At 39.3% G+C, this 115941-nt stretch overlaps 1 protein-coding gene across 9 annotated transcripts; it reads left to right on the top strand.

The window, feature by feature from the left end:
- The first annotated feature begins 13523 nt into the window (after nucleotides 1–13523).
- SLC44A1 (solute carrier family 44 member 1) lies at nucleotides 13524–85026 on the top strand. Of its 9 annotated transcripts, none has more exons than XM_033520391.1 (17): nucleotides 13526–13767; nucleotides 29391–29480; nucleotides 31541–31683; nucleotides 39167–39303; nucleotides 53092–53185; nucleotides 58037–58206; nucleotides 60051–60140; nucleotides 62289–62416; nucleotides 63433–63619; nucleotides 64830–64995; nucleotides 69274–69430; nucleotides 69875–69958; nucleotides 71006–71143; nucleotides 72872–73108; nucleotides 74788–74868; nucleotides 80501–80568; nucleotides 84798–85026. In XM_033520391.1, exons 1-16 carry the CDS (start codon nucleotides 13741–13743, stop codon nucleotides 80507–80509), a joined length of 1938 nt encoding a protein of 645 aa, XP_033376282.1. In that variant the 5' UTR covers nucleotides 13526–13740; the 3' UTR covers nucleotides 80510–80568; nucleotides 84798–85026. The 9 variants fall into 9 exon arrangements, with proteins under 9 accessions (XP_015509011.1, XP_033376284.1, XP_033376282.1 ...); XM_033520392.1 differs by lacking the exon at nucleotides 84798–85026 and adding an exon at nucleotides 84646–84709; XM_033520390.1 differs by lacking the exon at nucleotides 84798–85026 and adding an exon at nucleotides 83497–83827.
- The last annotated feature ends 30915 nt before the right edge of the window (nucleotides 85027–115941 follow it).

Below are 115941 nucleotides of genomic sequence, written 5' to 3'. Positions count from 1 at the left end.
CCCTTCCCTTCCCTCCCCTTCCTCCCCTTCCTTCCCTCCCCTTCCCCCACTAAGTGATGGGCTAGGAACATAATACAGGTGCTTTGCCTTCAGTTCCTTGATCAGAATAAGTGGAAGTCTGACTGTAGGGACACAACACAAGCATCAGTATATTGAAGCCAAGAAAATCTGGCGTCCAATGTGACTACATTTTGCATTTCATATTTTGCTATGCACATTTTGAATTTGGGGAAGGACAAAGTCAAGTTTTCATATGAATTTTCTTAATATATATCAAAGATGATACTTCCATGAATGTTAGGAGCATTTAACTTGAAAAAGACTCTTAAGATCATGAAATTCAACCATAAACCTAACAACATTAAGTCTACCACTAAACCATATCCCTAAGTGCCCCATTTTAAATGTCCTTTTAATATCTCCAAGGATGGACAAATATTATCCTGGGAAGTCTGTCCCAATGCTTCACAACCCTTTCTGTGAAGAAAATTTTCCTAATATCAGATCTAAACATCCCCTGGTGCAACTTGATGTGATTTCTTCTCATCATATTCCTTGTTACCTGTGACTGGCTACCAACTGGATTTACCTGCATTCATGGATTGGCCATCCAGTCAGTTTTCAACCCAGAAAACAGTGCACCTGTCCAAGCCATGAGCAGACAGCTTCTCCAGGAGAATTCAGTGTCAAAAGCTTAACTAACACCAAGTAAAAAACATCCACACTCCCTTCTCCACTAAGTGGGTCACCCTGTTGCAGAGGATGATCAGGTTGGTCAAGCAGGGCCTGACTTTCTTAAACCTCTGCTGGCTGGCCCTCATCACCTGCTTGTTCTGTATATGTCACATGATGGCAGAGAAGCTGATTGCCATCTGAAGATGAGTGCTGTCACCACTCCATCCCTGGCACTGAGGTCAGGCTGATAGGCCAGAAGTTCCCTGGATTGTCCTTCCTGCCCTTCTTGTAGATGGGTGTAACACCGCGTAGCCTCCAGTCACCTTGGGACCTCCCAGGTTAGCCAGAAAGGCTGTTAAATGATTGAAAGTGACTCAGTAAGCACTCTCCCAAAAATAAGTGATCTTACTATTAAAGGCTGCAGCCATGAAGGCATTAAATAACTCAGTAATATACTTTCACATGTAAGAAATCCCCTTTCTTCTTGCTATGACGAATTAGAAAAAACTCAGAGAATAGTTACAATACATTTAAGTACAAAGACCCAAAGGAAGCAGAAAGCAAATACAAAATCACTTGAATCACCATTGCAAACCATTTTCCTTCAGGGCCCTCAATACTCTAAGCTAGGGGGATACAGCTGATGAAGGTTAAGAGCATTGAGTTGTGCATGCAGAATAATTTTCTGTGGGCTCAAGATACTGAGTTGGAATCAGGTTTCATGTCTGAAGACACTGAGATCTGGAAACATGGAGCAGAAGACTATGAATGTGTAATAAAAAAAAAAGGCTGCTAGGTAATACCATAACTTTTTGTTGCAGTTGAATTCCCTGCCAGAATCAAAAGATTTTGTTTCAAAGTCTTGAAATCTCACTCACCTTTGTGAACACTAGAAAAGAATTTTCATACCAGCAAGCTCTCCTCAAATGCTAATTTGATGTCTGAATATTTGAAAAAAAAAATAAAATGGTAAACAAACCTTCATAGGTCCATATACTGGAATGTTATATAGATCCATGTATTGGAATGTTGTACTTCCTTGTGAATGAGCAGAAACTTCAGTGAATGGATGAATTGTGCTCCTTCCGGTTTCATTCTGTTTGGAGAATTATGCAAGACTCTGTTTCCAAAGTATGTAGGACAACAAAATATGACAATTACAGGATTAAAGAAAGTGGCAGGAATGTTTTTTTTCTCTATGCTGCATGAAAGCCGTGGTGCAGAGAAGTTATTTACCCTGTCCTTCAGACATTTCAGTATTCCCCAGTCTACCAAGATAGGAAACAGCAGTCTTATTCCATAGATTTTTTTCTCATCATTTGCTCCTTCAACCCATGCTATGGTCAAACACAGAAGATAGAGCAACTTGAACATAAATCTATCAAACTAGAAACTAATTTGATCATGATCTGCTTCATATTATGCAGTTTTCTAGGTTTAAAATTTCTCTGTAAAATCAGTCTTGTTAACATATTCCCTGGACATTCTTCATTTATCAGAGGGTGCTTGGAACAAGAAACATTATTTAAATATTCTCTCCTTTTGTAACCTAAAGATTCAAACCAAAGTAAAGCACGTTGTCAGAAAGAGGTTACAGTTTAAAAAGTTCACCAAACCCGAATTTTCCAAATGTTTTAGCTTAGCTCAGAAAATTTATTCCTTATGATCCCCTTGTGATGTAGTGTGAGCTTTGATTTCCACTAGCGTTAACCAAAACCCCTACGTGACATGTCTCAGAGGTAGATTCCAATTGATAAAAAGAGCAAATATTATTCAGCATAAAAAAAACCCTGGGATTTAGGCCTGAACTTCCACTGACACTGGCAAATCAAAGCCTGAAAGACTGCATTAACAGGAGAATGTGTCAAATTTTCCCATGTCTAGAATCCAGAAAAAATGCAATTGATCTGCCCATCAGCGGCAGGGCAGATCATGTCCCTGAGAGGAAGTCCTGCTTTCTCCTCCACACAGCTCCCTCTACCAGGACTTAGAAACTGATTTACAGGAGCAGAGCTTAAGTTTGCAAGCATTGAAAAAAAAAAAAAAATATCCTGCACGGTTTGACAACGCAAATTCTGCCACCTACTGACGACGAAAATGAACCTGCAGTTTACGAACAGGCTGAGAAAGGCCTGGCGGGTTGGCACTGCCTTAACTCCACTGGCACGCGTGGCTCACCCAGGCACCCTGCCTGCATGCTCGGAGCATAAGAGCATGAGTGTGTGCAGCGCAGCAGTGCATGAAAAGGATGACCAAACCCAATTCACTCATCAGCACACACTGGAACTGCTGCTGCATCTGGATTTTGTCTTCAGAGAGCTCAATGAGATCACTCAGCACTCTCTATCTTTAAAGTGTCAGCCACATGGTGATTCAATGAGATTTTGCAATTTCCTAATCTCAGATGAGCCATACACAAAAAGGACATCATCTGAATCAATGAAAATTATCATCCAGTAAAAATGTATGTACTTGTCTCTCCCCAAAATCTTCTCACCTTATTTTCATTGTCCTGTGTCTTGTGCACAGGTTCTAGGAGAAGACAAAACATTTAGAGTAAAGGTTGCTGTGCCTGATGTTACAAAGGGAAATAGCAAATTGTATGGTGTTCAGAAATTTGATCTCAGAGCAAAATCATATGGGTTAAAACATCAGCTTCTACATATCTGCTCTAAAAGCATTCCTAAGCTAAAAAAGTATAAACTCATTGCTACCTGCCACAATTCTTAGTGCTCACCTACAGCGAAATTGCTCTTCAAGCTTTTGTAAAGGGGGTGGCAAATGCATAGAAAACTACAGCTGAAATAACAAAGAGACAAAAAGCTATGCTGCTTAGAGGATGTGTTATTATTTAACAAAGTCTGCAATTAATCATAAAAGTCTTAGCAAGGGCGGACTGAAACAAAATCCAGGCTTGCCACCTCCATCTTCCTTATGCTAATTACTTAAAAATCCTTTGTCCCTGACACAGACAATCAACTTGACAATTTGATTACTTGACTCTGTGTGTGATAACTGTGACTCTCATCAGTACCACAGTTAAAACATTTGTAGTCCCTCACATGTTGTTAGAGTCACTAGGCCACAACTCAGACCTGGGTATAACTTTCCTGCTCCAGAAGAGGCACACTTGAACATACAGACACAGACATGTTAACAATAAAAAACAACCATAATCCTAGTGAAATATTGCTAATGATTGATCTAGAAACTCACAGGGAGGAATAAATGCTGCAAGAGATATTCAGTGAGATATAGGAAAGGAAAAAAACAAAACCAGCATGAGCCAGTATCTTTTCTACTTTGAGTGAGGGTAGCTCATCTGCCTCATCTTTACCAATGTATTACACACACTACACATACAAGCAGTTTGACATCTGCTTAATAACTTTCATGATGACTTATAGATCAAACTTTTCTCACAACAGAATGGGTCTGCACAATAAACCATTGTTCCCTCTGCAAGCTCACTAGCTGAGATGGAGATAATCTATTTCTCCAAGAAATTTCACAAGAAAATACAGTATCCCAAATCCACTACCACAGAAGAGTTACTCTAAAGAAGGGTGAAATGCAGTCAGATCTCCTAATTCTTTCATAAGTTAGCCTATCCCCCTGAAAAAGGTAGATGCACTGATTAGAGACATGGAAGAAGTCCCCTCTTCTCTGTACCCTGCCATCAGTGCTAAGCAGCAGAATGTGTCCTTTGGAGATTTTGTGGAATTGGTGTCTCTGATGAAAGAAAATGTTAGAACAGGAAGACACTTATTTCAGGAAAGTCTCTGAAGTTGACCTGTTTGGCAAATGTGATGGGATAACAACTGAAAAAGAGGACAGGTCTCTAAATCCTACCTGAAGCTATTTAAGACTATTATTTTACTACTATTTTATTGCAATTGAGTTATCTTGTTGTTTTAAGAAATATTTTAACTAAACATGTTCCTCATTGAAAAATGTTTCTTGAAACTGAAACTTCTTAGCAATGCAGAAATCTTTCCCTAAATCTGTCAGAAATTAATTTTGATATCTGAAGGAAAATGTCTGATCTATATCAGAGTCTCTCCTTGGTCATTAATCCAAACAGAACTAACTGTTTGAGGAGTGAGGCATTGATTTGAAAAACAATTGAACAGCAGTGCGTTACTTCCAACAGCATTTGCATTATCTCAGTAATTAGATGATTAAGTAAAAAAGCAAGGAGGTTCATCTTTTTAGAAGAAAAACCATGAAATAACTTTTTTCCCTATTGCAGAACAAACAGCTACTGAAATCTGTCTTAGTGGCATGGCTCTGTTTATCACTGTTGAGGTTTTGTTATGCAAAGTACAATGTCTAATGTAAATTGTCTGAGAACCTGTGTTTTCTCTATCTACTCATAAATCTTCCTGCCTTTCACTGTATTCCTTCATTTGGTGCTCCTGTTTTGCAAGCACAGACTGGCCATACCCTCCAGCTGTCTCAAATGCACAGCATATTCGGAAGCAGCAAGGGAGGTGGACTGTAGCCAGGAGCCTTATTATGGCTCCTGTGAGTGAGGAGGACTCACCAACGAGGAGCTGAGATGCAGAATGGCAAGTCTTAGTCAGGAACACGGACAGAAACAGTGATCAGGTTGAACAGAGCATCTCCCAAGAAAGAAGAGGGGCAGGCCCTCACATGCCTCGAGGAAGACAGAGTTACATTGTCCCACCCCAAACCCCTCGTGAAGGATGGCCCAGGTGCTCTGATTGGGTTTGAGTCCCTGGGGGTTTCTCCCTTGCTGTGTTCCTAGTGGTCCCTGACCCTGAACTCCACCCTCAAGGGTGGAGAACCTTAAGAGTTCTGGCCTTCAAAAACCTTGGTTCTGCCTTTGTTTGTGGCTCTCTGTTCTGGGTCTGGGTTTGTTCCCATCCTGAATAAATGGTTTTATGAACAAAGGCCCGTCTCGTTGGTGTTCCATGCTGGTCCCCAGAATCCTGCAGTTTCCCTGGACAAGATCCTGAGGTTGCGGACTGCAACACCTCTGGCCTTCTCTACAACAGTTCTTTCTGGGAAAGTAGCTGACCTTGGGTTCAGACAGCTAAACTTAACTCAGCCAACTAAACTTCTGGAATGTGGATGTGGGCTGGACCCTACCTTCTGATACAAGAAGGGAGAGGTTTCCTCATCTATCTCTAAAAAACAAGAGGCTTTCTGGTAATGAGCAATTGCAAGCATCCATGTCAATAGACTTGGTGGATAGATGACCTCTCTAAAATGTACAGTGTTTCCTCAGCACTGCTAAAAACCAGTTTTCCACATTTAAATTTTTTCCATCTTTCAGCTTAAAAACTGTCTCATGAAACCTTTTGAATTTCAAAGCGACACACTTCTTCTTCCACAATCCTTCATACCAGAATTAGCTACAAAAGTGTCTGTACCAGACACTGCATCCTGCCCCAGAATTTTTCCAGTGCCATGAAAATTGATAAAGCTGCACTTTTGTACCCAGGGTCTGTCAGGGACTCTGCGGTCTAGGCCTAGCTAGCTGCCTTTGTCAGGTTTCTGGAAGCTCTCAGTGAGATAACAGGGACAGTGACAGGACAAATAACAAAAATCTCTTCAGTCAGTTATTAGCACTCTTTCCACATTACTCCACCTCCTGAGCCTACTGCCTGTGTCCCTTCATCCCAGCATCTTAGTTCTGCATCATTAATCACACACTCATTAGTCCTGCAGCAGAAGTTAAACACTGCTGCTTGTCTGCCACAACTGCGAAGACACCACAGCCAAAGAGCTATTTCTCAGTGTCACCTGCTCAAGAGTGATGTACCTTCAAGTGAAACAACATGTTTGGCTTGTCAGACTAATACCTACAAGCAGACTGTTTCTGCGTTTATTTTGGAAGTATTCTCCCACTTAGGAACTTACACCAACTGTCAACAAAAACATTAATAACAGGAAAAACTGGTGCAGGTGACTAGAGGCTGGAGTTAAAATGTTATCATGTAGAAGCAAAGAGCAACAAGAACATTCTGGAATACTGCTGAATAAAATTTTTGGGAAAGGCAGGGAAATATAATTCCTGCTGACAAATCCTACCTGTTACAGAACAATTTACTTCGTGGATATTATTACAGTATCTAGGGGGATATTTTGTCAAATGTAGAAGATATAGTCAAAATGAAACAAACCTAAAAATAACATTGGCTAATCGTGTTCCTGTAAAATACTTTCTGAGTTTGAATGAACAAACAGAAGCAACTGTGTCTTGTTGTAAAGTAAGTTCTTCAGGTGAGCCACAGCCTCTAGTTAATCAAAGATTTGCTCATCAAATATTAAGTGCTGACAAGAAAAAAAATGCTTGAAGAAGTTACTAGAACTTGGTCTTCTCAAGAATACTGTCAGCCAATGTTTTTTCTTTGGTGTTTATACTACAGTGGTTATTGCAGTTGGGCAGGAATTCTTTTCCCCCGTCCAATTTTTTTTGTGGCCTTAGACCCCAGAGCTAGTAGTATGAGACTGCATTGACTAACACATGCCAAAGGACGTGGGCAGCCTGACAGCTGATACTGCTCAGCAGATGGAACCTACATCCACTGGAGAACATACACCATTCGCAGTACCATCCTGGTCTCCAGGACCAACAAGGATGGAAACCCTCCAACTAGGCCCACAAGGTCACAAGTAACACAAGCTCTGTTACTTGCAATTGCTTTCTTAAATAAAGTAATGTGCTTTTTCTTTTTTTTTCAAAAGAAACTCAGTATTAACAGGAGCTGATGAATGTGTAGAACTTCTTAAAATCCCCATATTTTCTGTAAGCCAGAAAAATTAATATAACACCAGATTTTTCAAACATTCTTTTAATCACTTACAGGCTTTCACTAAGGAAAGTACTTGCTATGAATTTAAAGATAAGCATGTCTATATATATATGCAGGAAAAGTGCAGGCTGAGATTGTCAATTTCAAATATGTCTCAATGCCTTTTTAAACATATATATGTACTTGTTTTTGTAATTGGAGTGGTAGCCATTGTATTAAAATAAATTTCTTTTCAAATTTATACTACCCTAATTTTAAAGGTAAATATGAGTTACTCAAAGAACAACCAGGCATTGAGGCTGGGACCCTTAGAACCCAGCCCAGAAGGAAAAAAATACAGTGAAATTAAACCTGAAGGCCCTATTACCTTCTTTTGTTAGCTGTCACTGCCAGCTGTATTGTCTGTATATATACTGCCAGCTGCAGTACAGAGCTGAATTACGCAGACTCCCTGACAGCCCCATATCTCTATCCACCTTTCTGGTTTGACTCAGCCTGAAAGTCTCAAAAGACTATTTTCAAGGACTCACACACAGGATATACCAGCCATATTTTGAGCTCTATCGGTGTCTATTCACCTACAAATGAGGTGAATGAATGTCATTCACCTATGTATGAGTGTTTGTGTCCATGGTAAAGCACTCTTTGGTCTTAAGCCTGAACCTGAGTTGAATGCCACTTCTGAGCATACTGCAAATATTCAGCACAACCAATAGTCCACACTTGTGCCAATCTATCAATCATTAGCTGGCAATTACTACAACTAAGCTAAAAAATTCAGCCTCTGGAGAGGGATTTCTACTCCTCTCTCATACAAAATACAATGCAGCCTGAGTATTACAACACTATAGCTGTGTCTCTTCTCTCACTCTGAGAAAGAGCTGAACCTTCCCTGATGAGTGATTCCTTGCATAACATTAGAGAGTGTAGAATGGAAGAGTACCTCCTTCTATAGCCCCTCTTTCCATCTTCCCTAAGAAAATAAATGGCATAGTCCCCTTAGCATAGTTTTTTTAAGGCAATGACTCTTCTCCAAGAGATTTACAGCAGCAGCCTTGTAAGAGATTTGTTGCAGGCAGTCCTCCATCTGTAGTCTTACAACCTCACTATGGGAGCCATAACTCTCTTGGAGTGAAATGACAGGAGATTGTAATAGCTCATCATGTATTATGATGGTACAGTCTCTACAGGAAAGATTGTACTTGGTTTTGTATGCCTCCTTTGGGTAACACAAAACTTTCTCAAAAGGCTGAAATAAATTCTATGGTTTTGATTGCTACCATATCATCATTACATACCCCATCCCCACCTCCATGCACACACAACAGCACCTAGGTATTTTAAAGAACATTTTTTGAAAAGTGGATTTTTCGGGGGCTTGGATATTGATTGGGATATGGAACATTTCAGCTGCAAACTGCTAACATGATTCTGGCTCAGGCTGGTAATGATGTAAATGTGTGACAGCTGTTTTGCTTGCCTGAAATGGTCTATTCTTACAGTTCTTCATGCACAGGTGATCTGACATTAGAATGAAGTCCAACACGTATTAAATGGGGAAAAACCCCCATGTTTTAATATACAAAGAATATCCATTTTACTTTCATTATGGCTTGAATGTACTACCATAGATACAGTGCAGTACCTAAACTAAATGTTTAGAAAGCCATTTTCCCAACACACTAAAATTATAATCTCCTAATGAATCCTGAATATTTTTGATAGCCTTCTACAGACAGGATCTCCACTGTACACCTCTATCCTCTCACCAGAAAGTTACATCTCTAAGAGTATAATGGACCTAAATTTTGTTTCAGGCCTGGAGAAAGAAAATGTCACCATCCTGATCATTCAAAAAGCCCGATGCATTTTCTCTTTCCTTGGAGTCTCCAGTTTTAAATTGAAACATACCTAATATGACTCATTTATGGGGCTCCAGTACAAAGTAGGATCACAATAGATTTTCTGACTTTTTCAGAGAGTTTACTTAATTGACCTATTCTTCTGTGGTCAGACATGCAGCAAGAAAAAAATCCTTGCCTTAACTGGTGAAAGCTCAGACTTATTAAAGACTGTGCATCTTTTCGTAGTCAGCAACCAAAAAGTCTGCAAGAATCCTAATATTCTAATTCCAAAGAAGGATGCCTTGAATGTTTTTACTTTGACTGACAAAAATTCACAACTGAATGTATTTTCAATATACAAGCTGGAGTTCTTACCATATAGCTTCAGTTCTCTGCTTTTTTACTGGCGTCCTCTGTGATTTGACACAAGCCTCTATATGCTGTAGTCCCACAGCACTTAAAAATGTGCAGTGGCATGGTTTAACTTTTCAGAAAGATGATCAGCTTCACATAGGTTCTGAGATATATAAGACCACAGGGGTCTGAATAAGTCAGTGGGCTTTATCCCCTGCTCATAGAGACAGGCTGTCAGCTTATTTGCCATTGCTGCAATTCCTTCTCATTAATATTTTGCTGAAATCAGCAGAATCACCCCTAATCCTACATCAATACATGTATATGAGAACAAAGTCCATTCACTGGGCACATTGTGGAGTGAATATCTGTGGTATTGTATTAAAATAAATTTTAAAAATTGTAAAACCAAAACAACCAAAAAAGCCAAAATCAAATAGAAACAACCTCAGAAATATGGAGGTCAAGCACACAGGATGAGATTTTTAAAAATTCAGAGTGGTTGCCAAGCACACATAGGTGCAGATTTATTGGTAGGTGGAAGAAGTCAGCAGAATGCTAATAAGCAGAGTTTGTCAATTAGAAGAAACAGGCAAACACACAGACCACAACAACACCTTGCTGGTTCAATATTCAATTTTTAGTCTCGACAATGCACTGCTTCCCAATTCATTAATGGCAAGGCCAAGTTTTGACTACCTCTGGGTTGAGCAATTAGTTCAGAACTGAGCCTGTTCAAAGATTCCCTCCCAAAATTCACACTTAAGAACATATCAAAAAGGACAGAATTTTATCTAATACAATTTTAAAGGTATTTTCTCTCATTAATGTGGAACAAGATATAAATTATATTGTACTTTGTAAAATCCTTAAGTTTTTAAATATGCCTGAGTAAGGTCAACACCCTGCACCTGGTGAGAAATGAAAGGTAAATATTACCATAAAATTAATGCTTTCCTCTCAGAATAGAAGCAGTTTGGACATAACCTACAATTTTCTCAAGCACTAAAGGCATTTCTGTCATTCTAGGGCCTTCTCTCTGTTGTTGTCTCTCTTTCTCAGTATCAGATGGTACTTAAAATATTCTTACCTGTCATTTTGAGTCTAGCAATGAAACAAAAATATAGATAAAGCTTTTGGCCAGGGCAGAAGGCCAGACTCAAATCTGTTATGGAAAAATAGGGTTAACAGTAAATTTGGGCAGTCAGATTTGCTCTTTAGCAGCTTGTGATGTAACCATGACTTATAGCCTATTACATTCAGATTCAGAAGGGTATCCAAAAAGCACAATTTTAAAAATGCACTTAGACATATGCTTAAAGTTCAACTTCTGCATTACTGAACTAAAATTCAGCAAGTCTCATTTCTGTTCCTTCATGAAATGCTAATCTAAATAAATATAAAAGCTCATATAATTATGAATAAGCCAGAATCTTTTAACTTTTCCTCTCCTTTGTGTGACTGAACAAAGTACAGTAAAACTGGTGAGAGTCAGGCAACTACTGCTGCTGCTATTACTGCATCCCTGCTGAAAACATAGTTAATCTCCTTAGTCCAGAGGCAAAGATTCAGATGATTATTTCTAACACTTGTAACTGTTCAAATAATTTCTACAGATGTCACGTATCTGCATCAAATCCCAGTTACCTATGCTTCAGCTGGTATGTCTTTAGAAGCTTTTTCATAAAGACCCACCTTGCCAATTCAGGACCGGCATTTTTTTATCCCTATAAAGTCACTATTGCCTCTCTGCAGCTGCACAAAGCTTTTCATTATTGGCTGGAATGTTTGTGGGTTTTTTAAGAGTCCACAAATTTGGGAGGCAGACACTGTGTTTTAATGCATTACTCTCTTCTGATAATCATGCTGAACATGTTTAGTCTACATGCAAAAAGGTAGGAAGCAGAATTTAATTTTCATGACATTTTGGTCTATCAAATGAAACTATTGAAGCAAAAGTCCTAAATTAATAGACTATTTAAAAAAATCAAATTTTGTTTGTTTTAAGAGTCTGACAAAATAACATCTATGGCACAGACCTAATGTTTTTGATGCCCAAGGAAACGGAAAAAATAAACACTGGGACAAAAGTCAATTTTATAAATGGGAAAATGGAGGAACAGAGATTCTGATGGCCGCAAAGTCACATAAGAGTTGGCTACAAATTTCTAGTTATCAGTTACTGTGTCAATCACAAAATAATTTTTTCCTAGATTGTTCCTGCAAAACAGCTCTTTGATGGCCACAACTTTCAACAGCACAGAAGTATTTGGATAGAATGAGGTGGAACAATGAAAATAATAGCTATATATGTAAATGGTGAAACATTATTTTAAGCAGATACTATAAAATGTGAAAATTGTAATGGTACTAATGAGTCACCAGCCTTGGAGGATATGTGGCACTAAGGGACATGTTTTTGCAGCGGACTTTGCAATGCTGGGTTATGGTAGGACTCAATGATCTTGGAGGTCTTTTCCAACTGAAATGATTCCATGATTCTACTTGCCATTAAACTGACAAGAACTAAAAAAACCCCAGTGTGATTCACAACTCACCCACGTCAGTTTCTGGGTTTTTTTGGAAGCCTAACAAAACTCCTTCTCTAGTCACAAGGTCTCTTTTGCCTCATTCTGCCTGTCAAAGGATCATTTTATATTTAAGTCATTGCAATGCTATTTCTTATCATGGATATTCTACTATATTGATAGAATAGGAGATAACTCTGATACTGACTTAAGATTAAAAAAAAATAATAAATTATGCAGAGTATTCCTTCATATATTTAGCTGGTGCTCAAACACAACTGCTGGGCCAGTAAACATACCTTAAAAGAGACTGAGATTAGCCAATGTAGTAAGAGCTTCAACAAGGCGAAGTACCAGGTCCTCCCCTTGGATCACAATAACCCCAGGCAGTGCTACAAGCTAGGGGAAAAGTGGCTGAAAGCTGCATGGTGGAAGAGGGCCCAGGGACATGAACAGAACCTGAACATGATCCAGCAGCATTCCCAGGTGGACAAGAAGACTAATGGCATCCTGGCCTGTATCACCAACAGTGTGGCCAGCAGGACCATGGATTGTCCCCTTACACTCGGCACTGATGAGGCCACACGTCAAGCTGTGTCCAGCTCTGGCACTGCAGAAAAAGCACAGTGAGGTGCTGGAGTGCATCCAGAAGAGGGCAGTGGAGATGGTGAAGGGTCTGTAACACAAGTCTCATCCTCGTAAGAGTGGCTGAAGGAAGCTGGGGTTGTTTAACGTGGAGAAAAAGAGGCTCGGGGGTGACCTTATCACTGTCTACAACTGCTTGAAAGGAGGCTGCACCCCGGTGTGGGTTAGCCTCTTTTCCCAGGTAACAAGAACTGGCCTCAGGCTGCACCAAGGGATACTACAGAACATTCTTCCACCGTAAAGCTGGTCAAGCATTGGAACAGACTGCCCAGGAAAGTGGATGAGTCACCATCCCTGGAAGCGTTAAAAGAAGTGTAGAAATGCTCCTTGATTCTACTACAAATTCTTGGCTGCAAATGTGTATGTACTACGAGGTCATATGAACGTCTCTTCCTCTCAGAGGGCGGGCTCTCAGATTCTTGGGAAGCCCCGCTGAGAGGAGCTTGGTTTCCCCACGCAGCTGCCCCCGTCCCGGTGCGCACCTTGCCGTCGGGCGACTGGTGAGCGAAGGACGAGATCTGAGCTCGACCACCACCGGAGTCGCGGCACCACCGCCGCCATTACCGCACCGGAAGCGGCCGCCGCGCGCGCGGGGCGGGGCGAGGGCGGAGCCGCCGGCAGGACAGGTACCCCCTGCGCCGCAGTGCACTGGCCCCGCCCCCAGGCCCGCCCCCCCGCCGGCCCCGCCCCTTCCCGAGTGGCCTCGGGGGAGGAGGATGAGGGGGCGCCGCGACGGCGCTTGTGGTGCTGTCGCTCTCAACTGACCGGGCCCCGCGGTCCCCGCCGCTTAGCCGGCGCTCCCTCCGTGCCTCCCTTCGTGTGCCCCGCACCGCGCCGCCGCCCGGGGCGGGGGAGTCGCGGAGAGTGGATGCCTAGCGGGCACCCCCGGGGCAGAGACCCGCGGACGCCATGGGCTGCTGCAGCTCCGCTTCGCAGGTGAGTGGCCCGTGTCCCCCTCCCTTTTCCGACCTCGCCGTCCTCCGCTGCAGGGACCTGTCACACCCGCCCGTAGCCCCTCTGCTCGCCCCGCGGCTGTGGGCCCCCTGGCCCCGGGTCTGTCCCTGTCGCTGTCCTGTGGCTGCGCAGCCGCTTGTCCCCTCCACAGCCGCGCTCTCTGGCGGCCGTGCATCTCCTTGTGCCCCTCGCAGCACGGCTTCCACCAGGCTAAGCACCGCTTTGCTGCCTCCCTCCACGGAGCCCCGCTTTCCTGTGTCAGTACATCCCCCTCGCTACACCTGTAGCGCCGTTCTCCCGTTGCTGCGCACTCTTCTGCGTCCCAGTCTGTAAGCACACTCTGTCATGGCTGGGAACCCATTGCTTTCCCTCCCCACTTCACACTCCTCCACCAACAGCTTTGGCCTCCCGTGACTGCGACCACCTTGCTTTCCCCTCCCGTAGCCTTGCTGTTTCGTGGCTGGGCACAACACCCTTACATCCACTCGCCCCAAGTCTTCATGCACATGAGCTTGTGCACCTTTTTGCTCGCTCTGTAGCTGTGCTTTTCCCGCTCGTGGTTGTGCATCCCCGTGTTCACCAGCATCACTCCCCCCGCCCCCCCAATAGCCTTGCTCCTTACCATGCTACGCACTTCCACCCTCTGCATACTGTTCTGTGTGCTGTTTCTCCTGTGGATCATCTTCACCTTGCCCCTTGTTCCCCAGCTGTGCTTTTGCTTTGCAATCTGTAGCATACCCTGCTCCACTTCCCTGCTATGGCTGCAGCTGCAGACGTCCAATTCTCACCTGCCATCCTTCTAGTGCCTTGCACCACTGTCCTGTGGTCCCCACCTCCCCCCCCCCCGCCATGCTCAGTACATCTCCCTAGATAGCTCTGCATGCCCTGCCCTTCCTGCAGCATGTTCTTTGGGGTCCCTACTGCCCCACCCGACAAAGAGAAGCTATTCCGTGGGAGGAAAGTCATCAAGCCCAGGGCATCCCTGAAGTCCACTGTCACTGGAGACAGTCTTAATCCCAGCCTCCTTCTTCACTCTGTGTCCGAGGGTTCAGGTGCCTCCCTATATCCATTTCCCTGTATGTGATTGGTTCCGTGCACATCTCTTGTTTCCGAGGTCGGTTTTTCTTTCTTCCCCCTCCCCCTTCTCTCTGCTTTGCCCTTACTGACTCCTTTTTTTCCCCCAGAGTGGTGCTGCCAGGCAAGGCACAATCGGGAGCTCCACCCAACGCTCCAGTTTGCGGCTCTGCTTCCCATTTTAACTTTGCCTTTGAACAACACGGCCAAAGCTGTGCTGGTTTTTTGCATGGCTCTTTTTCTGAAGGCTGTAGTATGAACGATCACGACTGATGCCTTGGCTGTGCTTTGCTCGCTTGTAAATGTTAGTTTCCTTTGGCTGTATCACTTGCAGTGGCTGAATCCAGCTTCCAGCAGACTGCTTATGTGGGAAAGTCCGTCTCTGCTGTCCCAGATGACTCATCACAGAGATGAGTTTTTGTAGCTCATCCGTTCAGGCAGACTTTTTTTTTATGTAAGAGCTCTGTCCTTCCAATGCAGAACACTGCGGAGAACTGTCCAGTTGCAATAGGAAACGTCCTTTCAGTATAGCAAATATGCTGCAAGGAGGAAGGCAGACAGCTTTGTGGTGCACAAACAAATGGTTTGAATTACGAGAGTGAGGTATATGCTAAATGTTAGGGGTGGATTTTGAATTTCTTCAGTCACTGCAGTACACTGCCAGAGCATATTGTGAAGTCTGTATTGTCTGAGGTTTGCTAAAAAAAACAAAACAACCCATGTTAGATAAACATCTGTCAGGAGTGGCTTAAGGAAAGCTGATACAGACTTGGAGCACTGAGTGAAGTTGATGTTTTGAAGTCTTTTCCAATCTTATTTCTGTGATTTCTGAGAAATTGCTTTTCTCAAGTGTTTTGTAGGCCCTTTCTAGAGCTAGAAAATTTGAATTGCAGTTCACTGTTCTTTTCTTAAAGGAAAATGCAGACTTACTTGCGGGTAATGTTAGCGGATGAATTGGTTTGCGTATCTGGCATATGCATATCTGGGTTTCAGCTGACTGATTTTGGATTTTAGTGCAATTTTTGTAATGCTGCCAGGTTATATGACATTAATAGTATTCTAGTAAACTTTTCATTTGCTTTCCTTATGCGTGGCAAGATACGGTACAACAACTGACCTTTGTACACCGTAGGACTGAAGTTTAAGAATAGCAGTATATGTAATTTCCTAACCGTAAGCAATGGTGTGTCTGCTCAGGAAATTCAAATCAAAGGCTAGTTGCTGAATATTTTATCAGCAGTTTTGTCTGGTATATGGATTACAGAAACCTTGCTGCATACCATATAGCACTACATTAGGTTATAATGTCTGTCCTATCATCCCTTTTATCATTACAAATAAATGTTCTATTCCTCATCTACCATGGTCTTTGCATTTCCCCCTCTCATGTTTTTCCTGGGTGCTGGTTTTTCAAGCAAGGCAAACACCCTAGTCCAGGAGCCAGCCTGTGGCCTCTCTCCCGGGACACCCTGGCCAATCTACCCACAAGACATCAATGTGATGGATGGCGTAGCAATGGCGTTTATTGCAGGGAAATTTGACAATTTATAACCTAGGGTCATTGTGTTACTCCCATCTACATACGTCACACCTAAGTGCTATTGGCTAATTACAAGAGGTTTTACTATCCTAACAGAGAGGGGTTTTTTCTAACTTTCCGTTACATTCCGAAATCTTCCGCATCGCCGTGCCCTAAGCTACAACACCTGGGCAGGGGTCCATCAGAAATTCCTTCATATTTCCTCACCTATATTTTGCTTCTCCCTTTCTAGCTTCATATTGGTCTTTGACATAATCTCTTATCATGAAAATCCTCATTCCTTCTGACTTTGTTTTTCAAGTAGATTTCTCATTAAGTTTATTTTTCAGCTCTCTAGCCTATTTGATCTTCATCTGCTAATCCCCGTTTCTGTTTCTGACAGAAATGATTACTTCTGTTTTGATTCTGCTAGCCATCTTATCTGATTACTGCATCTCCAAGTCCCTTTCTCATGACTGCCACCTTCTTCTCTTATTTCTGATAATGCATCTACCTGTGACTGATTGTTGAACTGGATTGATTTCTTTGTAGTTTTATTCATAGCTTTTATTTCATACTCAGTTATTCATTTTTCCCCCTATATATGTTTCCCAATTCCTTTGCTTTGTAGGCTGTCTAAAGGCCTTTATCTTAGGCCTTTTTCTGTGCCTCTTTCCCAGCAGAATCTAAAGGTTTCCAGAGAAGAACTGATTAGAATTTACATGTTTACCTTTATTCAGCAGTATTGATTGCTGCTTACAGAGATGTATTCTTGTGTTTCTTTTATGCTTTTTCTGCCTTTTTAATTACCCAAATCCTCATTCATTCAGTTTTTCTCTTTTACTTTCAAACTTCAGGTTTTTACCTCCTGCTGCCATCTTATTCCCTTCCTAATTTTATTCTGATTTGCTATTCTTCATCCTTAAAAATAACAGCACTCTAGTCTGTTTCTCTCCTTTTTCCAAATTTCTGAGCAGAGGAATGTATGTTTTTTGTCACACATTCTTTCCTCTTTCTTCATACTGAATTAATTCCAGTCCATATTCTGTGTTGTGCTGAAATTGTCTTCAGTTAATATATCTGCAGGCTTCTTGTGCCCAAGTTGCAAGGATTCCATGTTTTATGCTCCTTGGTCTCTGTTGCTTTCAATAGCATATGTAATCCTCTGCTACATGGTGTCTTATTCTCCCTGGCATGTCTGTAGTACCACAGAATTTTCTGAGGCGGAAGGAACCCACAAGAATCATTGAATCCAGCTCTTAAGTGCATGGTCCATACGGGGATAGTACTGTTGTTTTTTAATTGCTCACTGCCTTCTACTTGCTGATTATTGTTTATTTGCCAATACTTCTGTCTGTGGATATACTTTGAACCTTTCTCCCCCTTTTGTTAACTTCCTATTTTACCAGACTTTTCAGCTTTATTTGTCAAGAGTCATGTTAAATTAAACTTAATGCAACCATACCAGACTTTCTTCCAGATGAGCTAATTCTTTCTGTTGCTCCACTGCTGTTTTGCCTGCTGAGGTGATTAGAACCAGAGTACTTCTTTTCCTGTTTCTTTATTATTTTCATTTTGGTTTTCCATGTTTGCACAAAGTTCTTCCACTTCCCCTGGTGTAGCATCTACTGTGATATCCACTATTTCTTTATCATCACAACTAGAATTCTTATTTACTTCTTGTTCCTTTCCAGTGTTACCTGTTCTTTCTCCTTGGTGTTACAGGAGTGTTTTCATCCTTTTTTTCTTTAGAATTGCTTGTGCGATTCTGTACTAAGCTGTCATTTTTTTGTGCTTGCTGTCTCTTTACTATCACCATCTTGAACCTTGAGTGTGTAGAGAAAAGCTTGTGCAATGTCAACTACATCTTAGCAGTTGTATAAAAGCAGTCTTGTTTACTTACTGTTAGTTATCATGAACAGATCTTCCTAACATTTCTTTGAATTGTGATTTAGCCAAATGTGCTATCCTATATGAGATGAAAATCTGTAAAGGAAGGGACAAATACTGAGATGGGATTTCTGTCTTCTGTCTGGTATTGCTGTTACTTGTCAGTACCTTCATGTTGCTTCAGCCCACTGTCCTCGCTTGGCCATATCTGTAGCATGAAATGGGTGTTTTCACAAGAAGGGTGCTTCTGTCTGGATGCATCTTTTTTGTCATGGATCTGCTGTGCAACAAAGCTGAAGTTTCTTCTTACTTTTTATGGAGGTAACTCTAGTTTGAGTTTATGGGTTTTTTTTATATTTTATATTTGTGTTGTTCTGAAGAAATGATCTTCTCTACCTAAATGTAGGGATCTTTTGAGCGAATGGTGCATAAGTTTTGAGTTGTTAAAATAATTGCATTTCTTTCAAATCTTTCATTTTACTGAGGAAGAAAAATGGAGTTGAGTGCTGGTATTCTCTTCCCTTGCTTTTCATTCTTCTCCTTTTCCAGTGATATTTTTTATTATGTCACAGCATCAATCTGTTTTAAAACTGTATCTTCAGGAAGTAACTGTTGGAGTTTATCACTCCTATGTTGCCACAACTGTTAGGCTGTGCTGTAAATCTCTTTGTTTGAACTAATCTGTATAGGGTTTTTGTTAGTTTGTTTTTAAGCAAGAAAACTTATTTTGCAGTATAACTCAAATTGCTCCACCAATCTAGTTTATACCACAGTTCTGTGAAGTTTGCTTTGTTACATCTGAGGGGACAGAAATTCACAGATAGTGAAAGGGAATGAGGTGTGGGGCAAGACAGAACTTAAACTGCTTTCTCATGGAACAGTTGTAATACATAACCTGTTCTCCCTTTCTTATACAATGGAAGTAGCTGATAGTAGTTAAAAGGTGTTTGGTTTGGCAACATGTTATAGGAAACAAGGCAATTTATTGAAGTCTTAGTGTTTGTGTTGCAATTGAGAAATACTGTGTATGTTTATTTAAATTTACAGCTTTTTACATTAGTGACTTAATCTATGGTATGCGTGAGAGAAGCTTGAAATATTGGAAACCGGAGGCATGACTGGGAAGAACAAAGCACGTGTTATTCTTGGTGGTTTTAGTGGTGGCCTTGGTTTTGAAAGACTGTAAGAACTTTCTGTTATAAGAGGAGATGAAGACAGATCATCCCTTCGCTTTCCCTTGAGCATCTGCTAGCAAAACAACACTGAATAAATCTGAAGTTTCTAATGTTTTGAAAAAAATGAGCTGCTGTGATGGAATATCTGTTCCTGCCATTATGGGCAATACAGATTACTAATTGTACATCAGCTGTATATCTTCAGTAGTCAGAGGTTACTGCAGTCAAACGAGTTTAAGGAGCATCAAAACATGCCAGTTTCATTTTGGGCATGGGTACTGTCATGTAAGAAGACCAAACAAATAATGGTGTTGATGAAGGGAAATCGAATGAGCTGTGAATTCTCCTAGGAGATAGGAAGCTTGATTTCCCTTTCAATATTTTTACAATAGATGAGGCTTCTGTTCTAGCCTCTGATAAGTGTATCTATCTATATATCTATATATATACACATACACACACACATATCTATCTCTCTATCTGATACATAGTATGAAGGTTGAAGTTTATAAGCATCCAAGAACATGCTAATGATAAGGCATCTCATGGAACTGCTTCTGTATTTCTGGTCTGTAAGCTCTGTTAGGTTCCTGTGAAGCATGAGATGTCCTTTTATAAATACTGTCACAAGCAGCTGCACAACCTGTGCAAATAATTCCTTTTGATCTTAACACAGAAATATTTCAACTATGTAGATACTTGTGAGTACTTATAAAATTCATTGAGATTTTCATACTGAGGACTAGCGGATCTGGGGCTCAGATTACCCTTCAGTTGTATCACTTAAAATTTGTAGGTAGCGAGTTATTTCCTTTATTTTGTCAGGTAATTAAAACATCAACACTTTAAGAGCTTCAGGAAGTGATAATTTGTACTGGGAACAAGCATGGCACATAGCATCCTTACAAAATTATTTTTTGATAAAGTGAGAACAGTTTTTGAGAAGACTGATTATCTTGTTGTCACTATTGTTAATAGTGAATGCTAAATCCAAAGCTTATGTTATTGTAATCTATTTGGCATCAAGACTGCTGCCAGCCATCAGAGTTTTACGTTAATAATTGGAAGAATTTGTTAAGTATCACCCAACTGATGGATTTTTTTTGTCATTATGAGAATGTTAAGTAGTGAAGTTGTTAAGTGTCTTTATGCTGTTTACTCTGAAGGCAAGCTTTCGCTGTAACTGTGCATGCCTTTTCTGTATTTGGGCTGACTATAAATTTTGTTTCTATGAACTTAGGTCAGTGGTTTCTTTTGTGAAAAGTAGAACTTGCAATTTAACAGAAACTGTGTCTTTGATATTTGTATCTTTCCCCCTTTGAAGCGTCTTTTGGAAAATCGTGTCCGTTTTATGCTTACCTTCTAAAAAATGGTTATGCAATGTTGTCAGGCTATTTCCATCTGTTGACTAAACTGATTGCTACTTTTTGCCTTTGTTTTATGAAACCGAGAAGCTTGGTTATAATTTTTAGAGAAAGAGTTTGTGTTGGTGAATATCTAATAACATTCTTTTAGGTCATTCAATCACTTTGATGTTTCCCAGACTTATGCAGTAAATAAATGTCATTGCATTCATTGTCCCTTCTTTGTTGTTGTTGGTGGTTTAGGGTTTTTGGTTTTGGGTTTTTTGTTTGTTTTTTTCCTGTGTTTGTTTGTTTTGTTTGTTTTGGTGTTTTTTATTTGCTTATTTTGTTTTCTTCTTTTAACTCTTCTAGGTAAGTAATTACCTAATATGGAATAGAAGTGTATAATTGTATGACAACAGCCTCAAGAGGGTCTGTATGTATGTTTAAGAAGAGAGAAGTGTCAACTTTATTTTGAAGTTCAGCTATACAGTCCAAAAATTTAGTTTTCTCTACTTTAATATGATTTCAACACCCAATATGCAGTGTACTATAAGAATAGAAGATGATTGCTGGTATATTAGAAAGCTGATTCCATACTGCATTTTTACATGCTAGTTTCTAGCAGATGCTATTTTTATCAGTAGTGTTGCTAGACTCTAGTGGAGAGCATGATGAGCAGAACATGGTGACTTGTATCTGTTAATATATATATATATATATATATATATAATGCCTCTCATTATTAATGTAGTTAGACAGCTGTCTACAGCAGAGATGAGCACTGGCCTGTTTTTGTTTGGTTTTGTTTTAAATTGAAACCACTCTTGCTGCTCTCTAGATACATTATTTGACTGAGGAAGAGACTTCTGAATGCTGTATATAGAACTACAGAAACAAAACAGGAAACCCATTTTAGTACTTTGTTCAAGGTCATGATAACCATGTCTTGTGAATGCTTTGTAAGACTTCCCATAGTTTGCAATAAAATGCTGCAAAATTATTGCCTAGTTATAAGGAAGTATGCTTATGTAATAACCTAAGGGCTTGACATATTATTTCCTTTTCCATTCTCCTCCCACTTTTTCTTACATAATTCAGATAGAGCTTTCTTAGTATTAGTTGCTGTTAATCTAATATAGTTTCAGTATCCTCAAGTGCTGCCCTCTTATTGTAGTCCTGAATGTTTTTCTTTCTTGTCGCCAGAATTTTGAACCTCTAAGTCAGGAGTTTGTGTTTAAGCAGCAGTGATTTTCACTGTGGCAAACACATTTAAATATAGGACACATTTTGAAGGAATGCATATCAAACTGCTATGAATGTCCCTGTAAGTGGCAACACTGTTAGTTCCCACAGCAGAGCTGTGCAGGCCCTGAATTCCTAATGAGCTGTGATGTCTTTGGTCTTGGGTTTACATTAAGACAATGGCAAGAACAGAGGCAACATCTATGGAATGTGTCCTCCACATTTCATGTGGACACCAGTAACTGAGGAGTTCTGGTATTTCTGGTAGGTCTTTTGAATGCATCTCAATGTCCTGTGATAAAGCTAACATTTGAGAGTAAAGTGTATTTTTAACTCTGTTTTACTAGTCTTGAATTAGAAAATATTTTATTTGGGATTTGAATCTGTAGAAGTAATAAAATTTGAAATTCTGTGAAACAGGTTGATCAACAAGTAGAAAATTCAAATGTAGTGCAGTAACTTGGTATGTGCAAAAGTCTTCAGAGTTTTGATTTTTTGGTTTTGTGGTTTTTTTGGGGGGTGTTATGTGTTTTTTGGGGGGGTTGTGGTTTGTTTTGTTGCTTTGGGTGTTTATTATTGTTTTGGTTTTGTTTGCATGACTGTTTTTTTTATTAATTATTAAGAACCATGAAAGTACCAAAATTGAACTGAAATGGATATTTTAACCCCTGAAAAATATTACTGTGATACTTGTAAAGTATCCTTATTTATTGCTCATTTGAAATAAACACTAAATAATGAATAATGAAGGAAGAAACAATAACTAAATATTTTTGAGACTTAAAAACAGGGCTTTTGTCTACAGATGGCCTGATTTCTAAACTACAAAGCTACAGCAGGTGTGTTGATCATGTCATATTTATTTAATCAGCTGTGTTATGTTTCAAGATAAATATTTAAGTTGTTGATTGAGGTAGAGGTATGTAATCAAGGAGTTTTGAAGCAGTGTTTAATATGAGTTGACTGTAAAGATGAATGGAAGATGATCTACAACACAACATATGCTACATTCAAGAGTGAAGTCCCCATGTATGAGTTTTCAGGGTAAGCATCCTTATATTACACCACTAGTAATACCATGATACCTTATGTGAATTGGTAATATTCTTAATATCTGAAGTGAACCAAAGTATAAATTCATTACCTTTTGGTGGATAAAGCAGTATTACACCATGAGAAGACTTTTCCTAGTATTATTTCTGAGTTTCATACTTATAACAGATGAGTGCATCTTTTCAGTGGACAGGGCATTGGCGAACAAGCAGTGAAATGGAAAGTCAATAGGAAAATAAGGATATGGTACCTGTATGTAAAATACTGTTATATGGCTCTAGGTCTGAAATGTGACTAGTGTCTGCTTTGCTATAATCTGAAAAATACACTGTTTTGTAATGACATTGAAGCAGAAATTCCACAAAATGGACATTGGACTCCACTGTGAGTTGCATGCCCTATTATGCAGTATCTTTTGAAATTGCCCCTAGGTGTTTTGGCTTCTTTCTAGAGATGTATGGTACATGCTGCACCCATCCAGCAAAGCTCTTTTGTCCTCTTAAGTGGGAGACATTGCTTCAGTTCTCTAAGTCTGTGGCAACTCAAGCTTCTGCCTCCCATGAGAATGCAATCAATAGCAAGCTCTTTGATGTTGGAGCAATACTACTCCTCCCCAGAGGGAGATCCAGGCCAAGTCTACACTTAGTATTATTTTAGTGTGTTTATGGAGGTTTTTTAATTGATACAATGTAGTTCATTCTTCCAGGGAACTGGTGTAATTAGGAAAGTTTGTACTTACTGCTGTGTGTTCCTGCTCTAGTAGTAATGGAGGTGTACCAATAATATGCTGTAGAATGAACAAGTTTTATTGTGAACCTGAGAGATTGTCTGAACTTATGATAGAGTGCTTTAAGCTGTTTAGTGCTTTGTCTGAACACCATGTAGGTCATGTATAGGAAGTCTAGGTAATGGTGAACATTTTAACTCAATCAGCTGTGTACAGTGTTCTGAGACTTCTTGGTGGAGTAAGCTAGGAGTTTTCTATGAAAATGTAACATGGCTGGTAATGTCACGAACTGAAAACAGGTTTCCTTCTTTAAGACTTTGTTCTACATACTTACACACTGGATTCGCCATATGGAAGTTTTATAGAGAGAGCTAGTTTACTTGAGTTTTACTTTTGCTATCTGAAGTGTACTTGTGTGAAATATTGAGTGTGTATGCTTGGCATCAGGACTTGTCTCCTCTTTGGGCTCTAGGATTGAGGTCTGTTCAGAGGTGGAGGAAGTTTCATTAGGAAACTAGTATGCAGCTGCTGCTAGTTCTTCTAAACAGCTGTATAGTTTAGAAAAGCCTGCCATGTCTTGGACAGAAAAATGCCATGTGTGTTAAACCTGGAGAATTACTCTCTTGCATTGGAAATGGTTTGGTAAATTAGTAAATTATTGCTCATCAAGGTCAACATGTGATTAGTACTGTTCTTTAGCTTGTAAAGATGTAAAATGGGTAAAATACCATCTCCTTAAATGGCTGTTGGGAAACACTGATAAATTTTTCAAGAACTGTCGTTTTGGTCTGTGTCAGTATGTTTCAATAGCATTTGAAGGTGCAGGGTTAAACTTGGCTTCTGAACTGGATGGCTTCCCGGTCATCACCTCTTAAACCTGGCTTGCCCATTTCCCAAGGAGCCATGCTCTTCCATGTCATTTGTTGGTATGCACAGTATTGCAAATGGACTCTCCAATTTTGAAGGGTTGAACTTGCATTGTAGGTGTAAAATTTGTGTTCTATACTCACAGTGTTAGTGGAATAAACCAAATGCTATTTATGTGATCAGCTGAATCTCTGGTACTTTAACAGAATCAGTCTGCCTTCTAGGAAACGTGGATGTTGCAGGACTCCAGTGGTTTCCATAAAAGATGCCAATCAGAATGAGAATCCCTTTTTGCCTCTAAAAGCCATTTATTAATGCTGTGTGCACACTGTGGCTGTCTTCTATGAAGATAGTTAGCTACACAGTAATTTCTGAATTCTAGTTTAAATAAAGAGCAGTAATGTCTATTTACTCTTCTGTATTGAATTACAGTTGTATGTATTCTGAGTCAGGATGTTATATCAAGGTGATGAAACAAGAAATAATTTAAAGATATAGTTAGATCAGTATGGTTCCTGGGATAGGGTTTTGTAACAAATTATCTTAATGTTAATGCATTTAACTATCTGAATGAAGTTGTGGCTTTATTCTTACAACCTTTGTGTCCATGTGCAAATTAGAGTAGTCTTGTACTCTCCAGCTGCTAACTTATACGCACTAGCGGAAGTGGAACCTAGAATCTAACCTCTAGGCTCTGACTTGCAACTCCTTTTCATCCATTGGTTGTAACTCATGCCATTTATTCACTGGATTGTCCTTAATTCAGCCCACCTGCCTCACTAGCACCAGAGTTCTCTTCCACTTGAAATGTGTCATCTGACCACCACAAGACCTTTTCTTTCTACTTCCCGTACCATCATGATGTTGCAACATCATCAGTTGATGGCAGATTCCATCTTTATCCTTATATTATTCACATCTTTGCTACTTGCCCACAGCTCAATTTTCTGTATATGTAGTGCTGCAGATGTTCTTTAATAGTCTTCTTGCTTCAGTCTCATCATTCCCAAATTTTACATTGCATGAGATATGTTGTGTTCAAACTAAATTCTCTTTAGTTCCCTGCATCTGTAGTCTCCCATTGAAATGCTATGTTTTTTCATCTTTTTATGCTCTTAAATGGGTTTCACTCTGGTAATGGCATGAGAGTACTTGTATGGCAGCATCCAGTACTGCTATTACAGTTAACAGTGAAAGTGGTCTTCGCTATGCTTATGTGCAGGAATTCTTGCAATTCCTGTGCAGAAGTATATTGCAGTATGCAGAAGAGACCTACTCTTTGTGCTGCAAAGGTATATTTTGGAAGTGATAGCAAGAAAGAAATACGGAAGAGGGATTTCTATTTTTGTTTTGGAGTGATTGAAGAAAATAACCTCTATTTTGTATTTACATGCAAGTACTTTTAGTCTTGAGAATGTGTAGCTCTGAATTCAACTAGGAAAAAACAGTAGTTAGTGTCCTGACATTCTCCCCACTTCCTTTTCTACAAGAGAATTCTTAATTGTAGACATCCAGTCTTCTAGGTGTGTAGTACTAAAACATGATTGTAAAACTCCAGCACACGAGGGTTTTGATTTGATTGTGCAAAATGGACAGATGTAAACTTCTTAGCACACTCATTTGGGTTCTTGAGTAAATAACTCATAAAATCAGCACAGAAAAGCTGTTATGAGCAGAAAATGTTCCCAGCCTGCAAATTTGTCTTGGAGAGAAAGACGGGTTTGACAGCCTTCCACTTCTGACTGAGTGTTCCAGATTGTCCATGCTTTCATGACAGTACATGCTTTGTTAATGGCAAGAATATCCTTAGGGAACATTGTGTAAATTATGAAATTTTTATTTCATAATTGCAATAAAATAATTCCCTCTGTTTCAAGGGTAAACTTGAAATTAATCTAATAATTTACAGTTGTTTGTTGTTTTTTTTTCCTCTAGCTCTGTTGTATAAGCAAATACTGTAGGCTCCTAATATATCTGGAAGAGTAGAAGTGCTGATTTAGGATTTCAGGCAAAGCATGTCTTCTAAAATGTTATGGTGTTTCAATCACAATGGAGACAAGCATAGTTTACAGATTGCAGAACAAACAACATTTGTTAGACCTTATGTTGACCATGAATTAACAATTTATGTTGCCAAAGCATGAAAATCGCAGTCTGAGTAAATGCCTAAGGGTGTAGAATAGACAGGGAGCAATCGCTGGAGAAACAGAGACACTGATATCAAAGACAAGGACAAAAGACTATGAAGAGATGGAAAGGGATTCATTGGGAATCCGGAATACAAAGAAGTAACTGGGAAGAAGACAGTAGACAGATAATGGTAGCTAGCTTGGGTTTTATGGGGGTCTGAGACAATAAAGATTGGACAGGCTATATATGTAAAATTTTATATGTCATTACCATGCTAGGTGGTTAAATTATAAGTTAGTAAGTATCTTACTACTTATTGACTTTCATCCAAGGATACTTTGTTTAGATTACCTTCCTGGTTTGGTGGGGTTTTTTGGTGTTTTTGTTGGTATGTGGGTTTTTGTTTTGTTTTTGTTTGTTTTTTTTGTTTGTTTTTCACAGAGTAAGAATCACAGATAGAGAACTAGTTTATCTGTGTAACTTTCCGACTATGTTCCATGTTATGGCATTTCAAGTTTCTTTTTGACATATAAATTGCAGTCCACTTAGTAAGTAAAATGGATTACTTATGGTAACTGTGACTAGTCAGACAACCAAAATCCTTGCCAGAGCTATTCTAGAGGCTTTTAAAAATCCTATTAAAAGATTTTGGATGCAGATGGTAGAAAGGATAAAAAAAAACCCAACAAAACAAACAAAGCACACCCTGCAGTGCATTTTGCTGCTCCCTCTTTTGCCAAGGGCAGTTTGCTCTTAAGACAGCAGCTGTAGCTGAATTTTTTCTCTGCTGTTTGTAAATAAAAGTAAATTTCTAAATAATCTAGAGTTCTTGGAGTGAATTTAGGAATAGGAAGCACCAAGCCTTACATAATTTATGCAGTTATGATTATGCTAATTATAACAACATGAATGTCACAATCTTGTTGTAAATGTTAAGTTCAAAGAGTGTGCTAGTTTTAAGTGTGAACTGCCAGCATCAGAAAATTCAGTTTTGTTGAATGTGCATTGTAAAGTGCATAATGTGACCTTTTAGCACCTCTAACTACTGATTATTAAGTAAAATCTAAAGTTTGACTTTCAGAATGTACAATGAATTTGCAGCTTGAATTAAAACAGTGCTTATCACATCTGTAAAACTACATTTATCACACCTGTAAGTGGAACTTCCTTAGTAAACATTGCAAAATCAGCATGGAATTCCTGAATGCCAAGTTGAACTACTTAGAAAACCACGTTTTTGTGATGCATTCAGGATTTCATTTGTTTATCCAGTTTTTAGTTTTATTTGTTTATCCAGTTTCTAATGGGAGTATTTGAAAAAGTTGTTTTGAGCTTGTGAACAAAAAAAAGCCAAAGTCATGAATACTGAAAAAAATCACCTTGCTAATATCATGCTATTGGTTTTTTGGGTTTTTTTATTAAAAATATGCAAAATACATACTGGCGATAGAACATGTTGACATTTCATCCAGCCATTCTGTTTTAATTCAGCAGTGACATTTGCTACCTGTTCGGAAAAATCTTGAAGATTCCTAGGAGTATTAAGAGAAAAAAATAAATTTAAAATTTGTATAGGTTATCCCCTTTACTCTCTCTCTAGAGAGAACAGTTGTGTATGCAGTCTCCTTACATCAACCTCCTTTTCTTCCTGAATGAAGGATTAAAACAGTGTCTGCAGTTCATGGGTCTCAGTCAATACATATGAAGATTCAGTATTTGGGAGCCTGTTGAAAAAACTTCTCTTTGTAACTGTGTATTTTTACAAGTAGCTGTAATCAGTATTTTTGTTACAACAAATTCTGATTAGGTGGTTAGTTTTATATTAGAGCTAGTGCTTATTATTTTCCCTTTCCTGGAACCTTTTTGCCTGACTGTTTATAAGACTCTAATTATCTTAGCAATGTATGTTTACTTGAGAATTTTTACCTCATGAACAGGAAACTATCTAAATTGCTTACAACTACCTCCATCATTGAGTATTCCAACCTTTAATTATACCATTTACCTTTCTGCCACCATAACAATACAGATGAAGGATTTCTTCACTGAAGTGTTAATCTCAGCTGCCTTATGGCAGGTAGAAAACTGTTCCTTAAACAGCAGTTTATTCCCTCCTTTCTACATCCATAGCTCTTGTTCAGCCTGCCAATTGTATTTGAAAACCTAGGGTTTTTTGAAAAGTTTAATAGTTATCCTTTCTGGAAATCAGATTACTGAAAGGTCGCTGTGAAATCTAGCTGTGCAATAGGAGATACTGTCAATTTCATGCCATTCATTTCTGTTTTCTGGTAATAAAAAGACTAGTGAAAATAACATGTTTTGTGGATAAATATTTGTAAATTTCTGGATAAATTAGCTATTTTTTGGTAAATAACTATTTGATGGTCTAGCTCTTGTGGAGGCACTTATTTTGAAATCTTACATGAGCCTTACTCTTAGTCTTTCAGCCAAGGTTCTTCAACTATCTTGGTATTTGAAGATGGCTCCTGCTGTACATAAATTACCTGTAGAATAGTTTTCTGCCTTTTTCTATTATGAACAGACAAAGTGTTTTTAACCTTGTGTCTCTCTTCTCACACAAGAGTTCCAAGCGAGAGTGGAAGCCTCTGGAAGACCACAGCTGCACAGATGTACCATGGCTGCTCTTATTCATTGTCTTCTGCATAGGAATGGTGAGTAAAACTCAGCAGATTTTGGAAATGTTATAGAGTTGAAGAGTTTGCATTCATAAGGAAGGAGTTTCAAAACCTATCAGTAACTTGATCACCAGCAAAGATCAGAAATGGGTAGTGTGAAAATACTTTGGTAGGCCTTTGGTAGGGAACCATAATTAATTGCTGGTGTCAGTTCTTTCTCTAGCTTCTCTTCCCCTGAAACTGCAGTCTCGGTGGTAAGTGATTTTTTTCAGCATGGCAAATTATCAGTTGACTCATGTACTTTATGGGACTCTGCATGTCCCAGAATGGTAGCTGGAAGTCTGGTAAACAATTCTGTGAATCACAGTAAAGTTTTTTTGTGAGAAAAAAAGATTCTGACTATTAAAGAGCTAACTGGGGTTTTGTTTATTTAATTAATTTATTTTTATTGTATACTTAGTAGAAGCAGCTATTGTTAACAACCATATTACTAATAATAAGATATTTTTTCAAAGTTTTAACAGTTCTGTCCTCTGTGATGGACCCATCAACTTTTTCAAATCAGCCTCACAACACTTTATACTTTTTATTAAAAGACCAAACTTCTGAAAGCTGCAGATTAATGAAAATTAGAAGTATACTTCTTTCCATCTTACTTTGTTTCATGATCCGGTGTTTGCTACTCTTCTTAAACAGAGAGTGTCCATTGCTGCTTTGTACTGCTGTACTGCAAGCAGGTGTCCTTCGGGGGATTAAGTGCTCTCAGCCTTCTTTTCTGCTCTTCCTCAGTTTCTGGTTTTTGGAATAATTACATTGAAAAGTTTCTTCTGCTTTCCCCAGAGTTTTTTTTTCAATGGTTGGGCTTCAAATGTAAAAATCATAATGATTATTTAAAATCATATGTATTACAGTATCACTGTAATGTGAGTATCTTAAAATTGCAAAAAGCACAGCGCTTCCTGAAACAAGTAGATTTCTTTTGCATTTGTTTTTTTTCTGGTTTGTTGATGTTCCCTGATTATTTGATTATTTACCTGTTCTTCCAATAATAAATTAGTTTTCTCTGCACAAGTGTCCCAAATTTTCCTGTCTAAGCAATGTAATATACAGAGAAATCATCTGACTAGGTCACACAGTTACCGTTCTAGGAGACTTCACTTGCAGGGTGCACCACCCACATTTTCACTGTTCCATGCCAACGTCATTACCTGTTATCATCATTTCATCTGATCCTGACACTGCCATCTGTTGCTCCATACACTTGTCTCAGCTGTTTATTCTGCTTCCACTTCTCAAATCTTAGCCTGTCTCACATGTAAAATCAGATCCTTGGTGGTAGTGGAGTGAGCTGATGGTTCATTTCTCCCTGACAGTGGTTTGATAATGAAGCTTTTGGGTCAGCGTCTTGTTTTCACAATCATTGCCTTAATCTTGGTTTTGCTCGTAAAATATCTCTGGGAGTTCACAGCAAGACTTGCCTACTAAGGGCATTTTCCATATTACTTGGTCTGAACCATCTTACTTTGCATCTGTTTATTTCCTGCATTTAAAACCAGCATTTGAAACCACAGTGGCCTTGACCTGGTCACTTGCTTTAAGAGGATTTCCTTAAAAGAAACTTGTGTTAGATAGGCGTCTTAATTCTAGCTCATCTTTGAAAGTACTTAATTTAAAGGAAAGAAAAAAAATCTGAAAGCAAGAAAATCTGGATTGGGAGGAATTGTCTAAGATGCATAGCAATCCTTGAAAACTCTATCTCTTTGCTTGTAGCTCTCCTTCACTGCCTGCTGTTGCCCACTTACTGACTTCTCCCTTCTGCTTCATGCCCACTTGCTGACAATATGACTTTCAAATAGACCACATACAGGAGTCTTAACTATGCTTGTATAATACCCAGTGTTACATATGTGAATCATCTCTTACCTTGCATTCAGTTTTATTACTGCACAGCAGTTCTGTTGATAATCCTTGTCTTTCCTTTTCCAGTCGGAAAGAATTTTTAGACAACCTCTGTTTAGAAATAAATTAATAAAACTGACTTTTCCCAGATGTGAAACAGAGTATCGCTAAACTGTGGGATTTTTTTATTCCTCCAGGGTTTTATCTGTGGCTTTTCAATAGCTACAGGAGCAGCTGCAAGACTGCTTTCAGGATATGACAGTTATGGAAATATTTGTGGACAGAAAAATGTCAAAGTGGAGGGAATAGTCAACAGTGGTCTGGACCTCACACACAAGAAGTAAGTATGTGATACATTTTTTTGCATTCTGTAAATCAGGAAAGGCAAAATCTTTCTTTCTTTGGGAGTGGTTTCAAATAAAATGGGAAAAGGGACATCCTAACTCGTGTACTTGTCCTTTGACACTTTTCTCACTTGGAGGACAGCAGTCTTTTGTAACAACCACAAACATTGGGCTATATGTTGGCAGATATGCAGTATGAATACTGCTCATAATCAAAAGTAATTGAGGAATTACTTTTTCTCAGTATCGATTTCATGTAGGACATTGTACTAGGCCACTGAAAAGTCTTGTTTGCTAGATTTCTAGGTGTGACAAGTATTCTCAGATTTGGGAGCAGGCTTTGATACCAATGTTTGCTTTTGATGTTGTACGCTCAGTTTCTGCCACTAGGAGTAGGGGGAGATGAGATATATCTGGTGCATGAGAGTAAGACTTTAAAATTTAAACTACAGACAGAATGTACATATGTGACTTGTGGAGAAAATGCACAAAACTTTAGAAGTGCACCAAGCTTTGATTAAGCAGTGTCCTGTTAAAACAAAGTTCAGGTACTTCCTATGTGTTGTACAGGAAGACATCACAGTAATAGTAGTACTGGAACTGTGGGAAGAATTCTGGACTGACAGGTTGAATACCTGTGAATGTCTGTTGAGGTCTGTCTTGTCAGTCAGACAAGCTCAGAGTCCTGTACAGTTTGCGTGATTTCAGAAAGTAAACTGTTTAGTACAGTAATGTAAACTGACAAAAAAACCTGGCTTTTTCACCATCAATTGCTTCAAGGAGCTGAAAAGTTACTAATTTCTGAGTATGACAGCCTTTTGCTTCACACATTCAGACTAACAGAAAATTGGTGATTTTTTAAGTTATTTTGGAAGCACGCTTTTCTGAGATTGGCTTCTTTTGAGTTGCTGTTCCAAAGACTTATAAATACCCATTTAAGATTTAATGTGTAGATAATTGGTGGTAACCAGAAAGATTTGAGGTAAGTAAAATGTCTGGAACTTTTTACAGTTATCTTTTGTCAGAAAAATAATTTCTTGATCTAATACCATCTTTCAAGAGGGTTGAAAGGCTTAAAGCTTATGCAACATAATTTTCTTATATTTTTACATAAACATTTTAGCACTTTCTACATCCATGAGTATAAAGTACAAACTTATGATTCTAGTGTTCTGAGAAAAAATGCAAATTTTAAAATCGTAATTTTAAGTTTACCTTTAGAAAGAAATGGTGTCTGAGATCATGTGAAGGTAGAGAAATTCAGACACCTTATTGAAATGTAATAATTAATATTGTAATAGTCTTCTATGTGTGACATAAGTTAGAGCATCATGTGGGGAAACATCCACCACTAAGTAAATTCCTCTTGTAAATGCAAGCTCAAAAGACAGCAGATAGACTGTTTTCAATACAGGTAATTGAGAGAGCCTGTAGTTTGTCAAGAAGTCTTAAAAGAGGTTTAAAAGAATTATGCTTTTCTAACAAAGATGCCATGGCTTGACGCATGACCTAAGCAAATTAATAGATACACACATATGAGTTATAATAATCTCTATTTGGTTAAGAGAAAATCCTCTGCTAAGGCAAATTATTCTTTAACTGTTCACATAAAGTGCCTTGTATAGTCCAGGGTATCCAGTTTAGGAAAGGATTGGTTATTATATAAGTGAGTGATCCTTCCTTCTCTCACACTCCATAGTTTCTTCTGAAAAATTGCCAAGCAAATTAAAAAAGCTATCTGCTTTGCATCTGTCTCTAGCAGATGGAGTTCCTACAGTGTCTGAGGTGGGGTTCATGGGAGTATTTAATGCTATTTTTATAGGAGCATTTTGCAGACAGACTGTAAAAATAAACTCTTCTTCCTGTCTGTACATTTCAGTTTGTGTAGAGAAAGAAAAGACTTTTAAGCTCCACAAACAGGGCCTTGAAAACATGAAGTTATTCTCATTTCATTTTGCTTGCAGGGTAAATCCATTTTCATTTCCTAGTCCAAGGGCTGAAAAGCTAAATCATCTGTAAAAATAACATTTTCTTCATTGTATGTGACAGCAACCCATAGGCACTGTCATGTGGAAGTGAAATTGATGTTGTCTATGTGGATATGGAAATCTGGGTGGTAGGGGTGAAAAGCAGAGTTCTCACAGACATAAGATGTGTACATCAGATATGCTGAAACCAGTAAGATGAAATATTGGGAAGGAGGATTTTACAACCTGGTCTCATGAACAAAGAGTGGATCAGACATCCTTTTATTTTTACAAAGTAACCACAAAACACTAATAGTCTGTTTTCCAGAGTCAGACATAGGATTATACTCTAGAGCTGGCAGTGAATTCTAATTAAATCTCTCTCCTTCAAGTAAGCTTCTTGCTTTACAAATTCTGATAGTTGTAAGGGGTTAAAAATGACCTTTTATTTGCAAATAAAGGATAATCACAGCAGCCAGCTGAAATGCTAGTTCAGGCTGGTTTTCCATCGCCAATAAGTTGTTATTTGGACAGAATTTAGTTTTGTGCTGTCTACTCAAATACTAGATGATGCTATGCAGAATAGTTAGGGTGGCATTCTGCCTGAGTGCCTGCCTATGACCCCAGGAAATGCTTGAAGCTTAGGTAATGGGAAGACCCTGGGATGGTTTGTAGCATGTACACAGAGAATTTGGTTGAGTGAAACTCAATATGCCCTACTGTTGAAGAAATTTTTGAGACTAGACTCTCATCTCCATTAGATGGTACAGATCAGTTATGGTATCTGGTAGCTCTGTTGATGTGCTGAACAAAGAAATACCTGGGGAATTATTTCCCTTGCAGTGTAAATTCCCTGTCTCTTACATGACAGCCTGGACCAAAAGCACTATTAGGGCCTGGGGTAGTCTTACTTTTCATTAGTTTGCTGTTGTGTTAGCAAGTGGTTGCAATGTGGTCATCTTCATACCATCTTAGGTTGGTTTTTGTGGGGGTTTCGCTTGGTTCTATAGTCTGTGTTGCAATATGGTCATTACAGGTCCTGTAACATGCCATATGGGATGTACACTCTAGCTGTTAATTTTTAGATAATATTTAAAATGCTAGCTTTGTCTAAGTGTTTTTAATGCTCAGATTCTTGGTTCTTGGTTTCATCTTATTGCTCTACAGCTGCCTGAAAGGATGGGGAAATCAATCTCCTCTCCCAGGTAACAAGTGACGGCATAAGAGAAAAGGGTCTCAGACTGTGCAAGGGGATGTTTAGTTTGGATGTTATGACAATTCTTTTTTTGCCTAAAAGGTTATCAAGTCAGGGAAGTGGTGGAGTCATCATTCCTGGAGGTATTTAAAAAATATGTAGATTTGGTGCTTAGGGACATAGTTTAGTGGTGGTCTTGGCAATGCATTTACAGTTAGAATAGATGGTGTGAAGGGTCTTTTTCTGATGATTATGTCATTCTAATTCTGCCTTCTTCTAATTTAAAGCCATTCCCCCTTGTCCTTTAACTATTTGCCTGTGTGACAAGTCACTTTGTCTCTTACAGAAGCCCCCATAAGTACTGGAAAGCTGCCAAAAGGTGTTTCCACAGCTTTCTCTTCTCCAGGATGAGCACCCCAGCTCTCTTAGCACATCTTCATATGCTATAGCCCTCGCATCATTTTCATGGGTCTCCTCTGCTCTTGTAATGGGTTCATGTCTTTCCTGTTCTGGGCATCCCAGAGCTGGTTGCACTATAACAGCTGGGGGATCCCCCTCAGGGTGGAGTAAAACTTCATTTGTTAGTCATGCTTCTTTTTATGAAGTCTCAGATATAGTTGGCTTTCTGGGCTGCAGGTGTACATTGCCGGGTCATGTCCAATTTTTCATGCACCAGTACCTCCTTCTCTACAGGGCTGATACTGCATAAAAATACATAAATGAGCATATGCTGTAAGTCTACTATATTGATTTTCAAATAGCAAACATATTTTCATTTGCAGTATTGAAGCATCTCTAACAATATGATTACTTTGTTTACATCAGTCTTTGTATTGCTGATATAAGTTACTTCTTTATTAGAAAATTAGTCTATTGCTGATTGTAAATAACTGAAATTACAGCACAAAGCATGTAATGACATTCTTGTAGAGAGAAACAAATTCTGTCCTGTGGTGACACAGTATGAAATTTTCTGCAGTAAAATCACTTATTTTCTACACGTACTCTTTATAAACAAAAAGAAATTAACTCTTCTTCTGTAATTCTGGTTCCTAGAATTTTAGTTCTTGTTTTAGCTGCGATGAAGTAAAAATAATGTTAATTATCTTGTGTCTTCCAAGGCCACAGATTGAAGCCACAGATTTGATAGCCTGGAGTTTTCTGTGCAACTCCCTTATTGCTGTCAGAACTGTCTCTTTACCATACAATGCAGTGTTTGAATTACATGTGCTGTTCAAGGCTATGCCCACACTTCTGTCAAAACTGTGTATGATGCTGTGTGATGCTGTAATTGCATTGTATTTGTAAACTTCCAGTTTTGAGTTAGAATTGCAGCATTTATTTTAAAAGATATTCAGGCGATTAAAATGATAGTTTGACCCTTGAATTGAAATCACTGTAAAAGTGGGATGAGTTCTAGCTTGCTAATGGTGACATTCCTGATTTGGTTTCCTTAGGAAAATTCAGAGAGCACTCCCATCCAGGAGCTGGAGTCCAGTCCTACAGCTCCCAGAACCCAGGGTCTCTGCCTAGGCTGAGAGATGTGGATGGACAGTACCATGTGGGACATTGACATAGCTGGTTACACAGACTGACAGTGACAAGGTGCTGCCTTCAACAGTGGTATTCACAAGTTCAGCCAACCATGTTCCCTTGTCCTCACAGGCTGACAGTGGCAGAAGGTTACTTGTGTAGGAACACGTACGACACTTCACAGGTTCGCAAGCTCACACACTTTTGCGGATTCTCCAAGAGCCAGCACAGCACCTTATCCACCTTATGAGTTCCCCCTACTCAGAAATTGATCTAGTTTGGTGCTAAGTGTCAAACACTCATGCAGTCATTCCACAAGCACCCACGGAAACCCTCAGTTTCCCCCCAGTAACACCACAGACCTTCTGCTCACACAACACTTCTCACCTAGACCTCTCTACTCATTTTCTGATACGGCTTGGAGTTTTCTAGTGAGTTATACCAGGAGCTGGACACGGTGATCCTTGTGAGTCACTTCCAACTCAGTATTTTCTATGATTCTATAATTTGCATAGCTCTGTTCTGGAGAAAGTACAGGTGTTCATCCCCATCAGTAGCCAGCACTGCAAGGGCTGTGACCACCTATGCTGAGTCTATCAACTCTGGCTGCTTTTTTTTGTGGGCACAAATTGTTCCCACCCCAGCAGCTCATTGCCAAGATCCGTCCCTGCCAATGGCACTGAGACCCCACCCACTTTGGTAGCTGACACCACAGTCCTGTGGCACCCAAACCCCTGGTCTGATTCCAGTTGCTGACACCAAATTCCTCACACCCCTGTCAGTCCCCAGAGTAGCTAGTGCTTAATCCCTGCAGCACTTGCAGCATCCATGCACATGGGATAGAGATTAGATTTATGCGGAGAGAGTTAAAAGCTTTAGTAATAGGACAAGATAGACTGCAGTAATCAGGTGCTGAGGTCAGATAACATACTGACCAACATCAGCTTGCATGTAACTGTTACTTCTACATCCCTGTCTGCTACCTTGTCCCATGCATGTTGCCTCTGCTGACAGGGTCCCCACTGACCCCTACTACATTCTGCTCTTAGGAGTTTGCATCTCTATCAATTGCAAAGTCCCTGTGCAATTTTTTGATAGTCCATCAATTACTGTCATTGACTGGGCTTGTTTCTGATTATTGTTTTTATTAAGGGGACGAGTTTTATGTCTGAGTGTCTCTCTCCTTTTCTTTATCTCAATTTGGCAAGGTCCTTAGCCAGATAGTCTTAGTGAAAAATAACCATTTTCGTAATCCACATATCCTTGCCAATTAGTGAGATTGGCCAGGTTTGTTCCTATCCTAGCCTCGCTTGCTGTATCAGTCAGGTTTGACTCTGTAGGTTCTTTTTGGAGCTCCTTTGACCAAATACCCTCAAAGAAGTAGACACTGTTCTGCCATGTACATTACTGTATGGGATAGCAACCGGAGGAAACTTCAATTAATACAGCTTTTGTATGTCTTGGTACCAATTCAAGATTATTTTATTTGAAATAAGGGAAAACTGTGGCTTATTGCTTGCATGCAGTAACTTTTACTGTGTCTGCATGACATAATTTTTGTGTTTACACTTGCTTGTCAGATTTCAGTGGTCTTTCTATAAAGTCCCAAGATGTCTAGTGTGTAGTAAGTAGAAGAGAAGTAGGGGTGGATGATTTCACTGAGAACTTGAAGAGGAAAGAAATATTATGAGAATGGAAGTAACCTATTACCATGTTACAGTTGATTTAAACAATATGGGTTTTGATAGACTTGTAAGGAAGACTGTACTCTACAAGACTAGTAATCATTCTTGTACACTGACACTGGGTAATAGAACAGTAGACAGCAATTAGCATATAGACTAAAGGTGTTCAGGGAGGACCTAAATGGTTTTTGGGAGTGAAAGGGATTTTACTGGTTACAGAATGAATTCCCATTGTGAGGACTGCAAAAATAGAAATAGCATTTTATATGGCAGATTTCTGGTGTTTTCATATGATGATGTTAGGTAATATGAAGAGAATATTTCAACGCTTAGTACATCATTAGAACTGTAGGCATTTAAGAATTGTTCACCTTCCAAAGAGAAAAGCATCTCCATTACACCATCAGTGGAAATTCTGTAGGGTTAGTGCTTGTCATAAATATAGCCAGGAGATGTTAGTTAAGAATCTAAAATATGTACTTCATGCATTGGATTTTCAAATGGCATTCATTGTGAAAAGTTAGCAAGTAGAATCTCTTCAAAATACTGCCCTTAAACATTAGATAATTTTATGTGAAATATCTGAAGGAATTTAATTTCTAAGTAAATACTAAAGTAATTGGTTCAGTCATGGATGGAAAATCAATCTATACTAAAAAGCTGTTCTTAATTACTGGTGCTAGGTGTATTCATTAATATAGCTGTGGACCTTTTCTTTTTTGCAGAACAAGAATGGCTTTATTTGGTTTGTTGGGTTTTTTGTAAAAAAATAGGAATTTTCTAAGTCACGTTTAATGTTGGAGTAAAGTTTTGTGAATGTTTGGACTCATATCTGTGAAGAGGCATGGCAGGACTACTGTTTTTATGAGTATCACCATTTTAATGGACTTGAATCAGGTAGAGTTAAATACCCATATGTTTGTTGTGCATATGTTGAGTACAAAAATTCTTTTGATCCACCTATTTACAATAATATCAAATTTCACGTGTTTCTGGGTAAACTGAATCACTCAATCTTGATTGAATCCCGTAGTCTGACATTTTGTTCAGTGTAATTGTTAATTTAAATAAAAGCAATTTACCTTTTTTCTTTCCATAGATATGTATTCTTCTTGGATCCATGCAACATTGATCTAGTACATCAGAAGATTAAGTCTATTGCCTTGTGTGTATCAGCTTGCCCAAGGAAAGAACTGAAAACTCTGGCTGATATACAGAAATTTGCAGAAACTAATGGTATGAAAAAAATAGCTTTATTTTTGTTCACATTTTCATGGGATCTGAAAAAAACATATGCATTAACTGAGTTAAAAATGAAGTATATATTAAGAAATATTAATAGAATTAATATGCTCTTTTCATTAAGTTAAAACATTACTGTATCTTACAGTATGATAGTATTCCATTGTGCTTTGGTCAATTTGGAAAGCTTGTTTTTAAAATAGGAGTACAAGGCGTAACAGGCATTTGAGGGAATGTCTGACTATATGAAATTTTTTCAGCTCCCAGGGAAATATTCTGACATTGCTGCTTAACAGTAGTGCTGTTGAAATGTTCTCATGTACAGGAGGTTAGTGAGAGCCATGCTACTGTTTAATGGCACTTGTAGCACAGAGTATGGCTGTGTATGTGAAAATATTCCTTCTTTTATTCAGTACTGTAGTGCAGTTGTTCTTTGGTTTTGTTTTGTTTTCTTACACTTTTCTTTAAAAAAAGAACTGTAAAGGAAACTAATTGCATTGACAAAGGAAGTATTATACCTTGTCATCCTTAAGAGCAGTGCTTCTTCTCTGTAGTAGTAATACTGGCATTACTAGTTCAGTTCCTATTTTAGCAGTCAGTGATCTGAAATGCATGAGAAGTAACCAGCCTTGTGACATACAAAATAAAGATCTAAAATTAATTTGAGGAAATTTCAGGATTTTTTAGCTATTTAAGTGGGAACATCTTTCTAATGTGTGGGAACATTCCTAAAGTTATCTTTTAAAATGATGCAGTAATAGTTCTTTGCAAGGTACTTGACTAAAAATGAATCAGTCTGGATGACCCAGTTCAAAGCAGTGGAATTGATTACTTTTCATGAAAGAAACTGAAATGTTTACTTCTGTACTAACACAGGTTATATGAGTACAGAGTTTGAAAGCAGAGCAAGTTGAAGTGGCCCTGGGGCTCTGTTTAGTGCCCTTGGTCTCTCACCACACTGTACCTGCATGCCTGTCTGTCCGATATTTGAATTGGGAAGCTGAACTCCTGGGAGGCATCACAGCTTTCACAGAGCTGCACAAACAGCTTCCTCATGTGATCTCTGCACTGTTGTCAATTACAAGTGAAAATAGTCAATATCTATAGTTACATTCTTTACTTCTTCTCTGAGCATGCTGTGTTTTTCTTAACTAATGCAGGCCAGGCCTTTGTTAGTATGAAGTGAAGGTTATCTGTGGTGGACTTTTAGTACATCTTGAAGCAATGGAATTCAGCCATGTCTTTATCACCAACATTGTTTCTCTAAGTAAAATTTCTTGTTAATTCTGCCTGATATATGTTCAGTATAACTATCTTTTCAAGTACAACAGAAACCACTCTTCCCAAAACATGCTATGCTATGTCTTGTCCTCATGATTCTTTGTTCTCTTTTCCTGAAAGCTTTAGATTTTAAAACCTCAAGGTAGTATTTTCTTAAGTTAATATGACAGACAATTTTTTCAATTTACAGAAGCTTGGTCAAAAGTATGAAAACTGTCAGTGGAGCAGAACAAAATCACTATTTCAATTCCTAATTTTCATCATATATTTGGCTTATCAAAGACTATTAGGTATTACACTAAACTGAGCTTTCCTTTTATATATGAAGTCTGCGCATGACTGAAATCACACCATTCAGAGAAATATTGTCATCCTCATGGTTATATGTCTGCTTAAATTTTCACCAGCTTATGGAAGTTCCAAAAAATTGTTTTGCAACAGATGAACAGCTTGTTGATTATCTTAACAGTTGCATATAGATAGTAAAAGTTCAAGTGTGACTCAGCCTTTTAGCAGAGCAAGAATAGTGAATTAGTACCAGAACCATAATGTTCAATAAGCAGAATCATTTTTCTGAGATCCACTTTGTAACAATGATAGTTGATTTAAATTAATTAATACTAGGATTAGGTTTGGCAGTCTGTTTTAAGTGGCCATCAACTCCACTGTAAAAATAGTAATAGTAATAATGAAATCTGAGGACCTTGAACATGACTGCAGAGAGCTTAATTTCAGTTTCTGTGTTTGTGATGATATATAATTATAAAATAGAGTTCAGCTGTCAAGTTCTGAAGAAGGAGGGCAAGTTGTGTTTGGTTTTGTGATAATTGATACTGAATTTTCTCAGGCTCACAACTTCTAGCATTCAAAAAGAAAAACATCTCATAATGTTTTAAATTTATAGGTAAAAAATGCAGTTCATTCTTAATTTTACAATGTTGAGCCTTTCTGAAAGCTTTTACCCTTCCTGCATCCTGAAAATAGCAATTGTCTGGGGACAGACTGTGTAGGTTGTTGCATGTGCTTTTGTAGAGTTGGCTGTTTTCACCTGTCTCATATGATGTCCCTGAAATCACCTTACTTGTCCATGCACCTTGGAAGTCTTAAAGGAATTACTGCTTAAGAACCCTTTCTCAACCCAAAGAAATCACCTGTTGTGCCTCAGTTGCCCATCAAAAGGTGGTGTGGTAAGTTCAAATAAATGTGTTATTGAATCTAAACATCTTTATCAAGAGCTGTAACATGTAAAACATACTATAACATCTTTGTACTGACTAAGGATTTTATCAGTCCTACATATGAATTTGCAGTTAGCTTAGCATTTATGGTATTTTTACTAAATAATGAGGCATGCACTTGCCTTAACACAAAAGGACAAAACTGCCAATCCCAAAGATTCAGAACACTTATGGCAGGAGGCCATGTTTGTTGTGCAGTTCTGCAAGTGAGATTATAAATAAGCATTTAGAGCAGGGAAAATGCTTTATTGAGGCAAGAAGACTGTTTTAGGTCTCTAGCATCCTTTTAGCTTTCTGAATCAGTAATGATGCCCTTGCTCTTCTGATGTAATTTGGGAAAAGGAGATAATTTTATGAGTAACTCGGCACCATTTCAGGCCAGTAACTTCACTCCCAACCTTACTTCACTTGACGTCTCACAGTCCAGTCCTGTATTTGCAGTACCTTCCCATCACGCAAGAGAAGAAGCCCATGCCTTGCAATTTTATTTAAAATCCCTGATTTTAAGAAAACAAGAAAGCATGTACCTTTAATCTCTTCGCTGTAATTGATACCCAGAAAACTGGAACCAGCTAGGACCTTTTAAAAGAGGAGGAAAAAGGGAAACAGAAAGCTGAGTGCTTCACCACTCAGATCTTTGACCTGTACAGGAACGTAATCTGTAAAGTATAGAAATATTTCAGAGCAACTCCTTGAAGTGACACAGGAAAGTGCAGTGTTACCTGAAAAATCTTGCAATACTGTTCTCAAACAGCCATGCTAGTACTTGAGTTTGTAGAGCTGTCAGTTGGACACAACTGAGAATGTTATATTTTGTGAACTGACTGCTGTTGCTCTCCCCAGGACTTTCTCACCAGTAGAACACCTCAGGCACAGAGTACTTGTGATTCAATGTTTTTGTTGGTCTTGGTCCTTAAGAAGTTATGTATTTTGAGTAGTGTGACTGAAAGCTGTTTTTCCAAGAAACCAAATTGATGCTTCAAAACTTAAATGTCCGTGAAATATTGCAGTGATGTTTTCAAGGACTTGCTAAAGCATTTTGAAATATCCTTGAAGATATAATTAATCTATGGCTGTGCCAAGTGAATAATGAAATGTCTTTATTAAAGAAAAACACTAGACATGTGGCTATAATTTCTGTTGTGTTTAATTCAGTGTTAACTATATTGTCTGCTCAGTGTGGGAACTACTATTCCTATTCATTGTGTAAATAACTGGATGCATATTTAGGAACCTAAAATGAAATTTTTATTTTGCAGCAGCTTGGTAGGCATCTCTGTTGTCAGAATTCTGTAGCTAGACCAGGCTACTTGTGGTCTGGGTGGACAGAGAGCCAGAGGGAATGCTTCATTAAGTTTGCTATAGAGACTGACCTGAAAGAGATCAATAAAGGAAATCAGTCTGCTAAGTCAGAGCAGATGATATCTCTGAACTATTAGAAGGAACCACATGGGAAACAAAAAGGATTTTTCTTTTGTTTGAAGATAATGACATCTTCATGTGCAGTAAAGTACATCTTTGCAGTTCCTGTTGGCACTTGCTTTAGAAATAGCTGTTACGTGGGTTACTGTGAGCTTCTGACATTTTTTATCTGCTCTTGTTTCCCCTGCCTTTGTTTTCAGCAAAAGTATGTTGTTTAAAACTTAATCCTTTGCTCATTATTTTCTTTAAGTATGATATCCCGTGTTAGTTGCAGATACCTTAAGCTTAAAGCAATTCTGCACCACAGGTCTTTGGAAACCTGGGTATGTTAATTTTGAGTGTCATTTTTTTTTTATTGACTAGAAAAAAAGTACATTATGAGCAGTTTTGAGATAGAGTACCAGTAGATTACTATCTTGTTACCAGAACTGTCCATCAGGTTTGTGTTGTCTTGGAAATGTATCCTCTAGTTAGAATGAAATTGTTTCCTCGACAGAAAGTGACAGCATGTGGAGTCCTCCTATAGTGCTGTGTTGTGTTACTGATTACATTAATAAACCATTTGGAAAGGGGAAGAAACAGTGAGGTTATAATTCTTGTTGTGACTACTGAATTATTTAGAATTATATGGAAAAAAACACCATGCTGTCAATTACAGTGGAATGAAATGTCAAACCAAACAGCAATGTCCCCAGAATGAAGAGTCAGGACCCTATTGTTATGCATATAGTGTTTTAATTTAAAGTGGTTATCAATACTTGGGAAAGAGATTGTGAAACTACTGAGAACCACAAGAGGATTAGATTGGAGGCACAGCATTGTCAAAGTATAATGTTTATGAATCATGAAAAGGGACTGCATTTTGTGTAAACTCCTGCTATGTTGACATCATAAAGGTTGTGTTCTATCCTTTCTTAACAATTTTTCTTTTTATACTTGTACACAAACACGCAGATGTATATTCTCAACATGTATTCACATACTGCATGCATATACATACTGAAAAGGAAAACAAGGATTATCATAATAAAAGGACCAGTGATTTCCTCTGCCTGTAAAAGAAAACTGCTAGGAAGACTAGGTCATTAAAAGCAAGAATATTTTAGAGGAGTTTGAAAAATTATTATTCCTTCATCTCATAACCTGCGTAATGTGAAACTAGAGATCAAAAATTAAATCACTAAGCATCAAAGATACAGATTTTCTTGCACATACTAGTTATGGCTAATTTACAAAACTTACTGATTATTGTGAGGATATTTTAAAAACAAAAAAATAAACTCTTAGAATAATTCTTAGAATGGAAAATCCAAACTCTGTTTGGCTATTTAGTTAGCACTGAAGAATGTCCTTAAGTTCTAAGTTGTGCATGGCTAAAGATACAGTAGGAGAAACATCTGCTACTTGACTAGATGAATTCTTAATTTGATTCCAGAGTAGTTGGTTTTATTTAGCACTGGAATAAATATGAGTGGAGGAATAGGTAAATTAATATTTTTTAACTCTCTGTACTGTCAATAAGAATAGGAGAAATTGAAGAGTATTGCTTTGTTTTTTAATTGCAACTCAAAATACATATATGTATATATACATAAATTCTGAATCTAGGATTTTCTTTTTTTCATACTCTTAGTTGTAACAGCATGTTTTAATATCTATCACAGTAGTTCTCTTTATGGTCTTCAATTCTAGAGACTTTTGAAGATCTAACCTGGGGCTTTGTGATGGACCTTTCTTGGAATATTATTGTAGGCATTGGAGGATGCTTACTTTTATTACAGTGATTTATTATAAATTATTTATAATTTAGTTATAATTATAAATATATGTATAATAAATAATTATATATCAATATAGAAAAATATAATTATAATTTATTATCATTTATTTATAAGACCACCTGTAATTTCTCCTGCCCTATGATGCTCATTCTTGAGTGGTATTTTTCTCTCTGCAACAACTAGAAGTAAAGATACTTACATTTATTATTATTGTAAGTAATAATATGTAAGATATAAACCTTACTTTTCTTCCTTTAAAACACACAACGTGCTTCTGGAATGCAGCAGTGGGTAGATGTAGAGAATGAAGCTTTTCTTTTCTGACAACAATTCTGTCACGTTAATCTGAGAAGTCCTGACTGCAAAGTGGTCTGTCCTATGCCTATTTGCTCATCTCAAGGAATCACTATTTTGCTAGGGCCCAGAAATCAAATTTCAGTGTGAAGGTTCAGTTCTATCCTTATTTGGTCTTCTGGCTTTATTCCTGCTCAGTTTGCAAAAGGCATAGCTGCAATGTTTAGCTATGTTTTTGCAATCCTCTGGTGCTTCCACTTTATCTGATACTTAGAGCACATTAAAATCTCTGGCTAAGAAATGGAGTTCTCGGTCTTTCAGCTCTGACGCTAATAGATGCATAACTAAATGCTACTTCATTCCTAAATGAAACATCAAATGTGTCTGCTCTTGGAATGTTTTTGTTGTTCTAAAATAGCTAGGTAGGAAATATATACAATCCTAAACTTTTGTGCTTTGTGCTTGTGTTCTGAGTAGAATTATTTCTTATAGGTGTATATGGGCTATAATTACTATTGTCAGGCCCAGCAGTCAGGAATATAGAAAGTCTGGTCAACATGATGTGGTTTGTTTCATTATGATCTGAACCTTTTTCCATTTGAAAGGAGTCCATGAAGAGAGGATCATATTATTACTTGCCATAGTCATGCTTTTTCTGGGGTCGTGCAGCATTATTCTCTTCATTGACAGAGCTCAGCAAAGGATAGTAAGGATAGTAACTACCACCTTCTGTGGAAGTAGTATTTGGCATCCTACCAATTCTGTGGGTTTTCGTTCTGGAATTTGCAGCAGCCAGATAGATGAGACAGTGTTTTAAGCTGCCACTTTTCTGTGCTTAGTTGCTAGTCCATGATATGCTAAGGCAATATCCGGTTATGGGAAGTGTACCAAATTGTCTCATTGCATGAAGCTTTGAATGGGTAGTATGGTTCAGATTAACAGTTTAGAGCTGATAGAGTTTGGCAGATAGGTTACAGGCAAGTTCTGGGGTGAGAAATGTAAAAAAGTGTTAAAAATTTTATTCTTGTGAGAGTCTGGGAGCCTTGTCCTTCCTGAACTCCACCTCTGTCAGCATCAATATCATACTCTAGCTTTTATTGCATGAGTTGGTTGGTCAAGCAGAACCATCTGTGAGTCATGTATTCACAATGTTAACTGAGATCTCATTAGTGAACTTAGTAATAAAACACCCAGGACTCCAGAGGAAGTAAGACTGGGCTGAAAGTCCAGAGCTGAGGAGTTGTGATCTTAACAGCCTCATTCCTGCTAACATTTTTGCACATTTCTGTGTCTGAGTTTTATTTCTGTGTCAGAAAACTTAATGAACTAATACAATGGTACTTGTGAAGAAGACAGTGAAATAAGATACTAAGTTTTTGAACTATAAGCTCTGCTTCATCATATGGCTTTTTAAAAGTCAGTTGTCAATCACTATAGAGTATGCTGAGTTGGGGAGACCCCCGAGGGATCACAAAGTTAACCTTCTGGCCCTGCACAGTATACCCCAAGAATCACACTATGTACATGATGGTATTGCCAAAACACTTTGAACTCTGTCAGGCTGATGCTGTGACTTCTTCCCTGGGGAGCCTGTTCCTGTGCCAGACAACTCTCTGGGTGAGGAACCTTTTCCTGATATCCAGCCTAAACGTCCCCTGACACAACTTCAGGCCATTCCCTCAGGTCTTGTCACTGGTCACTGCAGAGAAGAGATCTGTGTCTGCCCTTGCTTTTCCCCTCACAAGGAAGTTGCAGAATGTGATGAAGTCTCCCCTCAGTCTCCTCTAGGCTGAACTGACCAAGTGACCTCAGCCATTCCTCACGCAGCTTCTCAAGTCCCTTCATATTCTTAGTTACCCTCCTCTGGCCACTTTTCAAGAGCTTATCTTTTTTTTATTTGTAGTACCCAGAACTGCCCTAGCACTCAATGTGAGGCCATCCCAGTGCAGGGCAGAGCAGGACAATCCCCTCCCTTGCCTGGCTGGTGATGCTGTGCCTGATGCACCCCCCAGACAGGATTGGCCCTCCTGGCTGCCAGGGCACTGCTGACTCATGCTCAACTTGCCCTTGAAAGTGACCCCCAGGTCTCTTTCCTCAGCACTGTTCTCCAGGATCTTATACCCCAGTCTGCTCATACATCCAGGGTTTCCCTGTCCCAGGTGCAGAATCCAGTACTCATCTTTCTTAAACTTCATATGATTGGTAATTTCCCTGCGCTGTTATTTGTTGACTCCTCTGCAAGGCCTCTGCCTTTGAGGGAGTGAATGGCTCCTCCTAATTTTTGAATCACCAACAAACTTACTTTGGGCCTTTGAGTCTTGTATCCAAGTTGTTAAGATGTTGAAGAGCACAGGGCTAAGTATGGAGCCATTTGGAACCTCACTAGTGACAGGTTACACCAGCCTGATGTCACTGCATTTACTATAACCCTTTGTGCCTGACCCATGAGCCAGTTGCTCACCCATCATGTGTTAATCCAGCTGTGGGCTGGACATTTTCTCCAGAAGGATCCTGTGAGAGACACCATCAAAAACTTTACTGAAATCCAGAAAGATCACATCAGTTGGCTTCCCTTGATCTACCAGGTGGGTTACCCTATGCTAGAAGGTAGTCATGTTGGACATGCAGGACTTTCCTCTCAAGAAGTTGAGCTGGCTGTGACAATGTCTACGGTGTCCTTCGGGTGTTTTTCAGAACTCCCAGAATAATCTTCTTCATAATTTTACCAGGCACTGAAGTGAGACTGACAAGCCTGTAGTTTCCAGGGTCATCCTTCTTGAACATAGAGACAACCTCAGCTAGCTTCCAGTCAGCTGGGAACTCCCCAGATACCCAAGACTGTTCAAAAATAATTGCGATAGGCCTCACAATGACATCACCCAGCTCTTTGAGTATTCTTGGATGAATCCCATCATGAAGCCACATGGACACATGAGGATCCAGCTGGAGCAGCAAATGCTGCACAAATTTAGGGTCAGCTGGGAGTTTATCATTCTCCTAGCCATGGTCCTCCAGCTCTGGGCACTGGGACCTTCTAAGCCCATCACCAGTGTGAAAGACACAGGCAAAGAAATCATTAAACAAGTCACATGTGTCATGTCACACAAGCGCACAATACATGCACAATGTCAGACTCAGAATGGAAGTTCATATAAATTATAAAAACTGTGGTTTGTAGTCTCTCAGGTTGCACGTTGCCACGTGTATGTGAGAATGTGGTACGCGGAGCTGCTTGGAGCTCTTTGTAACTTAACGTACTCCTGAACTCCTGAGATGACTGTGCTACTCCTGGTACTGAAGCTATTCCTGCTGTCTCTGTATAGTTTTGTCTTTTTCTGCTTAAATCCTGGACTCTGAAGATGAGTCCATGTTTCTAGATCTGAAAGTCCTTGTTTTATATGCTGTTAATGAGTGTTGATAGATGGGTGGACACTGCTGAGCTCCCAGAATGGAATCCAAAATGTCTAGTATGCTTTCCAGTAGTATAAGTCAGGGACTATAAATGTCATTTGTATCCTATGTGGACCGCTCTTCTTATTGAATGATTTAGGGAAACTGACCATTTCTCAAGCTGTAAACTCTTGATAAGTAATGCTGCTTTAGCAGTGGTTTGTTCATTGGTTTATAGCAAAGCAAATGCAGGAAGGAAAGCTGTACTGGAGCTCTGGTCTCTAAAAATATTTTTACCTAGCTACCTTTATTAGTTTGGACTTTGGACCTTCCTGTTTACTATACTAATGTGGATAGTGATAGTGCTCAGTGTCTTCTGAGCACGCAAGACTTTCAATAACTTGCCTTCTTCGAATCTTTAAAGTAAAAATCCTGGCTTTCTACAGCAGTTATATGTATATATATGCCTTCAATATATTCTAATGGCTGGAGCAATTCTATTAATTGAAAGAAACCATGGAACAGAAACCATGGTCTGTCTCCATGACGCCACATTGTGTGTGAAACCACCAAATACAGAATTGTGGGACTAAAGTGTGCACACAGGTCGGGCATGCTACTTTGTGCTCACTAATAGCCCAAACACTGATGCTCTGCGTAATTTAGAAGCATTTTTCTTAATGTTACAACAAGTTGGGATCTGAAATCCAGTCCTTGTAGGACAGTTTGATGTAATTTGCCTCAGAGTTTCTCCAGGAGAAATACGTGCATTGCTGTAGGAAGCAAAGGGTGTATTATTCCAGTGATCTTGTAGTTTGTTCTCTGTATCCTGCTCATTCTGGTTTTGAAACATTTATGAGTGATAATAATTTAGGAGTAAAAGTAGTGTCTTTGGTAAACAAATTATCTCAGCAAGGACTCAAATGTTTCCTTCCACTTTTTCAGGCAGGCCTTACCACCTTGAACAGCAACAAAAAGATCAGCTGTGCTAGTCTCTATTAACCCAGAATAACTAGTAGAGAGTGGAAGGTTTGATAATGCAGTTCATTCTTCTCTCTCACCTTAAAAAAGGAAAACTTCTATTTAGTGTTTATCACTAAATTAATACTATTTTTTGGCAATAAATCAGTTTTAAGTTTAATGTAAAGTGACATTTTTCAAGCACACATTTCTAAATTCTAAAAGCTCTCCTACACAGTATTAGAGTAGTTAGATGGTTTTCAAAATATAAATAAATATTTATGGAAATAGAGTTTCTGCCTAATTATTTGTGATGAAAGGACAAATAATCTAATGTGCATTATTTCAGCTATGAGACTGATAGTTTCTTGAAATACAGGGTAGTTAATACCCTTTGTTTGACAAACTCCATGTAAATAGTTTTCTGCTTGGCTGTGACTAAAGTGTGCCCTGAGGTAGGCAGCTGAAGGGAAAAGATCCATAGTAGTTCAAAATCAGTTCCCAGGGAAGGCATGGTAGTGGCAGCCTGAGTTGTCAGGCATGGCAGAAGGGCATATACTGTTGGCTTCCAGAGGGACCTGTAAAAGTTTGCTCTACAGCTAGGAGTGTATTGGGCTACCCTACAGGTCTCACTGCAATGGTTTGTGACCTGTATGCACATCAGGTTCTGGCATTTGATTGTGCTTCATTTACATTTCTAATCCCAACAGGTCTTGAGATGCACATTTGTACAAGAGTTTCCTTTCCTCTCCATAGTAAAATCTACCCTTTTTCTCTCCTTCCTGAACTGCTAGAAGTCAAAAGGGAGCATTGGCATCCACATACCAGCCCTGTCCCTTAGACTTGTTTAAATGTGGGGGCCTTTGCATTAGATACTTAAACTGTAGTTCACACTGGTCACTTGGCAGAATGGCCAAGCTGGATCCAAACACTGTGTACCATGAATCTATATACACTTGTCAACATAACATATATCCCACTTTTTCTTATAGAGCTCCTTGTTCTCACTGTAGAATCATAACCAGAGAGTCATTTAGGCTGGAAAACATCCTTAAGATCATAAAGTCCACCACAAAACCATTTACCTAAGCTCCACATCTTTTTAAGTACCTCCAGGGATGGGGGCTCAACTGCTTCCCTGGGCAGCATGTTCCAATGCTTGACAACACCTATGGTGAAAAATTATTCTTAATACCCAATCTAAACTTCCCCTTGCACAGCTTGATGCCATTTCCTCTTGCCCTGTGTCTTGTTACTTTGGAAAAGAGGCCAAAACCTGCCTGGCTACAGCCTCCTTCCAGGTAGTTGTAGAGAGTGGTAAGGTCACTCCCAAGCCTCCTTTTCTCCAGGCTAAACAACCCTAGGTCCCTCAGTCACTCCTCATAAGACTTGTGTTCCAAGACCCTTCATTAGCTCCACTGCCCTTCTCTGGACATGCTCAGCCCCTCAGTGCCTTTCTTGTAGTGAGACATCCAGAACTGGACACAGCACTCAAGGTGTGGCTTCACCAGTGCCCAGTACAGGGGGACAATCCCTGCTCTGCTCCTGCTGGCCACACTATTGCTGATACAGGCCAGGATGCCATTGGCCTTCTTGGCCACCTGGGCACAGCTGGCTCATATTCAACTGGCTGTCAACCGTCTTTATAACTTATGTTTTCACCTGTATTCAAAGTGAAATAAGCAAAAATATCTCCAATCTTCTTTTTCCTTCTATTTTTAAGATAAACCTGTAACACTCTCTACTGCTGGCCCTCCAACATACAGAGTTGTTAGTAAATGAATGTGATCCAGAAGTTTTCATATCCACAAGAGCAGATTCAAAACTTTTGCAGCAATATAGTGCCTTTTGTCCAAAAAGGACAAATTATTTTGGATACTTCATTTACAACTAAAATCTAAGGAATGTTGTTTTGTCTGATATCTGTTTTTCTCATACCATGTTTTCCATGTAAGCAAGCAGAGGCATAAGAATTTGTATTAACAGTGTAATTGAAAATGCATTTCAGATGTTTCACTTCATAATTTCTCTTTGTAGGAAATCTAACTTTCTTCAATAATGCATTTAGTGGTTTGGACCAGCTTCCAAAAAACTATTTTGTAGAAGTGGTACTTCAATAGTGTTCCAGAGACTGCATTAGGTAGAGAGCAGCTGAGGCAGCTAAGTAGGCTCTCTGCTCTTTCAGTCCATGAATGGATGAGGTCTCTTCATAGAAGTAGAAATGTAGCAATGATAGATAAAATTTCTGCAAATAATATTCTACAAATTCTACAAGTAATAGTTCTGTTTGGTGTAATGCAGGCCAAGATAAAGCTGTTTGTCAAAATTCTTGGTTTATTTTGGGTAGTAGTGTATGTGTATTATCCAGATACAGATTGCAGAACTCTCGTCTACAAACTGTTCCTGAAGAGGAGATTTTAATAATGGAAAGAATTGAATATTTATATTGATGATCAAGATTCAGATAAGTCCTTATTAAGATAAGTCCTTAGTGTATTGCGCAGGGGAAAAGGACACTAAAAGCTAAGTATTAAAAGCCCTTGCACTTGGAAGTAAGCAATCTATTAGGAAACAAGCATGGAAGGAAATTCATCTTTGGATAGGCAGCTTATATCATTGGAGGCTTCCTTACCTCTGCAATTTGTGACAGGGCTTCAATCTGATTTGGAAGTTGCTGATTTCCCAGAAGCATTGGGTCAGATGTTCGGTGTCTCCATTACAGATAAATTGAAAGAAATCCCTCCTAGGTAAGGCACTTCCATTAGGCAAGTGTCAGGTACAAAGGAAAACTTAATTTATGTTTGAATTTTGTTACGGGCAACTTGATCTTTACTGTGCTGTACAAATTTGTTTATGGAGAAGCTTTTTAGAAGCTTTGGAATATGTAATGCAGAGCTGCTGTTTTTTCTCAGCCAAATTTCTAACTTTACCAGTTTGGGTTCTTTGTTCCTCTCCCTGAAATCTGTAGACCAGTTGTATTTTGAATATGCACACACAAAAAAAAACCCTGCAAACCCAGAAATATTTTCTTTATGTCATAAATGTTGTGTTATGCAATGCTCATGCATTAAAAATTAAGAAAAACATGTGGAATAGCAGGGGATGGGGGACTTCACAGTATTTTATGTTCTTCCCTTTTACACCACGTTGTGGATTAGTCTTTTCCATTCAGATACCCAAACTTTGGAAAACCTAAAGCTAGATGGAGAGTATCATTGTATTCTACTGATGACCATGTTGGACTTGATTCATGACTTTACATGAGGAACTGTAGCAAAGCCTTGTGGTAATGACATGAGAAGATGCAGAATCACTACTTGTATCAGTTTTAATGCTATTTGCAAAAAATACAAATGTTCGATTTTTATATATTTTCCATACCAATTAATTTATTTTTTTTCTTTACTTTTCAACAGGATCCACTCTGTGTAGCTATGAACTACAGCCATCAGAATATACTACAGACCCAAGGGCTGCCAAGTTATGTCCTAAATATCCTGTTCCAGAGAGGTAATATGATCGTATGTCTGATTTGGGGTGGAGGGAGCGGAGATTTGTTTTGATCATGACAGTTCTTTAGAAAATACCAACACATGTTTACTCTTACAAGGTAGATGTTTTAGTGTATTATTGCATATATTTCTAAAATTCCGGTTTATAAAAGGTAGTGAAAATAACAGTCCAAGAAAAACCCAAATTATCCATGGATGTGTTCCTGAAACTATTGAGCTGGTATCTTCGAAGTCTCTTGTCTCATGTGACTGACACTGTTCTAAGTATCAGCTGTTCTACTGCCTTTCACCCTATCTATAGCTGCCTATCAGCAATGCAGATCTGAGACAATCATGGAACATTTTTAATTTTTGGGAGGAAAAATTAAAAAAAAATTATGTAGGGACGCACAGTTCTTTGCAGCATTCACTTCTTATACCTTACCTCAGCCAGTCAGAAGCAATTTGCTTCATTTTTTACTCTTTCAGTCTGTAAATGACTAATATAAGGATCGAGTCAAGTACCAAAAAGAGGGCTGTATTTTATTAACAGATCACTTTGAGATTTATTGTTTTAAACGTCACATTAGACTGCTGTTTGTGCAATAGGATTGGAAAGCTCATAGCTTCATAAACTCTACTGGCTGTGCTGCCTGGATCTGTGGAGATGAACATGGCTGAGAAGTGTTAGCTGTTAGCTCTTGTACACAGCCTTCTGTCAGTAATTGAACTAGCTCGAGAAGAACCATGTCGTGTTTTCTCAAAATTTAGCTTCTCAAATATACTCAGTAATGGGTGGCAACTGCAGAGTCTTTTCTTATGCACAGTTTTCTGTTAACGTTTTTTGTAAATGTCATAATTGTGTCAGCTCTACAAGTTCTGATTTTAAGTCTTTCTTATACACACGGTAGCCTCTCTGCTGAATCTTTTTTTTTTATATTATAGTGACAATTAGTGGCAGCTGGAATATTAACTTTTTTTTTTTACTTTTACCCATAGAGATTAGTATTACATGCAGCTAGCCAGCTGTTACAGCAGTAATACAAAAACAAATGAAAACTTCAGTGCCAGCTTGCGAACTGAAAAGGCTTGTTAATCCTAGTTTTTACCAGAATTATATTGACTTCTCATTGTGTGTTCCCATGTCTTTCAGTCTCAATGAATATAGCTTAGTAAGAAAACAGAAGAATAAAACAATGTGTCAAAGCTCTAATGATGCTATGTAAATTCCTCATAAAAACTACCTCATGTTATTTTAAATAAGCTATTGTATAGGTGGAGTATTTCCCCTTTTTGATATGGCATTACTAAAATGTATGATATGTTTGAACATTTTTGAGATTGAAAAGTCTGACCTTAATGCCCTAAGGCAAAAAAGGCCAACACTCTATCTATAAACCACTGCTTTTCTGGTTATTATAGTTAAATTATTTCAGTAAGTGTAATTTGAAGGAGAAATCAAATCAGATCTGTTGAGACAACCAAATGAAAACCCAACAGCTTGCAGACTGAGGCATTCAGGAAAAACTTACCTAACAGTCACATTTGATCTGTGTCATGATGTAACCCCATCCAGCAACCCAGACCCCCACAGTCAGTCACTCACTTCCCCACCAGCAGGACTGGGGTGACAACTGGAAGGGTAAGAGGTAGAAAGCTTGTGGGTTGATATAAAGATGGTTTTATAGGGGAAGGAAAGCTGCACACATAAGCAAAGCAAAACAAGGAATTAATTCATCACTTCCCATGAAGGCATGTGTTCAGCCATCTTCAGGAGAGCAGGGCCCCATCACATGCAACAGTTACTTGGGAAGACAAACACCATCACTTAAAACGTTCCTCCCTCTTCTTTTCCCCTTTTTATATCCTGTGCATGATGCCATGTTGTCTGGAATATCCCTTTGGTCAGTTGGGGTCACCTGTCCTGGCTGTGTCTCCTCCCAAGCTGCCATGCACCCCCAATGCCCTTGCCAGCATGGCTGTATAAAAGCAGGAAAGGCCTTGGCTCTGTGTAAGCCCTGCTCAACCATAACAAAAACTTCTCTGTATTATCAGTCCTGTGTTCAACACAAATGCAAAACAAGCTCCATACCAGCTACTGTGAAGAAAATTAACCCTACCTTAGCTGAAACCAGTACAATCTGTCAAGGGTTATGAACCCTCTGATTCACATTAGTTCCATGGTATGGAGGTAGCATATGGTGTGAAAATGGTCCCTTGATGTTTTCTGTTTGATGACCAGGCTTCTTCACAGCCTTCAGCTGAGGCTGTCAGTGGCCTCCTACTATCCATCTTCAAGGTATTATGTCCAACTTTGACAGAGCAGTACAGTCTAGCAGTGCAGTTAGCAATATGTGTTTCTTCCTCACCCAGCCTATATCATCCTCTGTAGAACATGACTGCATGTTTAGAGGACACTGGAGGAAAATCTATCCAGTCCCCTGCAGCATTTATCTATAAACCAGCTGTGCTGAGCTGTGCCAAGGGACTGCCCTGTAGTAAAGACCAGCTAGCAGTGTCATTTTGATCAGACTTCCCCCTCCTCTTATACAGGTTGCCATACTACTCCTGTGCATACACAGGGGAAGTGGTGAGAGGAAAAAACTCTTTGAAATATAATACTTGAGTAATCAGATAGATCTTCTAACTTCATTTGAATAGTGCTTTGAAAGTACAGCTTCTGACACCATCATCAGCTGCCTTGCACTTTTTGTTCTTGTTTATGATTAAGCATCATGGTTGCTATTCTTAGAAATTTGTAACTCTTTTACAGTAGATTATATACCAAGATATAATCAAGAGTTCGTATAAAATAGCAGAGGTCATGGAGCATAGATGTCTTATTGTGGTTTTTATTAGGACACTTTACCTCACCTACTCATTCAGTCAGAACCACTGGAGCAGAACCAGATCTCAAAAGTGGATTCTCAGGAGTCCCATTTACTCAAGAAAACTTGTAGGAACCACTAACTTTTTTTTTTTTTTTAATTAATTAAAACAAACTTCACAATTAATTGCTGCACATTAAAATAGGTAACTTAAAATAGGTAGTGAAATTACTTTAGGCTAAGGAATATTAGATGACTGATATAAACTCTGATTCAAAAAGCTTGCTTTCTTCCATTGCGATGTGTTTTGGAAGAACACTTTTAATCCCGTTAGTGTCCTTTTCAAAGTGAATATTTTTGTATTTGTATGCAGGAATAACATTCTTTTGCCTACTCCCACCTTAAAATCTGGGCTTTGTTACTGGTAGCAACAAATTATAAATGCTGTAGGCTTTCTGTAAAGTTGTAGCAGTTAACAATTAAATAAACCTTTCACATTTCAGTCTTTTGCAGTAATACGGCATATAATGAGCAGCAGTATCCCAAAATAGGTTATGTTTTAAGAGACGAAGAGGATGCATGGGCTACCTTTTAAGTAGGGTACACATCATTATGAGTTTAATTTGTTTTTTAACAACTGTGACTAATGTACAATTACTTGGCTGTGCTTAACTGCTGTATTCTTTACTACCCAAAAGTACACCATCAATGTGAGCATCTCCACATTTACCTACTCAGCATAATAATCCTAGAACCATAAAATTGGCAATCATCAGTGACTTTAAACAAAAACTCAGGATCTACTAATTACCTAGAAATGGCAGGTGATCATAATTTCTCACAATTTCTTTACCAAGTAGTTACACATTAATGGTTTTCATCATGTCATCCTTTTTCTCCAGAAAAACAGTGGATGGGAAATATGTGCCTAGGGCAGCTGGTTTATTCACTATGTGTTTAAAGTGGTGGTTAGAATTTTAGAAAGACATGGCCTTAAAGAAATAGTTATTGAGGGCAGAAAATTTTTGATTTATAGGTTATTGCCAAAATAAGGAAACTGCAGAAGATTACATTCGTTGCTGCTACAGTCTAATGAAATCTTTTAAGTTAGGAAGATTGGGCAGGTGAAACAATAGAAAAGCTTTTTTTTTTTAATTGTATCCAATTACAGGAAGGAACATGTAATTCATGTCTGAAATGCAATTGGGAATTGATCAAATGATGTAATAGGCCACTTCTGAGATCTGACATAGTTTATGAGCAAGATAGATTGCTACTAAATGGGAGACATTTAGAAAACAAAATTATCCACTTCTAAAGGAAAGTTTTTGCTCTCTTGTATCTTTCTCTGACAGACTTGACAGCAAATTTTTCAGAGCTAAGTTTAGTGCATAGTCTCAATAGTTTTTTGTGAGAGTGTTTCCAAAATGGTTCAAAGCAATAGAGGCATCCTGGCATGTTTTGCTTTAGTTTAACAAAGTTAATGAATATAAACACTGTGATTCTAATATTCAATACAAGAAAAAGCTTAGTATGGGGAAAGACTAGGAATAAATACATTGGTTTTGCTGGGCAGCAGTTGTGAATGCTGATGTCCTTTAGCACAAAATTTATACTCTCAAGAAGAGTATTGTTATTCTGCAATTTCTTTTGCTGGAAACACGGACCAGTATTCCATTCTAAACTGAGTGAAAGGCATTGTTTCAGCTGCTGGTTCAGCACCTGACACTTGAAAAAAAGACATTTAAATGGAAATAGGAACATACACTTTCTGCACCTTGTCATTTAGGGGTGGGAAGATAATAATATCCTGTTGGAATGTACACTCCAGCCTCACAGGGTTATTTGTAAGAACTGCATCACTTTCCATTATGATCATCCTCATTTCAGCAGCACTTGTGCATTCAACACATGGTTTCTGGTTATGATGTTATACGGGTGGAATGATTGCATCTATTCACCTTTCATTTGTGTGTTGATGTGGCATTTATATTAAGTAGGAGTAATTTTTTTTTCTGATTTTTTTTTTCTTGTGTCACCAGTGCACCTATTCCATTCTTCCATCGCTGTGCTCCTGTGAACATTTCCTGCTATGCCAAGTTTGCAGAGGCCCTGATCACCTTTGTCAGTGACAGTAGTGTCTTACACAGGCTGATTAGTGGAGTTATGACCAGCAAAGAGATTATAATGGGACTTTGCTTGTTATCACTAGGTAATTGTTTTTCTCATTACTAGCTATTTCTTAGTCTACTCCATTAGGAGATTGTTAACACACTCTAACCACAGTATGAGGAAAAAGCATGTGTAATAGCAACAATCCCTTAGAAAATTATTCAGAATGCTTTTTAAAAATTTTATTTGAGAGCTGAGTAACTTATTCATAGGTAATATACATATGCATTCCTGGTTTTGTTTCTCTTATACTGATTATGAGATAGAGGATGCATGGCTGTTAATTAGCCAACATTAGTTTTCATATAGTTAAGGGAGCATCCGCTTTTTCTTAATTTTTATTATAGTATGCCCCTTTCCGATTTGTAGCAGTCATCTTTGACCAACTTGAATCCGAATCAACCCTTTCCAAATAAAAAGGACAGGTTGAGAAATGCACAATAGCACATCCCTGTTGGATGTAGGGGATTTCATTTGTTTCGTTTAACAAACTTGCACAAAGATGAGAATTTTAATAGTGAAAAGAAGGAAATTAGGTGTCCATTTGTTGCATGGTATGTTACCTCCTTCTTCCCTTTCCTTCAAAATTAAAAGTTTCAGGTCTTTGAAAATCTCAGCCTTTGAGAGCTGGAAATTCTCAACAATACAGAGGTGCTGAATTGTTTCTGTAGCAGTGAGATGCCTCTAGGCTATAGAGTGACACTTAGCGCTAGGCTGAAGAGCTGTTATAACAAAGTCATGTTGTTTGAGGTGGAATGTTGCCCACCGACATAAATTGCTTTCCTAGTGAGTCTGTTTTACTCATGCAAGGTATAAAATCTGAAATCCTAAAATGGGAGGATTGAGGTATTAGCTATGCATATGAGCAGTATATTGTTTACAAAGAAACACTGCAAAGTTGTATCAGATATAGGGGTCCTTTGCTTTCCGTTTGCTTTTGTGGTTAAAAAAAGGGGTGGGGGAAGGAAGGGAAAAAGAAAGGTAAAAAGAAGACGGTGGATACCATTAACCCCCCCTGTAAACACATACAAAACCACTGTGTATGTTTTCAACTGTAACTGGAAAGCTGTTAATTTTTACATCTTGACAGCTTCAGTATTTGTTAATAATGGTAGAACACCATTTGGAATCTGAAAGCTAGTGGCTGATTCACAGTGCTGCTGTTCAGCTAGAGTCAGAAGGTAGTACAGAATTTACATACAGTTAATTTGAAAAATAGTTTTCATAATTTCCTAGTTAAACCGAAAACCATTAGTTTTCATAGTTAAAATAGTGAACCCACTATTGGGTGGGTTGTGAATAGTGAACCACTATTGACTGTGATTCAAAAAGCCAGGTTCCAGTGGTTTGCATGTAACTGCTGAACACAAATGTGTATGTGTTAAAATATGAGTATGCACTTGTATACACCACTCACTGAGCCTCAGCTGTCTGTGTAGTTTTTTACTTATGACTGGCATGACATTTTGGAATACACTGATACCATATTAACTGCTCTTGTTTGACATGTGTATTTGAGTGCAGACTCTGCTCTGGTCCTCAGGAGGTGTGCTCATGTTACCAGACTCAATGTACTGTCATGTCTTTCTGTCTGGTCATTGTCCAAGTACATGTCTGTCTGTATGCACGCATAATGTCTTGTGTTTAATATATCATGTAAATGTATTTATGCTCTCTTTGTTTTAATCAATATTATCAAAGCAGAAGTTGTAGAGGTGCCTGATTTTCCTAACTATTTATTCAGTGAGTCTGTAAGTCTCAAAAACAAATGTCTAAAAATTCTGTTGGAAGGCAGTTATCTTAGTAACTTAGTGGGAAAATTAGGAATGCTTTATCTACTTTTGAAGTAATTAGTCTGCTTATATTGTTTGTTTTCTTTTGCAGTGTTGTCCATGATTTTGATGGTTATAATAAGGTACATTTCAAGAGTACTTGTCTGGATTTTAACAATTCTTGTCATTCTGGGATCACTTGGTAAGTCTTGTTTGTCTCCCAGTTTGAGTGCCCAGTTCTAATCCTTGTGCTCCATGTCCTCAGCCCAGCTACATCGCACACAGATCTTGGATCATGCATTTCCCCACAGCCTTTTTTTTTTGAGTCCCTTTCAAGATGCATATCAAAAATGCCACCTTAGTAATTGCAGATCTCTCTCTGAGAGTACATTGCTCCTTGAATATTTGCACACCCTGCTTGGCAAGCAGTCTTAATGTCTGTGTAGCTCACTAGAGCCCACAACTGTTACTGCAGCAGATTCCTCACAGCACAACACTTAGCACAACCCTAAATGTTGCCTACTTCTTAACCTGCCTTCCAAACAGGTCAGCAAGGCAGCTAAGTGTGGGTGTGTCTGATGGCACTCCCACATCGCAGCTGGTGCATGAAGAAATCAAAGGGCAGCTATTGCTTATGCAGCTGAATATATTTACAGCTCTGACATGTTCATCAGCCATCAATTCTTTGAGTAGCTCTTTAAGATGTGTTCTTGAAGAGAGGAAGTAAAGGTGCTTGTCTAGCAATTTTTAATAAAATCCTTGTAATTCCATATGACTCAGGAAGACCTGCATGACCTAGATCATGTGTGAAATGCAACCAGCCATGCTGTCTTGGAAATGACCAGAAGTTGTCTCTTCCGAAATGATGTAGTTTATGGGAAAACAGCCTTATTTTATCATACTAGCTTTTAAAGTCATAAAACTAAAGTTTTCTACACTTACTACTGACCAGCTAAGCCAAAATTTCTGTGCAGATGACTGTAGGGAAGGAAAAAAATAGAATAATCGTATTAGGAAACACTAGTGATTTAATTCTTGCAATTCATGACTGCAATGGATGGATAAAATCAGTAGACTATATATTTTCCAGGATCACTTTGGTTTTCTGATTAATGGCCTCACAATCTATGACCAGGGAAAGGAAAAATATAGAAATAGAATATTTTTCATTTATATTCTCTTTAGAAGCTGAGCAACCATGTTGAGTGAAAGAGATGAATGCCTTATCTTACTGGTATCTATTACTATGTTCTATGTTCTAAAAAGTTTCATTCATTACATGGCTTGAATAAAAAACTGTCTTTTATGACGTTCCTGCTTATTCTGTCTTGACTGTTTGTTTAGGAGATGTCAAAAGAGCTGCTTCATTTTAGAACTGAACATAGTATGTTCAGCAAAAACATGTGATCACAGAATCACAGCATGGGTAAGGTTGGAAGGGACCACAGAGGTTCATCTGGTCCAACCTCCCTGCTAAGCTTCTGCATTTGATTCAGAAATACCATCAGAACAGAGAAGTACACTTAAAAGAGAAAAGAAATGTATCAGAGAGGAGAGGTTATCTCCCTGAGGGGCTGGAGACCTTTGCTAAGAAAAATTCTACCTTGGAAAAGCAGCTAGAGTAGGAGAAAGAATGTTTTTCTGGCCATAAGGCTAGGATTAACATGACAGAGCTGAGAAGATAGTACCTCACATTGTCTTTACTTCCTGTGCCTTTTATGAGTGCTTTCTCTAGTGTCCAAGATATTGTCTGAAGGAAGTTTAGCTACATATTGTTCAGGTTTCCAGCAGCAGGCTGATGCTTGTTGTTTGCATTAGTTCCCAGTTCCCAGGAATGGCAGACTCCTTGTTTCATTGTTCTTGTTACTTCACATCCTAATCCAAGGTCCATTTCTATTGCCCCTCCTAAATTCTTACTCTGCATTGTTATACACACGTATACATTCATATGTACAGCCTACAACAGAACTATTTATTCTTCCTTTTGTTCTTTTACTACTTGACTAGTGGGAGCTGTGCTAGTCATTGTCAGGGCTTCCCATGAAGTAGTCCTTCAATGCAGTTTACCCTAAAACACAGAGTCAATGTTCTTCAAGTCTCTTAAGTGGTCATAGCATGGTGAGACTGTGAAAAAGAGTATATTCACTTGAGAAGAGGGCAACAGAGGAGAACTAGATACTTCTCCCTCCTCTCAAGTTCCTGTTGGGTTGAGCATCAGTGCTCTTGAGTATTCAGTACCAGACTAGATTTAAAAGAGAAGAACATCTTTATTTCTCTGGGACAAGGTAGTATGTATCATACAGAAGATGAAATATTCATTTATCCTTTTTGTTTTCTTACTAAAACACAGGTGGTACAGGAGTCCTGTGGTGGCTCTATGCTAAACAGCGAATATCTGCTGGTGCTCTTGAGACCCAGATAGCCAAAGACAATCTTCAGGCTCTCTTGATCTATGCCATTGCAGCCACAGTCTTCACGGTATGCTTTGCTAATGATTGTATAATTTTCTTGGTTTTTCTGTTGGTCTCTATTTTTTTATTCAGGTGAAAGCATTGTATTGCACATGTTCTGGGACAGTTTATTTCTGCCACAATTTCTGTTGAAGTGATTTTCTTTCATTATGTTAGTTTTTAAACTTTCAGGAATTGTTCTCTAACACCTGATTATGAGCCAGGGGAGACTTTCTAGGAACTGTTCTCTAATATCTGATTTTGAGTCAGGAGAGAATTTCTAACCATGCAGCTACTTTTATCTACTGTAAAATGTCCACAGGGACTTCCCAGAATAGGTATGATATTGGATTGCCAATCCGAAGAGATTTTTCTTAGGTTCTCAGTTCAGAGGTACTTAGTAATTTCAATGTATTTAAAAGTCCTTAGCCTACTTCTGAAAGAAGTTATACTCAAATCATTGTGAACTGAAATACTAACAACAGTTGAACCAATTATCTTCTTTGGGCCTTGCTGTTCATTTCAGAGTCACTGAATTTACTACCAGAAATTGACAATTTTTGACTAACTTTGCAGGAATTGTAGACTCCCTCTTCTGTTCTTGTTGCTTCACATTCTAATCCAAAAGTTCCTCTCCATTTCCTCTCCTAGATTCTTACTCCCTATGTTATTATACACATATATACATACATCTTGTAAAACCACCACGCCATGGTCAGATAAATATTTTAAATTACCTTTTTTAAAGGTAATTAAAGGTTAAAACTTGCTGATTTCACTGCTTTGTAAAACATAATTTATCTTATCTCATAAGCTTAAAGCTGATGATGATTCCAAATACATAACTCTGAGAATGAAATTCCCCAAAAGTATAATTTGAAAAATAATTTATTACCAGAAGAAGCTGATAGAGGTTTTACATTTTGATCTTGTGATCTTAAAGTATGTTTTAACTTAGTGTGTTTGAATATCCTAGCTGTGCAAAATAATATCTCGATTCTGTTTCAGTACTCTAAAATGTGATTTGGAAACTTCCCCCTCTAGGTTATCTTGTTCTTGATCATGTTAGTTATGCGCAAAAGAGTAGCTCTCACCATTGCCTTGTTCCACGTGGCTGGCAAGGTCTTCATACACCTGCCGCTGTTAGTCTTCCAGCCATTTTGGACTTTCTTTGTGCTTATCCTCTTCTGGACATACTGGATCACAGTCCTGCTTTTTCTTGGTACTACAGGTAAGCAGTCACTTACTTTAAATAAATTTCACTTCATTTTTGTATGATTTCAAGCAGTTGACTAAAAAGCCTCTGAGAATCTCAAAGAAAAAAGCCCACTTGTTGTGCTTCTATTTCTGTCTGCTTCACTGACTTCAGAACACTTGTTTAAAGAAGGTTATTGTACATTTAAGTCTTCATTCCCAGCATGGTACTTTATGCATTAGGCTGGCTTTTTGATTTGATGCAAGTTGGCTTGCTGCAAACCTTGAGACTCTATTAATAAAACTGCTATAGCATTTTTTCAAATAATTCCCTCTAATTTTACACACACAAGTTAAAGACAGCATAATCATGGAGTCACCAGGTATTGTAAATGGTACTCACACAGGTGAGTACACAGTAAGGGAAGGGCCATTGCACACAATTACTGTCTCCCACAGTGTAAATATTGTGATTTTAGTTTTCAGTGGTTTATAACTTAGGTGCCCAGTATCATTCCTGACTCATGATAGAGATTTTTCTGCTGTTTGTACACTGTGTTCTGAGAGCAGCCATGTACTCCTGCTTGCTCTTCAGTATATAGAAGGTAAAAGCTTTGTTTGTATTCAGGGTCTGACAAGAGCTTTTAGAATTAATCAATCCTATAGGTCTAAAGGTCTAAATCTTAGTTATTTCAGCTAAAAACATCCCACAGCAGATGCTTTTTAAAAAGTCTGCTATTTTGCAGTACATTGTAGACAACAGAGACTGTCATTCATTATTAAATGTCTTAAAATTTTGAAGTGTGTTTGCTACTGGTCCAAAAGTAGCAGTGTTTCAAGTCACAAAGCTATTTCACAGTAATACAAGATAAATATTTTTCATATCCTGAGCTCTTAGCAAGTGTTGGAGGCAATAGAATTCATGTGTTTTTGTTCTCATTACTGTTGGAATTTCTGATTTTCACTGTTTGCTGTGCTATGCGCAGAAAATGGTCACCACTGAAAGTCTCAGCCCTGTGCTTCACTTTCCGAGTCAGACCACTGCACAGGCACTAAATTTGTAGCAGAATGTAGTCTGATATTACAGCTAATGTTTTTTAAGAGCAGTCTTCCTAAACATGGCATTTAAAACTGAGTAGAAACTAGAGGGCTTTCTGCTGTAACTGGTTATGAACTGCTACCATATGATTCCTTCATTAGGAGTTGATGTAAGCATCATTTTCTTTTTTACTCTCATTTATTTCTAGGTAGTCCTGTCCCAAATGAAGAAGGATTTGTTGAATTTCGGATGGCAGGTCCTTTGAAATACATGTGGTGGTACCATGTAGTGGGACTCATCTGGATCAGCGAGTTTATCTTAGCCTGTCAGCAGATGACAGTAGCAGGAGCTGTTGTGACATACTATTTTACAAGGTAAGAATAACTAACATAGCTCTGTCATGAGCAGCCTCATTGACTTAGCAGAAGTAATGAGTAGCAGGGTTTCTGGAGGGAACATTTGTGTCCATTGTGAAAGCAGGGGAACAGTTAAATTGCCTTGACTCTTACTAAATCATGTGAAGTTCTGAACTATCTGTTTTGCAATTTATAGATGGTGTTCTTGACATCTAAGACTTGAAGTCTTACTTGCCTTGAAACCTGTGCACATTCTACAGGCATGGATGGTAGTGTACAAAGCAGGATGTGCCTAGAAGGTCATCTGCTTTGCTAATAATTAATGCTGGTAAGATCTGTAGAGGCTAAAAAAATAATGAAAGCAATTGATTATTATTTTAATTGCAAAATAGTGCTCTTTAAATTATTTACGGTGCTTCACTTCATTAATCTTTCTTTCACAGGATTACTTAAGATCTTATTAGATTCATCATTTACTTTTAGATTCTGACAGGATCATATACAAATAATAATTCTTGTAAAATTTTAAAGCTCCGTATTTCATTGCTGTTTTTGTGAACTAAATTCTGTATCAGTTTTTTTAATAATGTATGCAGATATTTTTCAAGTGCATGATTCAGATCACAGATGTTTAATTGGTTTGTCTTTTTAATTGAGGCTGTTATCTGAACTACATTTGACTCCTTTTCTGCCCTACTCTTAAAACAGCATCAAAAGCAAGGAGTCAGTTTATTGTGGTGTCAGAAATTTTGTTATTTTATTAATTATGAAGTTCTCCAGTATACCAATGAAATACATCTATGAAGTTATTACAAGATGTTACAAGGATGTAATCTTGTGAATAATTAAACTAGATTGAGTATGGAATGAGGAAAATAATGAGGAAAGAGAACAACTCTGCATTGAAATAGATTGCTTAGCAACGTGTATGCTTCATCTGTAAGTTTATGTATTTCCTGTTACCTGAGGGAACAGGATTTTTATTTTATCCATGCCCTATAATTCTATAACAGCAATTTTATTTTAAGTTAGTAAATACTCATTTCTCTCTACTGTTATCTTTTTTTTACATTTTAACGTACAATCATAATTTGAAAAGTGACTTATAAAAATGGAAAATGCATTAATTTGCACTTTACCATTATTTTGCATATGAGCAGCTTTCCAAGTCAAATGAGGTGAGGTTATCCATGGAGAAATGTTTTATACGTGTTCACTGCTCATTCACCTTAGCCAGATGGATTCCTTTCAACTCAGGCAATAACAGGCCTCAGAGTGTTTTCATACAGACTTTGCCCTGAAAATGAGGAAGTGTTCGGGTTGCCTCGGCATAAGATTCAAGCAATTTATGTGATTGTGCCTAGCAGGGAGTAAAATTTGTCTTCCCAAAAGCTAATTGGAAGAAAATACAGGGTAAACGTATTTTAATCATAAACATCTCAGGATTACATGATGCAGATATTCATTTCATGGAATGAGAAATCTACTTTTGGTTTCTTTTCTGAATGACATTCTCATCTCTTCCAAGCCAGGGAGACCCTTTATTTTTTGAATGTTAGCACATGTTTCTTAATATGCTCATTATCATGCTATTATTTCTAATAAAGAAGAGCTGTGCTTTAAATGTTTAATTAGTGTTATTCTTTGAGAGAGATGTGTAAGTGAGTTTCTTGGTAGAAAAGAAAAATGGCTTGAAACTGTGAACATGAGTATTTATCTGAGAAATAAAAAATACTATAGTTACATTGCATTAAATAACTTGTTTTAAGGCTCAACCCTTGGTACCTTGAGGATATAATAGCTAAATCAGAAGTGCAAAAAATCTGAGCAAAGACCTTACCTGATCAAATAGTAACATTCTCTCCAAAGTCTACACAAAGATCTCCAAAAGAACAATAGAGGAGAAGACAAGTTTTCAGTAGTCTGACTAAGAAAGTATTAGCATAGTTTTTTTACTGTTTTGGAAGATTTTGAATTGCACACCATCCAATGCAACTTTATGGGAATTTCCAGTTGTGAACAGTGGTAATGCAGCCAACTGCTAGTAAGACTATCTCTCACCAATGAGTGTTTTTTGATTACTCAGAGAATCACCAGTCAAGGTACTGGCAAAAGCAGGTTAATATAGAAGTTAAAGTGTGACAGAGTTCATTGACAAGATTCACTCTACTACTTAGTGGATGATTAAAGCACACTTTAAAAAGGAAAAGTAGGACTAAAATCAATTAATCTAAAATAAAACCTAAAATTATTTATGTGGAAGCTGGGGATAGAAAAAGGTTAAGGATGAGAAAAGATAAGGATCAAAAGGAATGAGGGGGACTCTCTCATTGAATCACAGGAGTAAGAGTGGGCCCCCATGCCACTCTTAGCCCCAGACTTGGCTAACAGTTTAGGCCTAAAGAGTAAAACAGCACTTAATATCACTTAATAGCAGAATTTAACGAACTTAACAAAAGAGTCTATGGAATTTAGTATGAGCACAACAGTAACTCAGTTACTTAAACCTGACTTACCAATGTTATGTTCATAGTACATTTACTGAAGCACATTCACACTCACATGTGTAGATACAAGGTGTAGACCCATCAGAACTTCTCTGAAGTTCACTGAAATGCTCAGGTCGGATGCCTCTGCACCTTCTCGACAGGTGAAGGGCTGAGGCTTGAGGAGTGGGGTGTCAGCCCGGGTTCTGTTAGCAGCATTTGACGTTGGTCCTCTGAGTATCACAGACTTGAGTGTTCAGTGGCTCAGAGAAGTCCCACTCAGAGGGAGATGCTGGTCATAGCCCACTGTGGTCCAGTTTAAGGGGTTGCAAGAGAATTGGCTTTAGTCGTAGTAATTTTCTATCCTGTCCACAGTTCAGGTCTGTAACGTGATTTGAAAGTTCAGTAATAGAAATGTTGTTCTCCCTGTTGATGATTGGGCACAAAAAATAAGTTCATGAGACTATTTTTTTAAAAAAACAGGAAAAGTTCTTGGGAGCAGACCATGTTTCTGATAAGTTCAAGAACCTGAGCCCAGGTGTTCTTTGTCAAGACACGGGTCTATGAAGCATTTCTGAGATCATAATGCAGCCCAAGGCAGGAAGGGGCAAAGGGGATGCACCTACTCATATGTGTTACTAATCGATTTAAACACAGAAGAGCAAAGACAATTAAGTTTCTGTGAATAAAATGGATCAACCCCAGAAAGGTTTGAAATATACTCCAAAACTTGATTAAAACCAGAGGTTGGATGTTGGTGCTAAAAAAAGTTGATACATTTCCTTTGATAGTAAAACAGGCAAAGGGAAAGAAACAGAAAAAGAAATAGGTAGAAAAAGAGCAGAGAGAGGAACAGGGAGAGCGACAGGGTAGAAACATACCATCCTTCCAAGGATCCCAATAACATCTCGTGGCTTCCCTCCATCTGGTCTTCTTGGTGGTGAGGGTTCCCCGCACCTCCAAAAAGTATAGAATCCAATGGATTAATGTACATTTAGGCCAGGTGGGAATGCCTAGAGAGGGCAAATTTAACACTGGCCCTTGCAGCACTGTGGGTCTGTAGCATCATGTTGCAGTGCCTGGGTGCAGGATCTGGGGGCCCCTTGTAGGTGGAACTTTTGATGGGCCTTGACATCCCCTCTGCTGTCATTCACTTCGATATCCTGTAGATGCAGCTTTGCCAGGTGAAGAAGTGACTACAGCCATGCAGATCTTCACAGTAGAATATTGGCATTTACTTGCCTCTCACTAGAGGCCTTTTTCACCACACACCCAAAACCTCTCCCTCCCGCCCCTGTCCTTTGAGTGAGGGTCTATTTGAGCCTGGTAGCTGATAGCCCTGGCGCTGTGGTCTCCACCCCAAAGGTGTGAGGCTTAACACTCCTGTGAATGTATTCTTTTCCCCCAGCCCAGAATTGAGTCACTTCATCTTAATCTCCATCAACTTGCTGTCCAGGGCCTCAGTCTGAGGCTCATTGAGGGTGTGGTGGTCTTCCATGCAGCTTTTGTTATAAAGCTTTTCTGTAATAGGCAAAGGCCTTCCATAAAAATTCTTAAGCCATAAACATTTCAGTGACTGACAGTATGACATACCCATTCCTTATCCTAATCCTGCATTAGAGGGAAATCTGTGAGTTGCACTCACAAACTCCACTCCTCTCTGTGACAGAGTGAGCAGTATATCCTGAAAGCTATTAAGAGGATAATATATTCCTTTTGCACATTGTTTTACTGAGAATTTGTAGCACTTCTAGATGGTATCACATAAATACTGATTGTTCTACTTAATTTTTTTTTCTCTTTTCAACAGGGAAAAAAGAAATCTGCCATTTACTCCCATTCTGGCATCTGTTAATCGCCTTGTTTGTTACCACCTAGGAACTGTAGCAAAGGGGTCTTTTATTATCACACTAGTGAAGATACCCCGAATGATTCTTATGTATATTCACACACAACTCAAAGGAAAGGTAAGAGAACAAGATTCCAATTTCTTACCGAAACTCAAGGCTTGATATGCTTACCTGTTTGTTTTGTCAGTGTGGAAGGTTGGAAGTCTTGTTTTGGGATAGATCAGGGGTAAGAAGAAATTCTTCACTGTGTGGGTGGTGAGGCACCTGGAACAGGTTAGCCCAAGAAGTTGTGGATATCCCATCATTGGAAGTGTTGGATGAGGTCATGTTGGATGAGGTTTAGAGCAACCTGGTGTAGTGAAAGGTGTCCCTGCCTGTGGTGTTGGGAGTTCCTTCCAACCCAAACCATCCTATTGTTCTATGAATATTTAGACTTACAGGACCATGGGACTGATCCAGATATCTTAAGTTAGCAGGCTGAATATCGGTTACTGAAACACAAGGAAATATTGTCCATAAAAGGTCTTTATCTATGTTTTCCCACATTCTGTGCTTTTCTAGGAAAATGCTTGTGCTCGCTGTATGCTTAAAGCCTGCATTTGCTGCCTTTGGTGTCTAGAAAAGTGCCTGACATATTTAAATCAGGTAAGATTTTCCCTATTTAAGTTTTATGTAAGGGCTGATATTAGTATATATATTCCCAGAGTGCAATCTCATGCTGACACATAATGTACTGTACTTTGGAATTGAACTTGAATGACAATAGTTCAGTCTTCATTAATGAAATTACATTGCAAAATCACTACATTGGCCATTGGAAGATAAACAAGAACTAAAAATATTCATCTTTGTGAGCAAGGTTTCTCAAGTTTATAACAATGTGTTTAGTGGTTAGAGACATTCCCCTTTATGTCTATTCAGTTGAACTACATCTGAGTTTCAAAATATTTTTGCTATGAAAAGAGAATTAAGCTTTTCTATGTTTAATATTTAAGATTCTCACAGTGTAAAAATGATAAAAAACATCAAATTATCATCATCTACAAATGGAAAAAAGAGATGCAAAGATGCAAAGTACAACACACTAGGTGGTCCTTAAAAAAGACCCCTTGTAAAATCAGGCTTATGGGCCATAAATATCACATAAATAAATATGTTGTGCATAATATCTCTTTCGCTGTTGTTCATTTTTTTGTTTGTGGAAATGTAGGGAAAAAAAATCATAAGAAAGCATTTTAAACCCCAGTGTAATCCTTGAAAACTGTCCTCACTATCCTTGAATCCAGTCCAGTTAAGTACTTAGAAATTATCTTGCTTGACTTGTATAACACTCAGATTATTTTATATTTCCAGATTTTTTTTTGGAACTATTTAATTTCCATAGCTATGCTACTGTTCACCTCCTCCTGCAGAGAAATTGCAAATTCTGTTTAATGAGTTTTTTCGAACAAACTTGTTAATGCATAAATTATGAGCAAGAGAGGAGAAGAATAGTAATTCTTTACCTCATATAATCTTCTATCAGCTGGTTCATATTGCTTGATTCAACAACTCTCAAGGGAATTTTTGTTCATTAAAATCTTATGATGAATGTGTCTTACTCAGAAACTGTATCTTCCCCCTCACCTTCCCCACCCTCCATCTGAAATACCTGATCATTCTATGAATAAATCTTCAATCTCCTTTTCTCAGAATGCATATACAGCCACAGCTATCAACAGCACCAATTTCTGCACCTCAGCAAAGGATGCCTTTGTTATCCTAGTGGAAAATGCTTTGCGAGTGGCTGCCATAAACACAGTTGGGGATTTTATGCTGTTTCTAGGAAAGGTATGTCTGCTGCGTACAGCTGTTACAGACCTATGTAGAAGCAATCTTTCTTTAGCAATGGTTTGACCTCCAATTCAAAATGCCTTAAAAATCCTGTTTCTTACTGTGCACTTTATCGCATCTAGTTGCATCATATTAGGAAGGGACCATCCAGGACAGGGGGATAAACACATGATCCACTTAAATTTACTAAAAGTGACTAGAGAGGAATAGCTGAAGTTGATGACACCTAGTACATTATTTTTTTAGGGAGTCAAGAGTAAAGTGATTAAAAAGTCTAAGGTTTTGATTTTGTGGTTAAGACACAGAATTGTAAGGAAATGAAGCTTTTCCTTTAAATTCTGTTTAGTATGGGCTCTTTTGGTTTATCTTGAAAATTGGACATATTTTTGATCACCTTTTATGACAAAATCAGACTGGAAGAGTACAGAAGCCTGCTATGAGGAACTGCCAGCTTAAGCAACTTAGTTCTACTCTGAGAATTAAAAGGAGACTAGAATAATTTCTGTGATCAGTCAACTTTTTGGGTTTCCAGGTAATGGAGATACACTGTATGGAAATGTAATCCAGTGAATTACTTCTATCCTTTGAAGTGCCATAATTTACTGAAACAGTAAATTATGTTTAAATCCAGTCTGCTTAAATCATTTGTGCCTAAGTGTCTGGGCACTGGTTGGACTGATCTTGATTCGTTATTGCATTCCACCACTTCTGTTAAATCAGAGTACAGGGGGCTGAACTTTGAATCCAGTAACTGAGTAAGATCTGAGAAGGAATAAACTTATAAGGGAGATGGAGGTGCTTGGGAGAGCCTGAAATTACATAACAAATTTCTACTGAGGAATCTGAAAAGTGTTAGGAAACACCCCCCCTAAAAGTGTCTCAGATTATTAGAAAAATGTTTAGGTGACAGAAATGTTCAAATGAACGGTGCATATAAAAATTAGTATCAGCTAAAATAATGCTACACTATTGGTATCTCCTTTAGCAGTTCACCATCGTGTTTTCATAAAAGCTGACCTATTTTATGTTTGTGTTTAGTTGCAGTTCATAATAATACATTCACAAATGTTCAAAAAGTTACATGACAACACCAATTTAGTCTTTCTAGTTTTGCCAAAACCAGACTGGTACACAATGGAATTTCTGTTAGGGCCTTACTCATAGTGTAGTTCTGTAAAGACTCTTACATGGAATGCCTTATGTGAATTCTGATCTACTTTATTCTGTATGGAGAGGAAACAATATTAAACAAGCTTGGGAGTTGTTTCTGCTAGCAAAATGAAAAACATACCATTCTCCTAATACCTAACTTCTCCCTTCACTCCAAATAAAAAAAAATCCAACTGCACATCAGTTTATGCATTGCATCTGCTTGTGGAGCTTATGAAATGGTCAGGATAAAATTCTTTTTTTACAGGAATGTTGTATAACACTAGAATGATGACAGCAGATATATAATGTAATTTTCTCTGAAAAATACTCTTTGTGCTGAAGGATGTGTAACAATTGACTTGAACCTGCTGAAAAATGAATTAAATGCCATTTATCTTCTGGGATGTGGGGAATCCAGGAGGTAAAGATCTTGTTACCTACCATCTATAACCTCTAGTTCTAAGCCTAGCAGACCAGGCTAATAAAAAGCATATTGGCATAAAACAAACAAACCAACCAAAAAAATATTAAAAGGCTTCTGCCATTAGAGTTGTCTACCATTTTCTTCTTCAGGTCCTGATTGTCTGCAGCACAGGTTTGGCTGGCATTATGTTGCTGAATTACCAACGAGATTACACCATCTGGGTGCTGCCACTCATCATTGTCTGCCTCTTTGCATTCCTGGTTGCTCACTGCTTCCTTTCCATTTATGAAATGGTTGTTGATGTCCTTTTCTTATGTTTTGCCATCGATACAAAATACAATGATGGGAGCCCTGGCAGGGAATTCTACATGGATAAAGTTCTCATGGTAAGTTTGCCTACTCTGAGTCTAAGGATCTAGTTCCATTAAAGAGGTATTTTGACAATGGAATCAATGCACTTGCTGAGTACAATATTTTGGTTGGCTTTTTTTTTTCCCTTGCCATCTTGTTCGTGGCTAGATAAGGAAACAGTGTCATCTGATAAGCATCGAATAGGTAATGATGCTTCCTTCCCATGGTATTGGCTTCTATTTGCTAGCTGTTGTATGAGCAGAGATCTTGCAGAATCATACTCTTGGATATCATGTCTTGTAAATGACAGTGCAGAACAGAAAGAAATAAAACAAGAGGAGAAAACTTGGGTTTTGGACTTGTCCCAAGGAGGACCTCTCTTTGGATATGAGAGAGAAAAAATATCCGAGTATTCTACCTCATGCATAGATAGTGACCACATAGTTTTCATATAGACATCAGAATTTGACTCTGTCACACATAGAAGTGCCAGGCCTTATTTCTGTCCTGGAGCCTACGTGCTTTGTCAAGGCATTTCGTAAGACAAATTCATTTTGTCCATTTTTATTCCATGTTATTCTCTGTTCACTGAAACTAGAAACCAAGATAAAAAAATTCTGCTTCTCAAGCCCCTCACTTTGTTGTTGTGTAGGAAATTTCTTGTGACAGTGTTTTTAAGTGGCAGGTGTAGAATGTATTTCTGTAAAATGTACCCTCGTATGTAGGCTAGAGGGAGATTCTCATAACTACTTAGCATATTTTATTTTATTATTATTATGGGAAAACCATGCCAAAAATTGTGATACACTTTTTGTAAACCCTTATGGAAACAAGATTATATAACAAATAAAGGAACCTCTGATTAGTTGTTTTTTAACAGAGTAAGAGTAAAATGCAGAGCAAGTTCTTTCAGAAGAAAGCACTGATAAACTGTTAAAAGCATTGTGGATTTCTTTAGTCAGCAGTCAATATCACAAAACCCCAGAAGCTAAAGTTTAATGAAACTTAAAGTTTATTTTCTGCAGAGTTCTTACCTTTAAGAGAAAAAAAAATTGCTTAAAATTTTATAACACATTTTCTAATCTTCATGAAAAGGAGATTGTGATTTGGTGAAAAATATAAGAGGTTGAATTGAAGACAGGGAAATCAGCCAAACCTTCCAAGTAATTATCTTAAAGTCCTTTTGTTTAATGGAGTTCTAACATTATGCACAGGATACAAAGCAATAAATGAGATTCTGGTTTTTGTTGCTGTGGGTTTTTGATTTTTTTTTATTATGGGGGATTTTTCAGGGGGTTTGGGGGGTTTGTTGGTTTGGTGGGTTTTTGTGGGGTTTTTTTTTCTTTTTTTTTGTTTTGTTTGTGGTGGGCATTGTTTGGTTTTGCTTGTTTATTTGGGGTTTTTGCCTTTTTTTGTTTTTGAAAATCAGCCTTTTACCTTCTTTCCCCATAAAGGAGAGCATTGCATGGTAAATGTGAAAGTTGTAAGAGCACACAAGGCAAACATCTGTCTGGCTTCCAGAATTAAGTGAGGGAGACCTTTGTGGTTATTTGGCAGATTTTTTTGATACCTTGTGGTCAAGTCTAAGCAAGAGAAGCAAGAGATGCAAATTGCCTAGATATTTTGAGTAGTTACATCTTAAAATTCTGTCTTGAGATTTAATGTTTGGAATCTGCTCTATGGAAGCACTTGTCATTTTATTACTGTTTTTCAGGAGTTTGTGGAGAATAGTAGGAAATCTATGAAAGAAGCTGGCCGGGGAGGTGGAGCTGAGGGCAGAGAGCTAAAACCAATGGTAGGTGCAGATGAGGAGGTGGAGATCCTCCAAGAGTTTCACTTTTACTTCTTCTCCCTCTTTGTCTTTACTGACTGCACTTCTTCAGGAGAAGTTTTTGTTCTCTGTATCACTCAAGATGTTCTGCTTTTTCTGTTTGTGAGCTTGCCTATCACCTGGATGGCAGAGTTTTTGTCACAGCTGAGACCATCTCCTGTAAAAGTAAGATGAAAGGAACTGTCTCATATGAAACAAATGCAGTTATCATTTCATTAGGATTAGTGGTGCATGCCATGTGGTATATGCAGACAGCCCCAGTTGCTGAATAGTCTAAAAATAAGATGGCTCTGAGATTCATTGGGCTCTTCTCAGCCCTGAGATGAACAATTTTTGCTCATCTTACATTCACTGCAAAAGCCTGAAATAAAGAACTGCGTGCATCCATTGTTTCAGAGACCAGGTATTTAAAGCCCTCACCAAATTATCTTACACAGTGCCGAGGAATTAGATACAGTGATTCCTTTCAACCTGCTCAAATGACATTTCTCCCAGTTGTTTGTTTTATTGCCAACTACTTATGTTGCTTGTCTCTTGTGTGCTCTTTCCATCTCACACTGTCAGATGCACAGACAGTGAACAATACATCATTTACGCTTCTGCAGCCTGTTTTACTTATGGTGTGCCTGTTAGGAAGGCATTGCATGTCTGAGTAGCCTGGAATAAGAACACTATACATGGTACAGATAACAGATAGGAGGATAAGTTTGGAAGGTGGAGAACAGAGAGCGTATAACGGAAAGCCAGGCTGGGCAAGGTATGATTTGTCATTGTACATTATGACTTTGTAAAGTAGAATATTCTTCCATCATTGCTTTATTAGAGCGTTTGGGGTCTTACTCATTTCCGTACGATTATTTTTTAACCAAATGGAATCTAAATAAGTGTATGCTAACAGAAGAATTTCTTTTTTCAACAATGTATGTGAAGCCATGTTGCATGTGCATTTTTTGACTAAGCTGGAATGGGTTCCTGCAATAGACTGGGGAGATGTGTAGCTTTGCGTGTCTTGCTATTTCATTATGGCATACCAGTTTCTAGATTTGCTTATGCCTAAATGCTGCTGTCTTTATACATACAAAAAAACTAATTCTATGCTCATTTTACTGTTTTCCTCTGGGAGTAATTCTAGCCGGTCACGCAGACACTAATGTTGGGATTTTCAAAGTGACCTAGTTGCTATAAATACAAATGTGCTATGAAAATGATTGAGAATTGTGTGTGCAAAATCTCTAGTTATATGCACAAAAAAATCAGTTCAAAATTTTATATTAAACTCTGTTTCAAATAATTGGTTTACCTTAAGTGATTTTCCACTTGTGCTGTTGTCAGATCTGGCACAGACTGCTACTTACACTTTTGTACTTGACTGTCTAAAGCTTGGATGCTAAAAAACTTTATTCACCTCCACCCCTTGTAAAAGTGCAAACCAAATACTTGCAAACCAAGTGTGGTCTTCTTAGAGGAAATATTTTCTAGGCTCTTAGCCTGGTACTGGCTGAAAGTCCTCATAGGATGGCTGGAGAAAATGCTGAGTACTTGAGGCACAGAGTGGAAGTCACCTGCTGAATTACTCCCAATTCTGCTGCTCATGTGATTGTCTTGTTTGGAACTGTTTGGGGCTTGTGGTTGTCCATTTTTGGGAATTCAGCTCCAGCTGATTTGATTTTGAAATACTAGGATCTCACTTCCTTTGACAATGGGACACTGCAGTTAAATTTCTGATACCTTTCCCCAAAGTACTGATAGAGGGCCTCAGTTTTATCTAGAATAGGATCATTCATAACTCCATTAAGTAACAGTAGTGCCCAGAGCCCCAAAATTGCATTTCTGAAGATTAGATCAATATTACTTTTTTTTCTTCTTTTAAAAACAGACTATTTACTGGTTTCCTTTAGTTTTCTGAAGGAAATAAGAAATAAGATATTTCTTAGATATGACAATTATTTCTTAAAGTGATATGCCCTAAGTGCAGTTGTATTTAAAGTAGATATTAGTAGCAGAGATAAGGAAACACTTTAGGAAGTTCTTTTCTTGTGTCAAGGCACAACAAAAAGCCCCACCTTTTTATGCTTCTTTCTTTATGACTTCCAGTGACCCCTTTGACTCAGTTTCTCTTTGTCCTTTGGCATCTGTCTAAGACTGTACTGTATGACTTTGTTTTCTAGGCCTCTGGAGCAAGTTCATCTTGAAACTAGCCAGCCATATTGGAACCCATTGACATTCCAAAACAGTATATATATACATATATACATACATACATATATATATATATATATATATTTAAATAAACAGCCAAAATCAGAGAAAAGGAACAGGGATTTAAAACTTTTTTTAACAATTATTTTTGTGAAACATGTACTCTTTTCATACGGGTGGCTTTTACAAGCAGTTTTATCATTGTTCCATTTCTTAAATTATTTGTTGTGGTCATGGAAATGTTGATTCTTATCTGCTTGATATTTTAAAATCTGGAGGAAGTATCATTGTAAAGATAATCTGAAATCATGACTGGGTTTAGAGATAGATTTCCCATGACACTGCTAATCTGCTGAGAGTTTTACTTGTTTAATTTCTTTTAAATTTGCTTTAAATTCGGGACAGTGACATACATGTACAGAAAACCTTAAAATCAAGAAAAGTCTCAAATTTATTTTTTCAAGAGGTGGTTTTAGCAAAAATTCATTCAGTTCAAATGTGTTTGTAAGCAGTTACTTTACTTTACAGCCCTGGCAGGGCACAGTTTTGTTTACCAGTATCAGATATCACAATAACCAACTCCTCAGGTATTTAGGTGTGTGGGAGCCCTTGCATCTCCTATTAAACAGAACCTACAAAATGGGGACAGATAATTTTTATATGCAATTAACTTCCTGCCTACCCTATTTTTACCCCTCATACCCATTGCCCTCTATCCTTCCCTTGAGTTCAGTAGCCTCCTTCACACTTCAGCAGTGTTCCTTTGAAGGGTATGGATTCTCCATACGGGCAAGTGAAATAACAGATTGCTAAAGCTCAGTCTTAGCCATACTCATGATTAATTCATGACTAGATTCAGAGATGCTGAGGATGGGAAGAGAAATGAATTGTACTGCTGTACATAAAAAAGTACTGTATGCTTCATTTCATCTAATGAGAGAGCTCTGGGAGGTATAAGGGATCATTCCTTGCCTGTTGTTTGATTCATATCTGTACATACTGTAGTGGGTGGCTAAAGCCAGAAAGGGCAGAGAAACATTCCTTTGGAAGTGTAGCTGCCAGGATAGTTATCTGAAGTTATTAAATAATGACAAGAGAACATGCTTTTTTATTATTATTAGATACATAAATATCTTTGCAGTCTGGAAGCTCACCAGATATGAATGCTAATATTCAATTATTCAGCATAGTGAAATGGTAAATGCTTAACTGTATTTGCTAAGAATTAATGATCTGTCTATGCTATATATTCCTTTTGTTAACATTTTTTTAAGAAGACTATTTTTGTTATTGTAAAGTTAATATTTCAGAGCAGAATTTTTAAACTTATTGCACTAAATACAAGCTGTCTGCAAATAATGATGCCTCAATGGTTCAATCACTCCACTCCAGAAAATCTCTTGAAAGAGTAAGAGCCTTTCTACAGAAGCTTTATGATGGAGTACAGAGGTATGTCTAGGTAAAGACATGCACAATGCATGTAATCAAGGTTTAGTAAGTAAGCAGTTTAACTGTGCTTCCTTTCAGACTATCAGATTTTTTAATTGCTGCTGAAGGTTTAAAAAATTATGTAGTATCATTTAGCTAACTAGTGCTCTTATCTTTTTGGCAATAGTAAAACATTTCACTTTTGCTTCCAGAAGTCATTTGATAATTTAAATTTGTTACTTTTTTTTTTCTGTAAGCCAGTTACAACAAATTCATATTACAGATCCCAAACTATTTGAAAGAGAGAAAAATCAAGATTCATTTAGAAAGGATAGCTTTTAGGGAGGCAAAGAGAATTGAATTATCCAGTCCTGGAAGCACTTACTCATTTAAGTGAACCATATCTGTAACTCTGCTAACATCAGGAGGACTGTCTAAATATGGAAATTGTAACATACACATCTGTGTAAGTGCTGACTGGACTAGAGATTCAGCCTGGGGATTCAAACTGAACATAGGTGAACTGGAACATCTCAGTGCAAGTTAGAGGTCAGACTTGCCCAGAAGAAACACTGGAGCAGCCTTACTTTTGTGAAGAGACATTCCTGCAGTACCAGTGTCTAAGATAGCCGTGGTACTCAACACCGGTATTTGTGTAGATCAGAGGGGTTTAGCAACACAAATTTTAAAACTGGCTTAGATGAATCCTAGAAACTTCAAGGCTAAAAGACTTCTCAAGTACCCAGTTGCTTCCAGAGAATCTAGTTTTCATCTTGTTTGGAGGTTTTTGGAAGTGCTTAATCAAAGAAGCCTTGTATTCTGCTCATTTTGATAAAAAAATTTCTGCCATGACTGGTTCCACAAGTTTGTGTTCTTTGCTCACTAGAAGTCCTGAGTGGGAGCTGTTCTCTGTAATTGCAACTAGGACTGCAGTTGGTAACAAATTTTGTATTTTTGTATGACTTGACTGTGCACCATTTTTATAGCAGTTTATCCTGTCTTAAAAATAAATTTGTTTATTTACATGGTGTTTAAAAGATACAGGCAACACTTTTCTATGGGTAGTTGTAATGTTTAAGCGGCAAATCTATATCATTACACAGTTCTTAATAAAAACATGTGCATCATTCTTGAGTGTATATCCAGCATGCAGAGCTTTTCAGTCCTGCCAAAAAAGGCATTTTATCCACACACAGGTTTTCCAGTGGCCCTTTAAAGCTTTGAAATGTCCTTTGAGGTTCATTTGCAACCAAACTACCCTCTTCCAGCTCTGTCTTGTGCACAGAGATAAGCAGAAGACAGAATTCCGAAAAGACAACTTTTCAGGACAAATTTAGACTGCTTTCCTTTCTTAGTGGGGATAGTGGAGTGGGAAGACATTTTGGCATGTAAATCCCATACATAATTTTTGGCAGTAAGGTTGCTGGGGTCTGCCAGCTGTGATGGATTAAATACTTTTTTTGACTGTTGGTTATTAAAGCCAGTGTATGGTCTGCTTTGTGGGAAGCAGTCTAGACTAAGTAGAGAGAGATGCTGCACTGAGAATAACAATGCAGGAGGAGCAGACAAGACAGCTAAAACAGAGAAATCATCTCCTCAGAATGTCCATTGAATTGAGTAGTGCTCAAAGACTGGAGATTTAGGCTGATTTAGAAACAATCATTGGGATTACTGCATCCCAGCATTTGTTTTCTGCATCATAGCCTCTGACCAGCTAGGTTTGAAACAGAAAAAAGCATACTATTCCTACCATTCCTTAAATTTTAAAATATTTTTCCACATTACTTTTTCTGTTTGGAAGCTCAACAGCACCATGTCATCTTTCCTGCTTCTTCCAGCCCTGGAGAATGATAGTTTTTGTTGTTCTTTTGGGTCTCACTTCATACTGCTCTCTGAGTAAAGGAGTGGCAAGTGGCAGTGTCTGCTCCCCTTTGTCCCTTATCTTACCATGTTCCCTTTTACCTTCCAGAGGCAATGATTCAGGATATCACCAGGACTGAATGAGAGGGAGAGTAGGCACTAAGCTAAAGTTCTGAGGTAGGATTTTTGTTTTGTTTTGTTTTTTTGCTTTTGTTTTGGGTTTTTGTTTTTGTTTTGTTTTGTTTTTTTTTTGGTCTGGTAGTACTCCATCCCTGTGTTTAGAAGTGGAACTAATCACTTCTAGAGTTTCACATCTGCCCCACAGCTGGACTTAACATATAGGATGGCAAGCTTAGATTTGCATGTTCAGCTTTCCACTAGCTCCCAGCTGCCAGAACCAGGACATGCTTCTAAATGTGGCCTTAGATTGGCATAGTAAATGAAAGACTTTCTGCACTGGTAAAGTGTGTCCTAGAAAGGAGAACTAACTGGAATATGCAGTTAAATGTTGTGGTCAGTTGACCACGCTGTCACATACACTGCTGCTCTGTTGCTTGCTCAGTCCCTGCAGCAGGATGGGAGAGTGCAGTGAAAGGACAAAAACATTGATACAAGTGCAGTTCATTAAGCAAATATGGGGAAAAAAATGTAACAAAGGCAATCATTTACCAGCAGACCAACGCCCAGCCAATCTCCAAGCAGCAGCTGCTTCAGAACCACACCCACTGCAGTTTAATTGCTAAGTGTTAAATTATATGGTGTGGAATATTTCTTAAGTCTGTTCAGGTCAGCTGTCCTGGCTGTGTGCCCTCTCATCATTTTGCCCAACCCCAAACGACTGCCGGGGGTCCTATAGTAGAAAATAGAGAGGGCCTTGACCCTGTGCGAGCACTGCTCAGCAGCAGGTAAAGCTTTGTGTTAGCAACACTGTTTTGGCTGCAGATCTTAAACACAGCACCTTGCAGGTTGCTGAAAAGAAAATTAACTCTATCCAGCCTAACCCGGTACACAGGTCCACTTACCCAATAATTAATCCAAGACTTGCTCCCTGCATTTCTGTACAGCATCTTCTCAGGGTGGTTACTTCTTTCTGAAAGGGCTTTTTTAGCAGCAGGCAATTAGCCTGCTCCACAGTGCTCCCTTTCATGGAGGGAGCAGGGGATGTTAGCTCTTACTCTTTCAGCACATAATGGGGATATAAAGCAAAAATGAGCCCTTTCTGTATCAGTGTTCTGGCAATTGAGCAGCCAGTGCTGGAGACAATATATTTAATGTGCCCTCAGGGCATGCACTTTAGTGGTTTGCTCTGAGTGGTTATGATGTATTCTATGAATGTATGTTATAGAGTCAGAATAAAATGCATGTAGCAGACATATACTCATCTTACCATCTAGTGAGCATTTAGTTCAGAGTGCATATTACATGCTATATTGAATATGGCACTGTCGTTTTAAGAAACAGTCTTAAGATTTATAAGTAGATACCTAACAGCATTCCTGTTTTTTTAAATCATGGCTTGGTCTGTACAGACACTGTTTACTAAATCTAAATATCACTAGCCTATTGTTCCTTGAACAGCTTGAACTGTTATGAACACAGAAATTCTATTTCATCTTTGTGAAAAAAAAAATAAAAAGAACCCTTGTGTTTCCCAACACAAAACCCAACAGGCTTATTTGAAGCATTTCTTGCACTCAGCTTCTTTGTTGGGATGATGAAAGTTTACTCTAAATATTTAATTTTCAAATGCTCTTCCAACTATATGCTGTTATTTCCATCATGTAACAAGATTATGGAGACTAGTAAATCTGCATATCTTGTGTTCCATAGCAAATACTGTTCTCAAGGTATTTTTTTTCTGTTATATTTAAAGAGATGAGAGAAGAGATGAAACTCATGTCTTTTGATGTGGGTCATGTATAAAAGACAAAATTTCTGGTCTGAGATGGAGCTGTGATGAGTCTTGCAATCTGATACAATCAAGCCAAAGCTCCTCAGAGACCAGGATTATAAAAATATTTCTAAGGAGAATTGGTAGCATGAATCGATCTGAAAATACCTATTTGGAGGCTAAGCTATCTGGCATTCTTTTGGCAGCCATCTGTTAAAATGGAACTAGCAGAAAACCAGCAAACTCCATCAGATTCTACTCCCTGTCTCACTGAGGTCAAGGTGTCATATTTGAATGTGATGAGCAGGATTTGGTGTTACAAGTGTTTGGTACTTTACTACAGAAACATAGGACTCCCCTTAGAATCAAAGTTCCAAGAATTCAGAGTAAAAGTATCTGCTGACTTTAACAGAATTAACCTCATCTTAGTAATGTTAAAGGCAGCTATGGCCTCTCTAACTATGTGATTTATAAGTAGATACCTAATAGCATTCCTGTTTTATGCTGGCAGCATGTGTGGCTACCATTCCTTAAGTGTGCCATCTCTCCTCTCTGGATTGAGTGGAAATAGGGGCAGCTTATATAAAAAAGGTTTGGTAAAATTAGGAAGCTGACTATTTATGAAACCCAGCAGAAGTTGTGCTGACTGGAGTTCCTGCTATAATGATGTTTTTTAACTCTCAAATACCATATGTCCTCCGTGTTAGTATTAGTTGGGTCCCTCCCTGCTGTTCAGACTGAAATGGGAGAATATCTCTTTTGAAAAACAGTACCACAGACAATTTCATAGTGTCTTCTAGGGGAGTGAGATAAGAGAAAACAGAAAGGTGGTTTTGTTTCTAATGTAGGCCAGAAAGCAGCTGCCAGAAGTTAGGTGGAGCCATGGAGAGCAGATAGAAAATATTCTGCAGGATCTTCATAGTAGTTAAGAAAATTCACATTCTAATTCAGACATCTCTCAGCAACATCTCCTGTGTCCCACCTGAATTTTACTCTGGAGCTCTTCAGACTAAAATGAAGGTGGAATACTATACCTATAGAAAAGAATTATTTCTATATAATTAATTGTGTTGCTGATTACAGAAACTACCCTAAGGAAAAAGGAAAATCTTCTGAACAGATTTTAAAGGCTTGACAGTACTTGCATTGTCATAGTCCATCAAAGCTTCATCTGGAAATGAATTTTTCATCCATCCTACTCATACTTCTAACAGGGCAATCAAACCCTTGGACTGGCTTAGTGATTTACATTGAATCAAGATCAACTAACAAGTGCTCCTTTTTCCAGTGGAATGCCACCTCCTTTGAGAATGGGAAAAGTAAATGTGACACTGTTTATTGTTGTCTTGAAAACTTAAACTATTTTATACTGCAAGCTGTGAATGCAGGAAGAGAAAAGAAATTAACAGTGCTGATCTAATCTTAGATTTTCTGTGTAAACTGACATTGTGCCAGGATACTGATGCAAAACTGTATTTTAGTCTAAGAAATGTATAGATTTTTTAATGTATCAAAATAAAGTTTTCCTTTTAAGTAAGAAAGAAATTCTTGTATCTTCCATGTGGTGTGCGTAAGCCATACTCTCATTAGCAATACAATCTCATGTTCCTGAGAAGCAAGCCAAATTTTTGCTGAAGTTTTACTTTACTTTTGTGCCTGCTCTTTAGCTGAGTAGCTCTAGTAACACCAGACATACTGTTGTGGTTCCAAGAAAAGCATTCTGATGGTAATGTTTTCTGAGATGAGCATGTGAATGAGGTTTGGTGGAGCAAAGGCAGAATATTTTTGCTTTCTTCTCACTGATACTTAGTGATCCACTCTCTCACTGATCCTCTCACATCTGCTCCTCAGCTTTTCTCCAGAGTGTTGGAAACTGTCCCTTTAGGCTAACAGTTTCACCCATCACCACATTCCTCAGCCTCTCTGATAGGCTACAGGGTTTGCTGAAGGTCAGTCACATACAGAAGCAGTTGGAAAGTTCTACACTGTGAAAGAGGAGGTTGTGGTCACATATGCAGAAGAGTCCTTGCTAATACCCAGGAAGCAGGACTCAGCATTCATAAGGCTACCTGGGGCATACTGGCTTATAAAATGCTTGGCCTTACCGGGACAACTGTGGGGCAATGAACAGTAGGGAAGCATGAAGGAGGTCTTGTTATGCATTATGAGTCATGCAAGCTGCATATCCCAGCACAGCACCTGTTGTGGCACCCTTTCTTTGTTCTTCAAGGACCTGTATACACTCCCCATTCTGCATAGCTGTTGTAACAGCTTGAATGTGTAAACATGGATGGTGAGTAGAAGCAATAACAGAGACACATACAGTCACAAAGATTTCTTCCCTTCTTTTCTCTATCCCATAGGTGCAGCATATTTCTGCTTTTGGTGACATTTTTTATACAATAATACAGTAAAGCACTAATAAGCCAAGCTGAAACATGTCTTCTGCTTCTGTTGTTCTTTACTGCAAACCACGTCAGCACTGTATTTGCTTAGGATGGTTTACTTTATCTAGAAACTACTGCTACTTCTGAAACAGAGACTGATGCTGTTGTGGCTAATCAGTCAATACCACTGGAGGAAAAGGACTTGACAACCCATCAGGCCGGACCTCTGCACACAGGCAGGGTCCATGCTGAGGACCCAAAGTGTTCTGTTGCATGTCGGTGTTCTGCAGTTCCACTGAAGGTATGTCCCCTTGGCTTGGAGTGTCTATTTCATGGTTTATTAACAGTGAAGCTGCATGGCTATATGGGCTTAGTTACACAGAGCAAAAGAGGCTCCAGAGATTCCTTCATCAGTAGAGGTGTTATGGACAGGAGGCATGAAACACAGGTTGTATAAACCCTGTCTAGTTTCCACTGTATTTTGCCTGTGTCAGAACTGCAGAACAGGAGCTCTTCAGCTTTCTTTACCCTCTCAAGCAGTGAGGGACTGAAGCACTGTCTGCAGAGGTCAGTGCTCTGAAATAAGAGTTTCATGACTTCTAGGTGGGCTGTAGAAGGCTAGTGAGAGAAGCATATGCAGGGAGAGCAGAATGGGACATGGGACTTAAAAGGAAAATTTCTGGTTACTGTGGTGGAATGTGGAAGAAAACCCTGTTCTCCTGCTTTTAGCAGGGACCTGAAGACAGAGGACTGGAGCTGCAGAAGCAGGATTTTTCCTTCAATTATACAGCATTTCCCACTGCCAAGACATTCTTCATGCAGTGGGCATGTACTTCTGACCACTCAGACTTGGGACTCAGCCCCAATGGCAATTGCAGAACAGCACAGGCACATGCCTTTTTCTGATCCCTGCTCCCTGAAAAGTCCTGCTGTCCCACTGGAGGTGAAGGGCCAGTCTCCTTGCTAGCAACACAGCACATCTCCTTGGCCGCTGAAGAAGCTCTCCTGCCACATGTAGAGGATGGGACATTCTGTATGCAGTATTTAGTATGCAGCAAACAGTCTCCTTCTCTAAGCCAGGGAGCCCAGATCTGTGCTGCTGGAGTTTGGCATGGCTCCTTCCCTCCACTGTGGGTCACTGACCCAGTTTTAGTCACTGGTATTTAGATGTTTAGTGGAGATTAGCTAGTGCCCAGGGAGCAATTATTTATAATTTCTAATTACTGTTTAAATTATGAATGTGTGAAATGGATGGAGCTTGCACTCTTGTACACAGAAGACCTAAAAAGTCTGTTTTTCTGAGACCTACTGCCATAATCTTCATCTAGTGCTCATTCTTATTTACCTTAGATACACTAAAAATAAAGTGGAAGAATATCCAACACCAGAGCAGATTTTCTGAGACCCTTACCAGAGCAGTCAAAGCTAGAAATAAAGCCTGTGACAGAAGCTATTGAATTGTTGTATCTCACTACCTCAGCTGACAGTGATCAAGTGGGAGACAAATGGGTGATCAGGTATTTTCACAGTGCAGTGCTCTGAAGAAGAAATCAGAGACCTGAACCCTGTGCCCTAGGGGGGAGAAAAAAAAAAAAAAAAAGGTCTTCCACAGTTCCAGAAATAGTGATGTCTCCCATTTTTAATTACTTTTCTGACAGCTCTTAGCTCTTACTTGTATTCTAGTTTTAAGTATTAAGTCCTGAATACAAACCTTAGACAAAATAGATTTGCTAGGCATTGGCAATGCCAGATAGAGCAGAGTGGTCTGGCCACTTTGCTGGACCTGCCGTGTCCCCCTGGCTTTGCTTCCAGGTAGAAGAGGGATAGCTCAAAGATTTGGACACTGCTGCTCCACCAAAGACCTCCTCTGTCACCTGGGACTTCTTACTTTCTGTCTCTGTGACTTCCTTTCCTCAAAGATGGAGATGCCATGAAGGCTGAGTATGTCAAAGATCAGTCAGTACTCAGATACCATAGGAAGATGGATGGATGGATGGATGGATGGATGGATGGATGGATGGATGGATGGATGGATGGATGGATGAAATAGGGTCAGGTAAGGTTATGTGTAAAATTGGGATCTAAAAATGCCTCTGCAGCTGCAAGAGGCAATGAATTGGGTAGAATTTGCATCCTATGCAAGAGAAATTACACAGACATAAACACCTCAGACTCATTCCTCTTCTGATAGTAAAAGTATCTGAAAACTCAGCCCTCCACTAGAAAATCCTATCCAGTCCTTTAGTGGGTCTTGGTAGTTCACTGTGCCTGCTTTCTGCAAGAAGAAAAATCTGCTTGTTGGAAGGCATCCTGGGTGTCTTTCAAATCTCTCAAAATTGCACTTTCCCTAGTAACAACAACAAACCTAACTTTAGTACCTAGTGTTGAACATTGCTAAATGAAGTAAAGGGGTTTCAAAGTATGAGTTTGCAACCTGTTCTGAAGAGTTGGGTAGGAGGTCTGCAGAGGAGTTCTTATAAGCGCAGAAGCCCTACTGCCTTCAGGCAAGGAGCATCACAGCTTGCTTTTGAAAGCTGTGGTGTTGTGTCTGTGCATTATGGGACAACACAAGGACAAGAAAACCTCAGAATGGTCTGTATTGCATTGCAGCAGGAGACCAGCCTGCCAGAAGAACATGTGAGGTTCATGCTGTTTATGATGAAGATGAAGCTTGACAGCTTTATAAAAATGTAATTTGCTCCCCCCCAAAAAAACAGCATAAGCACTTGCAGGTCTGGATTTCCCAGAAGATGAACAGCTTGAAAAGCTATTAAGCTTCTTATAGAAATAATAAGGAATCAAAGCTTGAATGAAGAGTGTAGGAGAACTATACACAAGTATGAATTTTTGTTCATTTCACTGTGTTCAGGGGCAGGGCCCCCTACCTTTCTATAATCACCATCTTATTTTAAGAATAGCACATAACAAGGCAAGCAAAAAGCACACATTGAGGTTTTGAGCCATGGGGGCAAACAAACTCTTGTTTTTGAAATAAGCTCAGCATTTGTATATGTGACCACAAACTAGGGCTGGGCTCCAGAAGGGTTCCAGCCATGACATGGTGAAGGAACTGGGGGGAAGGAGGGAATGGACTGATGACCTGCCAAGCCAGAGACATGGCATCAATTGGTATAAGTCCCAGCAATGGCAAAACCTTGTTTGTTGTCCAGGCTGCTGTGGAGCCTTGTGTTTGCACCTTGTACCTCTGCCCACCCCCACTGAGGTCCTGCAGATATTTTCCAGCTAACCTTTCCAGAAGGATCAGGCTAGAAAAGCAGTAAGTAGGAAAGAGACAATGGAAAAGTTAATATGGAAGGGCAGTAAGTAGTAAATGAGGTGCCAGAACTCGGAGATGCTCCTCAGAAGTAGGCTGCTGGAAAACTCAGAGGGGATCCAAGAGCACTATCTGTACTGTGCTTACTGGAGTGTTGGCAGTGGAGTGTTTCTTTACAGGGTATTTGTGCTTGCCTTCATGAATAACAGCTGCTGTAATGAGCTGCTACTGGAAGTTATAAAAAAAAAAAAAAAAAAAGGTTGCTAGAATTAAGCATTTACATGGAGGTGTTCTGAAAAGTCATATGAAGACAAATGAGCCTTTGCCATCTGAGCATCGTTGGATTTGCAGCAGAAGGAGCTTTAGGAGAGACCTTCCCTTGAGTGTCTTTACTTTTGCAAGGGGGTAAAAGTGTCCTTGCTGCCTGTTCTGGTATTAAAAGGTCTGGTAAGAAATGATGCAGTGCTGCAGGCCAGGACACAGAGAACATTGGTGTGACAGTAGTAATACATCAGGCACAGGGTACTGAGTATGTCATATATACCAGATATACCTATGGTGTGTTTGTGCAGGTGAAAGCTATTAAAAATGATTAGCACTTCACACTGAAGTAGTCTACTCTTAGGAAAAAAAAAAGAGCAGCTGCTCCTGAGTCAAAGGGTTAATTTTTTGTTATATCACAAAACCCAGACAAATACAAAATTTTTGTTTTCACTCTTCCAGATGAGTCCTGCCAACTCGTTCAGCCTAAGGGCACAGCTCAGTGCAAGGCATAGGCAGCATCATAAGCCTAAACAGCAATAGCTTCATCTGCTATTCTGTTCCTTCCTTTGCAGTCACAATAATGAAATCCAGGGGGAATTAAAAGTATCCTGGCTGCAGAGCCCATCAGCCAACCATTGTAATGTGTCTGTGAAATACAGAGCCACAGACTAGCAAGCACAATTAGCTAATAAGATCCGTGCTCCATCATAACCCCATTTTAAACAGGCTGCTGATAGAGTAATTTTGACACCAAAATAGCATCACAGGAAATGCATATTCACTGAAGCTCATTGTGCCTTTTATTAAGCAACACTACAAAGAAGCCAGCAAGTGATTTTCACTGAGGGCTGTCAGCAGGAGCAATTTTTCTGCTCAGACCCATGCTGATGAGAAAATTTTCCATGTCCCCTTCCCCCAAGCAGAGCCAGAAGGGCATGGTTACACATGCCAGCTGTGAAAGTTTTAGGCTGCCCACAGATTCCCTCACAGACCTCATCTGGGAGAAACACCACGGCTGTTCAACAGCACACTGGCTCTGCCATATCCTCCATAAATAACTCAGTTCAGCTCAACTCAGTGTGTGTTGAGCCATATCTATTCCTGTGGGGCACTGGGCCTGTTCTTGCCCTTATGCATAAAGATCAGGAAACCAAATGGGCCATGCTGTTTGAGTGAGCTCCTAGAAAATGGACCTACCCTACTACAGAAGTAGCTTGGGCTGCAGGATCTCACAAGCAGCTCAGAACTCATTAGGGAATGTAATTTAATGCCCTTTAATGCCCTGACAATGTACAACTGAAGCAAGAGTTTTATGTCTTCCAGGAGAAAGAAAAACCAAGTACCTAAAGGTGGGCTGCAGAAGGCTAATGAGAGAAGCATATGCATGGAGAGCAGAATGGGACATGGGACCATACATGCATGGATGGGACAGCATAGCACTCTCTGGTTTTAGAAGCTGCCCAGCAATGGTGCTCTCTCTCACAGTCTCAGCTGGAGACTGAGTGCAGCTCTCTAGAAGGAAAATGCAGCATTTTTTCTCCTCTAGTTTTTCCTGTAAAAACAAACTGCTCTCATTTATATCTAATCTAGGTTTTTACCACAAAAACAATCCCACTGCAATGAAGTCTCCAGTCTTCAAAGGGACCTCCTGGGACAGCTCCAGCTCTGGAAAGCATTGTTCTAAGATGAGATGTGGTGCTGCAACTGGGTGGTGTGGTTTCCAGTGACCCTTCCTAAGACCTGTTCTCTCAGGTCCCCTCTGCCTTCTGAGCCTGTCCCAAGGGTGGGCTCACAGTGAGCCGGAATTGCTGTGAAATTTGCCAGCCTCTTGTGTGCGTAAAGGACTATTGCCAGCTTGATGACCTTCTGACAGATGTCAACCCTTTATGCCCCTCCTCCCTCGTCCTCCAAGGCAGGGCTGACTTGTGTCAACATTTTTTTCCCCCCACAGCCTGTGGTGCACATTCCTCGCATGATTTCTGTACTGGATGCAGGCAGCCTATGAGTGCTGCCAGAAGTGTGAACAGATGAGAAGCTCACCTCCCGACTGGCCGAGCCCAAAGTCAGGAGATAGTGCACAAAGCATTGGCATTGACAGTACCTGACCTCCCCCAGCTCCTGTCCTTACCTCCTCCTGCTGGCTTATCAGATTGCAACCCAAGGTGACACACCAGAGGTTATTGCTCTCCAGGAGGTAGCAGAAAATTAGCGTTTGGGGCAAAGGTGATCTGCTGCCTCAAAGTTTCAGTTACAGTAAGTGTAGGACAGGATTAGAACACCCTTTCATGCTCCCCAGCTTCTTGTGCTTAAGGAAAGTTATGGCTCATCAAGGCCAGAAAGTGCTGTGGGTTTTTTTTTTTTCCCCTGCTGTGAATCTTCTTTTGTTGCGCAGCCAGAATTCACTGTGAGATCTGAGAAGTTAAAGGGTCAGATCCTTCATCCATTACTGCTCCCTGAAGTGGTCACACAAATGTATGCAACATTGCCTTCCTTCATGGAAGTGCAGAAATGTGACTTTCAACCCTTTTATAACTCTCTTTTTTCCCTTGACGATCACATCCCTGAATCACCTTTTTTACCTCACCTCAATTACTGCAGTCCTATTTTTTCTATTCTTTGAAAAGACAGTCGATCTTCATGCCACACACTAAGCTCATGCTGTGTTTCTGCTGTCCAGAAACTATTTCCCTTCTACCTGTTTAGCTATTTCCCTTCTACCTGTTTACCTTACACTCCTTCTCTTTGCTCACCCAGATGTTGCCCAGCTGTGTCTCCTTTTAGTTTTCTGTTGTTCTCTGTGATACTCCAAAACCAAGTCCTTGGCTCCAGCCTCGAGTTCCATGTATAGTCTACACCTCTACTCCACCTAGACCTTGTTTCCATGATACTTCTCTTCCAGGTCTCCTGGAACATGAGGTGTCCCACAGTCATGGTTCTGCTCTGATTCTTGCTTTTGCCATCTGGGAAGAAGTTTCCCATCTCTCCCTCTCTCTCTCTCTCTCTCTCTCTCTCTCTCTGTCATTTTTCAAGCTAGACATCAAATTTGAGTATCTCACAGTTTAAACATCCACAAGGACAGACAATAGAAGGTGTGTGCATTCTGCAGCTCTGGCTTGCCCCAGTAACTTCAGTGAAGGTAGGCAAATGGACAACAGCTTCCAATCTCTGTCCTGCCTTTTACAGGATCAGTCAATAGCCATATAGTTCTGCTGCTGCTTTAAACTTTGATCCCCTTGCTTTGCCCCTAATGCTAGCAACAAGACAAAGATGTGTTGCAAAGATGCATGTGCATCTTACAGTTCATCTATCTGTGTTGGTAAAACAGGGGATTGACTCCAATATAAGACGTTATGGTGGAACTTGGCTGTGCCCCCCCACTTACTGATATGCACAATCAAGTATTTTTAACCATGTCTCCCTAAAATGATTTGAACAGAGACCCGAAGGACTTACACATGCTGTGTTTTAGTTCATTCTTCAAGAAGCATTTAAGTGGAATTGCTAGTTGCAGGGTCCCTTGTTGGAACAGGCAACAACCCATAAAAACAATCTGTCTGCCTTTTGCTCAGAGATAGAATAGATAGTTAGATTCAGATCTAAAAAACCTAAAGCTTTGCTTTAGAATCTGTTTTGTCTTGGTCCACTTAAAATTGAAACACTATTATTTATTTGACATGCTCACTTTGAGAAGACATGAGGGAATTGGGCACTTCACACTGGCTCCAGTAACATGGGGAGACTGACACTGGTTTCTGCAGGACTTCACTGCACTTTTCAAATGAAAACCAAGGGTGCCCTAAAGTGACTAATGCTTTCAGTACATGACATTTTTAAATTAAAATTTCCTTCCATTAGTGACATTAGCAGAGCATAGTGCCTCGTGTTGTTACCCACTTGTCCTCCAAGAGGCCACAGCTGGCAGGTGGCACACCCCCACAACTCTGGGCACACAAACCAACATACATGTAGGCTCTTCTACTGGCAGGTGTGCCCCTGCAGCCACCTCATGGTGTCCTTTTCTACACGGACCCTCAGCATCCCCAGGTGGGTGGCAGCTGTGGAGCTCAGGGCCAGAGAGGTGCCTGCAGGAGCAGAGGGACACTGTGGCACAGTCAGAACAGGAAGTGCAGCAATGAGTGGTGCTGGTACCCAGGTCCAGGCTACTTGTGGGGATGTGGCAGAAGCCCTAAGATAATGCAGGTCTCAGAAAAAACAGCAAAAATGCTTGGAAATTTGCCACCTCCATCGCTCTGCCTTCTCTCTGCTCTTCAAATCTTTTACACAGTACTTCAAATGTCCCCAACAAGTTTAGTAAAATTCCGCTTGCCTGAGCAAAACTGCAACTACTTCAAAAGAAGACATGCTCCAGGAGGGTTCAGTAAAAAATGCTATTAATTATAAATGCATGTCAGTGATCAGAAAGCCATCCATTTGACCAGCTGGCCAGCAAAGTGCAGGCATGTCCAAATTGCATAGCAGTAGTCACCTGTTCCTGTGAAGGAAGGTGTACATGGTGTGCAGATGCTTTCTTGAGCACTATGACAGTCTGGTTTGCATTTTAGGTCTCTGGCAACAGCTATACCTCTAGAGGAGTAAGTTGTGGAGCTTCTTCATTGATCAGGGTTGCCACCATGGGCAGGGGAAGTCTCCAGCTAGTTGCAGGATGGTTCATTCTCCGCCAGAAAGCAGGCAGATGCTGTGGGAAAGTCAAACAGGACTGGCTCCATCTCCTTCTTTCCTAGAGATTGCTGATGATATTCCAGTCATGGCTGGCTGTTCAAGAGAGGAGGGTGTGAGGCTGTCACCAGCTGCTCCTCAGGCTTTCATATCACCCTCATCTCCCAAAAGGTGAGTCAGGATTGCTGTTGAAAGGAATAAGATGAATGCGTCTTTACAAATTGACTGTGTGAATCTACTTGTAGACAGGGCCAGGGACTCTTAGATAAGGAAGTAACAGAAGAAAGTATCAGTTTCAGAAAACGTTACTAATTGACATGGACTGCTGTTCAGCCAATGTTGTGCTAAATTCCTAAACTGAGACAAGAAGACTTAATAAAATATGAATATCATTTAATATACAAAAAGGGGTTACATATTAAGGGGGACATACAGCAGGCAAATCTGGAAGTCTGTAAGTAGTACAGTACTACTTGGAAGGACCTCAGGCAATGGGAGAAGGAAGAGGGTGATGCAGCCAGGAAATTAGGAAAAAAAGGAGGCTGCATCCTCCAACAGTTTGAAAGGCCCTATGAGGAAATGCTCCATGGACCCTCCCTTTGTTCATGAATAAAGTTACAGGACTCTTCTGTCTCCTCTCTGGACATTAACCCTGCCACAGCCTCCTGCTCAGGAGTATGTGCCCAGTATGGTCTCTGCATGCACAAGAGTGCCCTTGGCCAAGTTTTCAGATGCCAGCACCCCTGTTCAGTGTTAACTAGAGGGTAAAAATGGCAGCTCATGGACTATGTTTGGTGCTAAAAACCTTGGTGCTATCAATCCTTCTAGGCACTAATTACAGGCAGGTAACCCACCGCTCTTTCCCAGGCAGGCAGACTGACGAAGACACAGTGCCATCAGCTGGGCATTTCCAGCCACCTGCCCAGAGTCCGGGCCACTTTCCTTCCAAAAGGCAGGGGTTTCATAAAACAACACCTTTTTGTGGCAGGCAACAGTGTGTGCAAAGTGTATGGCTGTCATAGATGAGGAGGCCAAGCCAGTCTGCAGCGCAAAAGCAGGATTAGAAGGTGTCGAGTCCATTAAGATGACAGCTTCCAATTCTTGCTAAGAAACAGCTTTAGTGTGCCTTTTGCTCTCCATTCTGCACCTTGCTATCCACCAGCACATACTTGCTACATGAAGGCAGGCAAGGCAGCAGCAGTGTGCCATGGGGCAGAAGCTATGCATGCCTGCAATTTGATTTGGGAACCTTTTATAATGCAAGGGGAGGCACAGGTGGCAAGCTGGTGGCAAGTATTCCTTAAGCTTTTACAGCTGGGGAACTGCAACTGACTGTACAGTTCAGCAAAGTGCATACAGCTCTGGAAACCTCATTAGTTATTCTCCTTCTTTTCCACACTGTATCTGGTCTTTCCACTGGAATATGCCAACACATCACTCCCTGGAGGTCAGAGCTCCTATTTCCTCCTCCCCATTTACCTCCTGCCCCCTCACTCCCCACAGAACAAACAGGCAGAAGCAGAGCCTTTCTGCAAGTGTGCTTGGTTTTATGCCATGTGAAAAACCTCCCTTTTTCTGCTCTTTCTTTTGCTGCTGCTTCTGACCCTCCCCAGTTTATCTCCTCACTCTGCCTGTCTTCTTTCTGGTCCTGGCTGGCTGCAGGGCTTCTCAAAATCTGGTTTTAAATATGAAGTGACTTTTGGACTGTGTGGCTCTGGGCCAAGCCTTCATAGGCAGTGGCTGAGGAAATGTACTTATTCACTGCTTTTTGACATGGTCAGAGCTTATTCCAATAGACACTTTGGCATGAGAGGAGCAACTTCAGAAAATGACAAAATGATGTGGTTCAAAGAACTCAGCCTTCACCTTCACAGAGGGATGGCTCCTGAGCAATATACCTTTTTTCCACATAATGGATCTTCTATTTCTTTCCACCAGCTCTCATTAACTCCCTGGACTCTGTTTCATTTGAGTAGTGTATAGGGGTTTATCCTATCTATATCAATATATCCTATGTTCTGAAAATTCCCTGTCAGAGACAGGGAAAGAGCAAGAGGTGTATGGGTAGTAGCTAAGCAAAATTAAAGTTCAGATTCTAACTATCTGAGTCCTTTTGAAACTTACCTCACCCAACAGAAACAGTAAGTATCAGGGGAACAAAATTCACAGCGGGGCAGTGTCCCAAAGATGGCACAAGCCTGGTGATGCGCTTTAATACCAGCACCATGCTCAAACTTGCTGTAACACCATAAAGCTGCACTCCAGCCTAGTGGCTGTTTTGTGGCTGTATCATTATGAAATTATTACATGTCATTATGAAATTACAATTTCCTTACAACACTGCGGTGTTGGTTTTTGGTTTTTTTTTAATTTTATTTTAATTTTTGTACTTCTTTTTAGAACTTGTATTAGTGAGCTCTGTGATTAAGCAAAGTAAACACGTACACACAATACTTAGACACGGAATGCCTGGGGTTGGAGGGGACCTCAAAGAACCCAGGCAGGACCGCACAGCCTCACACGTGATTGCAGCTGGTGTAATTCCACATGACACCCAGGCTGTGAGCACGGGCTCTCCGCTGCGGGACACCCCGAACTCGAACCAGCGTCCCCAGAGCAGCCCCTCGCAGCCCCTTCGGCTGCCGGCCCCCACTGCACATTCCCAGCGGGCATTCCCGGCGCATCCCGCGTCCCCGCGCCGCTCCGGGCCGACCTGCCCTCCTGTCGCAGAACGGGGAATGTATCAAGATTGCCTTTAGTCAGGATGTGCTTCGGTACGAGATCTTTGAATACTTTCAAGGCTAATCAGCAAGGAAGCAGACCTAATCAGTGGAACTGGGAGCGGCTAGCATCGCCTAGTTCAGGACATCCGGGAACTAACGGGGGTTGAGGATGTAGCAAATCAGAATGTTGATGTATGTCTGTTGTATACATTGATAACCTCGCAATGCACTTAAGGTCTGTGTATCCTATAGCTGAACTACGCGCATTATAGTGCTTAAAATCACACGTGTATAGCAAAGAAGCCCTGACCAGGTGAAGACCCTCCCCCTGAGCATTCGTAGAAGTTATCTGGGGTATCTAATGTATGGAAATTTCCGAACTAATCTTGATAGCGGAGCTGTACTTGGCAAGTCACTGGCTGCGACCGAACTTGTGCGTGTAAATAATGTAGAGAAAAGTCCGGCAGGGCGCACTTCATCTCTGGAATACCATCAGGATTGTGCAGCTCTGGAATAAGCAACCAATGTCTCTCTTGAGTGTGTAATTACTGCCTTGTGGAGAGGAATCCGATTTTGTGGAGAGCACTCCCACATCTGGGCAATGAGAAGGGGAAGTGCATTCTCAGATTTTAGAAGCTACCATAGGAAAAACCACGAACTCACACCTTCCCATCTGCTCCAGATCAGGATTGTCGTGTTTCCCCAGCTTGCTGTGAAAGCTCCCGGCATTTCCTTTTTTTCCTGTTGAAATGGTAGGAAGATAGAGATACATATTCATTAACAGTTGGCTTGTTTTGCTTCTGCTCTAAGTAGGTGACTATGTTGAACTGTGACCTTGGGAATTTTGGCTGCTATCCTGCTTGTCTCCCTCATGCCACCCTCCAGCACAGCACTCATCTAAGAAGGATGTTTTTCAAGGGCTCGATTCAGATTGGTGGATTCCACTCTATTGCAACCATGACTTAAACCAGAAGTTACCAATGCCAGACACAAGATTAGTCTGGTTCTTAGCTTTACAGGCAAATTATGGAAAACTACCGGTAGGGAACAAGCAGTGAGAGGACAACCCATGTTGGATGTCCTAGCCAGTGCGAAGTTTTTCCCTCCAAATTTACTGCTGAAAGTTTCCCCCAAAAGAAAAATGGGGTCCTTGTAATAATCTCCTCCAGAAGGCCCCAATATCACACCATAGCTTTCTGCTTAAAAAGGAGATGTTCTGCTGACCCTGTCAATGGCACTACTGGGTGCAGTGTTCTCGGGACCCCAGGGACATGATCAATAACTTATCTTAATCCATGAGTTTTACTAGGTTTTTTTTTTCCCCCTGATTCTCCTTGTCCTCCCACCAGGGTGGTGGGAGGGTGGAGTAAGAGAGCATCTGTGCAGTGCTCAGCTGCTGGCTGGTTGAACAATGATGCCTTGCTATTTTGTGTTCTCGGTATGGAGGCCCATCCTTGTGAACGTGCAGATGAAACAACTGTTGGCAAAGAAAAGTTGCAAAAAAACCTCTCTCTGAGTTTAATATTCCCCTATTGCTAGACAGGACCAAGGGGACACTTTGCTTGGCCCTCCAAATGCAAAATGTCATTGTGCCCATCTCCCTAATCCTGTGGGGCCATAGAGGGGAAAAACCCTGGCTTTAACACCAAACAGGCAAAAAGCTGGTGCAGAGACTGGCCTGAAATATCTCCAGTATAGTAGACAAGAAGCATTGTGAATGGCAAATGTGGGCTGTCACCTCACAAAATTTTAAAGGACAGACCATTGTGGCTGACTTACAGGGCACCTGTCATCCTCTTGCAATCAGACTTTAAACTGACAAATAATGCAGTTCTAAAATAAAGGAAATGTTTGAAATAATGGCTCTAAATTATTTTAAAATCCAGAGGCAAGAACAGGTGACAGGACAGCCACCCATCCTACACAGACATGATCCCCAGGCTAATGCAAAGATTGTTGTTAACCACCTAATTACCAAGGGAAGACAGTAGAGGTGATCTTTTTGAATTTCAGCAAAGCTTTTGATACTGTCTCTCTCAGGACCCTTCTGGAGAAAATGTCCAGCACTCAGCTAGATAAACTCTTCATGTGATGGGTGAGCAGCTGGCTCATGGATCAGGCACAAAGAGTTACAGTGGATGGAGTGACATCAGACTGGTGTGACCTGTCACTTGTGGGGTTCCACAGAGCCATATCCACAGCCCTGTGCTCAACATCATCATTAATGACGTGGACATTTGAAGAGATATTGAGTAAGTTTATTAGTGATACTAAAATGGAAGGAGCCATTGACTCCCTGGAAGGCAGAGAAGTCCTTCAGAACCTTCTCCAAAGACAGAGACCTTGACAAATCAGAAGTCTGGGCAATCATCAGCTGTGTGAAGTTTAACAAGGGAAAGTTTCAGATTTTGCACCTGGAATGGGCAACACTGGATGCATTTGTAGACTGGGAAATGAGCTGCTGGAGAGCAGTGCTGTGGAAAGGGACCAGAGACCTTGTTGCAGGGAAGTTGGACATGAATGAGCAGTGGCAGCCAGGAGAGCCAGCTGTGCTGGGTGCATCAGGCACAACATCACCAGCTGGGCATGGGAGGGGATTGTCCAGCTCTGCTCTGCTCTGCTCTGCACTGGGGCAGCCTCACCTCGAGTGCTGGGGGCAATTTTGGGTTACACAATATGAATAAAGATAGAAAGTTGTTGAATAAAGTCCAAAAGAGACTTATGAACTTGATGAAGGGTCTATAGGGAAGTACTTCAAGAGCAGCTGAGGTTACTTGCTTGTATCAGCCAAGAGAAGAGGACACAGCAGAATACAACTTTCTCCTGAGGAGAAGAAGAGGAGCAGGCGCTGATCTCATCTCTGTGGTGACCAATGACAGGACCTGAGGGAATGGCCTGAATTTGTGTCAGGGGAGGTTTAGGATACCAGGAAGAGGCCAACCACCAGAGGGTGGTTGGGCACTGGAACAGGTTCCCCAGGGAAGTGGTCACAGCACCAGCCTGACGGAGCTCAGTGAGTGTTTGGACAATGCTCTCAGCCACATGGTGTGCTTCTTGTGCAACTCTTGTGCAGGCCCAGGAGTTGGTCTCAATCATTATGGTCCCCTTCCAACTTAGGATATCCTAGGATCCTTTTAGAACTTTAAGAGTCATAAATGTCCCATGTATGTAATCTAACCTTGCCTTCTGTCAGTGTAAAGCCATTCCCCTGTGTTCCGTTCCTACATGCCCATGTAAAAATTTCTTCTCCACCTTTCTTGTAGGTACCCTTTAAGTACTGGAAAGCTGCTCTAAGGTCTCCCTGAAGCTTTCTCTTCTCCATGCTAAAGAACCTCAGTTCTCTTATTCTTTCTTCATAGGAGACATATTTCATCCCTCTCATCAGTTTTGTGGCACTCCTCTGGACTTGTTGTGGAAGAAGTCTGTGTCAATGAGTGTGATGCTTGCTGGTGGCATTGGGTTTGTGGGGTTTTTTTGTTCAGATGATGGAGAGGTAGCTGGTAAGTGCAGCAATAGCCTGGTTAGCCAATGTAGCTTCTATTGAGGATGGATTCAGACCCCTTGTTCTCTGAGAGGTCAGTTGAGGTGCCGGGGACCACTGCTCTACAATATGGAATTTTGACTTTAGGTGGAAAAGAAATTTTCAAAAGCAGAAATGTGTCTTATTTAAAGTATTTGCAAAGTACAGCTTCTCCTTAGAGTGCATCTTCAGATGTGATGTACTTCACAGTGGAAGTTATTAGTGACAAGCCTTTTCACTGCCTTTAAAATAATCTGAACAAGCCTATCTCCTTCCAAAGGGTCAAGGGCAGCACATATTCCAAGAGCTGATGGCATTGCTGCTCTTTATTTCTGCCTCACTTCCAGTTGTTTCCTGGCAGTCTAGTGGCATCTCTCCTGAGCAGTGCAGCTGACCAGACATCCCTCCTAATGGAATAACATAACAAAACCTCAGTCTGGGTATAACTGCATATTTTGGAGATGGAGAACTTAATGGTATCAACCAACAGCTCTGCATGTTCAATTAATGCGAAAGATAAAGACTTATGTAGGTTAAGTACTTTCAGTGGATGTATATAAATATATGCATACCTTTTTCATACAAAGGGATTCACCAAGAATTTGTTCCACTTAAAATTGTTATTTTTGGTTTTAGAGTTTTACATTTGACTTCCTATTGCATTGTGCAGGCAAGTAAGATAGGCAGTGATAGCACAAGGACTGTAGGTGTTGCAGTGGATCTATAAATGCAGGTTCTGGTTAACATACAACCTGGTCCTGGTCCTCACATGGATATTTCTTAGACTTAGCCTATATTGTGGTCATGATCCAAAACCTTTCTTTTGGGAATTATCTTGCTCAACTCACTTTTTGACTAAAATCTGAATCTCTTCAAAACAGACATGAAAAAAACCCCCACAACTTAAAAAATCTATCCTGTGGGAAGAGTAAAATGACATGTCATCTTGTGACTGGCTCATCACAAACACTGTCCACTGCTCACATAATAAAGAACTACATAAATACATGTATTTCAGGGTTTATGTATAATGTATAAATACATATAGGAGGTAAAGCGTGTAACCAGACATAGCAATCAACGTTAATGCTTGCAATAAAAACCCGAGAAACATACTCTAATGCACACAATAGAGCTCTACAACTCATAAGAAGTTGAATCCGTAAACTCCCTGTCATATGTCTGCATACTCTGCCAGGCGAAACCTTGAAAACTTGAGGATCAATTAAAACAAAAATAACCGCCCTACCGATGGACAGCAGTCCCCAGACAAAACTGTTGAATTCTACACTGCCTTTCTTTTCCCGTGCCCGACGAGAAGAGATGCCCGTGCAGGGCGCTGGGGCCCGGCCGTCGCCGCCCGGGCGAGGCTGGCCGTGGGGACCGCGGTGTCCCCGGGCCGCGCTCCGGCACAGGCCGGGCTGCCCTCTGCTGTTTCCCGGCAGGCTATCCCGGCTGCCCTCTGCTGTTTCCCGGCAGGCTATCCCGGCTGCCCTCTGCTGTTTCCCGGCAGGCTATCCCGGCTGCCCTCTGCTGTTTCCCGGCAGGATATCCCGGCTGCCCTCTGCTGTTTCCCGGCAGGATATCCCGGCTGCCCTCTGCTGTTTCCCGGCAGGATATCCCGGCTGCCGCGGGGCTGCGAGACCGCGCTGCCGACCGCCGAGCGCTGCCCGCACGGCCCTCGCTCCTCAGGAGGGCTCCATGGCTGGGGGGCCACAGCACCCCAGGCTCCCTAAAACAGTACACGAGGGAGCGGTGACCAAGCGTGCTGACCGATCCACCCCCGCGCCCGGCTAGCACAGACCCTCCCGCACCAGCGAAATCCTTTAAAGACACGCAGCAGGCTGAAACCGGTTGTGCCCACACTTGTCTGCGCAGACCGCAGGGCTGTTTTCTTCCCCTTCTCCTGACTCATTTCAGCTACTTTCAGTTAAAAAATCTCTGGTATATCTCCAAGCAAAAGCAATTCACGTAGTTTTAAGAGAAATGGTGGAAGAAGGTAGCTGTTCTTCACGTGAGGACAAGTGGAGACGTCAGGGCAGCCTTTGTTGACCCTTCATACTTGATTAATTCATATTTACTTCGCTTCATTAGAATGGAGCTTGTTGTGACTTATTTCTAATATATTTTCAGAAATGTAGCCCTGGTCTGCCAACACGGACAGGAATTACACAGGCTGTGGTTCCAAGTGTTCGTTTACTGTTGTTGTAGTAAACAGCTGGACACATTGTGATGCTTAACAAATCCCCTTTTTGCTCTGTTTGTGTTGGTATGAAAGCAGAGCCTGCCCGCTGGGAGTTTCGAGTGCCTGGTGCCTGGTGCGAGCCGCAGGCTGTGCCCCGGATGGTGGGATGCCAGCCGGGAATGGGGGAGGACTTCGTTTTACGAAGGGCGCGGGCGCTGCGGGGTGTGGATGAGGGGGAAATTATCCCGAGACTCTGCAGGAGCCAGTGGGCACAAAGAGACCCCAGACTTTGCACCGGCATTGGAATGCGCGCAATAGCTCGAGCCATCTTCTAGTCGCTGCAGCACTAAAACGCTCCAAAAGACGAGAGGTCTGGGAATGTGCAGTGGAAAACCTGCGGGCGAGCCGGTGGGAGGAGCTGGTCTGACCGGGGGAATGTGAGGTGTGGAGGGAGCCAAGCGGGACACCCATCGGGTCACTGGATGCGAGGTGGCTGGGGTCCCAGCTGCGACAGTCGCCGTTTCACCAGGGATCTTCCAAACACGAAGGAGCCGAAGTGTGCGTGCTGAGATTTCCTGAGTAGATCCGGTATCAGTCCTAAGGGTAGATCCGACCCCCTCCGTTCCGTTTCGGGCAGCATTTTCTTTAGATTTGGTGGCGCTCCTGCGGGTGTGTGTGTGTGTGTGGTTGCAGTCCCTGGGAAGGCGAGGGAGGTACAAGAGGGAAGTGTTTTTTGTCCGGTGCCTCGGCGCTGTGCCAGGAGCCGCAGCTCCTGTCATTCTAATTCTGTCAGTACTAATTAATTAATATTTGCACGTGTGTAAATTCCTTTGAAAGTAGGTAAAATAAAAATAAAAAAAAATCAAACTAAAACTTCAAAATAAAAAATCAAAAATCCCCACCGAAAACAAAATGTAAAAAACCCCAAAAACCAAAAAAACCCAAGAAACAAAACTCCCCTCCTCGGGGTTGGGGGTGGTTGGTGGAAATTCGTCTTGCGAAAAAATACATCCTAATCAAAAGAGACAAACAAAAATTAGAAATTCCCATGCAAAAGTGGATATAAGATAAAATCGGTCTTGGAGGTTTCCACTGGAGCACATGTACACTCTTTCTAATATGACTTGCAACCATGGTTAATTTGGTTTGTGAAAAACAGGCACACTGAAAGGCACTCTTCTTAACCTCTGACTTGTCTCTAGAAGAAATGCAGAAGCCCAGTGACAACGACACAAAGAAGTGGCATTCCCTGTGGCTCCAAGACAGTATTTTTCACTTGATTTTGGCTTACTTAATTTCTTGTTTGCAGAAAGACATTAGGAAAATGTTTCTAAGAATATGCGAGGAATTATTTAATTTTTGCATTACTTCCTCTCTGTTGTGTTGAGGAGTTCTTGTATTTGTTTTGGGTCTTTTGGTTGTTAGTTGTTTGGGTTTTTCCCCCCTAAGTTGTATTTCTGCATAGAAAAGCCTGACTTTATTAAAGTAATGTCAAGGAATCATTAAAATGGAAAATCTCAGGAACCTGTATTCATAATAAATTTTAAATAATTAATAGATTTTTACTAAACTTTTAATATTAAGTAGTTACCAAGAAAAATTCATGCTAGCTATTCAATTTGAAACAGTCTTGCCTGGTAATGGTGGAATGCTATTTGCCACCTGGCAGCTATTCATTGTCTGTGTGAAATGACTGGGCTGTCTAAGCGTGCTTTGTATCATAACTGTTGCCAAATGAGTATGAACTGGCAAACTTAAAAGCAGACTGATCTCAGGAGCCAAAACCTAAATGATCTGGAATTGGGGAAATGGCAGTAGCCGTGAGAAGAGGAAATCGGGCACGTTACAGATCAAGAGAGAAAACTGCTAAACCGTGGCCTGTTTCAGCATGAGAATAAAATAAAATGTTTTTTCATTTGTTGAAGTATGTTGAAAACTATGTTGAAAACTTTGTAGAAGTAGTAACAATGCCTAAGAATGTTCTGTTTGGAACTTTTCCCTTAAGGTAAGCCACATTTTAAATGAGATTCTTTTATATCCACTTCTTCTCCCAGACACTGACTATTGTGTACAATACAACTTCCTCGTGAATTGGCACTTGAAAAACTGCATGAATTATTAGATTAATAATGTCCTAGGCATTAATAAAATACAAAACATTCAGTTGGAAAGATAATAAAAATGCTCATAAGCACTGCATATAGACTACGGTTCAATGTTTGTTAATTATATGATGTAATAATTACAGTATTTTACGTAATGCTAAGTATCAGATTTTTTTGATGGAAAATAAACATTCAATGTCAAAATACAGTCATAGCATTTAGTGGTCATTATTTTCCACAATTTACACCAGAATTAACACAGATAAACTGTTTACAAAAATTCATCAATTCTGGCAAAGAATTTCTTCCTTTGTTTATCAGTTGCTATAATGCTGAAATAGAGTTCTCATGAAAACTGGACTGAAACGACTGTAAGTGCCAGCTTTTTCTGAACACCTAGGCTATCTTAAAAGGTGCTATAAAGTCTTGCAGGAAGAAGCAGATCAGAGACTATAACATTAGGACACCTGCTGGATGTACTTTCCTTCACTGCACATACCTGATTGCGTTTAAAAATTTAACAGCTCTACACTTAGTTGAGGGAAAACCAATCTGCTGTATATTCTACTGTGTGTTTTCTTGAATTCAGAAGATCTTTTTTCCAGATGGATAAAATATGTATTAACCTAGTTCTTGCCCCACTTCGAGCCCATTTTGCAAAGGTGTTTGGTTAGCTATTTCCCAAGGGTGAGACTTACTTTCTCTTGGTTTTCAGTCTGTGCTGTCACTAATAGCACTAATACTGCCACTACTGTCATAATGCATTGAAACACCATTAATAATAATAGCAATAGTAATACTAATAGTAATAGTAACAGTAACAGTAACAGTAACAGTAACAGTAACAATAACAATAACAACAATAACAATAATAATAGTTATAAATTATTAATACTACCTTCACCTAGAGTACATTGATATCTCCCATCTTTCAAAGTTTCTGAATTTGGAGTGAGGTTTTAAAAGAGCAATATTTTTAATGTAATCCATATAAATTTACTAATCTCCAGAATCATTGAGTCTAAGTCCCTGTTCCTTGCAGGCCTGTCTAAACCATATGAATAAGAGCATAATACAGATACTTTCCTAATTATTTGTTGCAAATTAATTAAACTAAAGCAACTTAATCTACTGAAAGAAATTACTTCGATAGTACTGAGGAGCAACAAAAGCATTTTGAAATCTTGTTTCAGAAGGCGTGTGGACAGTACATGTAATTATGGACCATGCGGGGAAGGAGATGAATTTCAGAGCACTGTCAGTATGCTCAGTCATTTCAGCCACCACAAGGTGGTAGCATTTCTGAACATTATTCATTCTGGCTGCCTTCTCTAGTGCTTCCATGCACAGATTTCTGTAAAACAGCTGTAGCCTGACTTTTATCCACAGAGTGGTTGAGGTTGGAAGGCTCTGGATGTCTTCTGGTCCTATCCCTCAAGTCCGTCAGAAACACCTAGAGCCAGCTACCCAGATGGGCTTTGGCTGTCTCCAAAGAGGGTAACTCAACACCACTCTGAGCAACCTGTGTGTTTGGTCACCCTCAGATAAAAAACCCTAAACATTTTCCTGTTGTTGTTATTGTTAATATTAACATATTAACTTTCAGAGGAACCTCCTGTGTTTCAGTATGTGCCCACTGCCACTTATTCTGTCACTGGGCACTACTGATAATATCACAGCTCCACCTTCTGTACACACTGCATTCAGGTATTTGCACACAGTGAGGTGATTCCCCTTGAGATTTTTCTTCTCCAGACTGAACAGCCCCAGCTTGTTCAGCGTTTCCTTGTAGGAAATAAAGATCCATAAAGATTTTCCTGCTGGCCTGAACTCTCCCCAGTACCCAAAATATCGTCCATGTGCTCACAACTAGACGCAGCATTACAGGTGCATTACTGTGCTGAGGAAAGGGGAAGGAGAACCTCCCTTGTGGCAGGACTCCCCCTAATGCAGCCCAGGACATCATTATTTTCTAATAGTAAGGATAATATTATAAATCTCTGGTAAGCCCAGAGAAAAGTCTGGTCACTGATCTGAAGATACATTACAGTAGGCTGTCTGCCATTGTTTCTCACCCTTTTCCTCCATATTCAATCCTTTTCCAACATTTAGTCTTCAGAAAAAGTTAAAACAGAGAAGAACACAAGGCAACAATGCTGTTCCTGGATTCACAATTAAAAGCCAGTAGTTTATTCATCTGCATATGTGAAGAACAAATTATGTCCCACTTCACCTAAAAGTGTTTATCCTTAATGTTTTCAAAATGCCTTAGAAAATAAATTACATCTCTTTTCTTTAGAGTTCTGTTCAGAATTCTATTTCAATTTCTGATTTAAGGAACAAAAGTTATGCTAATAAATTCCTTTGCAACAAAGATGGAGCTACCCAGTCTGTTTTCTAAGGCATCGGAACTATTTTTGTTACCAGTACAAATGTCTTAATAAACTAGGGAAGCAGTAAGATGCAAAACATGTAAGAATGTGTAAGGAATGCAGTAAGGAAGGAATTGTACCTACACAAGAGGAAAATAATTAATCAGCAACTTTGTGAATAGAAAGTTGCACTGGGTGGAGTGATCAAATCCACGGACATGTCTTCCAAAGTCAGCACATACAAACTAAGACCATTTTTTCTCCAGCAGGCTGCATAAGGCAAGCTCCCACTGAGGTTTCCCTGGGTATGAAGCCAGATGATTTGATCTGCACAAAACCTGGTTCTTTCTCCAAGTCAAAGAGCTTCCAGGATAGTAGAGCATTGCAAGGAATTCAGCTATGTTTGCATTCTTCCATGAAGATACAACCAAAAATGCCGACAGGTGATTTTAATTACCTCCAGCAGCAAAGGGGCATACCACCCATCTAATTAAGCATGGCAGCTGTCTATGGAAGTGCCAGTCTCTTCCTACTCACACTGAGTGCTCCTCAGTGCCACTTCCTACAAACCTGAGTGCTCTGAGTTGCACCTTCATCAGTACAGACAGCAGTGAAGTAAAAGCCCTCAGAAAGGACTTCATTTGCACCTGGGTCTCCCTTCACTCTCCCCTGGGCCTGCAAAGGCAGAGAATGAATATACTTTTATGAGCAGCAGAGCCTCCATCGGTATAGTGAAGAGCTCTCAAGGTCCAAACAATGAACCAGACTACACTTCCAAGGCCAGGAGAGCTGGGCATTGTGAAACACTTTCATACACCAGTAGGAACTCTAAGACTGCTGAGGAGGCTGTGAAATAAATGTTGTTCAAAGTTGTTTCAAAAAAATTTATCTCAGGTGTGCCCTAAGCTTCTAGACACTGTATAACTTGTTATGGAGTTACTTGAGAATGTTTTACTGTACTTCAAAGAAAGCAGTCATCCAGCCATGATCAGCATTCACAGGAAAACACATTTCACACGGCACAGGGATTGGTTGCATATGTTGTTCTCACAAGCTGTTTGTATGAGTGAAATAAATATCAGGTATGTACTTTATTTACCATTGAATTTCTTTTAAAGTGAAGACATACCAGATACCTTCTTTTGGCTTCTCCCCACTCTGTGTTTTGTATTTTTGTTCAAAAACAGGAGGAACTTTATCTCAGGACTAAAAGTAATCTCCTCTGTATGCATCAATAATAAGGTCTAGGTGACCTGCCAAAACTCAAGATATGTAAGGTTATTGTGGTAAGAATAGAAACAGATTGCAGAGTCGGGTGTTTTCCCGTACACTTTCATCTGCTTCACAGTTCAAAGCCTTCAGTCACCTCCTAGTGTTAATCTTTCTTTCATGTTTTTTCTTTCTCCTTCAGTACTTTCCATAATGATATCAGACTTCGGTTTTTTTTTTCATTGCTTTTCTTGTATCAGCAAACACCCAGTTCAAAACAGTATCAATAACATCTCTTCATTTGTTATTTCAAATTTGATGGCTTTGCTCTTGTTTTGGAGCAAGCCAAGCATTCAATTTTGAAAATCCTATTACTTAAGAAACTTATTTTCATAAAGGAATTCTGTCATGGACTGTACAAAAGCCTTAAACAAATTACAGTAGTTGAAACTTGGTGTTTAAACCAGAGTCAAATTGCCATTGCAGAAATTAATGCCAAATATTATAATAAGAATTTTTAGTACAGAAAAGCTTTTAAATATATAATTAGAGCAACCCATGTCACAGATGGTTGTGAAACAACACTACCCTGTTAAATAAGAAGACCCTTGAAGAAATTGAGGGACTGAATATTTCATATGTAGGCCACAATATTTCTAACAATAGGAAGAAAGTCCTATAAAAGACAAAATCCTTCACAATTAACAATTAACAATTTCAACAATATATATGGAGGGCACTAATTTCTCTATTCAAAACCTGGAAGCCTTTTAGGGGCAAGGATACCAGGACTTTTATCTGCTAATAATGTTGAGTCTTTTTTTGAGGTCTGAAGAAGGAGAGTGATATTTACATGCTTTCACTATACCAGGAACACAAAAAATCACCTCTGGAAAGAAGTTTGGAAGTAATTTTGTTAATATATGAATATATGAACAACAGCAGTATTTATGTAAGTATCTGTACATACCACAAGTGATTTGGTCTAGCAGCTTAATGCTGCCTTGTGTTAAGCTTATGCATCAGAAGGACAGAAAGAGATAGCCACAATTTGAATGTAGGAGAACTTTTTGGCAAAGATATGCCTTGCCATTCTTCTCAAGAAACTTCTAAAATGTATACTTCTAAGATTTAGAGCTTGTTCTTGCCACTGGTTACTTTAACCTATACAACACCTCAGTGCTGGTCGGGTTCTGCAGTATGTCCTGCTCAGTAGCTGAGTACATTTCCTACCATCAGTGTTCCTGCCCAATTTGGTGTTGTGCACAGAACATTCCTGCAGCCTCCAGAGAATCCTTGCATTTGGGCTGATGTGCAGCACCACAAATTCATTATTCCATTTTTCCCTGTACATGACTTAGCTTGCACATGAACCATCACTGCCTATGAATAAATCTGTTCTTTTCAGAGCTGAAAAGCAAGCTAAATATTCAAAATGTTCTCTGGGAAATAAACTCAAAGAGAGAATATTATGTAAAAGAGGGAAGGCATTTAAAGAAAAACCAGCCCTCCCACTTATTTCTCTAGAAGATACTGAAGTAGAGGTTTCTTAATATCTAGCCACAGATACCTGGAATCTTGACAGCTAAGCAGCACAGGCACCTGAAAACCTTGTACACCCAGAAACCTGCGAAGTCTTTAACCTGTGGAGATATTAGGCAGAGCAGGAACACCAAGCCTCAAGCAGGTAAACAAACTGCCAGAAAGCAGGCTAATGTTGAAAAAGTTCAGGGACTACTGGAGGGTTGCATGGCATTCTAATCCCCATTCTATGTGCTGATTTCAAAACATTCTGACGATTTTATGGGGCACTGCTAATTTTATCTGGCATTGCCAGTGTTCCCTCAGGCCTAAAAACAATTGTTATTCTGTTTCCTTTGCTTGGACTAGATTAACTATAAAATTTTTACACATACCAAAACAGTTTGACTTCTTCCAAAGCTTTCTGTAAGTAGGGTTTTAATTGAAAGAAGAGTTACAGAAATCAAACAAATATTCTGTTACTGTTGGCGTATTATATAGAGTATGCTATTTTAAGTCAAAAGCAACACACATAGAGGTGGTTTCACAAGCTTTAAAGAAAAATTATATCTTAGAAGCAGCAAAATATATTTATGTTGTGAAGAAAAAACCTAAAAGGTTCCTTTTCATTTTGTTAAAAAAGAAAAATACGCTGTTTTGTAGAGTACCAATAAGGCACATTTTACCACATGCATCATGATTAAACTTTGACAATCAATGGAAGCTGCTTGGAAATATATTAATGTCCCTCACACACAGCAGAGGGGAATAGGGGACGATCAAATTTCAGTCCAAGTATTCTGACTTGTTGGTACTTAAATATACTGAAATAGTACAAATAAAAGATTTTAAAGTTTTTAGATGAGGGATCTTCCTTTAACTGCAGATAGGCTAACCCCAAAGAGACATAAAGGAAGAATTTTCAAAGTAAAGTGACATTTCTTTACTAAAGCTTCTATTCAAGAATCATATTTATGCTATCCTTAGAGATCTGACAGATACATCGAAATATTGAAACTCCTCAAGTCAAAGAGGAAGGTTAACATGAGTTTAAACTGATCCATGTTTCTTGGAATGCAGACTTAGCACTTCAAAAGTTAAAAAATATGGGGGTATTTTAAATCTTGGTGTGTGTTTAACCCTGCATAATTTTTGCTTTAGGATTTGTTTTAACAACTTTTTTGTTGTTTTTCCTTGAGTTTCATTTTTGCTTGGAGTATTTACCTGAATTTTATCACATTCAATGTAATTCACCAAAGACTTCTTTCAAAAGCCTTGAAAGAATATATTTTATTTAAACCATGTTAGCATTCTGTATTGTAAATAACTACATACACAGTTATTTTTAAACTAGATCACCCTGGAATGTGGAATAATAATGCAAAGTGCTTATAAAGTCACTCACAGCCTTCTAAATACCAGAAATCTGATAGCAACATGGCTACTATTGCTTTCTTTACTACACAGGTATGCTGTCATTTTCACTTATCCTTCACATAGGGATGAAAAAATTTCCACAAAACATTTTATGAAAGCTACACTGTCATCAAGTTTACAACATCCTCCAAAATAACTTTTTTTTTTTCATTTTTTTTCTTGACCATTATAAAAATAACAATTGCCATATGAAGTTTAGGGCCCATTTCATATCAGATACTGATTTTTTCTTGGATATTATCTGCATCTTAGAGCTTACACATTTCTGCATATGATGACAGTTGTAGCTCTTGAAATAAAGGTGCTGAAAAAAATGCAGATTATGCTCTAAAACAACCTCTAGCATAGGCTGCTTCTTCCTTTAACACACATAACATCCTACAGTCCTGACTTCAGAATTGCAGTAATTAGCAGTACAAAACTTCCTACATGGACAAAAACTACTATTACTTACTTGTACGAAATGATTATATAAAACTCTTGCTCTGTGTAGAAGCTTATTTTCTATATACTTTTTACTTCCTGCTAGTTGGGCAGCTAGGTTGCCACATATATATGAACAATACCTATGCATTTTATGTAGATTACAGTAAAGGGAATCCTTATCAAAAAACAGTAGTGCTTTTACCTCTGGACATAAAGAAAAACAAAGCCAAAACTGTAGCATGGATCTACTTACCTGAATAAGAAAATTAGGAAAACAGGAAAACAATAATGAGGAAGACCACCAATATTGATATCAATAAACTAAGAGTCTTGCCACATTGAGCCAAAAATTTTACATATATGATATTGACAAGGACACAAAAAAAAATGAACAGAGTTATATAATGTTAACCCCAGTACCACTTCCATCACAAAACCCCCTAATCATTATGTAGTTTTCCTTGAAGCCTGAGTTATTTTTCAGAAAGAAGAGCAATAGAAGTATGGCAAAGAGGTTAAGGGCTCTCAGAGACAAGAGATACTTATACAGCCTTACAGTGGGGTTTGTGAGAAACATGGTAAGGATGATATGTGGCTTATTATACTTCTGGGTGTTAGAGACAGTAAATTAACATTTGGAGTTTGCCTGTTGGGAGGAAGAAGGGAAAAAAATTTTATTTAGCAATATGTCTCTATTATCTTCTGCCTTTCAAGACCTCTCAAAAGTCTCTTCTACATCTGCAGCAGTATCAACTGACAATACCTTAAAAATATGCTCTGTATAGAAAAACTGTTTAAAAATAACTGAACTCTTCATTGTGGAACCCTTAATAGAGAAGCATGTTAAATGGCTGATCCTTTACCTAGATTGCATTTAGAGATACCTCACACATAATTTTTCCAGTTTTGAAACTTCAGGGAGATGATTCTGGATTTTTTACTAAAAATTACTATGGAAACCTTCTTCAAAATAGTTCACTAACCACTAGGTTATGAATATGGTATTTGCAAAGCACACAAATGAAATAGTTTTGTTATTAAATAAACACCATCAAAGATGGAGTAACCAAATTGAGAGTATACTCAAAACTCCTTTAGAAAAGGATTTTTAGCAACTTCCACACACAACCTTTTTCACACTGCTAGGCAAGAGCCCAAAATTAATAAGTCACTAAAGCCCTTTAGAAAAATTGATGCAAACAAATACTTTATTTCTGATGTATATAGGCATAATAAAGACTTCTGAACTTTAATTTCAGGCAAAGAAATAGTCAGTATGAAAACTGGAATAACTCTCAAGCCTTGTGATATAACTATGGCATGTTGTTTCTTTCCTCTGGCAAGGAACCACTGCCCTTCCTTGAGTTCTCACAATGCAAAGAGCCTGTACCCAATGTTTGGAAAGCAATGTAATGCTGAAGGACAAGGCACAGGAAAGGGGACAGGACGTGTAGCCCATCATTGACCTCTCTGTCCTTCCTACAGCACCTTTCCCCTTTTTTTATCTTCATTTTTGCTTGCCACCATTGTCAGAATATATCTGAAAAAAAAAAAAAAAAGGAGAAAAAAAAAAGAAAAAAGTAAAAAAAAGGCTAACCCCTCCTCCAACTCTTGCTATTTTAACAATAAGGTGAGAGGTCTTTACTGAGCTACTTACAGAAAAGAACACATAATAGAAGAGACTTACTGCCATGCCTGAGCCTGTGCTGTTTAGGCAGAATGCTGTAGTCACTGCCATCAAAAAAGTGAAACTCTTCTGCAGTTTCTGTTTTTTCTTGCTCCAACTAGGTAATTGTCTGCTTTGATTATTATACAAGGTAGTCAGGCAAAAATTTTCCTGCCTTGGCATAATGTTGCAATTGCAAAAGCAACTTGTAAGGTGATTTCCTCAGGCTGTTAAGTTTTCAATTCTCATGATTTGCAGACAGATGGAAATGTAGCAAGATATATTAACAACAAATTATTCCAGTGGGACCATTTTGGCTGGTCATTTTTGTACATCATTCCACAGTCAGCTGACCTTGAGAAATCTTGAAGAATTCCTTTTGCTTCTAGTGGAAAGTAGAGCTTGCTCCCTTATATGAAAGCCATTTTCAATGCTGTGGACACATTAGTACCTGAGCAAACAGTATTACGTTGGAGAGAAGACAAAATGGGATTATCTTGACATTTATTAGTACCTCACTGACCACTAACACTCATGCTGCAGGTGGTCTGTTAACACCATTGAGACAAGACTATGAAGTTGCAAATACCCATTAGGCCAATTATTATTAGGTGGTTAAGGGACTAGTGTACAACACAGGCTACTAATGTAGATTTCAGCAAGCCATTTATAAAAAAAATGTCCCCTGCACATAGACATATCCATAAAAATTTCTTTTTCAACACAATTTCTCTTTCTTGGCACGAAATCATTTTTCAACAAGATCATCCATATAGATATAAGAAATTATTTAACTCCAGCCAGATGAAGTTTTTGGCAATAAAGCCCCTTCCAGAAATAAAAGCATAGTTATTTAATCACATAATGCTGACTTTGAAAGTGCCTATACATGCCTTGTGGTTACCATGTTCTTTTTTATTTTATTACCAGTCTAGTGTTTGAAGATACCTACATACATACCTCCTCATTTTTAAGATAACAGACACACCCCAGGCAGTTAGAAATTAAGAAAATGGCCAATTTGTCTGAAATGTTCATGGCTTAAATCTTATAAACACTGTAAAATGACACATACAAAAGATATTTTCTTAGCAAGCTGTAGAGACTATATCACGTAAATGTGAAGTTAATGGTATGAAAATATGTGATTGAGTCACCTTATTTTTTTCCTCAGTACTTGTTCCCCATTAGCCTCAAGAGGTTTATCAGTCAAGGTGATTGAATTTGATCAATTTCATCTGCAGCTCATATTACAAGTTACCTGAATGAACATAAAAGGGTTTTTTTTTTTTCCAAAAACACTTCTTAGAAAACTGCTGAAGAGATGAGGCTCCACCAGCTTCATAGAACCTGCAAGAATCAAGTAAGGTAGGTAGGAACATAAATTTGCCTAAGTTACCAGCAATCACTTGGGATGTTCTCCGCTCCACCCATAGGTTCCTAAGAGTCTAAGCTCAGGGCTGGGCAGCCACATGTACTGGAACTGAGCTGTCCTGCCCTGTGGATGGACACTGTCTTATCATTGTCTCTAGTCCTACCTCTGGCCTCACCTCCTACCCTGGACTTGATCCATTTCCATGCCTTGTCTGGTACTGCTGGCAACTTCTATATTGAAGTACCCCAGACCCCAGTGTGTTCAGGTGCAGCCAGACTGCCCTCTGGTCATGGGAGGTGCTTTTGTCTGTGTTAGGGGCATCCTCATTGCTTGTTTTGTTTCTCAGGCTGTTGAGTAGCTCTGCTGTTGTCACTTGGTGACACTGACTGTATAATGGAGCCACAGAAATAGGAAAAGGGAGTTTTCTCTGTCATCTCTCAAAGTAAACTGCCTTGTGAAGGAGGAAGGGGGAAAAGGGAAGCATAAAGAACATGCCAACCATTGCTTGAAGCAGGCAAAATTCATATATGCCTGAAATGGTTATTAGCTTTGTTATTAGCACAACAACACACCAACTCAATCCAGCAAACTTAATACAAGATCACTTTGATTTACAATCACATAGAACGGGATCTACGTAGAAGATGCTTGGGGAATGAGTCTCTTGCACCACAAAGCAACTGTGGTTTCAGGATTCAGTAGTGCTGAAACATGCACAGAGAACTACAAGTACCTGTAACTCTTAAGTACTTTAAATTCTTCTCTCCCTCTCCTGTTTTAAGTTGCTTCTTGGGCTTTCAAGAGAGTAATTTTCACTCTTCATTCCCATACCATAGAAAAGGAATATGTGAGATGAAAACCAAAAAAAATGAGTGAAAATTTTTGCTACTGAATTTAAAGAAGTCAGTATTTTAGCATATAGCGTCGTTATACCAGATGGCAAATTATTTCTGAAAATGTTGTTCCATATAGAAGACCTAAGTTCTTAAAATATAGAGACAGTATCAGAAATGGTAGTACAAGTACAGGGAAGTACTTCTAGCAAGAAGAGGTCACAGGAATGAACTGTTAAACTAGCTAACATTGATAATACTATCATGTCATGGTCATCAGATAAAATTTCAAATGCAATCAAAGCACAAAACAATGAAAGCACAAGTAAGGGACAGATGTTCCCTGGCATACTGTTTAACTATGTTGCAAACATGAATGCTCAGAAAGCAGAGGCAAGTTAAAAACTATCTGATGTGTGCCTGAAGGCACAGAAAGCAAACACCCTGTTCTAATCCTTTGAAAGATGAGTACAGCAGCCCTTTCACCCAGAATTTCAGCATGATAATGAAAACACTGAGTACTTCCAACTGGTACTTAATGAAAACACCCTGATCTGAAAGATGCTTATTTAAACAAATTTCTGTTAAATTAAAATTTGTCTCCCTAGCACAAACCCACAAAGCAGACGCCAACAATGAATATGGTAGGCATCTAGCTCGTATATGATTTCTTAGAGGCAGTTACGTATTGTTGAAGTTTTGCTCATGATTTTCATGCCTTATCTGCTCCATGCTGTTTTGACACAGGTGAACATGCCAGAAAATTTCCCTGACAATCACTGGAGAATTTCTTCTAGACTCTTATGTCATCCTATTCCAAGCCAGCTAAGACTGTATAAAAGAATGCTTTTGTTATTTGACATTAAAAGAAAAATTAATTGGGATACTATGCTCTGCAGTGGTAATCTACAACAATTTTTAGAACAACAAAAAAATGAAGGTGTAGAACTTTCAAAAAATGTTAAGGTATTTTCAAATCACCCATAACATGAGTCAAGTTAAACTAGTGGTCAACAAAGTATCTGTTTAAAGAATGTGAAAATGATGGCACTTCATACTGGAGAGAAGTTTGTTTCCTTCTCTATTTCAGCTCATGTCGTGTTTTGGGGTTGCCCCATGCTTTCAAATTTTCTTATTTACCTTACACCTGAGATGGCACCAGAATATCCTTTATAAAGGATTTTTACTCAGATTCTACTTTTCATCTGGCTCTTACTTCATCTTTCTGTATGAATGATGACCTATTCTTTAGAGCCATGTAAAGTATACATCCCTTTGACAGATCAGTGCAGTGTTTTACACCTGATAAGCAAGGCAGGAACTGTGAATGAGTAAAATCAAAACCACTGGTTTGAGGCTATCAGACTACAATCTATCAGACTACAATGTGAGATACTTCTATATAATTATTTCATCTCAAATGTATAAACTGCTGGATTTCTCAATTCACATCACTTCTGAATGACAGTGGGACTGAAACCCAACCCTTATCTTTTCAGTACCAAAAGACTCCCTGTTGTGAACTCATTCCATCAGCAGTCAGCAAAGTGGTTCTAAGAGTGAGAAAATTTTAATATTTCAGTATGCTTCTTTTGGAGCTTGTGGTTAAATTTTACTGGGGTGCTAGTGCATATGGCTCCAAGTACAAACACGTTTTCAGGAATTCAAGCAAAACCACAAGTTTA

Source organism: Parus major, chromosome Z, assembly GCF_001522545.3.
Source record: "Parus major isolate Abel chromosome Z, Parus_major1.1, whole genome shotgun sequence".
NCBI classification, from domain to species: domain Eukaryota; kingdom Metazoa; phylum Chordata; class Aves; order Passeriformes; family Paridae; genus Parus; species Parus major.
The sequence above is the reverse complement of the archived record's forward strand: the minus strand, read 5'-3'. Positions and strand labels throughout refer to the sequence as shown.

Bases quoted from the DNA above. Each gene is read 5' to 3' on its own strand.
- SLC44A1 (XM_015653525.2), top strand. From the start codon at position 13,741: ATGGGCTGCTGCAGCTCCGCTTCGCAG. The intron at 29,481-31,540 runs GTGAGTAAAACT...TTATTCCTCCAG, and splicing joins TTGTCTTCTGCATAGGAATG to GGTTTTATCTGTGGCTTTTC. The intron at 73,109-74,787 runs GTAAGTTTGCCT...ACTGTTTTTCAG, and splicing joins ACATGGATAAAGTTCTCATG to GAGTTTGTGGAGAATAGTAG.